Source organism: Lynx canadensis, chromosome D3 (genome assembly GCF_007474595.2).
Source record: "Lynx canadensis isolate LIC74 chromosome D3, mLynCan4.pri.v2, whole genome shotgun sequence".
Classification (NCBI taxonomy): Eukaryota; Metazoa; Chordata; class Mammalia; order Carnivora; family Felidae; genus Lynx; species Lynx canadensis.
In genome coordinates, this window is record NC_044314.2 from 82262312 (window position 1) to 82403386 (window position 141075).

The following is a 141075-nucleotide window of genomic DNA, read 5'->3' on the forward strand; positions in this document are numbered from 1 at the left end:
GCGCGCAAGCCCGCGCTTAGGCTCCCGGTGCAGGCCTGCGTCCCTGCGCGACCAGGTAAGGCGGCAGGTGGGTGGGGAGCGATGTTCCCTACGGGCCTGGCGAAGGCTGGTATTTTATAAGAACCAGAGGGGTGGGGAGGGGCGGGGGGGGGAGGGGAGGAAAGCAGGGAAGGCAGGGGTCAGGGCTTCAGGGCAGGGATGCGGTGGGGCGCACCCCAAGTGGTCGGTGAGGGGGTGCGCCTGCGAGAGGTGTATCTGACCCCTGATGCGCCTTGTCACCTTCCCACAGCGGGGCTCGACACTCCGGCCTCCGGCCACGCGTGGGTGCCCTCCGTTCCTCTGAGACGCCAGCATGCATATTGGGGCGTACTGGGAGGGGGACCTGCATGTTGGGGTTGAGGGCCCGTAGTCAGAAGGTCGTTGTAGTACGTTAGAACATGAGGGGGATTTGGAGCCCGAAGCCCTGAGTTGACTCCAGGCTTTCCAGGTTTTACTGTGCACTCTTGGGCCAGTAGCTTAACATCTCTGGGCCCAGCCTCCTCATCTTGCAGGGACAAATGCAGGGACGAATCCTAATAACAACTCGGCGGGCTGTCGGGCTTCAGTAAGGTGATAATTTGAAAGATGGTTTTAAAATAGAGCCTTATTTTGGGTGGTCTATTATGAGAAAGTTCTGGCACCGTCTAGAGAGAGTCAACCAGCAGCCGACTGGGATGTGCGTTTCCCCTGGAAGGGGACCCGCGTGGGATCAAACAGGTTGAAGCATGGCCTGCGTCTGCCCTGAGCAGGTGTCCCCGGTCCCAGGGAAAGACGTTTGGGAGGAAGAGCACCCGAGGCAGTGACCTGCAGACCGGGTTGCAGAGCTCAAGCCAAGAGTGTTTCCAAGGCCTTTCACTGCAGGGCCCCCAGTGAGATGCTCACTGGGCCCTGGGAGATCGCGGCCAGATCCTGCCCCACCCACCCACCCCCAGCGGGGCCTCTCCAGGGCGCGCCCTCGAGCTGGTCCAGCCGCGCTCCCAGCGCTCTTACAGCTCACTGGGACAGCCGGGACCCGCGGGCAGACGCGCAGACAGACAGACGCCTCGGTGCCGGTGCCGGCCGGTCTCCGGGTGCGCCGGGTCTGCGAATCAAAGGAGGAGCCTCCTCCGGTCACCCTCTCCCCCTGCTCCGCTCACCCGGGAGCGTCTAGCGGGTCTCGAACTAGTCAGCTCTGGTGGCCCTAGCCCCTTTCTCAGACACCGGTCAGGGTTTACGCCCCATCTCCTCGCTTTAAGCAGGGGGCCTCCACCTATGCAGCAGGGACTCCGGAAAATTATATGCAAAATCGACTATTGAAGTGCGTTTTCCCTTCTTTGGTGCAGAGAAGAGCCTTCTTGTTATCATCGTCTCCGTAAGATCTGCATTGCCCCAAAGGCTACCAAGCCCTCTTCCCCACCAGGTCCTCGGGGGGCCTTATCCTTGGTGCAGGGTGGAACGTTCCGGGTTGTGTGTTCTTCTCCTACATCTACCTCGAGGTGGTTGACTGTGCAAGACAGCACGTTAGCGCGTACACATCTCAAAAAGGTTCCTTCCAAAAGCTTCAGGGGAAACTGAGGCCCAGAGGCCGAGACAGCCAGTTAGAGGCCGAGGGCAAAGCTCGGGTCCCTGGGCTCTGAATCTAACGCTGGTGAGAATTCCCAAATATCATGAGTCCAAAACGGGGCCCAAGGCAACCTCCAAAATGCCCTAGGTTAAGGTGGTGGTTACCCTTTAGTGACACACGCTGAGCCGGCCTGAAGGACAAACACTTGAATGGAGTGTGGACCTGCCAACGTGGGAAGGTAAAGGGCCTCGCTTGGCTCTTTGCTAAGTTAGTGGGGTTTTGGCCTTTTAGATGACAAGGTGCCCTCGGAGAAGCTGATGAAAACGATGGCTTTTCTCCACAAAAGTGCACCAGCGTCCCCCGTTTTGCAAAACAGCATCCGGTGCTCTGCAGGCCCTGGAGGGCCATCCACAGCCATCACGTGAAAGTCACTTCCCTTGGAAGGGAAGATCCAAAACCCAGGCAGAGGCTGGTTTGGGGAACGCCCCCGGGGGACCACGTCCCCGAAGAGGCTTGTCCCCAGGAGTGTGGGCGATTCTCTCGCCCACACCTCCGCCATCATTGGCGTGGCCTCGCATCCGCAGCCGGGCTGCGGGGGTAGCCGGGAGAAAAGTTCAAGTCTCCAGCCCAGGCTCCGCTGAAATGGTCCTTAACGCCCCAGCCCCTTCGGCCTCATTGTTTATCCATCTGAACGACTCCCCTTCCCCGGCCCACTCCCACCCCCACTTTTCCGAGGTCGACTATAAAAATAAACTATTTTTCCTTGTTAATAAATCTCCGCCCGGCGCCCTCTTTTAAAGAACTCAAAAAAAAAAAAAAAAAACCCACTGCGCCCCGCGCGAGCGAGCAGAGAGATTAATCTCGAAGCAGGATTTATGTGGCGCGGGCATCCTCAAACAATTGGAGTCATAAAGTGAAATGAGATTCGGAGGCGGGTGGGGGAGGGGGAGGACCTCGGGAACCACAAAACACATTTGTGTAGCTAAACAATGTGGAAACTCTTAAAGACCCTTTTTTCTGCAGACATCTTGCAGCAACGTCGCTTCCCTGTCAGCCCGCGGGAAAGGGAGAGAGATATATTAACTGAAGACACCAATCTAAAATTACTTAGGGGTTTTAAACATGCGGGCAATGGGGGCGGGGGCGCTGATAAACTGTTGTCCATATTTCCTTCTCTCGGTGTATTATTTCCAAGATATTTCACCCCCCCCCCCGTCACAGTGTCCCCTCCCTCCCCACTCCTTCTTTTCTCTCTCCATTCATTACGTTGACTAGCGTGCAGGGGCCGAAGCCTGGCGGGACTGGAGCCCAGCGGGCAGGATCTTGGTTTGAGCCAACGCGTCCGGGCGCAATTGCGCCAGTGCGTAAAGACGCGGGTGGGGCGCACCGCGCGAAGGCGAAGGCGCAGGGCCTTAGATGGGTCACATCTGCCTCTGGGTGACCTTTCTCAGAGCCCTTTTCGTTGCTCTCTAGGCTCTTCGGGGCTTTAGAAATTCCAAGCCTTGGGCAGGAATTATGCGCGGCCTTGGGGAGGATGGCAGAAAGCCCTTTTCTTCTGCCCCGAGAGTTAGGGCTCCCCAACACACTAGCCCAAGACGTCAGGGGTCCCGGCCCTGATCTGTAAGTTTAGAGCTGGTTACAGCCTCCTTCAAACGTCTGGGCTTGGGTTTAGGCTGGCTGGACTCCCCGGGCTTGGGAGGACGCACGTTGTTGTCTTAAAACGCGAGTTGTCTTAAAAGTCTGGAGAAATGGGGAGCCCCGGGCCGAGCGCTCATTGTACCCTAGATGTGGCATCTAGAGCAGGACTCACACAGTCAGGATGACTGTTCATCCCCGTGTGAACCGGGTGGTCGAGTTAATTAGCGTCGTGGTGCGCCTGGTTGCTCATCTGTAAAATGGGGATATAACGGTACCTACCCCTACCGATTGTTGGTCAAGTAGAATATAAAGCTTGATGAAAAGCATAGGTGGTCCATGAGTTCCAGATGTTTTTATGGTTATCACTTATTATGACGGAGTTGTGAGAGCCTAGCAGGGGCCACAAGACGGCCCTGTTCCTCTACAGAGGGGATGCAGGCCACAGAGAGACATTCAGTGTCCCAGAGGGGATAAGGATACAGTGAAGATTGAAATCCCGATTTCTGGATCCGTGCATTGGTTCGATAAATACTCCGTTGTTGCCGGGCTCCGTTCTGGGCCCTGGGGACCCAGCGGTGACCAGGACGGTCCTCTGCCCCGTGCAGCCCGCCCATCACTGGGAGAGGCTGAGGTTGAAACTAACAGCGCGTCGTTCTGGTGCCAAACTCTTGCCTGCGCGATCCCTTAACGCCTCTCTGGTCACAGCTGGGGCGTTGCAGACGGACCCCTGCCCCCAGGGGGGCACACAAATGCGGAGGACAAGGGTTAAAAAAAAAAAAAAAAAAGGGCGGGCAACCACGGAGGACACCACAGTAGCCGCTGCTCAGCGTCAGCCTAGGACCGGCGACGCGGCCTCGTCCAGGCCGCCGGCTGCGGCTGTCGCCCTTGCGGGGCGGGCGGCCAGCAAAACATTTCCAAACGTGTCTGGACCCGATTCCGGAGTGTGAGGCAATCCCTCTGGCCCACGCTGCCGGCGGACCCTTATTTAGGCGCGTTTCAGCCGGGCAGCGCCTCTTAGGTCCTCTTTTCTGGGTCTGCGCGGGGAAATCTGCTGTGAGCGCACCCGGCGACCCTCCGCTCTGAGTGGCCCCCCACGCCGGCTGTCCCCCCCGCCCCCTCGCCGACAGCCAGGGATTTGCTTGGGGGCCGCGGCGGGGCAGGGGCAGGGGCCGTGCCGCCGGGGGCGATGCCGCTCTCGGTGCCTGGCGAGTGTGGCCGTGGCCGAGGTGGAAATTCCAGCCCCAGCGCGCATCTTCAAATAAAACAAAACGGAAAAACTCCGCTAGACTTTTTACCAAAAATGCCACCTTGTTATAAATCCCCCCCATCGGATGTCGCTCGCCTTATCCGAGTGGAATTGTCACATTCTCCGGACGTTATATGGAATCGTTCAGAATTTCCTGAATTTGCCAGCCGGCCCAAATCTGCTCCAATGGGGACAACTGTCCGGGTTGTATTAGCAAGGGTGAAATGTTCCACCCTCCAGCCTTGACTCTGAAGGATATACCGTCTCCTGAAATTTCCAGATACTTCTGGTGGTTTTTCCTTTGCCAAATGTCCCCATGCCCCCGGGCTTGGGATGGAGGGAGAAGAATGGGGTTTGGTGACGCAGGTGGTGCGGGGGACTGTCACCTTGGCCTCCTCTCCGAGGAGATGTTCTCACTTTCATAGCCTAGGGAAGGGCCTCAAATTCATCCCCAGGTTTCCCACCTGGAGGCACACACATCCCTCCTACTCGCCCACATACCCACAGAAATAGCAAATTAAAGCACTTCTTCCAATCATCCAGATGCTCGATCTCTAAACCCCCCCCCCCGCCAAAGATCCAGATAATTAAGTATACATGGGAGAGGGGAAGCTAAGCCCCAAATTTCTGGATCATTTTCCAGGTTTTTTTCATCCGCATATTCTCCAGGAAAGTGTAGATACACGTTTTATCTCGAAAGGCAAACACAACACGATGAAACAAAAAATCCTGTATTTGTGTGTTCGGTTTGAACAGCCCTCTCCCTGCACTTAGCAGCTGCACACCCCTCAAACCCAGCGGGGGCAGGGGACAGCCGGGACGGTCCGTTGGCCTGGGTTGGGGACAATCCTGTTGACTTTTTCAGCTTCGGAAATGCCCGTCAGATCTCACCCTCTAGCGGATACCGCTCTGTGCCCGGACGCCAATTTCTGACCCTGGCGTTTCCTGTAGGGCCGCTCCAGGGGAGAGGGTCCCTCTGGCATCTCGTGGGTGGGGGTTCTGGCAGAGCCCGAGGGTGGGGGTTCAGGCTACACGTCCAAACGCCGGTGACAAAGCTTCCCCAGCAATTTGGGTATCGGCGTGTTTGGAAAGAAAGCCCGGCGGCGGCGGAGGGGCCGGGGGTTGGATTAATCCAGGCGGGCTGGGTCTGGATTCTTTCCCTGGCTTTCATTTCCCCGGGTATAGAGCTCCGCCTGGAAGCAGGAAAGTCTGAAAAGCGAGCTGGAAAAGTCCCCTCCTCCAGGAGCTGCTGGGAGACCTGGCCTGGCTATTGCCCTCTGGTCTTGGGGGACATTCTGGAGGGCGCAGTGACCCCTTGGCTGTTGCAATTGGAGGGAGGGGATGAATCGGGGTCCTGTGGCTGTATTCCCGTGAGGGCCCCTGCAACTTCGTGCAAAAAGGAGGTTAGGATTTGTGAAGGACTCATCCTCTGCTCTTTGGTCTCCCAAGGACGACCGTGGAACTGTACCTGAGTCACCGGCAAGGTCCTCGACCCCACTCACGTTCCCCAAAACTTTCCTTAGCTCCTAGACCTCCTTCCTCTTGGAGAGGACATCCAGAGTTTTTATTACCTCGAACAATCCTCTCACTAAAGCCTGTTCTCTACCATTGGCCCCCCACCTACCTTTGGACTCCGATTAAACGGGGATGCCTGGGGAGGGAGGGGGGTTGGAATGTCGTTATCAAAATCAGAATCGTTCTGGAGTCCGAATGCCTGAGCTGAAAACTCTCCCCTCACTTGCCCAGTGGCATTGGGCAAATTATCTAACCTCTCTGAACCCCCTCCTCCTCCTCTGTGAACCGTGATGATAACAATCCTTCCCTCATAAGGTGGTTAGGAGAAGAGAGGCAGGTCGGCACGAGTTCTCAGCCAGAGGGTTGTGGAGCGCAGGCAGCCACGGGGTGCTAATGCAGTACATGTACATCCATGCGTCGTGGGTCTAGTCCAGAAAGGGCAGTGTGCATGTAGGATACCTTCCCGTGGAGCGGTGTGGGTAGATGTCCCCTTCTCACCCCCTACTGCCAGTTTTCAGGCTCTGGGTTCCAGTCCAAGCCCTGCCCCCTTTCTAGCTGGGTAACGCTGGGCAAATGTTTTCCCTCTCTGTACCTCTAGGGCGCAGAGGGAGAAAGGAGTCTGGCCTCCGGGGTCTTTGTGGGGATCAAATAAGCCTGTAGGTGCGCGGCACATGGTAGTGAGATTGAAAGATACAATATCACAGCACGTCGTAACAAACACATAAGCACAGCCTAACACAATATACACATCCTAATGGAAGGTAAACGCGGTATAATATCCGATATTACGATGTGTTATATTGTATTATAATTCTGGGCACACGTGTGCGCACTGGGAGGGACTGACTGCCTTAGCCGGGACGTGCTTCGCCACTGCAGTGCCCGTGGGGGACACAGGGGCTTGCTAACCCACTGTTTCCCCAGTGGTTGCCGACTGGGGTTTCGCAGCGCGCACGAGCCGCTGGCAAAACGCGAGGACTTTCGCTTTCTCCCGGTGGCGCTGCCCCGGGCGGGTTGCACCCGGCCCGGGGAAGGTTTTAGGAGGCTCCCGGGCACTAGAAAGCCCAGGCAGGCTCCGGCGACTCCGTGGCGGCAGCCAGTTAACCCGCGGACACCTAGGAGACCGTGCGTCCGAGGAAACTCGTGACAGCGCAGCGCGGCGCGAGTGCAAAGGCGCGCCGCTTCTGGAGAGCGTCGACCCCGCGGAGCTGGAAGCTTGGGGCAGGCAAAGGGAGGACCTGCAAACATCTACCCTCTCTTCTTTCCCTTCCGCACCAGAAGGCAGAGCCGGCAGGAGAGGGCACGGTGGGAAGCAGGGCAGGTTTCTTTTACGCGCTGCTTCTCAGGACTTAGGCGGTCCGGACCGATGCGACGTCTACCTAACCGCCCAGAAACGATTTTTTGGAGCCCTTTCTTGGCTCTGTAGAGGCACCACACATCAGCACGATCGTGTGCAGCGGTGGAAATCATGGCGCGAACCCCAGCTCACTTGCACGCGGAACAACCTTGCCCACAGAAGCATATGCACGGAGAGGGTACTAGCTGCACCCCAAGTCGCTGGCACGTCGGCATTATTTGCACACCGATCATCGCTTGCATATGCTGTTTGCAGATCCCGAGCCACGCTTAATTTGCGCATAACCGTCTGCAGACCGGATCGTCTTTGCGCGCCCAGTTATCTGCACGAGCTAGCAAGCGTACGCTTCATCGCACACACGCAGATTAGGGTGCACCGCCGCCATTGCACTTTCGCACGGCCCTAGACACGCACCCACACGCTCGGACCTCGGGGTGTTAACGAGGGGCACGAGGTTGAGAGCTCCCGTCTAATCGGGAAAGTTTCGGAGTTTAGAGGGGAAAACTCTCCCTCCAGTCCATGTTGGGTCTTTTTCTTCGTTGTTCGTTTTTTTTTTTTTTTCCGGACAGAGGTCGGAAGCCAGACAATTTTCCCGCTAGGAGAGACGGCGGGACAAAGGCCAGCCGGTGGGTCCCCAGTTTTGAGTAATCCAGATACGGTTCCGGGGTTCCAGGCAGCGCTCGGAGCGCAGAGCTCTCGGCACGGCCTCCGCGCCTCCCCCGAGCCCCCGAGCCAGGTGGGGCCGGGAGGGAGACCCAGGGCCTGCGCTCAGAGGCCGGGGAGTTGTGTTTATTTTCCAGTTATTCTTGGCCGCCGTCCACGCGATTATTTGGAGCAGCGCAGGGGCCTTCGGGGAGAGCTGGGGCCTTGGGGGGGTGGGGTGGGGGTCCCTTTGCCAGGCCCCACGAGTTTTATGGCGCCGGAGCTCGGAGGGCGAAATTACAGGCGGAATCAAAATGTGTAAATTATAGGTTTGTGTTGTAAAGAGGCCTGAGCGCGCCCGCTGGAGAAAGGCGGTTGTGGGTTCCCGGCGGACCCGCGCCAGCGCCGCGCGCGCCTCTGCGCGCTGAGCTTTTGCCGGCTCCACCCCCAGGCGCGGGGAGCCCGGACCCCGGGGCGCGGGGACACAGGGCCGCCACGCAGGCCCCCGGGCTCCGGCCCGCACCGCGTGGCCTCCCTGGCCGGCCGGAGAGAGAGGCAGCAGGCCGACTCCCGGCCTCCGGCGCGCCAGGCTCGACGACCAGCAGTCAGGACCGCGGGAGCCGGGGCGCTGTCGCCCTCCTGCCGTCCCCGCCGCGCTGGCCTTTTAGCCGCAGCTCGCCAATTAGCTTTCGTCGGAAATGCCTTTATGTGCCCAGCCGCGAGCGGAGCGAAAGCTCATTGAAGAGTTTAGACGCGTGTGCCTTGGCGGGTCGCCGGAGCGCGTTGGAAAGAATTTCAGAAACATCGCCGTTCAAAGCTCTCCTGACTTAATTTTAAATTATTTGGCTTTTCCTGGGTTTCTTCTGCATTCCCTTCGCCGTCTTATCTCTTCTTTTCCCCCCTTTCAAAAAAATTTCCCCTTACCTTCGCTTCCTTTCCCTTCTCCCCCTCCGGGCTGGCCTCCTGCCTGCCTGCCTGCCTGCCTTCCTTCCTTCCCTCCCTCCTGGATCCCGTCTTTCCCATTACATGTTCGATTTTCTTTCTTCTTTCTCTCCTTTTTCTCCTCACAGTTGCAGGATTTCAAAACCCCCTTCTTGCGGGCGTCTTTCCCCTTATTTATTTACACCATTTTGCATCCCTCCACGCTCCCTTGTTCCTTTCTACTTTGACTCTCTCCACTTCTTGGCCTAGGATGTGTTGCCATTGAACGTCAACGTTCTTCGTTACGGAAAACCAACTGCAGCCGGTCACACTGGCCTCAAGAAAACCAGAAAGGGGAGGAGAACATTTTAAGAACCTTCCAGAAGTCCTGCTTTGGGTTAGCACCAGCCCTTCCAGGACTGGGTGTGTTGGAGAGGCGGAGGGGCTGGAAGGTTACTAAGAGCTCAGATGTTCCATAGTCAGTGGGACTGTCCATTGGGACGGGTGACATACCCAGCTACCAGCTGTCCCTCCTGTGTGTTACTACTGCCTGCCTGTGCATACCAGGCTCTGTCCCCTTCTGAGGCCCATTTGATTCCCACCTCCGTTCTGAGAGCCCAGGCGACCGCCTTGCCAATGGTTGGCGAGAATTTCAAGAAGGCAAAAAACCCATCCGATGTTAAAATCCTTCTCAGACCACCTAGCTCCCTTCCAGGATGACAGATGTCTATTTCCCAGCCCCACCACCCAGCCCACGCCTCCCCCTTCTCAACAGCTGTTCATCCATTGTTATATTTATTAGGTAAATATAAATCCCATAAATACACCTGCATGAAAAGCGTCATGTTCCATAATTTGCTGTTCAGAGCCACCAACATCCATCTTCCCGCCAGTCCCCGTCTTCGGTTTGACAAGGAGGGTCCACACTCTGGCCCCTTTTGCTAAGTGATGAGAATATTAACATCTGACCACGCTGCCCCCGTAAGTAGCCTCTACCCCATCTACCTTTCCAAAGCTTCCTTATTAATAAGAGGTCATTTCCTCCCCAGGCCTTAAACTCAGCCTGCAGCGTGGACCAGACGGGGAGAAAATGTTGACATCTCCCGGCCCTGTGGCGATACCGGGGTGATCATAGCCTCCTTCGGGGAGAGGCTGGCTGGGGACCCATGCTGGGGGCTTCTGGAAGCAGAGAAACAGGTGCTCCTGTGTGGAGATCACTGAGGGGACTTCAGGGACAAAAACACTGGTAGCCGCTTCACAGTTCATTTTCCCGGAGCACATGCTCTTTATGTCTGGCTTTCTGGAATGATCCAAGCAGCTGGCTGATGAGCCCTATTTCTTTCCGTCGTTACTGCCTGGCTCTCTTAAAGCTCAGACACCACTAAGAAGATGGGTAAAGATGGAAATATGTAATTAACACACGGTGCTGGCGAGGGCGTGGGGAACAGGAAATCCCAGAAGCCACGAGCAGGGAGAAGATAGATGGTTACAGCCAATACGGGGAGGGGGGATTTGATGTACCCGCCAAACTATCCTTTGACTCAGCGACTCCTCCCCCCACCCCAGATGTTGCCCCTACAGATGTGATCCTACAACCTGCAAATTGCAAATGTGTAAAGATGTTCAATGTGGCACTTCTTTGATAGGAAAAAAAATTGATAGCTTGGTCCGTTTTAATGGGGTTCTGGTTAAATTAACTGTGGGGAAAGAACGCTGCACCCCCTGAGCTCCACCCAGGCACGCCAGAAGTCATTTTTAAGTGAACTGGTAAAATACTGGAAAAAGGGTTGTTGTCCTCGTGGTTCTTTTCTTAGGACTCCCCCCTCCCCTGCCCGCCTCCCCCATGTCTCCCCATCACCTCCTTCTCTCCCCCAGCTTCAGCATAGCAATCAGCACCTGATGAACGCTCACTGTGGGCAGAGGTTGGGCCAAGCCCTTCCAAAAATATCTCATTTTATCCCCACATCGCTGTGCCAGAGAGGCCCCATTTTACAGGTGGTTATACAGAGGCTCTAGGAACAAACTTCCTGCCCAGAGTCCTATACTTAGTAGGATGCTTTCCAACCCAGATCATCTGTTTCGGTGGCCTAATAGCTGCCATTGAATTGACCCCTGTTTCAGCTTCCTCCTCCTCTTTCTACTTTTTTTTTCCTTTTCCCAACCGCGGGAGCCCCTCTCCCACCCTTAATTTCCACCCTACCTCCCCACCACCATTCACAACGAGTAAATGAAAGAAGTGCTTGCAAGGGGACAGCTAAGTCCAGACCAAAGTGAGTCAACAGGGTCTGCTACACATCCAAAGACAATTGGCCAGGACACACGGTGGCAGATGGCACCGAGGTGGGCCTGACAGAGACCCACGTGAGCCAGGCGTGCCCCTTAGCTGTTCACAGGAAACTCACCCGTGGTCTCCGTGCTTCCAAAGGATTTGGTCCCAAGCCTGCCCTTCTCCCCTGCAGTTCCCATAAATCCTAGCAGGCCTCCCTTCCCGGAGCCGGCGCTAAGCCCTGAAAGGTAATGGGGTGTGAGAATACGGCTTCGAAAATTGCTCGGTTAAGATCCGGATGTGGGGCTAGGATTCCTGTGGGGCTGTTACCGAAATTCCTCTTATCTGAGGATTGGGCTTCTGCAAGTAATGCCTTCAGACTTCAAATGCATTCCTTGGCTACCAGAGCAACGCCCCAGGAAGATACGAGGAATCTTATTTTTTTTTGGCAGATGGGACTGAGGCATGGCCAGGCCAGCGAATAGCTCTTGAGAACCGAAGATGTCTAAGGCGCTGCGCGACCGTCCGAGATGCTGAAATGTGTGTTCCAGCCACATGTGCTTGTATATTGTAAAGATTACATTTCAGCTCTGTCTAAAAAGTTACATAACGAACCCATGTTTCCTTCTCGGCCCTCCTGCCACAGTCCTTTTCCTTGTTCCCAGGCAGTTCCAGCTGTGGCCCCTTTCTTGTAGATTTCCTGGACACAATCTATGCACAATTAATTTCTTCTGATTTGAATGGTTACCTTTGATATTCAACATATAGCCGTGGCCCGGTGGGTGAGAGCCCGGTGCCTAATCCACATCCGGAGCCGTGACTTTTTAGCTCTGTGTCCTTGGGCAACTTCCTTAACTTCTCTGGCTTGGTGTTCCCACCTTTAAATTTTTTTTTAATGTTTATTTATTTTTGAGAGACAGAGTGTGAGTGGGGGAGGGGCAGAGAGAGAGAGAGAGACACACACACACACAGAATCTGAAGCAGCCTCCAGGCTCTGAGCTGTCAGCACAGAGCCCAACATGGGGCTCAAACCCACAAACTGTGAGATCATGACCTGAGCTGAAGTCCGAGGCTTAACTGACTGAGCTACCCAGGCGCCTCTTGGTTTTCCCATCTTTAAAATGGGATTGATACTATTACCTGCCTTAAAGGTTTCCTATGAGGATCAAATGTGACAAAACATGTCAAGCATCTAGGATTTTGCCTGCCACCAAAAAAAAAAAAAAAAAAAAAGGCAACAAAAAACCCACCATGTAATGAATATTAGCTTTTAACGTTAATTATTAATAGCTAAATAATAAATAATTATGCTCTGTTCCCTCCGTGTTGCTGTCCCTTCCTCCTTTACCAGTTCCTTTCGGATGGAGGTCGTGGTCTCTTAGCCCATTGCCAGAAAAATAACTGTGGAAAGAAGTTTCTATGTAAGTTACAAATGTTACAAGCTGCAACATTTGAAAAAGGAGGAGGATGCTAAAATTCTGGAATCCTGACTTCCTCCAAATGGAGAGTCCTCGGCAGTGGAGTACAAAGTAGAATTCGGATTTCTGTTACTACTCCGTGTGTGTGTGTGTGTGTGTGTGTGTGATATCAGCGGCTGAGGCGAATGCCTGAACCCAGAATCTGGCCACTTTGAATGTGGGCAGACCTCAGTAAGGAAGGAAGTTTGCATTAAACTTGAAAATGTTTGTGGTCATATTAAAAAGTAGGGTGGCATTTACAAATTTAAGGCTGCCGCACAAATAGAAAAGATCTGTTGACTTTTGAAATGAATTCTTCTGGATAAAAATGCATTCCCTTTCCTAAGTGTGTTGGAGCCCTGTTTACTTAAATTAATCCTATCTTTGCACAACATATTGGCGTGGCCTTGGAAGCAAGGGTTTCCTCTGCATTCCTTGGAGAGAACTTGCTAGTTGGCCAAGGAGGGGCTGCTGTGGTTTAGGGAGTGGCGGAAGGTCTCTGTACCTTATGGAGACAACCGCAAAGGCTGGGTTCTTCCCTGGAGGTGTGTTTTTTTGAAAACGACCTTATAATTCTTTGCGAAGATCATTATACAGTTGGATGGTAAATGATGCTTGCTTGCTTGCTTTCTTTCTTTCTTTCTTTCATCATTAGCAAGTAAAATCTATCCCTCTCCCCTGCCAGGAAAGAAGCCAAAAAAAATAAGAGGAAAGCAAGCAAAATCATAAATATGCTGAGTCTGAGCTTTTCATAGCAACAGGAACAAAGACTTTGTGGGCCTCTTCTTCACGCTTGGAAAAAAAATTCTCACATACACAAAAGTACACTGATTATTATATCAAGTGCCTGTGTGCTTAACACCCAGAAAAAAAAAAAAACAACAACACAGATTAACCTGTGGTCATACCTGCTGCAAAGCTTTTTTTAAATAGCAGAAGCAAATATTATAAAGGTAAAGTGGTTTCCCCTTTTCTGATACCATACCTCCTGTCTCCTCCTCTCCTCAAATATAACCACTATCAGAATTTTGCAAATATCTGCCGCCCAGTTTTATACTTTTATGAAAAACACACTTCTCTAGAAGTGATACAAAATATGAGTTTGTGGGGGCTTAAAACATTTTTTATGTTTATTTATTTTGGGGGAGAGAGAGAGAGAGAGCGCGCGCTGCGCACACACACACAACACACACACACACACACAGGTGGCGGAGGGGGAGAGGGAGAGAGAGAATCCCAAGCAGGCTCTGCACTGTCATGCAGAAGCCTGACACAGGGCTCGATCTCACGCACTGTGAGATCTCACGACCTGAGCTGAAATCGAGAGTGGGACACTTAAAAGACTGAACCACCCAGGCGCCCCTGTGGCTTTTTTGTTTTTAATTTGCATAAATCTTATACTGTGTATATAGTTCTACGATTTGCTTTTTTTTCCCCTCAACACCATCTTTCTGACAGTTGTATTCAATTTGTTTTGATAAATAGATATAACAGCAAATTTTATAATATATTTCACTCATCCTGATTGCTACGCAGCAGTTTTATATATAATAATAATTGTAGCTAATTCATGCATAGCAATTTCCAGGTGCCAAGCAGTCTATTTAATGAATTCAGTAAATGAATTTTCTCTTAAGATGTATTTATTTTAGAGAGAGAGCAAGCAGGGAAGGGGCAGACGGAGGGGGGGGACAGAAGGTCCGAAGTGGGCTCTGTGCTGTCATCACAGAGCCCGACGCGGGGCTCGAACTCACACACTGTGAGATCACGACCTGAGCTCAAGTGGGACGCTCAACCAACTGAGCCAGCCAGGCGCCCCAATGAATTTTTTTTTCCTTTTCAAATTTTTATTTAAATTCTTTAGTAACATATGGCGGTTTCAGGAGTAGAATTCAGCGTCTTAGGGGCGCCTGGGTGGCGCAGTCGGTTAAGCGTCCGACTTCAGCCAGGTCACGATCTCGCGGTCCGTGAGTTCGAGCCCCGAGTCGGGCTCTGGGCTGATGGCTCAGAGCCTGGAGCATGTTTCCGATTCTGTGTCTCCCTCTCTCTCTGCCCCTCCCCCGTTTCATGCTCTGTCTCTCTCTGTCCCAAAAATAAATAAACGTTGAAAAAAAAAAAAAAGAATTCAGGTCTTATCAGTTACATCTAACACCCAGTGCTCATCACAAGTGCCCTCCTTAATGCCCGTCACCCATCTAGCCATCCCCACCCATTTCCCTCCATTAACCCTGTTTGTTCTCTCTTGTTAAGAGTCTCCTATGATTTGTTTCCCTGTTTTCATTAAGTGAATTTATTTAATGAATTCTCCCACCTACAGGTGCTATTGTTGCCTCGTTACTTAGAGAAGAAAACTGAGGCATCCAGATGGAGTGCCTTGGCTGACTCAGTTGGTAAAGCACGACCCTCGATCTCGGGGGTCATGGGTTCAAGCTTCACATTGGGTGTAGAGATCACTTTAAAAAAAATCTCCAAAAAACCAAACCAAACCAAAACAAAAAACAGGCATACGGAGGAAATTAAGTAACCAGCCCAAGGTCACTTTCTCTGCTAACGGACATCTAGATTTTTTCCCTGTTTTTTTTTTCACCGTGATAAACAATGATACAGTGAACATCTTTGTGCCTGCTTTGTCACGGATGCCGGTTAGTATTCTCCGGGCAAGACCTTTCAGCAAGCAGATACCCAAGGAATTGCTGACCCTGAGAATACGTTGCGGATTTTCACTAAACATTTGCGATGTCACATTGCATGTGTGATCTGGGCAGCCTCACCTTGCGGATCCTTGGTTTCTTCCTCTGTAAAATGGGTTTCCTCAGGGCTGGCTTATAAAGGTGAGGCAGAGATGAAAAGGGATGTCCAGGATCAGCAGGTGGCAGACTGGTAACTGTTACAGTCACTAATAAGAACGTTGCTGTCGCATCGGGCTGTGGGCTATATGTTGGCCAGGTTCTAACCCAGGGTACATTGGCTAAAGTTGAAAAGTGATCTTTAGGAACGAACTGGCAAACTCTTCTTGGTTTGCGGTCTCATTTTAAAGGATTTGAAATAAGGAACAGGAACGTCTGTTTAAATGTTTAGTTATTTATGTATCTATTTATTTATTTGAACATTATTCATTTTTGAGAAAGAGCGACAGACTGCGAGCAGGGGAGGGCACAGAGAGAGAGAGATGCTGAGAGAGGGAGACACAAAATCCGAAGCAGGTTCCAGGCGCTGAGCTGTCAGCAGCAGAGCCTGACGTGGGGCTCGAACTCACCAACTGTGAGGTCATGACCTGAGAGAAGTCGGAGGCTTCACTGATTGAGCCACCAAGGGCGCCCCAAATGTTTATATCAAACCACACCAAACAACCCAGAGGGGGCACAATGAAGCAGAGACTGGAAGTACAGAACTGGGCCATCCCGGGCCAGCGGATGGCTGCTGTGGACCTTAGGCAGACCACTCCACCTTTCTGTTTGTCTATTTCTCCAGGTCTCAGGAAAAAATAATTCTGCTTTCTTGCCTTGCAATTAAGGCTGCTTGAGCAACATAGATGGGCAGGCGGGGGGTGGTGGATTGAATGAATCCTTTTTGAATTACTGAAAATAAAAGATCGGAGTATATTTGATTTTATTTACTTATTTATTTTAGAGAGAGAGAGAGAGAGAGGAGAGAGGAGGAAGAGAGAATCTTTTTTTTATTTATTTTTATTTTTTATTAAAAAAAATTTTTTTTAACGTTTATTTATTTTTGAGACAGAGAGAGACAGAGCATGAACGGGGGCGGGTCAGAGAGAGGGAGACACAGAATCTGAAACAGGCTCCAGGCTCTGAGCTGTCAGCACAAGAGCCCGACGCGGGGCTCGCAACTCCGGACCGCGAGATGACATTGACCTGAGACGAAGTCGGCCGCCCAACCGGACTGAGCCACCCAGGCGCCCCCCGAGAATCTTTTTTAAAAAATATACTTATTTTTCGAGAGAGAGAGAGAGAGAAGCACAAGCGGGAAAAAGGGCAGAGAGAGAGGGAGACACAGGATATGAAGCAGGCTCCAGGCTCTGGGCTGTCAGCACAGAGCCCGATGCAGGGTTTGAATCCATGAACTGTGAGATTATGATCTGAGAGAGAGAGAGAGAGAGAGGGGATCTTAAGCAGGTTCCACGTCCAGCACAGAGATCCCAAGACCCTGAGCTGAAATCAAGAGTCGGATGCTAAACGACTAAGCCATCCAGGCATCCCTGGAGTATATTTAAAGACATCATTTTCTGTACCTTAGGTTTGGCCGGGCCTCCAGAAGCCATTTTCCCGTTGCGTACGTATCTAAAACGTTTCAGAAAATGTTATCTTCACTTCTGAAATTCGTTTTCCTTAGGAGATAGAGAGAACACGTTAGATTAGTGCGCTGTGGAGTTTTTTTCTCATTGCCGGACCAACCTCTGGCTCAGGAAGACGTTAAGGCTTTGTCTCCCCACTTACACCGAGGTGGCGGAAAGATGCTGGGGAGGAGAAGGTACCCAGACCGCAGCCCAGTCAGTTGTTTTGCCAACAATTGATGGAATTCAGTTAGTTTCCCAAACCAGGTGGCTGGTGGAATGGAGTCCCTTGTCTTCCCGCCCCCTCGGCGAGGACGTTACCCGCCCCCCCCACCTCGTTGTGTTTAAGATTTCTCCAATCGGTTATCAGCTAAATTCGGCTTCTTTTTCATGTCAAAAATAGCTCACTGGTAGCTTGAGTAAAGCCAACTGGCACCTCTTCAAACTGGTTTGTCTGAGTCTTCGAGCCACAGGAAACGCTCCGGCCCTGTTCCTAGCTGGGACGGCATTGACGTTGGTTGGAGTGGGGCCATTTTCATTTGCTAATAAAGCCCCAGAAACCACGGTGAAGAAGCGGATGAAAGATCCTGGCTGCTGCTGGTGGCCGGGAAACGGTACAGCAACCCCCCCCCCCCACCCGGGGAAGGGAGAGGGTCAGAAGGAAACTTAACCCAGAGAGCCAGAGGTGCTCTCCCAGCCAAGGGCGAGTAGCGTGCTGGCTCCCTTACTCCTCCAGGAGGATGGTGTGGGACAAACAGGGCTGCAAAGAGACAGGGGGTGGGTGAGAGAGAGAGAGAGAGAGAGAGGGATCGAAAGCAAGGAGGACGAGGGAATACAAGTGTTTTGCTTGTGTAAATCAGCTGGGAGAAGAATGGAGAATGGGTGTCCTTGAAACACAAATGACTCTGGGCGGGGGGGGGGGGGGGGGGGGGGGGGGGGGCACTACATAGGTTATTGTTATTGTTATTGTGGTGGGTATTTTTGGAGGATACAGTTTCGCCCAGAACAGGCTTTTGCTTACTTGTTAAGAACCTCCCGGGCCAGGCACTGATGAGGCAACTGAGGCTCAGAGTGGTTTTAAGATATGTTTTACGGAGATGCGTGTATGGGTGTCCAGCTGACAGGGGGTGGCTCTGTGATGTGCTTGTATGAATTTGCAGATCAGGGAAGTCACTCCTTCCCGAAGTTCGGTCATTGTCAAACTCACTCGGGATTTTTGCCATTTTCAAGCACCGTCCATTCAATTTTCTTTCTTTCTTTCTTTCTTTCTTTCTTTCTTTCTTTCTTTCTTCTCCACTTTTCTAAACCTGAATTTCCACTTTGGTCTCATCCTAAGCAATCACGAGTTTGGTGGGTTGGTCTATTTTTTTTTCAATAATAATCATTTTTTAAAAACGTTGTATTTATTTTTGAGAGAGAGAGAGAGAGAGAGAGAGTGCAATAGGGGGAGGGGCCCAGAGAGAGAGGGGACAGAGGATCCAAAGCAGGCCCCCCGCTGACAGCGGTGAGCCTGATGCGGGGCTCGAACCCGCGAACCACGAGATTATGACCTGGGATGACCCGTCAGATGCTCAACCGACTGAGCAACCCAGGCGCCCTCTTGAATAATCATTAAAGTGAATATACAAGTATTAACCGTTTCTCCTGAAGTCGTCTTTGTTGTACCTAAAGTCACGTCGAGAATGGCCACCAGACATTTTTGGGTCAAGGTGAAAAACCCACAGCTTGGTGACCACCAGATCGGATTTAAACACCAGCGCTCACACTGAGCAGCTGTGTAACTTGGTTTGAGTTAGTGAGCCACTCTGAGCCTCAGTTTCCTCATCAGTAGAATGGGGCTAATAGTGTCATCCTTATGGGGCTATTGGGAAGGATGAAATGAGACAAGGCCTGTAAAGTGTGTGCACAGTGCCTGGCCTGCGAGGTCCTTAACATGTAAGTCAAAACCTGTTAGGGGCTTACACTGTGTCCTCCAAAAATTCCTATGCTGGATTTCTAACCCCTCGTAGCTCAGAAGGTGCCTGGATTTGGAGAGAAGCCTTTTTTTTTTTTTTCTTTCTTTTTGAAGGAGAGAGAGACAGAGCATGAGTTGGGGAGGGGCAGAGAGAGAGGGAGACACAGAATCTGAAACAGGCTCCAGGCTCTGAGCCGTCAGCATAGAGCCTGACGCAGGGCTCGAACTCATGAGCCGGTGAGCTCATGACCTGAGCCAAAGTAGGAGGCTTAACCGGCTGCATCGCCCCGGTGCCCCAGAGATAAGTCTTTCAAGGAGGTAATTCAGGTAAAATGAGATTATTCAGGTGGGCCCAGGGCGTGATGCCTGGTGCCTGGGAAGAAGAGGTTAGGACATAGGCACAAACACACGGACAGGGGCGACCCCACGACGACCAGGGAGAGGGAGACCATCCACAAGCAAGGAGAGAGGACTGAGAACGAACCAAAGCTTGCCAACACCTTGGCCTTGGCCTTCCAGCCTCCAGAGCTGTGGGAAAATAAACTTCTGCCGTTTCAGCCCTACAGTAGGTCGTTAGGGTGGCTCTGGCCTACGAGTCTCAAGCAGACAGAATATAAACGCGCAGAATACAAATGGTCCCGGTGATTAGCCATCTACACGCATGGACCCAGGCTCTATTCGATTCAAGGTGATGACGCAAACCACAAGAAATAATAGCGGGAACTAGAGTGAGGCTGCGCCTTCTTGGCACTTTCATCGGAATGCTTGTCATCCAGGATGTGGTTATCAGCACGAGGAGGGTGACTAAGCTCCAGGGATTCGAACCCCCTGTGATCGTTTAGGTACAGATCCTAGGGCCTCGGTGAACCGCAATCGTTTTTCATCAGGGTGACGCGTGCTAAGGAGCTTCTTGGCCCGGATTTATGGTTCGAGACTCAGTGTGTGTTGTCAGATGTTTCCAATGGTCTCACAGGCCCGTGGAAGGGATGCTCATCTAAGAATGTCCTTTCCAGTATTCTCTCTTGGTGCGCGTCACTCAGCCCCCACCTCACCACCATATGCCCTTCCCGTCGCCGACGAGACTACTTATATGATTTAATGAAGTCCCGAAACGTTTACTGATGATTATCACGTACCATGTTAACACACGCCAGCCCCACAAGCTAGGGTATGCAGTTGGCAAGCTAGGGTATGCAGTTGGCGTATACCTTTCCTCACCCAGGTGGATGCGTCCTGGCGTGATCCCCATGGAAACAGTCGCCAGTGAAGGAGGGTGCACTTGGCCCCCTTCAGGCCACGGTGAGATGAGAATTTGGATGGGAGGAGAGGTTGAGAAAATTCAGATGGCATTGTATTGTGACTGTCACCTGTCCGTTTTATTAGACCATCGTGAGGCCATTAATGGGGGCTGGGTCTTACCCCCTGCTGTATACCTGTTGCCCAGCATGGAGCCCGCAACAGAGTGGCCATACGATATAACGTAGCAATAATTGTCAGGACCCGTGTGATTCTCCACTCACTTCGCTTAATGGCTGGCATAAGCAAACACACTTAAAAGGGGCGTATTTCATTGGCCCATTAAACTGGGAAGTTCCAGGGCATGTTGGTTTCAGGCAGATGTGGATCAAGGACGTCAGTAATGCGTCCGTGCTCAAATAGGTTTTGGTATCTCCAACGATGTATTCGTGTGTACCTCTATTTACCTCTCCATGTGGGTAGATTCCACCCTTTCCTTTGAAAAGAAGGACCTGCAGGTTCCTTTCCAGACCGGCATTTGAGAGAGAGCTAGCGATGATGTGGTTGACACTGAGTTGTGCAAGCCCCCCAGTCGTTTGTGGCAGATCGGCATGACAATGAGCTTCTTGAGGACAGAGATGCTTAGGGATTTGGGTCACTGCTGTAACATCAGCTCCAAGAATAGTGCTGGGCACACAGTAGACACTCAGCCAATATTTATTTAAATCACAAGCCCCTGGGGGGCCCTGGGGGGCTCAGTTGGTTAAGCGTCCCACTCTGGTTTTCGGTCCAGGTCATGATCTCACAGTTCGTGAGATCGAGTCCCACGTCGGGCTCCGAGCTGGCAGCGCAGAGCCTGCTTGGGATTCTCTCTCCCTCTCTCTGCCCCTGCCCTCCCCCCCAAATAAATAAATAAACATTAAAAAAAATTTTACAAGCCCCTGTTGGGTGGCCTTGGAGGTTGAGTTTAGAATAATGCGGGGTTAGAACTTTAAATGAGTTCCAAGTACAGCTCAGATGTACATCTATGAAATGTCTTTTGGTGGGTCTAGAGAAATGGATGGAAAAGAAAACTCTCAGCCTTACACCTGTGGGACAACAACTGAGTGCCAACCTTTGAGCTAAAGGTGGGGAGGTGTTATGGAAAATAAATTAACTAATTAAAAAGGGGGGGGGGGCGGGTGTTAAAGAATAGCCATGAAGTAAGGCTTGGCAAATTCAATCCCATAGACTCCTTGGTCTCATTCGCCACTTGGGATTTCGATTGTACCCAATTTTGTAGCAATCGTGCTCATCCGAGATGCCAGGCACTCACAGCCTTACATGTAACCCCTGCATCAGCCCTACAAGCGGGATATTCCCTGCCTCATCTCAGATAAAGCCGTGGAGGCTGAGGAACAATCTATTCAGTATCGGTTTTCTTTTCCTCTTCGAGGCCAGACCACGTTGTTGTGGGTTAAGGGAAGCAGGTTTGCTCAGTTCTACACATGGAGCACAGAGAGGAAGGACGGTAATTTTGTTACATCTGGTAGCCCTCTGTCAATGGTGTGTTAAGTGTTATACATGAATGTTTTATTTAATCCACTTGGCAGTCCTGGAAGGGAGGTATTGGCGTGTCTATTTTGCAGAAGAGGAAACTGAGGCACAGAGAAGTTTAGTAACTTACCCGTGGTCACTCAAGTCGGCCTGTCTATGCTTTGGACCATGGCACACGAATGCCTTTCACAGGGGATCTGACTACTGAGCCCTCTTGCAAACATGCTTTGGCATTAAGAGTCTCTTTCCCGCCCCTGCCGTCCCTCAACAAGCCCTTGGCCAGGAGGTCCTTGGGTGTGTTTTCACATCAACCTCCTGCTATCCCTCTTCCTATCCCTCTTCCTTAATGTCCATGAAAGGAGACATTAGGGTAGCGCGTGGAAGCGTTGCCATATTGGAGTCTAAAGCAACGTCCGCTGAATCCATGAGTGGTCACGTGAATGCGCCTTCCAGGCAACTGTCCAGGGCTACTGAGATGTGGAAATCGGGCTGTGGCTGGTGTGAGCGACTGACTCCCAGCTCGACCCTCTGGCCACCCAGCCCCCTTTCAGATTTCCCCACCGTGAAGCTGAGCCGCTTTGGCTTTCGGGCCACACTTCGATCTGCCTTCATAATCCGGCGGGAGAAGAACCATGAAGTCAGCTCCGAGCAAGGCTGCCCCCTTCCTGCTCCTTAACCTCCTGGGGCCTCTTGGTCTACTGGACCCCTCTACCAGTTTGCTTTCTTTTTAGGGGTGTGGAAGAGGATTAGAGCGCTTTGATAGAAATAAACAGAGACATTTAATATCTGGGGAAAAGAGGATGTTGTCCTTGTGACCTATGCAGGCTGCACAAACATCTTCTTTCGTTAAAATGTAAGTTGCTCCCAGCGCATTACGGATGTCTCACGGGAGATGGGTCAGCACAGAGTCACTCACTGTCTCCTCATATAAATCGAGGCACGGGAGTGGGGGGTGGGTGGGTGATGGAACAGCTCAACCGGGGCAGCATATAGCTGTGGTGTCATTAAACAGCACCTAGGTACCTCCGGGTGTTTGTTGAACCCACACCCTCGCTTTTGGGCTTTGACATTTTACACTCTCAGCTTGGGTCACCGCCCCTTTACAGACACTTCCTTTGGGAATGCTGCACGAGCTGATGTCTCGTCTGGAAGTCGCCTCCTTCCAAAGAAATGTGTCCAACTGTTCCCTCGAGACTGGAGTCGAGCGGCCTGCAACAAATTTTGGGTAATTTGCCCGGCGCAACGGGGCTCTGAGGATGAATGCCATAGTGGACGCATACATAAGCTGTTGTGCAAAACTGAGATTGGAGGAAGCCTTAAGGGGGAAAAATGGGGCGACAGGAATCACTAACGATTATTGAGCATTCAGTGGGTTGAGGGAATGTAGGTGATATGTATTACTTAGCTGTGTGCAGGTGGACACATATTTTTAAATTTTATTGTGGGGGGGAGGGGCAGGAAGAGAGAGAGAGAGAGAGAGAGAGAGAGAGAGAGAATCCCAAGATGGCTCCATGCTGTCGTGCAGAGCCCTAGGTGGGGCTTGATCTCACAAACTGTGAGATCATGACCTGAGCTGAAATCAAGAGTCAGATGCTTAACTGACCGAGGCACCCTGGTGCCCCTTAGGGTGACACATATTATTTAGATAGTCATTTAACTATCTCCTTAATATGATAAGGTGAATCCTGAAATTACTTTTTTTCTAAAATTTTTTAAATGTTTTATTTATTTTTGAGAGAGAGAGAAAGAGAGAGCGAGCGTGAGCGGGGGAGGGGCAGAGAGAGAGGGAGACACAGAATCCGAAGCAGGCTCTGGGTTCTGAGCTTGTCAGCACAGAGCCCGACGCGGGGGGGGGGGGGGGGGTGCAAACCCACAAACCCTGAGATTTGTGACCTGGTTCCCCAACCCCCATTCGGATTGCTTAACTGACAGCCACCCAGGAGGCCCTGGAGGGAAGTCCTTTATGGTGGGTAATTAAGTTAAAGAGGTCGTTAGGGCGGGGCCCTAAGCAATATGACTGATATCCATACAAAAAGGGGAAATTTGGACACAGAAACACCACAGAAGGCAAACACCATTGCTGGCACCTTGATTTCAGAGGAGCTCCAGAACTGGGAAATGATAAATTTCGGTTGTTTGAGCCACTCAGTCCGTGGTGCTTCGTTACAGGAGCCGTAGGAAACTAATCCAGCCTGGGAGAAGGGTCGAGGGCAGTGACTCCTTCAGGGACCACATGTGTGCCTTTGGTGGCCAGGGAGAGTTCAGGGTGACTCATTTCAAACTCCCGTCCCGAGAGCCAGCCAAAGAACACGCCTGATGAGGGTCGGGTTCTCTTGGCTTGGAAAGACCGCCTTGCGTTTTTACTGGCGCTTCTGGGAGGAAATGCTGTACAAGACGGTTACCGGCATCCACGTGCGCATGGAAAGCATCACAGAGACACGTCTAGGTATCTGCCTCATTTTCGTTACTGGTTAAATATCAGACACTGATCGGGCCCAGTGACTGCACCAAAGTAATCACAACAGCTAACGTTTCCAGATCCCTCGCCTGGTGCTTTTTCATCGAGGATCTCCCTAACCCCTCGCAACAATTCCATGAGGGGACGCAATAATTACCGCTTTTCACACGCGAGAAAACGGAGTCCGGAGATGTCAGGGCAGTTGCCCCTCTGGGCAGGCTCTTGTCTGGTGGCGATCGCGGGCAGTAGGGTTCCACCCTCGCACCTGCCGGTGGGTAGAAATAGGCCTCTTCCCTGTCTTTCCGGCAAAAGCCCTCTGATTGGATAGAATTTGGACACGTGCCTGTTGCTGAACCAATCATTGTGGTTGACGGCTGGAAGATGCTGATTGGCCGCCTCTGGGGTAAGAGGCGTGAAGAAGGGGGTTATTTCCCAGAGAAAACCAGGGCCTGGAGCCAGAGGAGGGGATGCCGCTCTCTGTGGCCCAGCAAGCTGTGCTAGGGAGCACCTGCCGTTGTTTTCCCTCCGACGCAGCTCACGGCTGCTGCCTCACTCAGCCAGGTCTGTGTGTTTATTTATTATTTTAAAACGTTTATTATTTTGAGACAGAGAGAGACAGAGCAAGAACAGGGGAGGGGCAGAGAGAGAGGAGACACAGACTCCGAAACAGGCTCCAGGCTCTGAGCTGTCGGCACAGAGCCCTACGCGGGGCTCGAACTCACGGACTGTGAGATCATGAACCTGAGCCGAAGTCTGGCCGCTTAACCGACCGAGCACCCAGGCGCCCCAGGTCTGTGTGTTTTTGATGAACCAGGAAGTTGGTTCAATCTCCACCTGGGCCTTAAGCAATTCTCCCTCACTCTTTGTCCACACCAGTCTCCCTGGTTTGAAGCCAGAAGCGCCAACCTATTTCTGATGCTGTAAATAACCACCCCTGGGCGTTGAACCCGGGACCTGAAACTGTGCAGCCGGAACCTTAAAACTCCTTTCCTGGGCAAAAACGGGAAGGTGGGGATGGTCGGGGCTGGATTCAGATCGGGGCTGTGTATCAGGTACCTATTGCCACGATAATGCCACGTAACAAGGGAGCACCACGCCGGAGGCTTCTGTGACTCTGGGTTAGCTAGATGGGTGGTCTGCCGGGTGGGGCTCGAGCAGGTGTTTGTGGTCAGTGGCCGCCGACGAGGTGGCTTTCCTGGTCTGGGCTGGGTTGTCTTACTCATGTAGGGCCCCGGCTGGGACAGCTGGCTAACTTAGCGGTGCGTCTCATCCTCCATCAGGCGAGCCCTGCCTTTGCACGGAGATGGCAGGGGGACAAGAGAGCAGAAACCCACAAGGTGTCCGTTGTGTTGCTGTGCCATTGGCCTCAGCAGGTTGCAGAGGCCACGTCCGGAGCCGGTGCGGGAGGCAGCCATGCAAAGGTGTGAATACGGGACGGTGCGCTAAATTGGGTCACGTCGGGCTCTGGGCTGACAGCTCGGAGCCTGGAGCCTGCTTTGGATTCTGTGTCTCCCTCTCTCTCTGCCCCTCCCTCCCTCGTGCTCTCTGCAAAATAAACATCAAAAAAAAATAAAAATACGTTGGGTCATTAAATGCAATCAAGCTTCCATAAGCTCCCAATCTCTTCTAGTTTCCTGATGAGGGGGCCCCCAGGAAGCAAGCATTGTACCCAGCTATCTGAGAAATGGGACACCCTCAATCCCAGCCCCAGGGCCCTGGTCTTCATCGACACCCAAACTAGGACCACAAAGCCAGAGGGTCTGGCTGTATCCAGTCTCTCGGCCGTTCACAGTGGACGTTTCTTCCTGTTCTGGGAGCTGGGGGATGAACAGAAGGGCTCTCTCCTAGGGGAAACCGGGCCTGGAAGTCAATGGTTACGACGGGGGTCCTTAGCGGAGTTACAGGGGGTGCTGGAGTAGCACAGGGAGGGCCCCTGCCTCACGAATACTCAAGTCACCAAAGAACGACCGCTGTCTTTCCCCTCCCCTCCCCCGGGGACTGAGGCCAGGGCTCTCTGGGCCCTTCAGACCAGGCCCTGAGCCGTCCTTACCCTCGTTCCCCTGCCCTGGCCCTGCGTCCTCCAGACGTTCTTTTCCCTCATAACAACCACCGAGGCTGGTATTCTTATGAGACCCATTGCACAGTCGGAGACACTGAGGCTGGGGGAGGCGAAGAGGCTTGCTCAGTTCACACGACTCCAAAGAGGCAGGTTCGGACCTCTGGAGGCCTTTTCCACCCAGATCTTGCTGTCTCCTCAACTCCAGTCCCTGTTTCCTCCTTGTTCTATAACACGAGAAAGTCCTTCTCCAGGAGCCCAAGAGAGAAATGGAGAGATGGGTCTGGAAACACGGGTCTGAGAGAAGCCCGGCATATGTTTCTTTTAAGTGGACATTTCCCTCGGCTTCCTCACTCTGTCCCACGAGGACCCCGCCTCTCCTCCTCCCTGCCCCTGGGAGCCTCCCCACCCCCGTCACCCGCCCTGCCCTGAAAAACAGGAGGTCAGAGGGTGGGCGACCGGCCAGCAAGGTCAGCTAGAAACGGTTCTTTCTTTTCTGTCGGTGACGGCCCCGCACCCTGCTACATAAATCCTTTCTTTTATTTTTATTATTATTATAGCCCAGGGTCTAGCATGGGCCGTAAACGGATTTAAGAGGCTGCTAGAGTATAGGATTTAATATATTTGGCATCATTAAATAGTGGCATAGCAAACCCACTTGGAGAAGTCCGGACCCCTCCCCCGACAGCATCCCTGGTCCCCATCTCCTCTCGCCCACCCCCTGATCCCACAAAAGTCCTCCTGACAGAGGTCTCCTGTGAGGCATCCCTCACTGAAGGGAAGGGCAGTGGGGAGCGGGGCAGAGGCCAGAAGGCAGGGAGGGTGTCTGCAGCCCCAGTGGGGAGGGCATTGGGGACCAATTAGGGACACTTGGGGAGACAGGACAAAGCTTTCTAGATAAGCCTGGTTTTTATCAGCCTATAAAAAGACCACTTTCACTCTACTGGATCCTTCTCCAGGCTCCTGGGAACAGATAGAAGGGTGGACAAAAGGAAGGCCCAGAGGACAAGGGAGGGATGGGCCGGTGTGGGGGGTACTTGGAGCAGGGGGGGAGAAGAAGCATTTCGGGGCTTCAAGCCTCAGAAAAAAGCCAAGAATATGTTGCAGGCTTTATTCCACCTGTAAACTTACCACCCTTCAGACATCTATCCTTATTTGAAAATTTTTTTTAACGTTTATTCATTTTTTTGATAGAGACAGAGCGCGAGTGGGGGAGGGGCAGAGAGAGCGGGAGACACAGAATCCCAAGCAGGTTCCAGGCTCCCGAGCTGTCAGCCCAGAGCCCGACGCGGGGCTCGAACTCACAGATCGCGAGATCGTGACCTGAGCCGAAGTCGGACGCTCAACCGACTGAGCCCCCCAGGCGCCCCATCCTTATTTTCTGGCACGGAGCAGACAGTCCTGTGCCCTTCACTGATACCTTGTATATTTTCTGTCCATGCCTCCACATCTTTGACTCTGGGTCTGCTTAATACCTTCATATACTTTACTCAGCAAGTATTTATGTAGCATCGACTATGTGAATGGGATGGGCGCCGTGATCTCTGTCCTCAGCAGCTTAGAGTCTAAGGCGAAGACAGATAATGAACAGGCACATAACAAAAATGATAGGAGGCATAACCTTGAGCCAGCTGGGGGCAGAGGGAATAGTATGTGCAAAGGCCCTGAGGGAATAGTATGTGCAAAGGCCCTGCGGTGGAAACAAAGGTTGGTACAAATGAAGAACAAAGAAGAAGGGGGATGGAATGTGGAGGAAGAAAGGGGGCCAGGAGGTGAGGTGAGAGGGGCAGGCAGGGGTAGGCTCGTGCAAGGCCTTAAATATATGAGGAGTTGGTGTTTTATCCTCAGACTTTCTTTTAATGTTTATTTGTTTTTGAGAGAGAGAGCGAGAGCGTGCGTGTGCAAGTGGAGAGGGGCAGAGAGAAAGGGGGGGGGCGCGGACAGAGGATCTGAAGTGGGCTCCCCGCCGCCTGCTTCAAGACCTGCCCGTCCTTCCTCCTCCGGAACTGGTGACCGCAGCTTGGGTGGGGCTGTTGGATCAAGGGCTCCCTCCAGTGGAGCCTCCCCAGGCCTCGGAGAATGATCCATGGTGGTGCCCACCCAAGTATGTCTTCCGGCCGGGGGTGGGGGGCAGCCTCTGAGTGCTCCCGTTTTCGAGACCGAGAACGACCGCAGTAGAGGAGACGCGAGGGTCCAGGCTGCCGGGGGGTGGGGGAGTGGAAGCGGGGGTGGGCTGTGGACGTGGGGACCGGGTGCGAATCCTGGGCGAGCGGAGGTAAAATGCGTCTGTGGGTGAGAGTGGGCGCGCCCCAGCCCCGCGTGCTGGAGTGTGTGACTCAGGGGGGAAGGACTGCCATCGCGCTTGTGGCTTTCTGAGCGCGACCGTGGGCCCCGTTTGCCGTCGTACGTGCGGCTGAGTTCACGTCCGCGCAGGGGCAGACGTGCGCTCGCGGGGGGGGGGGGGGGGGTGACCAACCACGAGCGTGTGTGTGTGCGTGGCAACGAGCGGGAGACTGGGCCCGTGTGACGGAACAGGCGGTGTGTTGTGGTGTGTGTGTGTGTGCGCGCGTGTGAGATGGAACCGGTGAGGATGTGCACGTGAATGTGTGATGGCAGATATGACGAGGGCCATGTGTGCGACCGTCGCTGGCCCCAGGAGCGAGGCGGATGGCTCTGCCGGCGGTGATCGTGTGGGTGTGTGTGCTCGGGAGAGAACGGCCTTACCTGTACCCGCAGTAACTGGCCGTGCAAGGCCGTGTGTGTGTGTGTGTGTGTGTGTATGTGCGCGTGTGTGTGTTGTGAGTGACTCCCAAGTGGCCGGGCCTGGGACACCTTACGCGTGACCTCTTGAAGACTGCATACCCTGCCAGTGAGTGGCATCACTGAGGGGCCAGGCCACTGGGCTGGGGTGGGGGGGGAGCCGAATCCCCCCCGGGGAACCACGGAGCAGAAGTGGCTTTTAAGGCCAGAAAACCACGTTTAGGGCCGGAGGGGGTGGGGCCGTTAGAAGGCCTGCTCAGCAGCCCAGGTGAGCGCTGTGCTCCTGCCCCAGGCCCCCAGGCCCCCAGGCCCCCAGGCCCGGGAGGGTTTGGGCAAGCCACCCTGCCACCCTTCCAGTCCGCCCCGGTGTCCGCAGGGCTATGCCCGGTTCCCAGGAAACGCCTGTGGGATTTGCTTCCAAATATAGACTCTGGTGGCCCAGCCACCTTGTGGCCGGGCCCCTCTGGCCTCCTGGCTGAATGGCGGAACTTCAGCTGCCTTCCAGGGGGCCCAGGCCCGCGGGCCTCCACTTGGAGCTGTTGGTAAAAATAATGATCATAAAAGTGGTCAATAAAAATGGAGGGGAGCTGAACGTCGCCTGGGTTATGGGCCCAGGACACCACTTGACCCGTCGGGATGTTTGACACAACAGCAGAGAGGTGCACACGCTTTCCCCTCAAGTGACACACGGTCGTGCAGAGGGACTGGAGGGTGACGTCCTATTCAGTCACCCGGAGGGAGACACGTAGCCTGTGCCCCCAGGTGGACCCCCGAAACCTCCAGCTTTGCTCCAGGAGGTGGAGCCTGGGAAGGGGGTCGGGAATTCAGGAGGATCCGTCCTGGGTCCTGGCCGGTGCTCGGATTCAGGTGCTCTGGGGTCAGGCTCTCACTCCTGGGTCCCGGGCACTCACCAAGATGCACCAGGAGCCCGCAAATGGGGCCCCTGGGAAAGCTGTTGGTGGCGAGCACCTGGCCTCTGAGTGGTCTGGGACGAACGACCCAGTCTGTCTGCCGGCATCCTGGGGTGGGGGAGACAGGGGGGTCTGGAGAGGTGGCAATCTCCCAGACAGCCAATTGTGCAGGGGGGCGGGAAGACTCAGTCCCTGGACGGCCAAGGGGCTGGCAGGTGCCAGGTGGAGGAAACCGAAGAGTGACAGCTGGAGAGTGGGGACCCCTTGAGCCTCCCTCTGGGGCGCTCCTCTCAGGCTTTGGCTCTCCGAGTCCCCACCTTCTAGAGAAGTCCTTCCCTTCCTAACTTGGGGCAGCCAGTGCTGCACCAGGGGCTTGCCTGGGAGGAGTGGGCACAGGGGCAAGCAGGTGGCAAGAAGAAGAAGGAAAAGCGAAAGGCCACCTCTGGGGAGGCCTCAGGACTGACATCAGGTCTCGGGGTCTGGGATCTGGAGCCCCTGAAAGGGCTTGGGACCTTCCTGAGACCCGCCGGTGGGACCCCGGAGGTGCGGGACTCTGTGGACGCCCAGAGGTGCAGCGGGGAAGACGCATAGAGGGAAGGGAGGGCTGAGCGCCTGGGAGGGGAACCCAGGCACCTGCAGTCCCCGCGCCCTTGCCTTCGAGGGGCGCCCTTGGCCGCCCCGCACTCGCGGGCGCCGCTTCGTGTGCACTGGGGAAGCGACTGGGGTTCCCTTTCGGGCTCCAGCTGAAAGCACAGAGCCTAGACACTGGGAGGAGCTGAGTGCATTTCGGCAAAGGCTGTGTGACCCGAGCAAGCCTTCACCCTCTCTGAACCTAATTCTTCGGTTTCGTTTTTTTTTTTTTTAAACGGAGTCGTGCTCATCTCTTCCCCTCCCCACTCCCCCATATCCCGCGCACCCCTATTTCCCTCCAGTGGGTCCTGGCTTGAGGCTACGGGGCCACGGTCTGGGGACAGAAAAGGACGGAGAACAGAACGCTGAGGTTTAAGGAGGAGACTGTCCGCACCTCTACGTGCTCTCTCTTCCACCCTGCTCGGTTCCGGGAATCTGGGTCTGATGCCCACACAGACCCTCTTCTGCTCCCTCCGAGGGAGGGAGGACAGAGGGTGGAGACGTGCCGGAGATCAGAGCCATTACCCAAGGCTAAGCCTTCCGCAGCCGCCTTAGTTTGACTGAATGTGTTTTCAGATGCGTCAAAATGCTCCCACAACGTAACGGGCCTCCTCCCTTCCCCCTGTCTCGTAAGAGAGTTGCTCCCGGCTTCTGGAGTCACCACTGCCTGGGTTCAAATCCCACCAGAGGGACGCTGTGGCCAGACCCCCAGGAGTCACCTCCTCACTGAGCTTTTTAGAGATAATGTGTGAGTGAAACCACCTTACGACAGCTCCTGGCCTGCTGTAAACGTTAGCTACTGTCAACACCTCAAATGCTAGATTTTTGAGCCTCAAATACCCACATTTTTCTCATCGTGGCTACGGGACAGGGGCGGGGGGTGGGGGACTCGAGCAGGACTTTTCTGAAAATATTAACACAAGATGCTGGAGAGGAAAGAGAGGCAGCCGCCTGGGGCTCAGCCTGGAAAGGGGCGGATGGGGGCACTGACGAGCCAGCCAGGAACTTTGGGGGACATTAGATGCCCCCCCCCGTGGAAGCTGAGAGACAGGAGTTAAGTTTTGTCTTTCCTGACCAGCCTGGAGACGGGTGGCGTCCCCTGCAGAGAGCGAACCAAGAAGGGAGGACCCCAGAGGAGGAGTCACCGAGACCCAAACCCACGGCCCTAGGTCGCAGGCCACCCCCCCCCACAGGCCTGCAGTGCTTCTCCTTGAGGCCTTCTCTCTCCCTCTAGCTCCCTCCATGGCCTCCAAGCCGGTCAGTGCCCTGGATCTTTCTCGGCGGAGCTTGCTGCCTGAAAAATGGAGCCGGAAAAGTCGCCTGTATCGTGCACTGCCCACCCCCAGAAGAAAGATGGGTATTTCCCGCTGCAGGTTCAAGCAGAAAGCAATGCAGGCCAACGTGCTATTTTAATGTTGTTTATATTACACCCACAATGGAAAATGTTCCCTCTAAAAGGAGTATAATGTATTCTTTCTCTCAGTAAGGCCTTGCCCACACGAAAGCCACAAATTTCTAGTTCCTGACTTTCCTCCTTCCACTGAGACGTTAATCCAGGCAGGCGAAAGGGTGGCGTGCATGTATGCGGGGAGCCTCGAAAGCAGAGATCGGGGTGAATAGTATACGTGAAGAGACAGAGACTCAGCACTCCTGGTCCCTGACCCGGTCCCAGGCCGCTGGCTGAAAATCCGGGGTTGCGGGCTTGGGCGAAAGCATCCCTGTACGCACCCCTCGGAGGTCACGGTCGTCAACTCCAAGTGGGGGCTTTTGCTCCAGACCTGGGCCCACCCGCAGAGACGGCACTAAATCTCGATTTTCTCCTCCGTTTCCAAAAGGGGGTGGTTTTTCAATCCCTGCCGTGTTGAATCTGTGGAGGAGGCTCCGGAAAGCCAAGAGCCCCAGAGTGATGGGTGGGAGAAGAACCTCGAAGACCTCGGAACGTCCCGATGGTCCTGCGGGTGCCCCATTGTTGAGTGTTGGACGGGACTCCTGGGTCGCCATGGCGACCAGGAAGACAAGCCCACCCCCCCCCCAAACGGTCACCAGGAAGTTTTCTTTGCCACCAACCTCTCTCTGTTGCACCCCACGACAAGCCGTGGTCAGTTTCACCCCAGGGTTTTCCGGGTGTGATGGCACGGCAGCAGCTAGGCGTCTGGAGGCCCCTGCTTCCGGATCCTTCTGTCGAGGCTGCCCCCAAAGACCAGAAACCCAGCACCAGGAGGCCAGGGGGGACCGCTGCGGCGCTCAAGGCCCGGGGGCTGAAAGGGAAGAAAAATTAGAGGTCTTGACCAAGCAATCGTTTTGGTGACGGATCCTTCCAGTTTGGGGTCTGGCCCCCCCTTGTCACCCCGCACCCCCACACGCGTCCCTTCACCTCCTCAAGGTCATTACTAGAGTTTTCACTCGCAGCTCCCCGGCGGCGTGGCCGCTCTGTCCTTCACCCCCACCTCCCCTGCACCGGGTGCCGAGCTCCTCCCGGGGCTGGGGCCTGTGGCCGCTGCCCTGGCAAGTTTCTCGGCCAAAGAGAGAAGCAAGGCATGTGAGGTGTCGCCATGCAGATGATCAAACTGGCTGTTCCAGGGTCAGTAAAACAACGGTTTAGGTTCTCTTGACCCAGGTAGGTCCAAGTCTGAAAGCTGGGTCAGACCCCAGGGATTTCCAAAATCACTGGCCTAGCCCATTTTGGCTCTAAAGTCAATGTTGCCTGAATCATTGGCTTGACTAGGAGGTATCTAGCTGAACTTTCTTAAAGGGGTGTGTGTGTCGGGGGGGGGGTGTTAGGGTCCCAACTACTATCTCCTTTGTTTGCTTTGCGGCTCCGAGTTCTGCCTCTGCAGCCTAGACAGGAACCATGCCCCTTCCCCCTTAAAGAAAGCGCTTTATGAAACATCAGACTGAGTCCTCTCTGGCGTGGACGTCTTGCTCTGTGAGGCCCGGGCTGGCTGGAAGGAGGCCCACGGGCAGCCAGCACTGGAGTCGTGGTTTCGTCTCTGGTTTTGAATCCGGCCCTTTGAGCAAGCTTAACACGTGTGGATTTAATTTCCCTTTCTTTCTCGCTTTCTTTTCTCCCCCCCCCCCTTGTGAGGGAACAAGAAAAATAGTCTGCCTTGTCGACAGCACGACACCGTTCCCTTTGCCAAAGAAAATTTGTCTTTCCAGAGCCCTGGAGAGCAGCGGGTTCCCAAGTTTCCACAGCACCCTCCGGTTGAGGGAGGGGGGTATCCAGACAGGCTCCCCGCCAGACCTGGAGGTATTAGCCCGAGTCTCTATCTTACTGGGTCAGAGCCCTGGAATTTAGTATATATTTCCCCCATGGCTTTTGGGGCTGTGGGTACATGCTGACTGCACGGGGTGGGGTGGGGGGCTTTCTACAGGTTCTAGGCTGCAGGGACAGATGGAGTTCTCAGGCACAGTGCAGCCCATTGGGGTAAGAGGGGGTTCCAGGCCCCCCTCAGTTCGAGACTCACCCTTCTCCTCCACTGAAGACTGCTTAAATTGGAGGGGCCAGAACAAGATGCCCCTTTTACACCCCAATCACCTTCTCTGCTCCTTGGGAGCTTGCAAATCTCTAACATCGAGATCTCACCTTCTAGATCTCATTTTATTGCCCTGATGGGGTGGGGCGGGGGGCTTCATCCGCCAAATTTGGGGGAGGGGGGGGGGAATGTTTCCAAAGCACAGGGAAGAACAACCTGGATAAGAGCAGTGGCAGTAATAATTCTCGGTGAAAATATTGGAGGAGAATATGGGATATTAAAATAATGGCCATAGCCAGTATGCTCCCCAGATGCTTCCGGTCAGAGGGGAAGAAAGGCAGGAATGGGCTAAAACACGGGGAAGGGAGATACCGCGAGGTCCTGGAAAAAATACAGCAGAGCCAGATTTAACTAGGCGAGAGGGGAAATGACCCCCTGAGAAAACGAGGGAATTTCTCCCCTGTAGACCGACTGCCTTTTTTGCAAAATGAGTCGGCCCAACTTTGGTTTGTCGTTATCTGTCGTTGCTGGAATCCTTCCTCATTTTCCCAGCCTTTTCTGCTCTTCTCCCTCCTGTTTTGACTCCGGTAGAGACGAGACCCGAGTCAGGCAGGGATGCGTTGGAAAAAAAAAGCGGGAAAAGATGGTGTCTTCGTAAGCCAGGTCATTTTTTTTGAGAGGAAAGAGACGGTGGTCCGTCTTTCCTTCAGAAACACTCAACTTTCCTAAAACAGAGAGGCAGGAGCGAGAAAAGACCAACAGCGGTCTCCCCTTGTTGGTTTGGTTTCGGGCCTTTTTTTTTTTTTTTTTTAAGTGGAACCCTCTCCTCCTCTACCCACGGTGATATTAAAAACAGGGCCAGAAGTTTGCAAAATTGAGGAAAATGCATTTGGCGGGGTGGGCGCGGGGGGCGGTGGAGACCGTGCTGGGAGCAGGTCGAGGAAAGCGCGGATCCTCCCGAAGAGGGAAGGGAGGCTGCTTGGGGCGGCTGCTCTTTGGAACTTAACCGCCCAACGACCGGGGGAAAGAATGGAGATGCTCAAAACTGGGGGAGGTCTTTAGTGTATGCGGTCCGCGCTCCGGGCCTCCCCAGTGTCTGGGACAGCGGGTCCCGGAAGCCGCGGCTGCGGGATCCTTTGCGAGCGCGTCCGAGGGGCTGCGGGGACCCGCGCCGGGAACGCGGGGGGAAGGGAGCCACAAGGAAAGGAACTTTCGCCCAGCTCAGAGCTTCGCCTTCTCCTTCCAGCTCCGGCGGGGCCCAGGCCTCCGTTTCCGGCCCATCTAAGCCTGGAGATCAAATGGGAACCCATCCGCAGGCCTCGGGCGAAGGGTTTCGGCTTGCACTCTGGGCAACTGGGAGCAAACGCTTCGCCCCCAAGGGCCTCGGACTGGGGAAAAGATAATAGCTAGTAATCTGGGAAACGAAAGAGAATCTGGGGGAAGTCACTGCGGCCTGGCCCAGAGGAGAGACGCGGGTCCTGCTGGCTGGATACAGCAGAGTCTGCGGCCCGGCCGGCCCCGGGCGCCCGCGTCCAGCGCTGGAAACCACTGCCCCTTCTCCCCGCGGGCCTGACCTTAGCTCCCGGGGCCGCTCGGTCAGCTGCGTTCCTGACTTTTCGCTGCCGCTGCAGCCCCAGACGGACCGGACCTGGAGACAGGCCGCGCTTCGGAAAGCCAGGGGGGCTAGGGGCCAGCGAAACGCGGGATGGAACCCCCGAAGCTGGGGGCAAGGCCAGATCCCGACATCCGCTTCCCTCTGGGCCCCTTGGCGGGAGCTTACCCTTGCGGAAGGCCCGACGCTCGCTCGCTCGCTCCCGGGCAGGCCTAGCTCTTCCCTCGGCGCCGCCGGGGGCGTCTACGCAGTACGTTTCCCAACTGCACCCAGCGCGTTTCCAGCTGCGCGCGAAAGCTCGAGCGCATATCCTCCACGGGGCGCTTAGGCGTTATGCCCATTGAGGAGACCAAGAATAATGATAATCGTTATTCCAGAACAAGACAGAGCGCCTCACCCTTTGCAGGCCCGGTCGCTGTACTTTTTCTGTGCAGAAATCACCCCCTCTACCCCGACCCCTGCACCTACTCGCACCCCGCCCCCGCCGGGCCGCGCTGGGACGAGTTGCGTCCCCGGACCCGGCTAGAGGTGCTCCCGCAGAATGGACTTCTTTCTCAGTAAGATACATTGCGGACGACCCTCTTTCTTCCCTCCAACGCCCTGGTCTCATTTCCCCTGCGCGATAACCCGGTAATTACTTGTATGCAGGTCTGCGAGCAGGCACTGAGTTATCGCGTCCCAAACATAACCAGCTAGAGCGGCGCCTGGATATTCGTTTGCCGAGAGCTCCTCCTCGGAAAAAAAATAATTTTTAAATAATAAGAGGACTCTCGTGCCTCCTCCAAGGGACTTCGTTCCACCTCGGAACAATTTGATTTCTTCCCAATCGTGGGCTGAGATTGGCTCCCACCTCCCTTCGCCAAGAGCCCCCCTCCCCCTCCCTAAGAAAATCGATCTCGGTTCTATTTGTGCCTGATGTTCGCCACCCCCATTTCCCCCAGAGAGCGCTGGGTTTGTTTATTTCTTTATTTATTCCCGCGGCCCAGGCGTCTGGGACTTGTGGCTGCTCAGACCCGGGGCTGATAGGCGAAGACGGACAGAAATTAACCTCCCGCCGCTGCCCCCCAGTCGAGCGTGACAGCGCGCGCGGGCCGGTTGCGTGACTCGTGACGTCTCCAAGTCCTATAGGTGCAGCGGCTGGTGAGATAGTCCGTATCGCCTGGTTGCCTCTTTATTTTATTGGGGTATGCCTGGTAATAAATAGTAATATTTAATTTGTCGAAGACCACAAACCAGCCTCGAGCTGGGAGGTACCTAGTACTCTTGACAGACGCTGGAAGAAGGCTTGGCCTAAAAGGGGTTTCTTTTGGGGGTCCTTTGCAAAGTCTTCACCTGAACCCCCCCACTCCCCAGCAAGGCGCCACTGCTGGCTTCTGCGCTGGAAAGAAGAGGTGGGATTTTTGGAGGTGAGTGTCCCCTTGGACAGCTATGGGGGGGGGTAGGTTTCTCTCAGCACCTGACCTGCCTCCGGCCCCCTGCCTTCCCGCCCCAACTCAGCCCTGCTGAACCCCCCTCCCAGAGATGCTGTTTTTCACCGTGGAAATGAGAATGCACTCTTTGCATTTTGCCTTGGAGTGTCACCTGGCAAGAACAGATTCCCTTTGGAGGTTTCAAAATCCCAGTTTCTCTTGGTGGCCAGCACAAACTGCTCTCCACCGACTAAGTGAGTCTGGCTAGGCAGTTACTTGGGGGAGTTCAGATTTGCCCTCCCGGGAGGGGCCTCCGGATTATTTATGGGAAATTCTTTTATCCGCAAATCTCTGAGAATTTAAAGGGATTGGAGAGGTCTTTCTAGATTTCCCCTTCCTTTTGCCAGAGATGCGGAGATTTAGGCTCATCCTGAAACCACGTTTGTTTTCCATCTTTGGCCAGGGGTCCCCTCCTTAGCAAGCCCAAAGTCCTCTGAGCTGACATTTTGGAAGGGTGAGGGTGTGTTTATAAATAAATAAACCGCCTTGGTGAAAGGTTGTTTGCAAACAAACCTGGAAGGCGGAGTGAGAACCGTAGCAAATGCTGGGCTTGGTCCTTCTCCCCCCCCCCCCCCACCCAACCCCTTGTAGCCCCACTTTTAGGGATGGACAGTCCACTTTGTAATCTGGCAACGATGTGTTACACCCAGATGGCCGCTGATCTCTCCAGGGCATTTCTCCCCTCTCGGTGCCTCTCCCCAGACCTTGGCCTGCAGGCCCAAGTCTCGAACCAGAGCCCCAGAAAAGAATAAGGCGAGGGGGTACAGGAGACGAGGGTGGGAAACTAAGGGAACCCTGACATTTATTCGGAGCCTCAATGGTTGGTGCTCCAGACTGGGTCTGCTCAGGCTAAGACCTGCTCGCTGTGTTTACGCTTCTATTGACCTCTTCAACCCTCAAAATAATACATTTCAGAGACGGGGAGGGCAGGGAGAGGGGCCCGGTGGAGATGAAAACCCCAGCCAGTCTCCAATGACTGTTTGATTATTTTAATAAAACTGGGTACTGCCGCGTACATCTCCAGCCCGGGAGGTCTGGTGGCCCCGGGGGTGGGAGCCCCAGGCAATTTCTTGGCATCTTTGATCTCAGTCCCCATCCCCAATGCACCTTCACCCTGCCTTCACCCTGGAGTCGCTGAGAGCCCGGGTGGTGAGTGGGGAGGGGGAGAGATGTCAGGGCGGCCGTCGGCGGCCAGCCGGGCCAGGCGGGGTCACGCAGCTCTGTCTTGAGGTCAGCGTTGGAGGGAGAACGCGGGCCAGGCTTCAGAGGAGGCGCAAGGCGTGTGTGTGTGTGTGTGTGTGTGTGTGTGTGTGTGCAGCGTAGCGTTCAGACTCCGTTCTCTGCACAGCCGTGTCACCGAGATTACTTCCCGGGCAGAAGCCGACCGGGTTTGCGATGATTTGTGCAGGATTTTTTTGCAGCCACCGAGCCGAGCTCAGAGAAGCAGAGATGGATGGAGGTTGGGAAGGGGGTGGAGAGGAGGGGTGATCTCGAGGTCTGGGTTTGAGACTAGTGCTGTGATTTGAGTGTTCGGGAAATCTAGTGGAAAAGGTGGTTGGGGGAGGGAGTGGAAGAGAGAGGGAGGGAGGGAGGGAGAGAGAGAGAGGGTGGGGGGGCGGGAAAGAGGCAGAGGCAGACTGCATGCAATGGGAGCTAGTTGGATAGGCAATTTCAGTACTTTGTAAGCATCAAGGCAGCCCAACGTCACTGAGCTCAGCTGAGTCGGCTTGTATTTCTGAGAGAGAGAGAGAGAGAGAGGGAGAGAGGCCCTTTTTCTTTGGATTCCAGAACTTTAACCCTGAAAGCGGCGCTCAGAAAGGACCTTGGCCATTCCCAACTTCCCAGCTCCCTCCGGTCTCCCAACTCTCCCTCCCGAGAGGTGCAAGTGAGCAGGGGGCCCTGAGGTTCTTCCCTCGAGGGTGCTCCCGGAGGCTGCCGCTTGCGTTCCGTGGAGCCCTTCTGGCGCCGGACAACTTGGAAGTCTTTAGGGAGAGCGAGCGAGCGAGCGAGCGCAAAGCGGAGGAGGTGTGTGTTGGAGGTGGGCAGGCTCCAGCGGTGGCCGATCCTTTGTAGGCAGCGGTAGCCGCTAGTCTGGGCGAGCCGTCCCCGGCATAGACCCCCACCCCCCGCCCCCCACCCGGAGCCACCATGCCCGCGCCCCCGCCTCGCCGCCAGCTTCCCTGCTAGGAGCAAGAAGGGATGTGGTGAATGCACCGGCTTCACCGAGCGAGGTAACCGTCCCTGCAGATGGCCCGGGAGGCTCGGGAGGGAGCCCGCCGGCCGCGCGGGCTCCGGGAGGCGCGAAACGGCGGCGGGACTCCGGCCCCGCCCGGGACTGCGCCGAGCCCGGCGTTGCGGGGGATGTGGCGCGGCCCGGAGCTCCCCGGCGCGTGGAGCCAGGCGGGGAGGCGCGCGGCCCGGCGAGCGGCGGGGAGGTTTGCAGGACGCGCGGCCTGGTTCTGTCACAGCGCATCTAGCTTGCCTCCGCCAGCCCCGAGCTGCCGCCGACCGCGACCGGGGCGCGCGAGGGGACGGTCCCGGCGGCCCCCGGCGGAAGGCAGCGCACGTGGGCGACGCCAGCCCCGCGTTCTTTTGTTGCCAGCCGGCCGCGGGGCTCCCATCACGGCCTCGCCCAAGCCCCAAGGGTGTGGTGAGGGAAGCTGCTGGGGAGTCGGGCCTCGCGAGCCGTCCTCGTCGGCCCCACTCCGGGTCTCCCGGCCACCGCAGACCTGGGTGGGACCCAGCCTTTCCCTTCAGTGGCTGCGAAGCTTTGGGGGGGGCGCCATCCTTGGCGCCCCCTTCCCCGTGCAGCCCGGTGTGGGGGGGAGGAGATCCCTATTTGGAAACGTGGAGGAGACTGGAAAGCGATCAGAGCGGGGAGGCAGGCTCACCCGGGCTTGAACAGTTCTGCAGCTGTTCCTTTACGGGCTTGCAACCCCGGCCCCTTCTCCCCGTTGCGTCGGACCTCCGAGTTGGATCCAGCGTCTGCCGCCCAGGATTTGTCCGGGACCCATTTTGTCCTCCTCGGCCCGAGCTTGGGCCTGCATTTCCAGCGAGCCAGGCCCGGCTGAGGCTCGGAGAAACTCCCCTCGGCCTGGCCGCTCGTCAAAATGCCCGTCCGGGGCTGGAGAGCCGAGAAAGCCTGGAGATCGCGCAGCCCCGGCGGCCTGCAGAGCGCTGGCCTGCCGCGCCCAGCAGCGCGCCTCCCTCCCCACTGCTGCGCGGCTGCTCTCCTGCCTTTTCTGTTCGGCTACTTTTAATTTTTACCGTTGCTGAAGGTGGGGGGAAAGGGGAGGACTCTTACTGTTAAGGGACTTTTCATTTTAAGGCCTGTAACTGATAAAGGATGAACGCGAATTCTCCTTGGGGCTGGGTCTCTTGATCTGCGTATCTTTCCCCCTCTAGGTTCTTGGTTTTGCAAGAGGCGGGTTACTGTAGACGTTTTGCCTGCTGCAGGAGAATATGCCTCCTGTGACTTTTAATACACAGAGCCGTGATGTCCTTCTGTAAGTCTGACGGAGAAAAACGGTTCTCCAAAGGACACTAGGTTTTTGTTTTGTTTTTGGTTCGTGCCCAATGGCTTCCAAAAATACCCAGGCCTTATCTTTATTGGCCCTTCCAGAAGTCCAGACAAATTTGACGGGCAGCTGGCTTATCGTGGGGGAGCCTGCGCAGGGGAGATGCGAGCCTCGCCGCCTCCTCTCAGCCTGACCCGGGTCTTTTGCAAGAGGTTGTGCGTGGTCATAGAGTAATAACAACGATAATAATAACGGGACCTTCCACAGCTGAGAACGGAGGTGCTGGAAGCTGGACACTGGGGCCCAGCTGCGCCCTCCTGTCACTAGAATTGTACTTCCAACCTCTCTCTCTCTCTCTCTCTCTCTCTCTCTCTCTCTCTCTCTCTCTGTTTCCTGGCCTCAGAGCAGGACCCTGCTCGGGCACAGGGCGCCAGGCACACCATGGCCGACGCAGACGAGGGCTTTGGCCTGGCACACACTCCCCTGGAACCTGATTCGAAGGATCTACCCTGTGATTCCAAGCCCGAGAGCACGCTAGGGGCCCCCAACAAGTCTCCGTCATCCCCGCAGGCCGCCTTCACCCAGCAGGTAAGAAGACAGCTAGCCTAGAAGCCCTTTGCAAAAACCGAAGGCCCTCCTGTGGGGGAGGGGAGGAGGGTGGCTTGCCCGTTGCTCATAATTGTCCCCTTTTCCTTTTTATCTCCACTCATTCCACTTTCCTATGCCCTGCATCCCCCCCCCCCATTCCAGTATATTCCAATCCACTTTATTGTGACGATAATCTTTATGGCCAGAGGATTTTGCAAATACATTGAAGTTGTTATAGAGAAGCCTTCATTATCCGGCTATTTGGGGCCAGCTAACAATAGCCCAGATCATTCCTTTGCTGCCACACTAGGTATAGGCTCAGCCCTGAGCACCTCATTAAGGGCTGGGTCAGCGGCTGCTTCAGGCCGGCGTGAGCGATGGCTTGACCCTTCTTCAGATCTTCCTTAGCCTTCGCCTCCGCCCGCCTTCCCCGAGCCGCCGCCCAGACCCTCGAGTTGCACTGTTTGTCTTGGGCCGGGCTCTGGAGGGCTGGCTCGCTCTGGCCGGTGGAGGGGAGCGCCGGGCCGTGCCAAGAGGTTGCAGGGAGCCGCAGGCTCCCCTGGATGGAAGCTGGGCCCCAGTTAGAGGGGGAGAGGCCTCCTAGGCCGTGTGCTCTGTGCCCCGTTCCCCCCAGCACTCTGGGTGCTCAAGGAGGCCCCTGGAGCCCTCCCATAATTTTAAATAAGGTGTCAGTTGGTGCAAAACGGGGTGACTTGGTCCGAAGAGATATTTGCACGTAGCTAAAGCCCTTCTTTGGGATTTCCATGGATGTCCTTCCTGGCTACCTCATTGACTCTCCTTTTTCCCCTTCCCGGCTCAGGAAAATGCGTGAATAGTCGTAGAGCACAGTGGGTACACGGTTTGGGGGACTTCGATTTTCTTTCCGGAAAAGCAAATCTGCTTATTGAGAGAGTTGCGGATTATTGCAAAACGAAGGTTTCGTCTAGAAATTTTTCTGCGTCGCTTCAGTAAAATAACTTTGAGCTGCAGAGCGGAAACGTTAACCGGTTTCGGCTGCTCCCGTAATCAAAAAACAGCTCGAAGCGAACGGAGTTGGGTGTGAGAACCTAGGAGGTTTGTTAATAGAGGCATCAGAGGATTAACTTTGTGGACCGTGGGAACCTCTTATACGATCTACACGGTTTTAAGTTTACATTTTCTCTTACGGCCATATTTGCACCACCGCGAGACTCAACACGCGTATATGCACTATTTGCACCCCATGGGGGTGGCTACGTGAGAATGTTCTGAGTGGGCCTTTTGAGGTGGAGTGTTTTTGTTTTTGCTTTTGTCTTTTAGTTGCATCTTGGCTAAAAGGGTTTGCGATTGGCCCCAGTTTTTTTGTTATTTTTTTTGTTTTGGTTTTTTAAAGTCTGTTCTCATGGACACACTAGAGGACCCTGATGGTTGGGGACTTTTCTCTAGCCTTGTGTTGGTGGCGTTAGGAGACAACAGGGCATCGTGGGGAGGTACACGGAGCTTGTACAGGGATTCCTGGGCAGGGCTGCTGGTGCTCCAGGGCTGGCTGGGGGCAGTTCTCAGCCTCAGAGCCCAGAGGCTCCGGAGGGAAGGAGAAGTCTGTGTTTGGGGGGCAGCTGGGGGGAAGGGAAGGCCCACTGCTCCTGGGGCCGGTCCGTGTGACTTTTCTCTCCTCTCTCTAGGGCATGGAAGGGATCAAGGTGTTTCTCCACGAAAGAGAACTGTGGCTGAAATTTCACGAAGTCGGCACAGAAATGATCATAACCAAGGCCGGAAGGTGAGCTGGCCACCTCTGCTGGGGTGGGTGGGGTGCGGGGCGCCTGGGCAACTTGTGGGGGAGACAAAGGAGGAAAGGTTTCGGAGACGCGAGAGAGAGAGAGACGGGGGCAGAGAAAAGACTAGAGCAGAGCAGAGCAGAGCAGAGAGAGAGAGAACGAATGTGTTTTGTTTGACCCGATTTTGGATAAAGATGCTTGGAGAATTCCTCCATTGACCTGCATCGCTGGTGGAGGAAACGCCTGTTGGATTCACCTCCGAAGCAGGGCATTTCTCCCACCTCGTATAGGAGAAGAATCCAGAGCTTTGGAGGCCATACTAAGTGGACGGGTTGGTCGTGGGAGAAAGTGGGACGGGCAGGGAGAGAGAACGGGGAACCGGGGAGGTGCGGAGTCGGCACGGAGATGAGACCCGCTCTCAGCCTTGACTCCTGGCCCCCACCCTCCGTCCCACCCTCCCTGACCTTGGAGCGGCTCCAGAGTCCCACCCGATTGCCAAACTCCGAGTCGCTGAATGTATTCGCTACCTCTTTCATTGTTTATAGAAAGCGGGAGAAGCCTTTGAAACTGAACCGGGGCTCGGCCGGGCTCTATATATACAGACACCGATAAACACGGCAGTTTGGCCAAGACACTCACCCCAGAGTTCCTCTTAAAAGCTCGCAGGGTTTTTTGTTTTTTTTTTTTTTTTTTTTTTTTTTTTTTTTTTTTTTGCTAGAAATGCTAAACTTCTGGGGAAAGCTATTTGGAGGGTCATGCAACTCTGTATCCCAGGGGCGACTGTGTGTGCATGAGCCCGGGCCTGGGGACGTCCTCACCACAGGCCTCCCGGTGCCGCAGGGGCCCTCCGTGTCCCAAGGGCAGAAAGTCCGGAGTCCGCCCCGGACAGGCTCGAGAAGCCGGCCACCGAGTGTGTGAAGGGGGGGAGGGGGGAGCCGCCTCACCAGACGCCCCCGGTTCTCCAGCCCGAGCCTCCCGCAATAAACTGACAACAGTGACATTTATTATTATTTGAAATTAAACAACGTTTGCTCCCCCGCTCGGCCTGAGTGAACCAGGAGGCGCGTTCTGTTTACACTGAAGAACTGAGTTCTTCTTCCCAATCTGCTCTGGAAGGAAAGACACGGCCGGGCCCCCTCTCCCCCTCAGCCTGAGCTGAGGGGATTTAACTATAAAAGGCCTGGGAAGCCTCCCTCGAGCTTGCCTGCAGGCTCGGAGCTCAGGCAGATAAACACCACCAGGCTTCGGCTCCAAGGCCTCCCTTCACTCACCCCTTCCTGCCATCCCTGGGTGAGCCAGGATCCAGCAGCCCATCCTTCTGCCCCGGCCAGCCTCGAACCCGCCTTCTGGCTTTCTGGGGAGCGCTCCATCCCCCTCCGCGGGAGGGCTGGGAATCTGGAGCCCGCCCGTGCGCGCTGAGGGGAGCGGGGGTGCAGAGCCTTGCAGACCCCGAAGCACCCGCCTGCCCCTGAGCCCATCCTGGTTCAGGCCCCGGTGTCTCCAAAACCAAACCCGGATGGGTTTTGAGTTTCTTTGCCGAGGGCCGGAGGGCTTAGACTCTCCCAGGAAGGGCACCAGGTGCCTTGGAGAAGTTGGGGGGCGGGGGAGTGGTGGGATTGAGGAACAAATGTCGGCTGGAGGCTCGTGGCAAGGTCACCAGCTGAGCTCTACGCTGGGGGTGGAGGACCGAAGCCAGGACAGAAGGTACACGGGTGCCCACGGGTGTGCACCCACCTCGGTGCCCGCATGTGGGTGCATAGCGGCCAACGCACCTGCCTGCACGGAGGAGGCCAGCTTTTCGCCTAAGAAGTCTCCTTCTGCCCCTAGATTAAAAAGTAGGTCTCTGGCTCTGAAAAGAGCATGTACAAAGAGCAGAAATGGAGGCCCTGGTTCTCTCTAGAAGCCCTCGCCTCCAGGTTTCTATTTTCCTCCTGGTTACAAATAATCACCAGCCTCCAGCTCACCTCTGGGCCTTTCTCCTCCCCAGAACTCGCAGGGAAACCCGGAGTGGATTTTGGCAGGAGCGGAGCGGGGGTCACTTCTCTCCTGAGCGCTTCTCAAACTGTAGCTTCTTCCGTTAAAATGTGGGGACGCGCTCTTTAAAACGTTGGCATTAATTCTCTCTTTCTCTCTCTCTGTGTCTCTGTCTCTGACTTTCTGGGTCTCCCTCCTTTTCTCCCCTAGGCGGATGTTTCCCAGTTACAAAGTGAAGGTGACGGGCCTTAACCCCAAAACGAAATACATCCTCCTCATGGACATCGTTCCCGCGGATGACCACAGATACAAGTTCGCAGACAATAAATGGTAGGCACCGGCGTGGGCAGTTGCGGGGGAGCAGGGAGGAAAGTGGGGGGGGGGAAAAAAACCTCCTCCCCTCCCCTGCACCGAACGAAGCAACATCTTCTGAACTCCTGTGCCTTAGAGGCTCTTGCTGCTATCCCCACGCATCCTCCGGACCACCCCGAGAGGAAGAAACAGCAGCCCTTAGCCCCCATTTTATAGACAAGAAAACTGAGGCTCACGGGAGGTAAAGGGCTTGTTATCTGTTGCTGCAGCCGCGGGTTGTGGATTTTTCAAAAGGGTATTGTTTCCAAGCGCTGGAGGTATTTCTGGGGGCATAAAACCATTTACAGTTATTTTTTATGAGTTACCTGCTTTGAACATGCCTTTTTATGAAATTGCAAAGTCGGGCCGTGGTATTTGAGTCAAACAGGCAAGAGAGGAGAGGTCCATTCCTTGGGTGGATTGCTCCCCGTGGCTGCCCAGCGAACGGAGGCTCCAAGAGGAAGGCCCGTTTGAAAGCCCTCAAGGATTTTTCTTAGACTTTTTTTTTTTTTTTTTTGTCCAGAGGCTTCCAGAACCCACCGATTGTTTGAGGGCCGCCAGGCTGCGGTGCCCCTGGTGCAGGGGAAGGAGCGAGGTGGAAGAAAAGAGAGACGGGTGGGGGCTCGCCTGGCTGCAGGCGTTCTGGGCGCCTGGGCTTGTAGATGCCAGGGGAGGGTCAGGACATTTCCAGATCGTTCTTAGTCAGCTGCCCTCGCCAGCACCACGGGGCGCTAAGTCTGGGTGGGTTTCCGCCCCATCTCGGTCTAGGTCTGTGACGGGCAAAGCAGAGCCCGCTATGCCGGGCCGCCTTTACGTGCACCCAGACTCGCCGGCCACTGGGGCACACTGGATGCGGCAGCTGGTCTCCTTCCAGAAACTCAAGCTCACCAACAACCACCTGGACCCATTCGGGCACGTAAGTACCAGGAGGGCTCCTCAGGTCCACCCCTGCTCCCAGTCTCTCTCTGTCTGTCTCTCTTGTCCCCGCTTCTCTCCTCCCAGGGTTTCTCTCTCTTCTTGCCTCGTCACACTTCCAGCCTCTCCTTTCCTTGTTCCACTCCACCCGCCTGAGTCTTTTCCTCCAGGCTCGGGCCTTCCCTTCTCTTCCTTTTCCTCTGATTTCTCTCACCTTCTTCCCCTCTGGCTCCACCTCTCTCCTGTGCGGTCCTCTCTGTGGTCTGCTGTCCCATGCTCTGGGGCCACCTTTCCCGGGGAACTGGGGAACCGGGCTCTTGGGGAGAGGGAAGCGCGCACCCCTGGCCTGGCCCCCAGTCCCATCTATGATTAGGGGTGGCGGCTGCGTTTCAGATCTTCAGAAAACACGGTCCTTCTAGCCCAGTGGGTACGAAGCACCCGCTGCCCAAAGGCTGGACCGTGGTGGGAGCCATAGATACCTTCCCTACTCGCTTCCAGATCTTGCCTTATTATTGAGACATTCTGGCTGAGAGGGAGACCCCAGGCCACCTGCTCCCTCTTTTACGGATGGGGAAGCCAAGCTGCCAGAGACCAACCCTGATATCCCTTTTAGCTGATACTTTAGGGTTTATGTTTTCCCCCCGACTTCTAGCCTTCCTCACCCCCAGTTCCCAGGATGGGCTGGGCACCAATTCCCGCAGCAGGCACACTTAGACCAGGGTTCTAGACCTGGAGTCTGGTTGGAGAGAGCAGCCTTGGTGAACCCCCTGAGTCTGCATGCAGGACATGGCATGTGCTGTCCCCCTCCCCACCTTCCAAGAGAATTGTGTAGCTTTTAGTGGATTCTCTAGCTTTGAGTAGATTTCTCTTCACCAACGAAAAGCAAATGAAGAACAAAACGCTGATTTGGGGGGAAATGTCTCTTGGTCTTTTCATTGGCAATAATTAATCACCAAGACAGAACACGGTCTCCGGATTCAGTGTTCAAAACCCTTAGCTTGCTGATTCCACCATAAAGTGGGCTGCTTGGTCTTAGGACACTTGACCCTCATGGCAGCCTAGAAACGAGGACAGAAATATGGGAGGGGAGTTGCCCAAGGTCATGCAGCTTGTATGTGGGAGCAGAGATCTGAGGCTTGGTCTAATTCCAAGGGTGGTCTCTGTCCTGCCATGTGGTCTCTTTAGGGAAAATCAACAAACACATGGTGCCCAGTTGAGGGAGCTGGGTTTGCAAGGATTTGATCCAGAGGGGAGACGATTTGGGAAGGTCCAAATGGGAGACTCTGGTCCCGTGGGGCCTTAGGGCTAAAACACTGAGCCCCCAGGGTCTGGGGTGGGGAGGGGACATTGAGTGCTTGGCCGTCTGGCTGCTGGCCGCTGGCCCCTGGAGAAGAGAGAAGGCAGGCCCATTCCCTTCCTGTGCGGTGGGAAGGAGCAGGGGGTGCAGAGGGGCGTCTCTAGACAAAACGCCCGGCCTCCTTTCCGTTTCAACCAGGCAGTTTGCCCGCAGCGGCCCGTAGGCCGGAGCGTGCACTGCACAGAAATGCCGTCAAGCGTGCGTGGGCGGTCAGCTGGCCAGGGTGACGCGCACCTGCGGGCACCGGACCGAGACTTTAGCTTAAGCGCTGGGGAGAAGCGGGACGGTTTTGTAAGCGTCCCGCGTGCCACTCCCGCCTGGCTGGTGGCCTCCCGCGGGCTGGGTGCGGGGGACCCTTTTGTGGGGGGTCTCCGTGGAACCCTGGTGCGCGGCTGCGGGGACCGTGCTCCGGCCCCACGTGGGCGCCTAGCTTTTCCCCTGCGGTGCCTTCTGTGGGCGCGATGGGCTGGGCGCCCGGGGAAGGCTCGCAGCCCCGCAGCCAGGCTCCCGCACCCTGGAGCGTTTCTGGTCCTCCCGAGGGCACCGAAGAGGGAGGGTGCTCGGGGCTGCCCTGGACTGCCCTTCGCAGCCCTCCCCCACCCCCCAACTCAGGACTTGGGGTCCAGAGCCGCCCTAATGAAATTAGGAGTCATTAGATCGCCCTCGCGCTGATGTCTCGACACTGTCCCCGGCCGTCAAAGCAATTTGGCTAAGCCGGGACGATGGCCGCGCTTGCCGGGGGCTGCGGCGGCGCGCGGGGCCCCGCTGCGTCTCTCTGTCGCCACGCCGCCCCAGCCCGGCGTCGCTATCGGCCAGGGAGGCGGCCGGACCGCGGCGGGCCGGAGATTAGAGCCGCGCGGCCCGGGGTCGGGGAGCCGCGGGGCCCCGGGTTCGCGCCCCTTCTCCGCTTCCCCTCCCCCTCCTCCGGGCGGGTCTCAAGGGTTGGCCCAAGGACCCTGCCCCAGGGTCATCAACGCAAATAATCCAAGACACCGGGACAGCCTCCGGCCGCTCCAGTTGGCTGTCCTGGGGAGAAAGCAGGCCCGAGTTCCATCCTGCCCGTTGAGCGCGGCGATTGGCCGGTTCGGCGGGTTTCTCTCGGAGCGTCCTGATGCGTGTTGGCTTTCACAGCCTCCCGAAATCATCAAAAACCCGGCGTCCTCAAAGCAGCCAGGCCGGTTTTCCAAGTAAAGATGCTCATCTCCTAGGAATAGCCCTGTTCCAGCAGAGCCCCCCCCCCCCCAACCCCATACTGACTATAGTAGCTGGATTCAGGCTACCGCGGTAAGACCCTGTCTGCCCCGCCACCCCCCGGAGGCGTTCCCCAAACACGCAGAAGGCAGAAAGGAAGGAGAAAGAGCGCATTCCCCCCAAAAGGCAGATGGAGCCGTTCTGTGTCCCGCCAAATCTGGAGATCAGGCTCATGGATCCTGAAATGTTGCTGACCTTATAGAAAGGGAACCTGGAAGGAAGCAGGCCCTCCTCTGCTGGGGGTGAGATGGGGGGGGGGTGACAAGGAGATGCTTCCTCCCCCCCATCTCGCCATCCGTGGAGGTCCCCCACCCCCAGTTCCATTATCCTCTTTTTTTTTTCATTGACGCTCCTTTGCACAGTCTGCAAACAAAAGGTGATTTTTATTCCAGTTCTGCGAACTCTTGGTCTCTTCTTTTTCCATCTCTCGCAGGTTTATGGGGGGTGGGGCAGGGCGGAGGATGTTTGTTTGTTTGTGTCTTCTCTCCTTTCGCTCCAAAATTGATGCTTAGACATCTCCCCCCACCCCCGCCCCAACTCCAGGCACAAGTTTCCTGCTCCTGACTTGCTTTCCTCCCATTTGGGTGGGTGGGGGGGGGGGGGGGGGGGAAGTACCTTATGCAGGAGTTAATTTATTAAGCAAACTTTATTAAGAATTCTGATTTACTGCCGTGTGTGCTTTGGGTAGATTCCTGGAATATTACCCGGGCTTTTTTGGTTGGAAATTGTCATTTTTGAAATGTTTCTTTTTAATGAAATCACTGGCCCCTTTTCAAAACAGGAGGGAAAAAATCAGACATTTTTTTTTTTTTTTGAGAGCCCGTATAAGGAGGCGAATTTTAGGGGTGGAAAGTGGGGTTTTATCTGGAAACAAAGGGGTTTTGATTGTTCTTACAATTTCATTTTCTTTATGATTTTTAGATTATTCTAAATTCCATGCACAAATACCAGCCCAGATTACACATCGTGAAAGCAGATGAAAATAATGGATTTGGCTCAAAAAATACTGCGTTCTGCACCCACGTCTTTCCTGAGACCGCCTTTATTGCGGTGACTTCCTACCAGAACCACAAGGTAAGCTGAAACCTGGGAGCTAGCTCTGGGACTGTCTGTTCGTTTGCATGAAAACAATTGTGCAGGGGTCTCGTGCTGGAACCTTTAGACTTTAAGGGATTCTTCGTTCCCTCGCTGCGGGCTGAGGCGGGACAAAGCTACAGATCGAGGACTGCAGCTGTTTGTACTATGTTCACGTGTTTTGTATCACTCTCTCTGTCTCTGTCTCTGTGTGTCCCTCTCACACATAGACACACACACACACACACACACACACACATGCACACACCATCAGACACAAGTTTATCAAACTGCAGGTGCCCATGCGTCCAAATGCAACAAGAAAGCATCTGTCTGGACTCATGAAGTGATCACCGAGGAGAAAGGTCACTTTCGTACGTGGCTCCCTGCTCTTGGGTGGGAGCCCGGTGGTACCCTTCATGGAGCTTTTTTTTTTGGTGGTGGGGGAGGGTTGGGGGTCTCTCCTCCAGTCTGTCTTTTGGATGCATTTCAACTTGAACTGGGACAAAGTTCCCAGAAGCCTTGGGCTTGGGTTTGCAAGATGCCTTCTCTAGTTAGACAAGACCCTGCACAACCACCGCTTGGGGAGGGGAGGGACACCTTGTTTTCAGGAAGCCGGCTGCAGCGTGGTGTAGACAGGGAAGGGTGCACATGGGTCCTGTCAACGACAGACCCCACGCTGTTCAAAATCCAGGCCCCGATTCGGGTATTTCCAAGCTGGACAATGATAGGTGAACAGGGCACCCCATAACCGCAGGTTGGGGGAGTATCTTTTATTCTCTCCCAGGGGAAAGGGCTCGTCTTGACTTATTTCTGTTCTTTAGACACTTGAGTGCCTCTGGATTCATTTTATTGGCCGGAGGGCAGGACTGAATGATTCTTAAACCTACATACGAAAAGACATAGAATCTGGTGGGGGGGGGAGGCACCGTGGGGGTGCAGGTTGTTAGCATTAAGTAGTGGTTTGAATTGGAGGACTGGCAAAGGGGAAATTAGCAGGTCCCATAGGGGATCCGTGAAGGCAGGTCACTGGGGCAACACGAGGAGATAGTAGATGGGGGCATGGTAATGTCCTCCCTCTCCACAGCTCCTGTCCCCACTTGCCAGCAAGGGTGGCAGGAAGTTACAGGGACTGGGAAGAGGTGGGAGAGGACAGGGCAGGGTGAAGGGTGGGTTTAGCACCCTAAAGCCTCCGGTCACCCCGGGAAGGTCAGTCCAGTACGTGCCGGGTGTCAGAAAGTGTCCCCCCACCCGCCCCAGTGAAGCCAAGGCACTTACAAGATAGTAATCTCCAAATTCAGATTGTCAGTCACCAGGCCAAGCTGTGATGGATGGTCCCTCCTAGACCACAAGGCCTGCCTTGGGGCCCCAGGTCTTGAGAGAGCTTCCCTCCAGAAAGAAAACTCACTCTCCCCAAAGTGCAATGACTTTTTAAAGGGGAAGAAGGATTTTTTTCTGGGATCCAAGCCCCGACTCGTCAAACCAGCAAGAGCAAAAACATTAAGGCCAAATACCCTGAAAATTGCAAAACTGTTTCAGGCTAATTTGAGTCTGGCTGTTAGAAACCTGTTTCCTCTATGGCTGCTGTCAATCTATGTTTAACTTTGCGGTGACAGTCACAGGGGAAAAAAATTGGAAAAAATAGTAGCAAGGACGTTCAGTCTCCCTCCCTCCCTCCCTCCCTCCCTCCCTCCCTCCCTCCCTCTCATACATATGCACATACAGCCATGTATTACACATACGTATCTACACACACATACACACACACACACACACACACACCTGACAGAGGGTCCAAACATGTATCAGATCTTCTTTTCTTTTCTTTCTTTTTTTCCTCTAAGAAAGCATAGGCTCCTACAGAAAGGACAGGAAGTGTTAGGCTCACCCTGCTGGAGAGTAGATCCTGTGGGGGAGATCCCTAAGCTCTGCGTAGTTAGGATCTTAGGGCCCATCCAGCCTGGCTAGATCTGGGGAACATGAGCACACTCTTGTCTTTGTCCTTCTTTCCGTCTCTTTCTTTGCTTTATTGAGGCATAACCGTCCAACAATAAACTGCGATATGTGAAGCATACAGTTTGGCCAATTTGACAGGTATGTTATACCCACAAGACTATCATCGCGACCTCTTGTGAATCTACCTGACACGCTCAGGTTTCTGTTATTTCTTTCTTTCTTTTCTTTTCTTTTTTTTTTTTTTTAAGTCTGTTCATTTATATTGAGAGAAGGAGAGAGAGCATGAGGAGAGGAGGGGCAGAGAGAGAGAGGGAGAGAGAGAGAGAATCCCAACCATGCTCTGTGCTGACGGTGCGATGCGGGGCTCAAATTCACCAACTGAGATGACGACCCAAGCCGAAACCAAGAGTTGGATGCTGAAACGACTGAGCCACCCAGGCGCCCCCCCCCAATTTTTTTTTTCCAGATTTCTGTTTTTAAAAAGGTATCTTCCCCAGTGAATATATTTAGTGATCCGTGCGCTTGAAGGAGTGTCTGCCCAACGGGGTGTGTACTTTGTGAGGTTTGAGCACAATCTAGGGGATTGTGTATCTAAATGCTCATGGGTCTAAAAATGTGTGTCTCCAGATATGAATCTGGATGGATAGGGTTCACATGTGGGAATTTAAAAAAAATTTTTTTTAAACGTTTATTAACTTTGGGAGCGGGGGGCACAGCATGAGTGGGAGAGGGGCAGAGAGAGAGGAGAGAGAATCCCAGGCAGGCCCCACCCTGTCAGCACAGAGCCCCATGTGGGGCTGGAACTCGTGAAACCGTGAGATCATGACCTGAACCGAGATGAAGAGCTGGACAGTTAACCGGCTGAGCCACTCAGGTGCCCCTGGGTTTTTTTTTTTTAATTGGTTGGGCCATAAAGGTTTTTGAGCCCACCTGACATCCAGAAGAGGGATTCCATAGGAGAGAACTTGCAGTCACTCTCTCCATATGAGGTTTCCCCCACTTTTTAGCGGTAAAGTACCAAAGGCACTCATTTTTATCAGGAGGTAGTCTAAAGCAGTACATTTTTCCAGTCCAGTCCAGGGCCCCTCCAGACGTTCCCTGCGTGGATGTATGACGCGTGACTTGACTAAGAGGGCCAACTTGTGTGTGGTTTGTGGACTCTGTCTTGTTCCCTTATGGTCCCACCTGGGCGAGGTGTTGAGACCTCTTGGGCAGGAGCCACCTGAGCTTCTGCTCATCGTTGCATAAGGTTAAGGTGGGACTCTGGAGGCGGGCTGCCTGGGTTGAAGTCCATTCGATTGGGCATAGTTCCTGGACTCAGTTTTCCTCCTCTGTACAATGGGGATAACACAAGCATTGTTTTTATCACTGTGAGGACCAAACGAGATAATCCTCGGAAAATTCGTAGTGCTGAGCCTGGCAAAGAGTAAGCACGGTTAGTGATGAAGTCACTGACTTACCGCTCAACCGATCCGTTTGCAACAGGGCAGCTCCTTCCAGAACACACGCTCGGAAACCCTTTGCCCTGCCCTGGCTGCGTTGGGTTCCGAAAAACTGAGATTTTAAAGAAGTTCCTCTTACTGTGGTTGCACAACAGCTACAAACATTAGTCTTTGTGGTGGAGTCGGTTCGTTCCCCGAACATGCCATCCATTCAAGGGCTCTTTGCCCCACATTATGCTTTGGAAAAATGAGCAAGGAAAAAAAAGCCATCCGCGTGATTAAATCGCCAGGACAGTTCGGGACACTGACGAGCCGCTGATTTTTGGTGTCAAGGGCCCGGTGCCTTCACGATGCCCTCTCTCTGCTTGGATGCGGGTACCAGGCGGAGTCAGGTGCGTGGCAGGGTTCACGCATTGGGCTGCAGTCACGCACCCGCACGCCGCCGGGCTCCTAATGACACGACGTATTTCCTCAGCCCAGCTGTGATCCCCAAGCTGGATTTGGGAGTTATTTCCCCAGATGGTTGACAGCTTGGAAAAGATATTTAAAAACTCGACTCGTCCAGAACGACGTTTGCTCTGTGAAACACGTTTTTGTAAGGTTTTCACTGAAGCTGTCAGCAGCGTCCAGAGCGATCCCTAGAAATATTTAGGTGTTAAAAAAAGGTCACGTGGGCATTTCATTTCTCTGCTCGCGCAACAATGGCTGTGTTTGCAAGCGGCCGTCCCCCCGATATTAACTTACCTCGCCATTAAGAGGCATTTTTTCTTCCTGCTTAAATCATTGTGTAAGGAGCCTGTATTTATGAGGTACGAGCTTTCTGGTTGGGACCAGGAAATGAACCCCTAATAGAGAGACATAATTAAGATTTTTGGCCCTCGCGAGGGTGTTTTTTTTTTTTTTTTTTTTTTTCAAAAGCAAGAATTCCCAACAATTATTCTCATTAATTTTTACAACCTCTGTCTCACTGGTCCGAGCTGGCATTTATATTTGTTTTTTTTTCCCCACCGCCCCCCCCTCCCCCGGATATCCGGTTTTATGCTGACTTTGGAGGGAAGTCAGTTTCAGTGGAGCCTTTTTAGTGGAACTCAGACGTCTGACTCTATCAGCCTGTGTGCCCGTGAGTGAGCGAGCGACAGCACACGGCGGTGTGTCAGGAAGGACGTATCCTAGAGGCGGTTATACGGAACAAGGCGGACTTTGCCACCTTTAGCTAAGCTTGTAGGTTAACGTTTCTCCAGGGTGATAATTCTTAATAACCTACGGGCGTCTGGACTCAGTCTACAAAGCCAGATGTGTGTAAGATCAACCTACCTAGGGGTACGTGTAGCAGATTGTGTTTGTCCTATGCGATCATACTTTTGGAAGCGCAAAAAGTAGGTAAGCAGTAAACCTTTTGGTAAGGAGTGGTGTCAGGGAAAAAGATTTTTGCTGATAAAAGACTTCCTCCCCCCCTCCCCCCGCCCCTGCATAATAATTGTTTGTCCTGAGCGCTTGGAGGAACAGTGACATCATGGACCAGGCATTAATTCAGCCCCGATACCACACCCTGACTGTCTTCAATATTTCCAGAGACTGGCTTCAGTCACTTGAAGGGGGGGGGGATTGGGGGCGTGGAGTGCAGTAAGGATTCCCTCCCTCCCTCTTAAATGATCGAATATTTACTTAGCATATCGAGAATCTCTCCCCCTCCTTTAAAAAACAAAAACAAAAACATGATTTATGGTCAGTTGGGTTGCATTTTATTGTGACAAAGCCTGAGTGGGGAAAAAAAAGCTCCAGGAGGGGATGGGTCTTTGGACTCCAAAACAGAAGTGGCTTCGGGAGTGCACATGTTAAAGACTGTTTTCCTAAGAGATTTTATAGACTTTTCTACTCGTTCTGAAGAGTCAAGTCAAGATCAGGAAGTTGTAGGAATGGGCATGGTTTAAAAAAAAAAGAAATGAGGGGGGAAGGAATGTGTATACACATAAATACCCACACCTACTTTAAAAGTTTTAAAATAGATTTTGTTTTTATAAGAGAAGTTTTAGGTTTACAGCAAAGTTAAGTGGAAAGTACAGAGAGTTCCCATAGACCCCTTGCCCCCCACCCTTCCCAAAGGCTCCCTCACCATCAACATCCCCCACCAGAGTGAGACATTATTACAATCGATGAATGCACATTGACACATCGTTATCACCCGGAGTCTAATTTAGGGTTCATTTGTGGTGTCGTACATCCTGTGGGTTTGGACAAACATATGAGGACGTGTGTCCGCCGTTAAGTATCACACAGAATAGTTTCACTAAATGTCCTCTGGGCTCTGCCTTTTCATCCGTCCCTCCCCACACAACTTCTGGCCACCATTGACCTTTGCCTTTCTAAAATGTCCTATGGTTGGATTCATACACCAGATCTTAAAAACGTTAATTTTATATGTTTTTTTTTTTCATTGCAAACGCACACACATGTACACATACACAATGTAGTAATTTCATGCTCATTATAGAGTCTTGGGGTGGGAAGGAAGCCTTACAAAGCCATCTCTTCTGGAAAACAGAACATACCAGAATGCCTGCCCCCCCCCCCCCCCGGATGTGCCACGGATGAATTATGGGTGCATTCGCTAATTACTCCTGGTCTCTCAAAGAAACGTGCTCGGTTTCTCAAAGTCTGCAGAGCTACTACGGGGGGTAGATGAGGTGTTTTTCGTGTGTACTTGGCACATGATGTGACCACAAAGAGAAAAGTGTTCTCGCTTTGATTATCTTTCCGTTCATCTATCAGGGAGAGAGTGCAGAACCAATTTGCGTAAGTTCGTCTCGAAAAGTGCCTCGTCTCCCCTCGCAACAAAGTGAGGGCGGGCCTTGGATTTAGAACTTTCTGTGGGTGCCAGCAGAGAGAATTTGATATAATAGTTTTCCTCTTATTGAATAGCTGGTGATTCTGGTTTGATGCGTAGAGAAGGTTACATGTATGAAATAAACGTAAACCAGAAGGGCTTTGACTGAGATCACGATACTAAGCAGACTGGAGTGCCGTATAGATAGGGTACAATCATGATAATGAAGGTGAAGCTAGTGTCACTGAATCTGCCCTGCTGGCTGTAACGGTGATTTGATGAGGGCGCCTGGGTGGCTCAGTCGGTTGAGCGTCCGACTTCAGCTCAGGTCATGATCTCACAGTTCCTGAGTTCGAGCCCCGCGTCGGGCTCTGTGCTGACAGCTCAGAGCCAGGAGACTGCTTCGGATTCCGTGTCTCCCTCTCTCTCTGCCCCTCCCCGCTCCTGCTCTCTCTCTCTCTCACTCTCAAAAGTAAACATAGGGGCGCATGGGTGCCTCAGTTAAGCATCTGATTTTGGCTCAGGTCATGATCTCGCGGTTCTTGGGTTCGAACCCTGCTTTGGGCTCTGCGCTGACAGCTCAGAGCCTGGAGCCTGCTTCGGATTCTGTGTCTCCCTCTCCTGCTCGCACTCTGTCTATCTCAAAAACAAATCAAAACATTTTTTAAAAAGTAAACACATACACATAAAAAAAGAATCCTTTTAAAAAAAAGTGATTTGATGCATAAACATGCGATTCACACACAGCTTTTAGGAAATACTTCTAGCAAAGTCCATACGGTTGGACTGTTTCCTGTTTCCCCTGTTCTGTTACTGAGTATTGTACATTACAACCGAAATTTCCAAGAACAGGGATCACGCTTCTTTGTCTAGAAGATTGAAGGGGTTTGGAGCGGTCTGACAGGTATCATGTATGTTACCATTTCTGTGTTTTGGTATTGATTTAATTAGACACCGTCTTCTACCTGGGCTGGCTATAACCCTTGTCTGTGAAGCTGAATGAACCCGGCATGAGGCAGAGCAGAATTTTGGAAGCAGTCGAGTTTTTCCAAACGGCGATCGCCACGCTGCGGGGGGGGGGGGAGCGACACCGTGTCAACGCGCAGAACTTTCCAGGCTGGGGGGGGGGGGTCGGCGCACCGAGTGTCGGGGGCCTAGATCGTGTGTGCGGCACAACATGGCAGGATTAAAAACCAAACGCAGCTGGAGTGATGCGGGGTATGACTCCACTTAATGGGCAAACCGAAACCAGGTTTTTTCCCCTTTTCCAAGCGGTCTGATCTAGGACATTTTTCAAAGCCTCCTCTCGAATGAAGTGGTGGGTTCCGTTGACGTGACTGGCTTAATTTGCTGCCTTTGGTTGCCAGAGGCTGCGTTTCCAGCCATCAAGTGAAAACCCAAGTTTCTCCCTCCCTCCCTCTCTCCCTCTCCTTCCTTCAGATCACCCAATTAAAGATTGAGAATAATCCCTTCGCCAAAGGATTCCGGGGCAGTGACGACATGGACCTACACAGAATGTCAAGAATGCAAAGGTAAGAAGCTGGAATTCTGGGCTCCTTTGTCCCCACCGAGAAAAGGGAGAAGCGGCCACCCACGGCCTAAACCTTAAAGGATGGGACAGCCTGGGGGGAGGGGCGTGTGCCCCCTTGGGGGGCAGGACGGGGAGGAGGCACGAGGGAACTTGATGTTCTCCATCTGCCCTGGGGAGGGGGGGGGGGACAAAAGCGAGAACTTTCTCTCCCCTCTTTCTTTGCTGTCGCCTACCTTCCCGTGAAGTCAGTCCTTTCTCTTTCTTCCCATAAGTCACAGCCGATGAATGATTTTCTTTTTGGCAACAGCTCTCCGTAAATGAAAGGGAAGTTAATGACTTGATTTCCTGGGGGTGAAATACAGACAAACCTGACACCATGTGGTGGTCCGGGGCACTGGGGGGATTGGAAGCTGGTGATAAAAATTGCTCGGTATTTTTACATATCCTGTGGTCACGGTCGCTGATATGATGAATAGAAGGGGCTATAGCAAATGTACATAGTGGGAATTTGGTCTGATTTGAAAGGGTTGTACAAGCCTTGCCAAGTTTCTCAAACGTTCTCTTACCTCATGATACGCTTCCAAAATAACTTACCATATGGCGAGAGAATTAGAAATACATCTTGATTCCTTTGACCAGGAAGGGGATTCTGTCCCCCCCCCCCCCCCCCCCCCCCCCCGCCGCACCCCTTCTGGTGGGTTTAGTGTTTCAAAATAAAATGAGGTCATTTAGGAAGTTTTTCCTTATCCTCTCTGGAAGACACGAGAAGGGTGAGTCAGGCAGATGGACAGACAAACCCATTCAAAGAAACAGAAGGGATCTAAGAAAGGGAGAGGGAAAACCCGCAGCGCTGGGGTTTTAACAGGCGTTTGGAAATACGTGCCACGGAAACCGTGTTTAGCTGGTGGGGTCACCTGCTGTGATTTTGCACGCTTTTAAAAAGTGAGTAACACTGATACCTTCAGATGCGCACACGCCCGCCTCGCTGGATGTGCTTCTGCGTTTATCGTTGGGGTCCTTCCCGATCGCGGGGGTAGTGAGATTTTTTTGTGGTTGTGGCTAAGAGAACCCAGTTCTTAAATTGTTAGAAAACGTTGGCGTCGAGTGTCTGCATTTTGGAAATTGGAGTTGGGTGAAGTCCACGGTCAGCGGAAAAGTTGACAGTAAGCACCTCATAAGGCTGGGAGGGGTCAACCTGTTTGTGGCCCTGGGCTCACAGCGCCAAGCTGTCATTTGCACGGCGACCACACTCCCTTGCCATCCTGTTGGCTTCCTTTAAGGCGTGGTAGCCTTTGATGGAGTCTCACCTCAGGCCTGCGGGTGAGGCTCTGGGCCGTGCAGGTAGGGACTGGATGCGAGCCACCCCGCTCCGGCCTGCACACCAAGGGTTCTTCCCTCACATCTTCCCTCCTTCCCGCAAAGTCAAGAGCAGATGGGATGATGGACTGAAGGTGTTGCAAATCACCCCCTCACACGCACCCAGTCACCGGGTCCCGTCGATGCAGCCTTCTTAACATGTGTCCAAATCCACCCCCCCTTTCTCCTGCCAGGCTCTCGGTTCCAGCAGCCACAGCCTCCTGAGTTGTTTAGACCCTTCTAGGACATTCTCCAGGCAGCTGCCAAAGACATCTGTGTAAAACACGAATCAGACGAGGTTACTCCACAGCCTAGAACACTCCCAGGCTTCCTGATGCCCTCAGGATGAGGTCGTCCAGACTCCTCGTGGAGGGCCACGCCCTTCCTGTCCGACCTGGCCACTCCTCCCTAGCTCTGTCCCCCTCCAGTGCCCCCGCTCTGTCTCAATCGTGCGGAAGGGGATGCTCGACACCTGTATTCTTCCCATTATCTTTGGCCCCTCGAACAGCACGTCTGGTCTGCCTCGGGCTTTCTCCCTTCCTCCCCACTTGACCCTCTCCCGCCCATCACTAGGTCTCCTTGGAGCTGCCCCTTCCTCCAAGAGGTGTCCCCTGGCCACAGACCGTGTATGTCTGTCCCCAGGACCCCTCACCGCTTTCCTGTGTCGGGCCAGGGCCCTGCGCTTTGGAAGCTGATTGGCTGGATGATAGACGTGGAGGAGAGACAGGTGGGGAAGCACAGATGTCTGAGAGCTTCACTGTCAGTGACCCCAGGGGACTCAGTGACCCCAGGGGACTCTCAGCCTAAGAACCGCGTGCGTCTTTGTGGCCGTGTTAGGAGCCGCACCGGGGAACCAGGCTGGGAGAGTGGACACGGTCATGGGCCCAGTACTGTGGACGTGGTCCCTGAGAAGGAGACAGAGCAGGGCAGAGCGGGTCCAACAGAAGGCTTTGGGAGTCGGACGAACCCGGGTTCGATCCTCGCTCTGCATTTATCAGCATGCGCCCTCAGGCGAGTGACTTAACCTCGCAGAGCCTCAGTGTCTTCATCTGTAAAATGGGTATAAATAAATACAGCTTCCATTTTCCAGGGTTCTTGTAAGTGTTATATGAGAGGCTGTCAACAGGGTACTTGGTTCTTAGTCCACGCTCGATATAACGTATCTGATTTGGGGGAAGACTCGCCATTACTCCCAGTTTTGCCCTCGTTAAGCAGTTATTCTGGGCTGTGGTCCCAACTCCCAGTGACAAGTGGGAAAGATGGCTGTCCGGAGTCGGCTGTGATAATAGCCAGGCCGGAACGGCAGGCTCCCTGTTCGTCTTGTAATCCTGTTTCCTGTCCCCTGCACACCCGGTGACAGCTGGCTTGGGGTGGGGAGGGGGGTAAAGCAGGAGGAATGACATTTCCTCTAATTCCAGCAGTTGGAAGAAGGGAGAGGGCCGGACATTGACTCACAGTTAGCCCGCATAAATATCGTCCGCGTTCGCTTGGCAAATGTCTGGGCACTCACCCCGCTGTCTCTTCTCACCCAGCTCTCGGTGTTTTTTGAAAACGCAGATGGTCTTAGTTGTTTTGCAACGTCCGTGTACGATTTCTAACTCCAGAAAGAAGACCGCTTACTATAAAAAAATGGGAGAGCTGTGGGAAAAGCACAAAGAGGACGATAAAATTATTTTAAAATCCTGTCTTTTAGCAGGCTGATTAAAATATGCCGAGGTTATTTTGCAAGGTTAATCTGCGGCTTAAACAACATCTTCCCCTAAAAACCAGTATCTCCCCAATTGCAGGACCCCTCCCCTGGTGACAGATGGATGATTTTAGAAGGTCTAGGCACGCAAGCACATCAGGCTGATTTTATAGTTGCTGTTGCTCAGAATGAGGCTGCTTCTAAAGAAGGAGGAAGGGGGGAGGGAAGGGGGACGGTGGAGGCTGATTATTTAAGGGAAAGTATTAACTAAATAGCAGTAGAGCTGGAGTAAACGTTTGTCGAACTTGTCAAGGTCGTATGCAAATGGCCGAAATTTGGGAAATACCCCTAAATGCGCATCCTAACAAGAAAGGTGTGGGAGCTTCACTGCTGTTTGAAATGATCTAGAGCCTGGTTTTCCATAGAACATGGCTTTCTTTGAACTTTGCTCCAGTCTTTAAGATGTGTTCAGGCAAGTTGTGAACTTCCTAAGAGTCAGCAGGTGCTGGGGACCAAGGCCAAGGCCGCTGGGGCAGGAGGTGGCGGCCCTGGGGGGAGGGGAGATGGGGGAAGGAGCGCGTGGGAGTCAGGCTTTGTGGGAAGAGTGGCGTTTGCCCTGTTGGGAACAAGGGTTTTCTGGGTTGGATCAGGGTAGAAGTGGGCAGTGATCTACAAGTCTTGGGGTCTAGAGTAAGGGTCACATTCTGAAGCTCTCTGAAAGCCAGCCGGGGTGGCCCAGTGACATGGTGGCATTAGGGGGCACAGCTGCTCCAAGAAGCATAGGATGCTCCAGACAGAAGGGACCACAGGAGACAGCCTGTCCCCCAGTGTTCTCCCTTTGGCAGAAGGGGAAACTGAGGACCAGAGACTCATTAATCCATGCAGTTTCTGATCTGTCGATCCGTTATTCAGCGGACACACATTTGTGAAGGGCTCGGTCGACGCCGGGTCCTAAGGATGCAAAGGTGAATCTCCCGGGGAACGGGGTCCACTGGGGGAAAGTTCTGGAGTTGGGATCGGGGCCACCCCATGGAGTGGCTCCAGGGCTCCCCTACTCCACTGAGCTTCGGCTGCCTCATCTGTAAAATGGGGGATGACTATAGAACCCACCTCCAGGGCTGTTGCCTGGGTGAATGAGATAATGGGCGCATCCTGATTGCTATTGCGAGGTAACAGTGATGCCCAGGCTTCGCTGGGACGGGCTGGGAGGCTATGCCTTCTGTTCCGTGTGCGTGACTAAATCCGGGACAGCTGGAGCGCTAGACCCCGCTTGCTCTGTGCCACCACGGCCCGCTAAAGGGCCAAGGAAGTGCAGGCGACCTCAGAGTGCCCATCTGCTGGCCCTCGCTCGGTGCTGCTGCTCGTCAGAAGCACTGATGCTGAAAAGACCAGGCGTGGCTGGCCGCCACGTGTGTGCCAGGTGAAGCAGGAAGTCACCCCGCTCGTCTCGTTCGTGATTTGCGGGTCGGGAACTTGGAAAGGGCTCGCCTGGGCCGTTCTCGCCTGCAGCCAGGTGTTGGCTGGGGCGGCAGGTAGCTGAAGTCACGCGTCCGGGCGTCCGGGATGGCACGCAGCTGTGATCGCCAGCTGGTGCTGCCTTTCGGCTGGGACCTCAGCCGGTGCGTGCGGCCCGCCCCGCGTGGCGGACTCCGCGGAGTCAGACTCCTCCCCGGGCTGCCGGCTGCTCCCAGGAGGACCAGGAGGGAGCCGTGAGACTCTTGCTTACCGGGTCTTGAAAACACGTAGCGTTACTCCTGCCGCATCCCGTGGCTTGCACGGGACTCGCTGGGGTGGGGCCCGATCTGAGGCGCAGGGATCCCCCCTCTAGGGAGGAGAGTCGAAGAGGGTGTCCGCCTGTTTTAAGCCCACCCCGACATGCACGGAGGCATCTGGCAGGGGATGGGGCCCAGACTGGGGCTGGACTGATGTCAGGCCGACGTTGAGACGGGGTCCGTGCCCTCGTGAAGCCAGACGCCGGCTTGGCCAGCCCAGGGCCCCGCGGCGAGTCAGGGTGCAGAGGCCTGGCTGTGAGCTCGGCCCCTTGAGGGTGGAGAGACTCCCCCTTGCTCCCCACCGCTTCCCCCACACTTCTTGGGTCACCTTGCACAGAGGGCCATTTATGCAGCGTCATTGGGGTTTGTCACACTCGATGGACAGTGGTGGCTTCCGAGCCTGTCTGGAGCCGGGACACCCTGAGGCTCTGCTTCGCTGGCCTGGATTTGGAGCCCCCCGCCCCCCAGCCAGCCAGCGGCTAGGAAAGCTTAGGGCCCAGGATGTCCCAGCTCCACCCAGGAGGTTCCTGTTGTCTCTCCCAGGCCGGCTCCGCCCACCCACGCTGGAAACCGACGTTTCACCTGCCTCTGCGTTCCTTAGAGTCCCCTCCATCTTTTTTTCCAGGGCTGGGCTTCTTAATCAGGGTCCCTTTTGAAAATCCGATGAAAGCCAGGGACTCTCTGAACAACTCACAAGATACAAATAGGAAAAAAAAAAAAACATTTGCAAACGATTTCGAAGGATTCAGGGGTTCCCCCCCCTCCCCACCGCCGCCCTAAAAGGTTAAAGCCCTTCCGTTGGCACCTTCCCTCCTTCTCCAGCCCCGGCTTCCTGATTTTAAATGAATGTTGAGCCCTTAACCTCAAACGGTCACTTTTCAAACGGCTTAGCGCTCTTGTAGCCCCATGCTTGTGGTTAAAGGTAATCGGAATGCCCGGTTAATGAGGAGTGATTTGCAAGACAACATTCCGGAGATGGCATGAACTCCCCACTCCTTGCCGTACTTTTGGCTAGCCACACGGCTTCCCCCAGAGAAGTGTGAACTTATGGAAAATAAGAGGGGGTTGTGTTTGGGAAGCCAAGCCGGCCTAAGTTGTGAAATTGAGGTTTGTCCCAAGGGGGTCCCATGTTGGCTCCTGGTTGACCGGCAGGGATATGGATGCTGAGAACACCCCCCCTCGACCTTTTCTTGATCATCTGCAGCACTGTCCCCCCCCCCCCAGCATACCTTCTCTTCAGGGACAGTGTCTGTGGGCACATCACTCATTCATGTGCGAATAGCGCTTCTCAGACTTTTGGCAGACATCAAAATTACCTGGGGGTGGGGAGCTTGTTAAGAAAAGCAGATTTCTGGGTTTCCTCCTCAGAGGTTCTGAATCGGTGGCTCTAGGGAGGGCTCAGAAACGGCCCTTTGGCACGTTTTCTGATGGAGGGGTCCCCTGCTCGCACCTGGGTAATCCCCTGGCTCTACAGAACGGGCAGGGGTGTTCAGGTAAATGTGTGAAATAGATCTGGAAATAGATCCCGTGTGCTGGGCTGTTGTGTAAAACCTAACCCTTTGCTGTAAGCGCTCAACTTTGGCTGAACGTGAGAAGTACCCGAGGTGCTTCCCCAGTGTTTTGTTATGAAAACTGTAAAACATACAGAAAACGTGGAAGAAGGGTACAGTGAGCACCCACAAATCTGCTGCTTACATTCTACAGTTAATATTTTGTTACATATTTGCCCTATCAGCCATCTGACCACCCATCCATCCATCCGTCCATCCACCCACCCATCCTCCCATCAATCCATTGACCGGTCCATCTTTCCATCCATCCATCCATCGGCCAGTCCATCTATCCACCTACCCATCCACCCATCCACCCATCTACCATCCACCATCCATGAGTCCATCTATCCATCCATCCATCCACCCATCCATCCATTGACCAGTCTGTCTTTCCATCCATCCATCCATCCACCCATCCATCCATTGACCAGTCTGTCTTTCCATCCATCCATCCATCCATCCATCCATCCATCGGCCAGTCCATCTGTCCACCCACCCATCCACCCATCCCTTCATCTACCATCCACCAGTCCATCTATCCATCCATTCATCCACCCATCCGTCCATTGACCAGTCTGTATTTCCATCCATCCATCCATCCATCCATCTATCCATTGGCCAGTCCATCTGTCCACCCACCCATCCACCCATCCACCCATCCATTCATTGACCAGTCCGTCTTTCCATCCATCCATCCATCCACCCATCCATTGACCAGTCCGTCTTTCCATCCATCCATCCACCCATCCACCCATCCACCAGTCCATCTATCCATCCATCCATCCATCCATCCACCCATCCATTCATTGACCAGTCCGTCTTTCCATCCATCCATCCATCCATCCATCCATCCACCCATCCATTGACCAGTCCGTCTTTCCATCCATCCATCCACCCATCCACCAGTCCATCTACCCATCCATCCATCCATCCATCCACCCATCCATTCATTGACCAGTCCATCTATCCATCCATCCATCCATCTGCCCATCCATTCATTGACCAGTCCGTCTTTCCATCCATCCATCCACCCATCCACCCATCCACCAGTCCATCTATCCATCCATCCATCCATCCATCCATTCATTGACCAGTCCGTCTTTCCATCCATCCATCCACCCATCCATCCATCTACCATCCACCATCCACCAGTCCATCTATCTATCCATCCATCCATCCACCCATCCGTCCATTGACCAGTCCGTCTTTCCATCCATCCATCCATCCATCCATCCATCCATCAGCCAGTCCATCTATCCACCCACCCATCCACCCATCCATCCATCCATCCATCCACCCACCAATCTATCTGTCCATCAATCCACCACCCCATCCATCCATCCATTTTATTTTTTTATGCATTTCATACTGAGTGGCAGCGGCAGACACGAGTACATTCCACTCCTCTATACTTCATGTGTATCATTAACTAAGACTCCATTTTTGCTCACAAATCTCTATTGTAGGTAAAGTTACATACAGTGAAATGCACAAACCATAAGGGCACCATTCGCTTTTTGACAAACGCACATTCCTGTGAAATGAAACCCAAGCCCCCGTCGTAATATAGAACATTCCCCCACCCCAGAAACTTCCCTCATGCCCCATCCCAATTAATTCCTGCCCCCACGTCCCCACCAGAAGCAATTCGACTTTTATTTCCTTTTTACTGTGGGTTTTTTCTGTTACAGAATTTGGTATAAATGGATGCTTATAGCGTGCACTCTTTTTGCATAAGGCTTCTTTCTCCTGGGGAGCTTTTTAAGATCGCCAAGTCCAGGCTGCACCACGGAACAATGACATCAGACTCTTGCGGGGGTGGGGGGTGGGGTGGACTCAGGAGTCAGTATTTGTTTTCTTTGCTGAAATTTTTTCTTTTTTTAAATTGAAGCATAATTAATACATGGTGTTCTATTAGTTTCAGGTGTACAGGATAGTGATTCAACAATTCAATATATTGTTCAGTGCTCATCGAAATAAGTGCATTCATTTTTTTTTTAATGTTTATTTTTATTTTTGAGAGAGACAGAGACAGAATGCGAGTGGGTTAGGGGCAGAGGGAGAGGGAGACACAGAATCCGAAGCAGGCTCAGGGCTCTGAGCTGTCAGCACAGAGCCCGACGCAGGGCTCGAACCCACGAGCTGCGAGATCATGACCCGAGCCGAAGTCGGACGCTCAACCGACTGAGCCACCCAGGCGCCCCCACAATGAATGCATTCTTAATCTCCTTTAACTATTTCACCCGGAGTGAACATTTGTTTCCCTTTAATTCTCCCAGGTGGTTGTACTGTGCAGCCAAGCTTGAAACCCACTCCAGTCTCTAGCCATCCTCACTCTAAGCCCTGTATCTCAGCTGCCCCATCCCAGTCATGTTCTCACATTAGAAGTTAGTCTCCCTGGAGACCCGTTCCCTCATAGGTGTTTGTGTCTGTTTTTAGGGGGAGAGACAGATTTTTATATTAGTACACAGGCCATTTAGCATTCTTGCAGAAGTGGTTGCTTTTGGGTGGCTTTGCCAAGGTCGTCGTTCGAACTGAAGGTCACCAGCAGCTCCTTGACTTACTTCTTTCTGCATGACCGAGGGGCCCCCGCGTGCGTCCCCTCGGAACAAAAGCCTCAAAACAATCCCCTCTGGTATAGGAAGCAGTTTGAGGAAGATCTGTTAGTCCGGGCCCTCCCAGTCTTCCGGCTTCCAGAAAGACCGTGGCCGGACCTCAGAAAGTCCCCTCCACCTTCCCATCCTCCGTTTAAAATCATTAAAAAAAAAAAAAAGCTAGTAAAGTAAAGACATGGTTAAACTTGTTGAAACTGATAGTTTTAGGAGACTGAACCAAGGCGGATTGTACCCTTACCGTGAGCCCCATCGAAAGTTTCGTTTGCACTGACCTTTCCTGTCTGTAGCCTCACATCCTAGCTCTTACTTTGGGGGCTCACAGCTATGCTATGTGACGTGGGCCTTGGTAGTCCCGTTCTGTGAGTGGAGAAACTGAGGCAAAGATTGATGTCATCAGCGGTCCATGAAACCATTCAGCGCTTTCTCTGTGATCCCAGAGCTGTCTCTGGACCGCTTTTGAGGAGGTGATAACAAGAATGGCCCTCTCCCTGGAAACATTGACAAGTTCTAAATATCTGATGTTTGGGCAGAGTGGGGGGGGGGGGGTTCCTAGACCAATCAGAGCCTGGGCAAGGGAGGTATCTCTGCTTCAGAATCGAGTAACGGGCGATTTGTAAGCTGGTGCTCATCGAGCTGTGTCCCGCCTACGGGCTCAGCCTTTCCACGCATCGTATTGTTTTACAATCCCAAGAGGCAGTGGATTTTACTGTTCCCATTTTACGGACAGAAAACTGAGGCTCAGAGAAAGGTGGGAGCTAGCCAGCTCCACCGTGGCCACGTTTGTGGCTGGTGAGGCACATCCACGAGGCTTGACTTCAGAGCCGCGACTCCACACGACCACCCTGATATTCAGTTACCCGGAGGTTCAACCGGGGAGCCCCGAGTTCTCAAACCGAAGTGCCGTAAGGTGGGGGCTCACAGCCACAGAGGGAGAGGCACCTTTGAATTTCTTAGTGCCCCCTCGAATCCTGCAGCCCCGGTCGTTGAACCAGCGGTGGGAGAGGGTGTCCAACTTCTTAGCGCGCCCGGTTCTCACCGCGCCTTCTGCAGCGTGCTGGTGCGGCATGAACTGAGTCATAAAAACAATGGCAAAGCCCTCTGTGCGCTGAGCTCCGTCCTGCCTGGGCTGAGCTGTCCCCGGTCCCCCCAAGCGTCCACGCATGTGAGATCAGAAGAGCGCCCCTGAGCGTACTAGAGAGTGAATAAATCGCCAAGGCCCTTGTGGGATGGTGGGAATTTTAATCACAGATTAAGGTACCAGCAGAGGAGGGATTTGCTCCGCGGGGACAGGGATTTTGCAATCCCAGTCTTGCCCCAGCAAGCTGCTTCGGTTGTTTGAGAAGGGTTCGCTGGGCTTGGCGGGGGTTGGGGGCGGGGGGGGGGGCGGGGAGCGACAACACCCCTCCCCCCCCGCACCCAGCACCCCTGCCACCTGCTCCAGTGAAAAGGCCGATTCAGTTGGCTGCAATGGAAGACCTTCTCGGGGGCGTTCATTAGCTGGCGGCGGGCAGTTTGGCCGCGGATCGCAGTATTCCCTTGTAACGTTTTACAGCCCAGACCCGGCGACAATGGCGTCATTCACTGCACTCGCTCACGTGGAACAGAATGTGAGCGGGGGCCCGAGCCGGGGAGAAGCTGCTCTGCGGGGCGCCGGCACCCAGGGCGAGCGGAGGGGCTGAGGACCCCGGCTTGTGTCGGGCGAGCCCGGACTGAGCACAGCCCGTCCTTGAGGATGTGGCCGCGGCTGGCAGAGAGCAGGGGTGCGGGCGGGGGGGTGACCTTTGGTAAACTCAAGGCCGCTCAAACGGTAGGATTGACAGGTTGACCAGTAGAACTTGATGTTGCCCGGTGCAGTCCATCTCCAGCTGCTGCCACCAGGATGCCTTATGCAACAGGGCGGCCGTGTTGCCCAGGCTGTTGTTGTGAAGGCAACAATTCCCTGCGATCGAGTGTAAGTGAGCTGGCAAGAGCTTTGGAATAGCACTGAGCCCGGGCGAAGCTCGGCTTTATCCTCTGCTGTGCCATCTGGGGAAAGTTGCTCGACCTCTCTGAGCCTCAGCTTCTTTACCTCTGAAGTGCATGTAATCTTACCGGTGAGGTGGGCATATCGCCCGGATCAAATGAGGGTAAGGCTTCAGTTCATCGCCCGGAAGATGAGGGTAAGGCTGGAACAAAACAAAACAAAACAAAACCCCCAGCACTTTGTTGCTGCCCTCTTCCTAGATGCACAAGGGCTTTTCAACCTTTACTTTTACCCCCTCTGTGCCCTGGATTCTTTCTTTTTGTTTTTTTAACGTTTATTCGGTTTTTGAGAGACAGAGACAGAGCGTGAGCGGGGGTGGGGCGGGGAGAGAGGGAGACGCAGAATCCGAAGCGGGCTCCAGGCTCCGAGCTGTCAGCCCAGAGCCCGACGCGGGGCTCGAACCCACGAACGGCGAGATCGTGACCCGAGCCGCAGTCGGAGGCTAACCCAGGCGCCCCAAGCGCGCTGGATTCCTCACTGCCGCTCTCGAGCTGTAGAGGAAGACAATTTGTCTTCCCCGCTGCAAGGACGTTAGACGCCGTCTTGTTGCTACTGACCGCGTTCCTTGGGTGCATTGGGGAGCCCGGGGAAAATCCCCCCCCTGCCTTGTGTTGGTGGATTGCTGGCGCTTTCCCCCCTCTGTGTCGACCCCGTACCGATGGAGGGGACGCTTCGCCGTGGCACGCTCCTGTTTTGACACCTGTCAGATGGGCTTGGGGACGTTGCACGGCAGGCACCGAGAGGGAGGTGTTCCTGATTGACGGTGGGGATGATGTCTCAAGCGCCTTGCAGAGAAACAAGCTGTGAGGGACAAGCGGCTGTTGGGATAATGTGGCTCTCCCACTTCTGGGAGTGTTAGTAATCAAAAGCAGGGTTTGGCCTTTGCAGAGAGTTGTTTTGCAAGTTGGCAGCACTGGAGGGGAGAATTCCACGGAGTCCATTGATACATTCTCTTGTAAAATCCCTCGGCCAACATTTTTTGGGAGTTGTTTTCTTTAATTAAAAAAAAATAACCTTCCCCATTAAGAACATACGACTGAAAGAGATTTCCCCCTTCCTGTCGGAGCTCTGGCAGCCCAGCTCTGGAACTAAGCAGACCCGAACAGAATTGCCAGCAAGAGTTGACAACTTTTGTAATGTTTTATTATTATTCTAATTTTTCTTCTTCTTCTTCTTCTTCTTCTTCTTCTTCTTCTTCTTCTTCTTTTTTTTTCCATTACGTAGCTGGAACCTCAAAGAGAGGACCGTAAAGCTAATTCTATTCCTTTCAGGCCTCTGGCCCCAGGGGGGAGTTCTGAGTGTTGTGGCTGCTCAGGACGGCTCCAGCTTGGGTTCTGAGATGGCCCATAGCACGGGAAAGCTCCGCCAGGGGACCCCCGGGTGTCGTGAGGGTTCTGTGCCCTCATGGAAACTTGGCGGATGCTCTGCGTCCCCTGCCTGGCTACTCTGACGTGCTTTCGTGTGACAAACAAAGTCCGGGGCCAGGGTGGAGATCATTCCAGCCCCCGAGGGGTGGGAGAAGCGGGAGAGGAATCTTGGGCCCCGGTCCCTGCTCTCCTAAAAGTATACTGTGTTCTGAGAATGGAAAGACACGATCAGGAGCCTTCGGAGAAGTCGTTAGGGGACGCCTGGGGTAGAGTCCTGGTGGTGGGTCTTTCTAGCTCTGTGACCAGGGGCGGCAAGTTGCTTCTTCTCCCAGGGCCTTGGTTTCCTAATCTGTAAAGTGGGGACAAAACCAGTCCCTACTTCCTAAGGGTCACAGAAAGGATGGAGAGGGCCGATGCAGCGCACCCTTCAGAATGTGCTAGATGCAGCGCTCTTTGGACGTGACATGATTTCACGTGCGCTCTTTTCAAACGTAGATTTATTTTTTTTTTAAGTTTTCAAAAAAATTTTTTTAATTTGTTTTTATTTTATTTAAAAAATTTTTTTCTTAATGTTTTTATTTATTTTTGAGACAGAGAGAGACAGAGCATGAGCAGGGAAGGGGCAGAGAGAGAGGGAGACACAGAATCGGAAGCAGGCTCCAGGCTCCGAGCCATCAGCCCAGAGCCCGACGCGGGGCTCGAACTCATAGACCGCGAGATCGTGACCTGGCTGAAATCGGACGCTTAACCGACTGCGCCACCCAGGCGCCCCTTAATTTGTTTTTAAATGTTTGTGTATATTTCAGAGAGACAGTTGTCAGTGGGGGAGGGGGAGAGAGAGCGGGAGACGCAGAGTCGGAAGCAGGCTCCAGGCTCTGAGCTGTCGGCACAGAGCCCGACGCGGGGCTTGAACTCACAAACCGTGAGATCATGACCTGAGCCGAAGTCAGACGCTTAACCGACTGAGCCACCCAGGCGCCCCTCTTTGAGTTCAATGAGTATTTATTTCAGTTGCTCTACAGTTGCCGTCGCTTTGCAGATCCCGTCGCTCAGAGTGAGGCTAAACACACTCGGCGAAAAACGGATTGAAAAACGTGATTCGTAAAAGAAGAGTTTGGTTTATGGCAAAAATCACAGCTGAGTTTGGGATTTACTGATACGTTTTTCTTCTCGGGAGGCGGTCGCAGCCTGTTTGGTGGCATGGGCCTCTCTGGTGGCCTCGTGAAACTGACGTGTCACTTCTCAGAGTAACACGATTCGACGCATCGTAGCAATTGTGTGGATTAAAATACAGTGATGGAAGTATTTTTATTATTTATTAATTCTTTAAGAGAGAGCGTGAGTGAGGGAGGGGCAGAGAGAGAGAGGGGGAGAGAGAGAGAGAATCCCGAAATGGGGCTTGAGCTCAGCTGAAGCAGGGCTCAAACTCACGGACCGCGAGATCATGACCTGAGCCAAAAGCCAAAGCTGGACGCTTAACCGACCGAGCCACCCAGGTGCCCCTCCTCATTCTTTTTCAATTCTGTGTAATATTCTATTGCTTGGCTCTGTCAGAGTTTACTTAGCCATTAATGAGGGCATTTCAGCCATTTCTAGTTTTTCCCTGGGCTGCAGGGAAAAGCCTCAGGCTTATGTCTTTGCTCACTGACCTGGTCAACTTCTTAGGGAAATTCGTCGTAATTGGATTGCTGGATCTGCATTATTGTATATTTAAAAAAAAAAAAAAGGGGATGCTATCCAGTCGCCTTCCAGTAAGGATGGGATGGATCACCCCTCCATCAGCCTGCGCACTGATTGTGGTTTTCCTGTCCCCGATTTCCTCTCCCCACTCCAGATGTCAGCAGCCCCCTTCCCTGCATGGATGAGCACACGCTGGGGGTCAGACTATAATCTTCTTATGAGCACAGATGCTCCTCTCAGTTCTCCCTGTTTTGAAAGTAATTATCGGGGCGCCTGGGTGGCTCAGTCGCTTAAACGTCTGACTTCGGCTCGGGTCACGATCTCGCGGTTGGTGAGTTCGAGCCCCGCATCCGGCTCTGTGCTGACAGCTCGGAGCCTGGGGCCTGCTTTGGATTTTGTGTCTCCCCCTCTCTCTGCCCCTCCCCTGCTCATGCTTTGTCTCTCTCTCTCTCAAAAATAAATCAACATTAAAAAATTAAAATTATTTATTTATTAAAATTAAAAAAAGAGTTTTATTTATTTATTTATTTTGAGAGACAGAGAGAGCATGAGCAGGGGAGGGGCAGAGAGAGGGAGAGAGAGAATCCCAAGCAGGCTCGGTGCGGTCAGCATGGACCCCGGGGTGGGGCTCGAACTCACGAACCTTGAGATCGTGAGCTGAGCTGAAATCAAGAGTCCGACGCTTAACCGACTGAGCCGCCCAGGCGCCCCTCAATTCTCCCTTTTGTCGTAGAGCCACCCCTCCTCCCGACTCCTCTGCAGACTCTTCTTCTGACACTCCTCACCTACCCGGCTTCCTGTGGGGCTCCCTCCTTCCCGGGGGGAGGTTCCTGGTGAAATTCCCAAGCTTTTATGAGGAAAGGAGTGGGAATTCCTGGTGTGAAAGCTGAAGGCAAGGGAATGTGGCGCGTGTGAGCCGGACGAGTGTGAGAAACTAGATTCTGAGCACCTGGGAGGATGCTCTTTGTAGGATGTCACTGGATTTTCTTCTGCTCGGTTTCCCCGTGTGACGCCTGAGGCTCAGAGGGGCACACAGTCTATAAGTGATGGGCGGGGGGCCTGAACCTGGGCCTGCCCAGTCCTAGATCCTGTGCTCTGTTCTCTGTTTCCTTTGGCCCTGTTCTGCCTTCCCTCCTCTCTTTCTCTCTCCTTACTCTCTCAAAACGACCACAGTAATGATGACGGCCGTCGTTTGTTGAACGCTCGCTCTGTGCCAGCTACTGTTCCGTCTTTCACACGTGTGAATTTCTTTTTTTTCCCTCGACGATCCTTTGAACTGGGGATTTTTACTATCCTTGTTTCACAGATGGGACAACCCAGGCACGGAGGAGAAGTTAAATATGATGTCAGTGGTGACCAGTAGAACAGCTCAAGAGGAAATTGTAAGGCACAGATTAGGGTAGCCGGGGATCGTTCCTGACTATTCTAGAGGGTCAACTGCCTTTTTCCTAATGTTGACCAAAGACCGGAGCGCCGTTTTAAAGATGGAAACCCAGGAGTTAAGCCTAAGTGACCCCGACTACTCAGCTCTTTTAGCTTTTGAATTAGGGAATTCAAAGACATACGCAGCAGATTGAAGTATTTCAAGATGCTGTGTGTTCGTTGATCATGAAGAGGGTTCCTCAGCGGTGGAGCTCGTTTAATTAACTTTCAGTATACGTACAGAACTATACGTAAACCCACTTGCCTAACGTATAAGGCATGAAAAGTTAGTGCCTAAATATATACGTCTGTTTATTTGATGCACTTGAGTACAAGTGGATCGCTTCACTCACCAAAGACGCCTTTGTTTCTTTTTTTTTTTTTTTTTAATTTTTTTTTTTCAACGTTTATTTATTTTGGGGACAGAGAGAGACAGAGCACGAACGGGGGAGGGGCAGAGAGAGAGAGGGAGACACAGAACCGGAAACAGGCTCCAGGCTCCGAGCCATCCGCCCGGAGCCCGACGCGGGGCTCGAACTCGCGGACCGCGAGATCGTGACCTGGCTGAAGTCGGCCGCTTAACCGACTGCGCCACCCAGGCGCCCCCGGACGCCTTTGTTTCTGGTGGATTCTGTGATCCCGTGGCTCAGCCAGCGGGGGGCATCTGTATGGGGGGCACTGATCCACAGTATTTCTCACCTTCTCTCTTTCAGTAAAGAATATCCCGTGGTTCCCAGGAGCACAGTAAGACAGAAAGTAGCCTCCAACCACAGTCCTTTCAGCAGTGAGCCTCGAGCTCTGTCCTCCTCGTCCAACTTGGGGTCCCAGTACCAGTGCGAGAATGGTGTATCCGGTCCCTCCCAGGATCTCCTGCCCCCGCCCAACCCATACCCACTGCCCCAGGAGCACAGCCAGATTTATCACTGCACCAAGAGGAAAGGTGAGTGTGATACTCCCTGCCTGCCCACCTTGCCTTTCTGTTTTTCCTTCCTTTCCTTGGGGGAAGAAAAGTACACACAGCTACATTTGTTTATTTAAAAAACGTAAGCAATATAAAAACTCACGGAGGTTGTAAGACACTCAAACCATTATCTGTAGAACTTGACATGTCTCCTCCAGTTCTGGCCACTTCCTTGGGGAAAATGTATTTGAAACGTCCAGTCTTATTTGATTCGTTTACACCCGCACGCGCAAGCACTTAAAAATGGTTTTGTTTTTGCTTCTAACGGCTGATACTATGCCGTCTGAATATCGCAACCTGCATTTCTTAAACTTGAGACTATGCCGCGGAGGATCTTTTCCCGAGCCTAGAGCTGCCTCGTGCTTTTTAGTTGCCGAAGGGAGAGCGTTGCCCCCAAAGGGTGAAGCCGCGTCTGCTTTTCCACCCCCACTGGCAGACACGGTGGTCGCTTCCAGCATTTTCGTTGTCTCCCGCGAGCCATGCTGCAGGGAGCTTTCTTACAGTTGGATGTGCTTTGGTTTATGTGCTACGGTTTCTCTTGGGTGGGTGGATTCCGAGCTCGTCTTCTTGCCTTTCTAGATCAAAACCAACACCCAAAAAAGAAAGAAAGGAGAAAAATCACAACGGGTTGTTTTTCTCTCCTTTGCATTTTGTCTTTAAATCTGGTTTGAACTCTGTCTGAGACGCTGTGTAGTTTTCTTGGCCGAATGAGAAATGGGGACTTTTCCTGAGTCATCTGAGTCTAGGGCTATCATACCGAAGGGAATTTCTGGTGGCATATTTTTCGAGCCAGAATCAAAGTGGTTGACCTGGGGGGGGGGTGGGGTGTGCGGCTGAGTTCAGCTTTACTGGAACCGTTGCTTGTGTGAGTGGCAGACAGGCATGGTGGGGACAGCATGGGCAACGGGGCTGGAGGACCCAGGCTCGAGTCTCAGCTCTGCCGCCAGCTTCCTGTGTGGCCTTAGCCAGGTGTCCTGGCGTCTCTGTGCCTCAGTTTCTCGCTTTGTAAATGGTGCCGAGTTCCCGAGAGCACCTGATACTCGGTGAGCACCCGGCAGGTGTTGGCTCTGGTTACGGCTGTCGCTCTAGGAAGTGTGTCTGTGGAGGGGGAGGTGGTAAGGCTCCCGTCCCAGTGAAGCTTCGAGAAAGATACGGGACGGAGGGGACTACATACAATTGTGATGAATCCTACCTTTGCCAGTTGCAAATTTTTATGATTAGGGGCAAGTTACTCAACTGTTCTGAGCCTTATTTTTTCTAATCTATAGATTTGGGCTCACGATTAGACCTATAGGCTTGGTGTGAGGATGTCATGAAATTGGGCTTGTCGTATATATATATATATATATAGTTTAAGTTTTATTTTATTTATTTGAGAGAGACAGAGACCGTGCAAGTGGGGGTGGGGCAGAGAGAGAGGGAGACACAGAATCCGAAGCAGGCTCCAGGCTCTGGGCTGTCAGCACAGAGCCTGACGCGGGGCTCGAACTCACGGATTTCGAGATCGTGACCCGAGCCGAAGTCGGACGTTTAACCGACTGAGCCACCCAGGCGTCCCTCGTGCTTGTCATATTTAGCACAAGGTGGACCCAATAAGCAGTCACTGGTTTGCTCCGGCGGGCCCAGTGTGGCCTGATGTGTCTCCCAGTGTCTGGAACATCTTTAAAAAAAAAATATATCAACTCACTAACAACTGATGGAAACAGATGCTTTGGCAGTGTTCTCTGAGCCGAGGTTACTTGAGGAAAGTCGCACGGTTTGACTTTTGGACGAGTACCGATCTCGCAGTTTGACGGAGAGAAAGGCCGTCGTTGGTTCAAGCCCGGGGCTGGGGTGCTGATCTGGGTGAGGCTGTTTTCCAGGCTGAACCTGAAGCCCATCCACGCTCCTTGGATCCCAAAGGGTGGAACAATGATATCACCCCAACAGACCCCCTGGCCCGGCTCCCAGTGTGTCCGCTGCTGCGTGGCCTGGAGACCAGATGCGTGCAAAAATGTCTGCCTCTCCAGGCCCCAGCAGGGGTTGAGGATGTCACCTGGGGCACAGGACCCTGCACGGAGATCCTGTTTTGTGTTCTGTGTAAGGGTGCCCCGCCCAGGCTCTCCACCACGACCTTTCAACAACGCTGCTAGGTAGGTGCGGTTATTCACCCGCTTTACAGGTGGGGAAACCGAGGCCCAGAAAGGTATACCCACGTGCCGAAGGCTCCCGGGGGGCAGAATTTGAACCCGTGCCTGGTCAGCAGTATCAGCTACGATCTCAAAACGCCATCCTCCGCTAGAGACCCGTCTCGAGACCGAGACTGGGTCAGACACACGGATGAAGAGCTCACCGGATTTGAATTAGGGAGTTCTGTCGATTAAATTAATGCCAGACCAGAAGAAGGGGAGGAAGAAGTTAAAAAGAATCAAGGCACTTTTTTAAGGCTCGATATTTACAGCAGCATCCGTGTCCATGCTTTTTCTCCTGGAGGCGGCGGGGGAGACTCGGAAGGCTTTGAATGCCGGGAGGAATGGACCCCCTCCCGTGATGGGAGCAGGTGACCCGCACAGGGCACTCGGCGGAGCCCTCAGGTGAGCTCAGGGTCAGCTTGAGATGGCCACGGGCGAAGCCAGTGGGGTGGCGGCCGGTCTGTGGCAGGAGGTCACAGCAGCTGACGCTTTCCGGCTGCGGGCAAGCCCCCCGCTTTCTCAGCCCTAACTCCCTCTTCTGCAAAACGACGAGTGTGATAACAGCACCTCCCCCGTAGGGTTGCGGTGAGATGGAACGAGATGGTCTAAGGGCGCAGTGCCCGTTAGCTGGCCGCCGCTCTGCGCTTCTGAAGCTCACGGTGGCGAGGGGGTCGGATGTCGTCCCGCGTGGTGACATAACTGATGACCACGGTGGGCTAATGCTGCAGAGGAGATCTGCAAAGTGCTGGTGCCTGTGAAGCGGGGGTGGGGGGCAGGGGGGGGCGGGAAACCTCTGCCCTTCTCACCCCCTGCCACCCCCCCCCCCCCCGCAAAAAGGGAGCTCCCAGGGACAGCATTCCAGCCAAGCTCTGTCTGTCCTGCATGCCTCGGAGACGACAAAAAGCAATTCATCATCAGCCTCCATTGTAAGGTGATAAGGAATCAGCCAGGTTTCCTTCCAGTTTGGGAGTCCCGTGAAGTGGTGACTCCATGGGTGGCTTTCCCCGCCCCCCCCCCCCCCCCCCCCCGCCCCCTGCCTGCCCCACTATCTGACTTCCCCTCATTGTCTGTCTCCTTTCCAACGAGCCCAGGAGGCAGGCCCAATGAAATGTCAAAGGGCCAGGCCGGCCGGAGGGCTTCTTGTGTTTGGACCCAGCTGTCTCCCAACTATCTCTCCCGATGGATGGAGCCAAAAGAGCTGGGAAGGTCTTTTATCAACGCCACTCAATCAAATCCAGGACCCCGGGGCCTGGGAGAACACTTGTCTGTCTCTTGTTCCCCCTCCCACCCTGACAGCCCCCCCCCCAACGCCTTCCCACATTTAGATATCAGAGGCAACCCAAATAAAGATTTAAAGCAAAGCCATATACTGCCTTGGCCTTTCAAAGGCAAGTCAGAGGTGGGAGGAAGGGCGGGGAATATAGTTTTGCAGGGTGCATTTTGTCGGCGCTGTGTGCTTTTTCGAGGAATTTCACATCGCTTCCTTCCTTGGACCCGCGCTGCAGCCCCTGAGCGGGGAGGGGGCTCAACATTTTGCAGGGTCAACAGGGGACCAAGAGGTTGGGGTCGCTTCCCAAGGTCACGGGGCTGGTGAGTGGCAGATCGGGGACGCATTCGTCAAAGAAATATCGGTTGAGCTCTTACTGTGTCCGGGGCACGTGCTGAATATGGGGGATAAGCCGGGGGGGGGGCAAGGTGGCCGGGGTCCCTGCTCTCCCGAAACCTGTACTCTCATTGGGGAGACAGATAGCGATCAAGTGGATGAATTTATGATTTTCAGGTGGTGGTTAAGTGAGGGGCAGACTGGGGTCTTTTGGTTCCCAGTTGACGATCTCCCTACAGTACCATTCCAGTCCTTTCCACGTTGGGCTAAGAGCTAACATTACAGGTACACACACCATTCTTCATCCATCCATCTGTCCATCCATCCGTCCAACCACCCACCCATCTATACCTATCCATCCACCCACCCATCCATCCAGGTCAAGGTTACCACCCTTTCGTATTTTCTGAACACAGCGGGTTTCGTGAAAGCCGAAAGGCTAAGCCCTCTGAAAGAGCACGGTTTTGTGACCCGGAGGGACTGAACTGTAGTTCTGCTTCTGACTTGCTAAAGGTCACTCAGCCGAGTGGCTGGTGACCATGGTCTTTCATCTGAGTGAACCCAGTCAGCGAGGGAAGTGACCTGTTTGGGAATGGTGACAAATGTCCTTAACGGGAATAGCGATTTCAAAGCAGGCTTGTGGGTATTCCGGCTCGAATCCACCCAGACACCCTCCAGCATGGGACAGCCTTCCCAGGGCCATCTGTCCCATCTTCCAGAGGGAAAGGAGAGTAGACCCGTCGTCCCTGGACAGCTAAGATTTGAACACATGATGGGCAAGGAAGATAGAAACTAAAGCACACTTCTTACGTGCATTCCTACAACAAAGTTAAGTATTAGCCTCCTATATAGTCAAAAACGGAAATTGAAAGTGGTTTGCCCAAGGTCACATAGCCGAGGGAGAGTCAGAGACGTGACCGCGCCCTGAAATCTGTGGTCTGGATTTATCATCAAAGCCACGTGGTCCAGAATCAAAAGCCGCTAGAAAGACGCAAGGGGCCGGGGATTTTCACGGGGCAATGAGGTGACGGGTGCTCGGCATCCCGTAAGAGCTTTCCCGTAATTCAGGAGACACAGCGGGGTTCAGGACAGGTGGACTACGACTGAGCATTCTTGTTCTTCAACTTCCTGAACCTGAGCTGTTGGACCCGTCTCACGGAAGACTTGATGGCTGACTACATGCGCGTTCCCGGGCCGTGGAAAGTAGGCTTGGCTGGGAAAGAGGTCTTTGCAGTTGACCGGTTGGTTATCAGGCTCCCAAGAAAGAGAAGGAAATCAAGCCGCAACCCAAAAGGACACAGGGATCACATCCAAACCGTTTATCGCGACCCACTTGAAATCTGGATCCGTGCTTCGGAATTTCTTGACAATGTGATGAGGTCCAAGAGGAATGTGAGAATGTTCAGGACCTGCTTTCATGAACAAGCCAGCGTCTTGCTTTTCCTTAGGACTCTGCATCAGATCTTTGGGTTATTAAAGACTGGAATGTGTAATTTTACGATTTTCCAAAATGCGCCTCGGCCTTTTTCATATTATTCTTCCTTTTTTTTTACTTGTAACAAATCTGGAAGGGGATCAGAAACTCGGGAATGGTTAGTTTGCCTTGTTTTTTTTTCTCTTGCCAAGGGTACCCTGCAGCTGTACTTTTTATTATTGAAAACGGGAACGCCCTGGTTAAATGGAAAACCCAAAGGTTATGATTCTAGCAACAATGGAAACATTCAGATTTATGGATCCGGCGGCGGGGGTGGGGGTGGGGTTGGAAGGAAGCATGGAGGCACGATGGGACCAAGGGAGGAGGTGGGGAGGACAGAAAAGGTTGCGTGTAACAATGTCTTCAAGATGCCAGAGAGATGCCCCGTGGAAAGGTGAGAAATGTGGCCACCGGCTCATCTGGATGGCTTCGAACATTCGGATGGTTGGCATGATGTAGACGAAGCACCTGGAAGAGCGGCCGCATTTTTTCCCTTTCTTTTGGACACAGGCGTGGGCATCCTCTGGGGCCCAGATGTGTCCCAGAAAGAGTCTAGCTAACAACGCGCTTGCTGTGAGGCGGGTACGATCCCAGCGTAGATGTGTTTTGATTGGGGAGGTTTTTTTTTTTTTTTTTTTTTTTTTTTTTTTTACTTACCTGTGAGGGTCACTCCCGAGCTTGATACCAGGGCAAGTGTTTGGTGGAACCTAAACTCAGGCCATCCTATCCGAGTTGGGGAGCTGTTTTAAAATCCAGTGCAAAACCAAAGGACTCCCTGTGGGGTGAATGAGTCACTTGGAGCTTTCTAGCAAGGACCACCCCCCGTGCACAGGCTCACAGGCTGTTAGCCTCCCACCTTCGCTGTTCAGGGTGGGCTGGAGAGGGCCCCCCCCCACCCCCGCCATGTGCGCTGAGCAGGACCATGACTGTTTATTGACCTCTCTATCCGCCCACCGCCTGGCACTTGGTAGGGGCTCAGTACGTCTCTGTTGGATGACTGGGTGAGTGGCCTTGGATATGAGAAATCTGGAGCGCTGGAAGCAAGGTGTGGTTGGCAAAGGAAGCCAGACCTGACCTCGAGTCCAGCCTCTGCCCCTTCCCTGCGTGACCTCGGGAAGGTCACTTCACCAAGCTTCGGTTTCTGCCGCTGAGACAGGCTGGAGAGGAGCCACCCTGAAGAATTACTGGGAGATTAGGGTAAGGTCACTTGGGAGGTGCTACATAAATAATAACTCGTATCTCCTCCCATTTTGTTCTTCGCCCTCCCCGCCAGGCCGTCGGCCATCACAGTGAGGGGGAGGAATGTTCCAGTATTTATTTCTTCTTCACACCCCGCAACGACAGACATATTTCTTTCTTTCTTCCTCTTTCTTTCTTTTCTTTTCTTTTCTTTTCTTTTCTTTCTTTTTTTAACATTTAATTTTAAGAGAGAGAGAGACAGAACATGAGCAAGGAAGGACAGAGAGAGAGAGAGGGAGACACAGAATCCGAAACAGGCTCCAGGCTCCGAGCTGTCAGCACAGAGCCCGACGCGGGGCTCGAACCCACGAACCGTGAGGTCACGACCTGAGCCGAAGTCGGACGCTCAGCCGACTGAGCCGCCCAGGCGCCCCACGACAGACAGATTTCTTAACATTTATTGATTTGAAAGAGATTGGAAGATGAGGACGGAAAATCTCCGGGCTGGGGGCTGAAATTCCAGCTAAGGAATGAATGAATCTGTGTTGGGGTTTACACCTTGGTAGAAGTTCTCAAATATTGCCTCCCTAAAGGAAACACCTGGAGGCGTGTTAATCTACATCAGGTCTGCCGAGGGACCAACTGGTGGTGTTACCGTTGCAACAAGAGCTGCTCTTGACGAAAGCTATCGGGAGATTTACATGCTTGATTTTATTTAATTCTTAACTGCCTGGTGAGGTAAATAGCATTAACTTGGATTCAGAGACGCTAAAAACGAGTCTCCGAGAGGGCAGACGCCCTGCTGGTGTCACACAGGCATTAAGCAGAAGAACGAGATCGAAATTCACATACGTCTCCGCTCCTTAACTCGGGGTCTGGATTTTAGGGGATCCGTGAGCTCCGTAAACTGCACGCGAAGCTGTGCCAGGCACGTGCCGTTTTCCAAACTTTGTATTTCAGTGGATTTTTCCAGGACACAGCCCCGCACTTTTGTTCCCAAACGAGGCAGTGACCCCAGAGTCACGAAGGGAGACCCTCTTCCAGGGACAGAAGTACCTCCACTGCCCTACGCCGGGGACTAGTGTCTGGGGAAGGGAGTGGACTGACGTTACGTTGTACCAGCTCTGCAGATGTTAACTGAGCCTTGCTCACGGAGGCATCGGGAGAGGAGCTGGGGAGCATCCGAGCGCCCAGCCGTGTGTGCACGACGTGTCCGTCTGTCCTTCCCATCTGTCGCACGGGTATTTTAGCGCATGGCTTTTTGGGTAGCGTAGTACCGCAGGGCAGAGACTTGCAGTAAGCTCCCTTGAATTGCAACCCTCGCTCCCCTGTTGATCAGCCACGCGCGTGAGGCCTCGGGCGAGTTTCCGAACCTCTGTGTGCTTCCTTTTTGCCATCTGCAGCGTGAGGATAATCCCAGAACCCACGTCACGGGGTACCTTCCGGAGACAGCTTGGAACAGCACCAGGCAGGGGAAACGCTGCTGGCGTTTGTTTTTACTGTTGTTGTTGACGGTGTTATTACTGTTGTGCGCACGCAGAATGTACCGGAATCTGGGAATATCGTGATGGGTAGGACAGTGTCCCGCCTTCATGGAACATACGTGCCGGAGCGGAGGGAAGGAAAGAGTGATAGTTGTTACTTATTGGGTGTTTTTTTTTCTTTTTTTCTTTCTTGTACCAAGCTCTGGACTAAGTTGCTTAATCTGTATTTTTCCGTCTCCTTCTCAACACCTCCCTTCACCGTGAAAAGTGGAAAAGTAGAAGCGTGTCGTTACTGTCCTTTCCATGTTATAGATGAAACTGAGCTCAGAAAGGTCAGTCTGTTTGCTTGAGGTGTCTACCCTCTTTATTTTATTTTGTTTTGTTTTATTTTATTTTATTTTATTTTATTTTATTTTATTTTATCATTCTTATTTACTTAAAACAACTTATTTAATGTTTATTTTTTTGAGAGGGAGAGAGAGAGAGAGAGAGATGGACTCCGAAGCAGGCTCCAGGCTCCGAGCTGTCAGCCCAGAGCCCGACGCGGGGCTCGAACTCACGGACCGTGAGATCGTGACCCGAGCCAAAGTCGGACGCTTAACCGACTGAGCCACCCAGGCGCCTCCCCTCCCTCTTTTCTTTTTTTTTCTTTTCTTTTCTTTTCTTTTTCTTTTCTTTTCTTTCTTTTCTTTTCTTTTCTTTCTTTCTTTTCTTTCTTTTCTTTCTTTCTTTCTTTCTTTCTTTCTTTCTTTCTTTTTTTTAATCAGAGAGGAGGTTGGAGCTGAGTCTCCCGGACTTGATTCTTCACTCCTTGGGCCCGAGGTCCCCCTCCGCCTTCAGAATGAGGGGTGGCTGGTCCCGGGGCCTCACTGGTCTCTCTCCTCCTGTCTTAGCAGATGAAGAATGTTCTACCACGGACCACCCGTATAAGAAGCCCTACATGGAGACGTCGCCCAGCCCCGAGGACCCTTTCTACCGCTCCGGCTACCCCCAGCAGCAGGCCCTGAGTGCCTCCTACAGGACAGAGTCGGCCCAGCGGCACGCCTGCATGTATGCCAGCTCTGTGCCCCCCAGCGAGCCGGTGCCCAGCCTGGAGGACATCAGCTGCAACACGTGGTCCGGCATGCCTTCCTACAGCAGCTGCACGGTCACCACGGTGCAGCCCATGGACCGGCTGCCCTACCAGCCCTTCTCCGCTCACTTCACCTCGGGGCCCCTGGTCCCCCGGCTGGCTGGCGTGGCCAACCACGGCTCCCCGCAGCTCGGAGAGGGAATGTTCCAGCACCAGCCCTCCGCGGCCCACCAGCCCGCGGTCAGGCAGTGCGGGCCTCAGACTGGCCTCCAGTCCCCCGGCGGCCTTCAGCCGTCCGAGTTCCTGTATCCTCACGGCGTGCCGAGGACCCTGTCCCCACATCAGTACCACCCTGTGCACGGGGTCGGCATGGTGCCAGAGTGGAGCGAGAACAGCTAAAGGGAGGGCTGCTTCGTCACAGACGTTGGCCGGGGAGAGACAGAGAGAGAGAGAGAGCGCGGGAGACAGACGGAAGCAGAGAGGACCCCCGCGGGAGGCGTTTCTCCTCCGCAGTGTTCACGTCTGCCCTCGAGAGCCCTGGACGCTGATCTAATCAGTAGCTCGAAACCGCAATGCAAAAAAGGTGACTTTGTCGTTTCAACACTTAAAAAAAAAAAAAGACAAAAAAAAAAAAAACAAACAAAAAAAACCAAGATGCACCCCACCTGCCACGACCACTCCACGCGTCGGCCGGCCATGTTCACGCCTCCTCCGGGAGTCCTCCGTGATTCCTTCTTTTGGCCTCCAAAAGGCCTTTGCCTTATCGAGGGTTTTAGCCTAAAGGTGTGGCTGGAGTCTTTCCTGTCTCAGTGTTAATGTTGACGTTGTTATATAATAAATAATAATATATTTTTTCTTTCAATTTTCTTAATGGGACCCAGTCCCTTATGGGGGGGGAGGGGGGGAGGTCTGAGGCAAGTGTGTTTCCTATGTGTACCTGTGGGGGTTCCCCTCACATACACCACGGCCGGAACCGGAGATTCGCCACCCTGCCCTTGACTAAGAAATTACCTACCTCTGCCACGTGATGTTCTCGAGAAAGTTCCCTACGTCCTGGCCTTTGTCCGACTTTTCCCACCTTGCCGGGCCTCGCGGAGCCCCGCTTGGCCCTTCTTCTTTACCAGCGGGGTCAGCATAGCGTTGCACTCCGTCTGGCCTCCTATCTTACTCAGCCCTCCCGTCGTCCCAGCTCTGTGTCTTTCCAGCCGTCTGTCGCTAAGACGTGGCCTATAGCTTCCCGACCGGAAAGCTTGCTTTGAAAAACTTAAAAAGCCTTGGGTTACACGCGGGCAGAACTGTGATAAGCCAGGAGCAAGCTCTGTGCCGACAAGCGTTGCAAAAAGGCCAAAGCAAATATTCGTCCTGATAAAACACAAAGCCAGCCCCAAGCTTCCAAATGTCCGTCACCGTCGCCGGCGACCCGGCCCGGACGCCACGCGAGGCCCGCCGTTCCTAGAGAAAGGGCGAGACGTGCTCGCCGATTGGTTTTCTCCAAAGCGATCATACCAACGCCAGATGCCGACACCAAACTGTGGTTATTGAAAGCAGAAAACAGTATTAAAAAAAAAAAAATAAGCGTGTAAGTAAAATGTTATTGCAGGGTTCTTCAGATGTAATATTTTACTGGTACTATTTATTTATAAATAGGAATTCTAATTAAGTAATAACATGAAATGAAATCCAGCATGGGAGCTGGCCAAGAGCTTTTAATTTTATGAATACTCAAAACCAAGTTTGCGTTTTTTTTTTCTTTCGAATGTGCTTTGCTTTCTTGATTAAAAAAAAAAATTTTTTTTTTTAAACTGACCCTAATAAAGAGAACAGGGTAATATGTGAGGCTAAGTATGTCCAAGTATGAGCGAGTGTGTATGTTTGTACGTGAGTGTCTTCATGCGATCACGTCTTTTGATGTTGCTACGGGGGTGGGGTGAGAATTAAGTAACCATTTCGTGTATTTGTGCGCCAATTAATGCCTAATAAATACCATGTGCTTAAAAAAGTATAAGGGACTTGGATCCCCCCTTTTATTTTCCTTGTTCTTTCTGCTGATTGAATAGAGGGGAAGTTAGGTGGAGGAAATAGGAAGAAGTTCTCTTGCAGGTGCGTTTTTCGTCCCGTTTTCTTTGTCCGAGTGTGGTGGAGCTGTGAATATATTTACCCACTGCCCTGTGTCCCTGGCATGGAGTTAATTGATTTTCACTGAATTTGTGCCGGCATCGGACAAGAAAAACCGTCAGGAATCTCAACTGATCAAAAGATGTATCGGTCGTACCGCATAGAACACCCCGTGCTGGAGTTTTCTGAAGGATCTCTTTCTTTGACCTTAACTGTTGGAAGTGAGTGTTCTGGAGGTCCCGATGCAAGCGACCTTGTGGGCCTGCCACGGATATTTATTTTCAACGCACACATTGAGGATTTGTGAGTTCTTCCTGTAGAATACCTATAAGGCAGAACAGAGCTGCAAACTCGTGAGTGAATTCATGGCGCGATGTTTAAAAACGTTTATAATTTCCGTGCCTGCGCCTTTCAAATGATCAAGAACCATCAAAGAGATCACATCCCCTTGCAACAGGAACGATTAGATTGTTGGTTACAAATTATTCATTTAATCATACTCCCCGCCCCCAACCTTTCCTAGGCAGAGAACTCCCAAGAAGCGTGAATTAATTATACAGAAATGACAATTCAGCTTCTTTTAGGTACAGTGGAGAAACTAGGTCAGTGGCATTCGTGTCCCTGCAGAGAATGAATTAGTGAAGTTTCGCCGAATAAATTCTGATTGTGCTCTAAATAGGTTTTTCTTCTGAAGAAAGAAAGAAAGAAAAAAAAGGTTGCCTTTGGAAACATTAGCTTCCCAAACTAATCCCCCAACTGTACAAGGCAGGCAGTCAGTCTTATTTCTTCCCAAGAACGTCACAAGAGTACTGAATTAACACCACCACCCCCCTCTCTGGGCACAGCACTCAGATAGTTGCTGGCGTTGGAAAAATCACTAAAAACATGTTCAGGGCAAGTTTCATAAATCAGAGAAGGGACATCTGATTCCATAACGGATGCAAGTGAACTGCTTTGGGTTCCAAACAATGGTTACCAAGGATCTTCTCACCGAATTGGTAGGGTTAAGGTTGTCCCATCTAAATATTCGTGTAGTTTTATCATTATGTAGATGTCAGGAGACACGATGTAAATTGCTCTGTTCCTGTAATGTATTTGGTGGATACTTGCTCTGGACTGGACACGTGCAATATGTTCACAGTAGTGAACAAGATGATAGAGGTTGTATCCTTCTGGAACTTCCGGTCTAGTAGAGAAACAGCCCTTAGGTGATCATCTGCAAAATCAGTGAATTGCAGAGGCAGGAAGACCGATGAAGGCAGCATGCGTGAGGTCACAAAAGGGTAAGATGAGGGGTCCTAACTCGGTCTGGAGGAGGTGACTTCTGAGCAGAGCCCTGAACGCCGAGTAGGAATTAACCAGGTAAAAAGTTGGGAGGAGGAGCATTTCAGGCAGAGGGGACTTCCGGCTTGTGCAAAGGTCCTGAGGCAGAAATGGCGATGAAGGAAGGAGCCGTGGGTTCATGAGTGGGTAGTGATGACCTTCTTTATATTCATTAATTCAACAAGCATTTGCTAAGGTCCCACCCTATGTGGTAGACAGCCTTCCTCGTTGAGCGCCTACTCATGGTGTTAGGCTCTTTTCCAGCTAGTTCCCAGAGGACAGTCTCGATCTGTGAGCTGGTGGGGCTTCCTTGTACTTGAGAGAGGAGGGGGACAGCGTCCTCCTGGCTTTCTGGTCCAACACGGGGTATGTGAGCGTGGGACTCAAAGTTCTGGGATCACCGGAAGGATCGCCAGGACTTGCAGAGATTCAGGTCGTTAGTATTCTTGAGCTCAGAGAGGTTGGGAACACCCCCCAGCCTCACTGCTGGTGTGTGGCCGAGCTCAGCAGGGACCCTCAGTTTACCTGAGCCTCAGCTTCCTCGTTCACTGAAAGGGGATAAGGGCACCTGCCTCAAAGGTCTGTTGTGAACTTAGAAATGTCCAGTAAAGTACTTACTGTAGTAGATGCTAAATAAATGCCTGGAAAGACAGACTTCCCTCAATGAAATGCAAGTGAGACGTAACTTTTATTCACTGAGTTAGCAAATGTATATTTAGCGAATAATGATACCGATTTTCTAATGAGAAGATAAGAAATCCCAGAAACTGTTGGCTGGAATGAACATGGATAAATCTCTTTTTTTAAGTTAATTAATTTATTTATTTAGAGAGAGAGAGACAGAACCAGTGGGGAAGGGGCAGAGGGACCGAGGAGCTGAAGCAGGCTCAGAGCTGACAGCACAGAGCCGGACGCGGGGCTCGAACTCACAAACCATGAGATCATGACCTGAGCCGAAGTCGGATGCTTAACTGAGCCACCCAGGCACCCCCCCCCCAAAATAGATACACCTTTTAAGAGGGGAACTTGGCAAACTATATCAGAAGCCCTAAATTGTGCCAATCAGTTAATCTGATGATTCCACTTTGAGGAATTTGGTCCTAAGGAAATAATCGGGAATGTGCATCGTACTTATTTTCTGGGACGTTCATCATGATTTTTTAAAATTCTGCAAAACTGGAGGGGCGCCTGGATGGCTCAGTAGGTTGAGGTCTGACTTCGGTTCAGGTCATGATCTCACGGTTGGCGAATTCAAGCCCTATATGGGGCTCTCTGCTGTCAGCACAGAGCCCGCTTCGGATCCTCTGTCTCCTTCTCTGCCCCTCCTCCGCTGGGTCTCTCTCTCTCTCTCTCTCTCTCTCAAAAGGAAATAAATAAATAAATAAAAAATAAATCCTGCAAAACTGGAGAACAGCCGTATTATCCACTAATATAGTCAGTGTGGGTTAAATAAATTAGTGTACGTCTACACAATGGAATACCACATGGCTTATTTAAAAAAAAAAAACACATTTGTCGGGGCGCCTGGGTGGCTCAATCGGTTGAGCATCCGACTTTGGCTCAGGTCATGATCTCACCATTTGTGAGTTCGAGCCCCGCGTCGGGCTCTGTGCTCACAGCTCGGAGCCTGGACCCTGCTTTGGATTCTGTGTCTCCCTCTCTCTGCCCCAAGGGGTATTTAAGATACATCGTAAGTCAAAGACGCTGACGACAACTGCCATGCCCAGTGGCTTCTCGGTCGTCTTGAATGCAACGGCCTTCATTCAAGCATAGAGGGGAACGAAAACCACTGTTTGTGTGCACGACACAGGATTGTGAGTGCCTACGTTTTCTTTGTGTTTTCGGATAAGTCTCCATTCTCCGGTGTGACGAAGACGAATTATCTTTGCAACTGGGAACAGAACTAGTGAAATAAAATCTAGTTTCTTTGGGGGCGCATTGTCCAATCGAGTTTGTGAGGAAGGCGGGGCACCTGGTGTCTGTGTGCTTCGAGGGCGAAGGGGCTGGAGATCCGTCGAGGAGTGCCCTTGGCCGGGTCGGTGACAGAGCTGGACGCCGGTCCCAGTTGGCCGACTGCTAATCATGGAACATTCTACCTCCGAAACAAGGAGACACCTGGGTGCTTCTCTGTTGCCACTTCTGGGGTTGGCCCTTGCTGGCTTGTTCCTCTCGGTGGGGTAGGATGTTGTCCTGGTCTGAATTATCATTCGCTTCTTAACAAATACGGCACACACGCGCACACACACACGCAGACACGCACAATATACACATACACAAACACGTGCGCAACATATACATACGAACACACGCAGGCCGTTGTGAGAATCGCACCTTTGTTCCCTACCTGACCTGGCTCGTAAAAGTCACCTTGCCGCTTACTGCTTCCGTGACCTCGCGCAAGTCACTTAACCTCTTTGACCCTCCATTTAATCATCTGCGGCATGAGGATAAGGGTACGTCCCCCCCCCCCCCCCCCCGGGACGCTCGAGCCAGCGTTCGGTGGGACAGTGGGTATCGAGGGTGCTGGGCACAGAGCCCCGTGTAAGGCAATGGCTGTCAGCTGATAAAAAGATGAATTAGTATTGATTATCCTCATTGCTATTAGCCCCTCTCCTCCCCGTCCTCCCCTCCCCCTCCCGCCCCCTCCCCCTCCTTCGCTGGTTGGGAAATTCGCCCCTTGCGATGTGCTACGAGTTTTACAGCGCTCCTCAGCTCAGTGAGGGTTGGGAAAACGTCACCATCCTCGCCATCGCCACTGTCGTCACTTAGGACGAGAATTCAAACACAGGTCTTCCACCCAGGCCCCACCCACCTCAACCCCGGGTCCCCTGCGGCAACCACGAGCGACCAGAAATCTCTACGCCCCAAAAGGCCGACAACCCCACGCCTTCGCTCTTCTGACCTCAGAACTGCATTCTTCTGCCTGTTAATGAAGGAGAGAGAAACCCCATCGAAAGACTGGGGTGCCCCCTCCAAAAAAGGAGTAATGGAGGCAAGGAGGTCGAAAAAAACCGAATACCCATCCCACGAGGAATCCAGCACGAATAGGGTTTTGCCCAAGTGTTCACCCCACTACATAGCCCCGTGGCCTTGAGCAAGCCTCCTTGCCTTCCTGGTCTCGCCCACACAGACCGCTGCACCCAAATGCTGGTGTCAGGGGCTGCTTTGAGGGAGCCCTAGAGTAAGAGAGTAAAGCTGCTCATCCAACAGCTCCCCAGCCCCTCAGACAAGGGGTAGGAGTGCTTGACCCGAGAAAGGCTCCCTGTCTCTGCCTCTGTCTCTCCCAGCGTCGGAATCTGGAGTAGAGAAACAAACGGACTGACGTTGCTCGTGCTCACTCGCTCACTCTGGTCCCTAACCAAACTCTCTTCGAGTTCCTTCCACCTAGATCCCCAAGATTGTCCCTTTCTTATAATTGTGGTTCTCCAATCTTCCCTTCACCTCTGTGAGTTCCCTTTCAGAGCCGTCACCCACACTTGTATGGGTTGAACGTGGCACAACCCTCGGAAGGCAGCTTTCACAGGGGTAGTCTACCTGAGTGGTGCCTCTTGGAGTGGTGCAGTGCACAGCCTGCCCAGCTGTCCCTGGCAGCTCTGTACCACGACTCCTGTCATTACGTTCTTTTCTTTAAGGTGGTACCCTAGCTGATAAAAATCTTGATGTGGAAATCACGTAGAGATCTTCTGTCCCAGCCCTCTGCCTCCGGAGAAGTCAACGTCTAAAAACCATGGGCATAAGATAGTTGCCGTAGGGTTGAATCCTGCTCAAACCCAATTCAGGTATTCTGCGGGTTGAATATTGTCCCTACGACAAAAATCCAGAGGAGAAAAGAAATCAGCCATCACAAGGGACGCTTGAGGCAGAAAAGCTGACTTGGCTTTCTCAATATCAGTTGTATGTAGGAGGTGAGTCTTCTTTTCCTGTTTTGTTTATCTGCTTGAAGTAACGTAAGCTGGAAGTCTAGCCATTGGCAGTGGCCTTGCCCAGCTCTCTCTGCTACCTGCCTTCTTTCCCTGGAGAAAAATGCAGTGGAAGGGAAAAAAGGAGGAGGGAGAGAGAGAGAGAGAGAAGGAGAGAGAGAGAAACCCCAGGAAAGCTTTTACATTGCTCTAATTTCTGAAACATAAAAGCTATTCTTTTAGAGTAAATCCATTTTTTCCCTGTGGCATTAAGGACAGAGAAATTCCTATGAAAATAATTTGTCAAGTCCCGACTGATCAAAGATACATATGAAAGGACGCCACTTTTTTTTCTTCCCAATGCAGAAACCAGCCCCCATCCCAGCTCAGAATGAATTGGCAATTCATTTACTGACTGTCAGTCCAAGTAGCACAATCCCCACCACATCTTTAACAGGGACGGGACCAGAAGGAAGCAATTCTGTGCCCACCGAGTGTACAAGCTGGGGGTATGTTAGTGATTAAGGGATCCTGGCCTGGGGGAGGCAGAGAGATATGACTCAGATTCACAAATGCACCATAAATCTCCCTCTTTTATTCAAAATGTGTGTTTTATAGTCGTTTCCTGGCCAATTGCTGCCTTGAATAAATATATAACATATCTGGACTTAGCTTTTTAGGCCGAGAGCTGGGGTTTGTCTTGAGGGCCAGGCATTCTTGATACTTCCAAGAGCTAGCAAAAGAAGTGAATGGTGAAGCTCTCCTTTCTTCCTGACGCCCCAGCCACATTCTACGCGGAAGAGAAAAGTGGAGGTGGGCGCTGATCGGGCCGACAGAGACAGGGCAGCAACCGGGTCTGCGGAGCTGAAAAGGCCGCCAGCCCGCCTTCCCACCCGGCGCCCCCTGACCAGGAGCCCGCCCGCGAGGCTGCAGCCTCAGAAGGTCATTGGCTTCATCTGTTCAGATCCATTGACGCAGGCACTGGCCAAAGAGCTTGGCTTAAAGGATCAGGGGTTTAGGGGAAAAAAAAAAAAAAAAAAAAAGAAAGAAAAGAACGTGGGAGATTTCTGTTCATTCCCGAAGCATCAGGTCCCCAGCTTGCATCCCATTCCCTCAAGGCTGCCGTTTCCAGAGGTGGGAGAACCGGAGGCCCGATGACTTTTACGCACACTCCTCCTCCCGCTTGCCATCACCCTGAGGTTGAGGTTAGATCAAGCCCCAGAGAGCACCGCCCCCCCCCCGACCCCCAGCCCTGGGTACTGAGGACTGGTTGTCTGCTGGGCATTCTACGGGATGACGGGGCACAGGCCCCAAACTGGCCTTTGAGCCCCTTAGAAGCCAGCAAAAAAAACAAAAACAAAAAACGGAGAACCTACTTTGTTACGAGGTTTCTGACACAGCCCTGTGGAGAGTGCTGGGACCAGTCTCATCCCCATTTTACAGGTGAGCGAGTGGAGGCTCAGAGAGGGGGTCACTCGCCCCAGGCTCCGTTGCTACCGCAGACAGACAAGCGCTTCCCCCTTCTCCCTTGGGGCGCTAGGCGCTCGCAGGGTGCCCAGCGACACAGCCGCGGCGGCATGGTCCCCGTCCTCGAACGGATCTCAGTCCAGTGTGACGTTCCAGGCCTTGCGTCTGGATTCCTGAGAGTCAGCTCAGGGCCCGGCAGGAAGTGGGTGCTCAGAAACTTTCTGCCAAATCCCCCGACTTCCCACAGGCTAGCTGATCTAAGTTGGAGGGAATGTTAATCTTGATGTATACGCAGGGGTCAGCGAGGACTTTCTTATTTCTCAGAGAGAGTTGCGCGTAAGAACGCTCGGGGGTCAGGGGAGACATTCGGGGGGAAGGGAGGGCTAAATCTGGTGTAGCCTGTAGGTTACAACCTCAAGGGCAGGAGTTTGGTGCTGAGTGGGGCTCAAAGGCCGGGAACGAAGGTGCGGGGTGGCTGGGGGCGGGGGGCAGGGGGGTGGGTCTCCACCGGGGGCAGGGCTGAATCCGACAGCCCAGCATGGAGTCCCACCTTTGCCACTTCTCCGAGATGCGGGGTCTGGTGACCTTCGTCCGCTTCCTGTGTCTTTACTCGTGCGGTAAAGAAAGATGGGAGGATTGTCTGTGAATGAAAACCGGGAGGGGGAGAAGGAAGGACCTATCTGCATGGTGCCAGACACGTGAAAAACACTCAGAGAGCAGAGCCATTTCAGCTACTGTCTCCGCGCCCGCCCGGTCGTGCAAAGAATCTGGGACTGCAAACCTCCGCGTGGTCCGCGGAGGACAATCAATGAGGGGACAGAGGCCGGAATCCCGAGCACACATCAGTGAGCTCTAGCTGGTCCCGTGTGTGCAGGCTGTGTTTTCCCAAAGTGGCCACGGCAGTAACTGCGTCCCCCGGTGGCTTCTAGAACCTTCGCGCTTCTCCCATCAAGAGGTGGAGTCTGATTCTCCCCCTTGAGTGCGAGCTGGACCTCGTGGTGGCTTCCTTCTGGCAAACGCCGTGTGAGAGGGGGTGATGGTCCCCAGCACCAAGGGCCGAGTTGAAAGCGGGTCAGGCCCAGGGTGGGGGACGGGGAGTGACCTCCTCAGTCGGAGAACCTCCCAAGGCGAGGTCATGAAAAGCGGGTGCCGTTTCTGTCTTACTTGCCCCTGCCCCCGGGAGACTCACTCTCGAAACCCAGCCGGCCTTCTGTGAAGGGACAGCCGCCTACCGGGAGAGCCCCCAAGGGGAGGTCCGCGTGGAGAGATGTAGAAGCCCCAGCCTGCCAGCACTACCCCCAGACACGTGAATGAAGAGCCTTCAGTTCATCCTGCAACCCCCTCACCCCCCTCCCAACCCCCTCCCACCCTGCCCTTGACCCGGTAGGTGCAGAGGCTCAGGGTTCCGGCCACACACTGTCTGGATCACGTAAGAAAGCGTCGTCCAGCACCACCCCCTTTGGGGATAGTTTGCACCTCAGCCCTCAGAGCTGGAAACGTACGTGGCCCTGAACTTCCCAGGTGCCAAAACGAGGAGAGAATGAATCGTTTGTGACAATAGTCCGAGAGGTTGTAAGAGACCAACAGATCGCCATGTTTGCTAAAAACCGGGGAGAGAGTTTTCTCTTGGGTTCCTGGAAAGATGACGCAGTGGGGGCGCCTGGGTGGCTCAGTGGGTGGAGCGTCCGACTTCGGCTCAGGTCACGGTCTCAGGGTTTGTGCGTTCCAGCCTCGCATCAGGCAGCTCAGAGCCCGGAGCCAGCTTCGGATTCGGTGTCTCCCTCTCTCTCTGCCCCTCCCCTGCTCACGCTCTCTCTCTCTCTCTCTCTCTCTCTTTCAAAAATAAACATTAAAAAAATTTTTTTAAAGTATTTGTTGAATGAATAAATAATAAATGGCTGTACAGTCCTTCCAACAGGTCCTCCATCAACAGGATCTCTCGTAACAAAAGAGGGCAAGGAACACCCTGGTTTAAAGAGGTAAGAAGTCAGCTTGGAAACTTGAGAGACATCTAGGCTCAAGTCCCATCGATGCCTCTGACTGGCTGTGTGACCCTAGGTGAGTTAGTCAACGTCTCTGGGTCTGCTTGCCTGCTCTCCGAGACAGGGAGACTCCCCGCGGGGGTTTCACGGTGCATTTTGAAAGGATCCCGGGGCAGGGCTGAGGTCAGTTGGAGCCCAGACCTTTCCCTTTTCCTCTCACTCTCTCTTTCCTGTGCTTCACACTCTCCCCCAGCCACTTGAGAAGAACAAGCTTGGGTTTCAAGTGGTTCCCCTGGGAATGGGGCCCCAGGTAGGGGGCGGGGGCAGGACCATCCCCCCCGGCACTCAGGGCCGGTCTAAAAACAGGCCGGGGGAGGGAAGACCTCCTCCCTCTGCGCACCCTCCCTGCTCTTTGGGGAAGCAGGCCAGCCAGGGCGCCCTGTCCTAAGTGCCTCCCCTTCCCCTCCCCCCTACACCCCCACGTCAAGCTTCTCCTCTCTCGAGGAGGGAACTGTAAGTACTTTAGACAACAGGCTGATAGTGTCAATGAGATGGATGAGACAGGCAGCTTATCTCGCTTAAAGAGACATGACTGGCTGGGCCTGTGGCCTCCCCCCACCCCTTCTCTTCCTTCCCAGCCTGTGAATTTAATTTTCTTTCAGATGCACGTTCGCAAGCACCCTGCACCCAGACCCGGGGAAGCTTCTTCAGCTTACCTGGTCTTTCTCCCTCTTGTTCACTGCGCTCATTGCTTGTGAAACTCAGGCAGCCACCAGGACGCCGATTGGGCCCTTAAGGAGACTGAGAGGACTCTGGAAGTTTGAGGTGGGGGGAGGGCAGGATGGAATATCCTCCCCTCCCCTCAGCAGAATTAACTAAAAGGAAAGGAAACAAACAAACAAAAAAGAAATAAAACCCCAAAACAAAAAAACAACAAAACTCTTGTTCGTCCTCACCCTTATTTCTACTCCGGACCTTTAGGCTCTCGAGTCTAGATTCTAGAAGCTTGAATTGTATTCCCAGGCATGACAGCGTTCCTGAGCTTTGGGGCTGCAGGTGGCAGCGTGAAAATTGGAGGTGCTCAGGGCTGTGGCCCCACTTCTAGATCCAGACACAGGGACAAAGGGGTAGAATGTTTGCCAGAAGGATAGTCCCAGAAAATGAGAGGTTGTGGATTAGTCCCCAAAGGGTGCGCCCCCTCTAATCCAACCACTCTCCTTCTGGGTTCCTATCCCAAAGCAGTTGTTCTTAACCTGGGGTGATTTTGCTCCCCAGAATTCAGCCGTGTCCGGAGACATTTTTTTTTAATTGAAGTGCAGCTGATATACAATATCCTATCAGTTTGAGGCATGCAACATAGTGACTCAATATTTTTATACATTTCAGAGCGACCCCCACGGGAAGCATAGGAACCATCTGTCACCACGCAGAGTCATTACATTATCGTGGACTGTATCCCCTGTGCTGTAAGGTACAGCCCCAGGACTTAGTTACTTTATACTCGGAAGTTTGTATCACTTAATCCCCTTTACCTGCCTCTGGAGACATTTCTGGTTGACGTGTGTGTGTGTGTGTGTGTGTGTGTGTGTGTGAGATGTTGCTGGACATCCTATAGTGCCCAGGACAGCCCTCCACAAAAAAGGAATTATGAAGCCCCAAATGTCGGAGGTAGATCCCCACCCTAGAGAAATATCAGGGCAGAGGCACAAAGAAGAAATGTACAAAGAAGTGCTCCGCAGCCTTTTTTTGTTTTTTGTTTTCTTTAACAGAACAGACTTGGAAACAATATGCATTAATAGGAGACTGACTCCATGAATAAGGCTTGACCCTGGCTGCAAGCTATAATCATTCAGAGTTGTAACATCTGCTGCCTAGACCCTGCCCTCAGAGTTCTCATTAGGTTTGTTTGGGGGGGGGGGGACCCAGACATCCCTATTTTAAAAGGGACCTTCCTACACACCTATACTTTGGTGTTTTGTTTGTTTGTTTGTTTTTTATTTTTTTAATGTTTGTTATTTTATTTTTGAGAGAGAGAGTGTGAGTAGGGGAGGAGCAGAGAGGGAGACACAGAATCGGAAGCAGGCTCCAGGCTCTGAGGTGTCAGCACAGAGCCTGACATGGGGCTCGAACCCACGGACCGCGAGACCATGACCTGAGCCAAAGTCGGACGCTTAACCGACTGAGCCACCCAGGTGCCCCACTTTGGCGTTTTAATATGCAGCCAGAGTGGAATAAACTCAGTTGTATCTACTTTTAGGAATGCTATGTCGTTATGAAAAAAACCAGGTTGATCTGTGTGCACCTACACGGCAACACCCCCCAGACACATCATCGAATGGAAGAAGCCACTTGCAGAATCAGAGATTCGAGGAGATGCCATTTGGAAACAAAACAAACCAACCCCCCCCCACTTCCCCCCGGGAAAAGTCTACATACCAATAGCTACGCAAAATATGACTACCTAACGCGGGAGGTACATGTGCATGTCAAGCATGAAATGGGTTCTGGAAAGATACACCCACCCCCCACAATGCTGTCAGTGGTTAGTTCCTGGGAGACGCTGAAGGGGCCAAGACAGGAGGGGAAGGGGGTCCCTGTGGCTTTATCTGCAAGGTTAATTTTTTTTGAGCAAGGGGAACTTATTGATGATTTTATAAGTAAACCCTAACTGCTGTCGGCAAACAGGAGAACACTGGGGATACAGTCAGTGAAAATCAGTGGGGTCGGACATGGCTCGGGGCACCAGACCTTTCTCAGCCGAGGCTTGGGCTTTTTTATGCATTTAATATCTGGAGGCAGCGGCTTCTTGCGCCCTCCCCTGCCACAGCTACCCCCCCCCCAGCTTTGGGGCTGCCCTGAGCCTCCACGTGTGCCCCCCAGCAATGGACAGCTGATTGGAGGGGAGGCTGACAGCCGCTCGTTTCATTAATAAGGGTCCTGTCCAGGGAGCTTAAAGCGCCAGATTTCTCGCTCCCTCTCTCTTTCTTCCCAGAAGTCTCCTGTTAGTGATCAAAGCCGTTCCGTGTCTCCGGGCGGCGTGGGGGAGAATGGAGGGGCCGGCCCTGGAGGCTGTCCCACCACGAGGGGCTGGAGGTCCCCACCTGCACTGGAGAAGGGAGAGGGGAAGGGCTTGGAGCAGGAGGGCCGGGCGGGCGGGGGACTCCCTGGGGAGCCCTCCTACCTGCACGCGCTCCGTTATTTCCCATTTGTTGCACACCTATCACACGCCAGGTCCTGTGTCGAGCGGTGACAAGCTCACTCCGGCTGCAGCGAGGAGGGGCGTGGGGGGTTTCGGTAGGGTACATGCGAAGGTGGGCACAGACAGAGGGCACGCAGCCCCGCCGGAGAAAGCAAGGGGTCAGGATCTCCTTTCTCTTCATGCTCGTTCCCTTCCCACCCCTGATTCCTCTGGCCTCTGCACTCCTCTAGCTGCAGCCCAGATATCGGGACCCTGTCAGCGCTCGGGAGCTCTGTTTTTGCCCTGTTGTTGTTGTTGTTTTTGATACGTGCAAAGACAGGTGGCCACGAATTGTTTCATGCACGGCTGTCGTGTCTCTCTGAGATCGGGTGCCCATCTTTGAGGCCTCTGGGACAGATCTCATCAGTCCCTTCCCTCAAAGACGTATCCTTTCCGCCTTGCCCTGATCAAGGCAGCAATATGCCCATGGCGATCGCATTCTTTTTTTTTTTTTTTTTTTTTTGGTCAAGTACTTGCTTGCAGTCAGAAGGGTCCCTGTGATTCACGGCCAGAAAATCAGGAGGAATCACGTTGGAGGGGGGCGGTTTCTAGGAAAAGTTCTCCTTTTTGTTAAAAGGGAATACCTTTCGGTTGGCCCCTTTCTCCTGGGTTTGGACACTGGAGTGAAGTGCGATATTCGGTGCTCTGGCAGCGCTCAGGGGACCATGAGACAACAAGGACAAGATTGGAAGCCAGCCTGTTAAATATAGTGAGGAGAAAGGATTGAAAAAGTCTGCACATGGATAAACTGGTTGAGGAGCTGCACAAAGCGTCACTTTGGTTAAGTGACATATTAATGTAGGATATATTTCAATATTGCTATGGTTTACTTGACTCTTACATGTAACTGAGCACATCCTAAATGACAGAACATGACAAGGAGGATGGGAGGTCCAGAGACCATCTCATTCAATCCCCGTCTTGGACAGATGATGAAACTGAAGCTCAGAGAGGGAAGTGGCTGGTGCAAGGTCACACAGCAAGTCACTGGCAGAGCTGAAGGCAGGAGTTTTTGCCTCACTGGTCCAAATGGGAACCTAGGATCTCCCAGTCTGGCACTCCTGTTTGTGATTCCATAGGGAGGTCTCAGTGGATGACAGGAACATTCATGAAATGTACATTTTCACTCCACTTCCCATTTACAGAGATGTCAGGCACATTAGGGAAGAAGTCAGGGAGGCCTCAGATTTCTTGTTGCTATTGACATAAAGGAAATAAAAAGTCCTAAAACAAGCAAGTATATTAGCTTCGGCCTGTGGGCTAGGGTTTGAGAAACTTCAGACCTGGCTTTAAAGGCATCAGTTGGCAAAGAAGGAAGTGTTGTCATACATTGATTCATCCGTCCGTCTGTCCATCCACCTACCTGTCCACCAATCCTTCTGTCATCCATCCATCCATCCACCTATCCATCCATTCATCTACCCATCAATCCATAAGGCAGCCTAGTCCATCCCAGCACCCAGCCATCCACCCAGCAGCCAGCAGCCACCCATGCCAGCGAGCCAGCGAGCCACGGAGCCAGCCACACAGGCAGCCAGCCACCGAGCCAGCCACCGAGCCAGCCACACAGCCAGCGAGCCAGCCAGCGATGCCAGCCAGCCATGCCAGCCAGCAGCGAGCCGGCCAGCCAGCCACCCAGCCAGCATGCCAGCCAGCAGCCACCCAGCCAGCGAGCCAGCGAGCCACGGAGCCAGCCACACAGGCAGCCAGCCACAGAGCCAGCCAGCCAGCCACCGAGCCAGCCACCGAGCCAGCCACACAGCCAGCGAGCCAGCCAGCGAGCCAGCATCCAGCCACCGAGCCAGCCACCGAGCCAGCCACCGAGCCAGCCACACAGCCAGCCAGCCAGCCAGCCAGCAGCCAGCCAGCCACCCAGCCAGCGAGCAGCCACCCAGCCAGCGAGCCAGCGAGCCACCGAGCCAGCCACACATGCAGCCAGCCACAGAGCCAGCCAGCCAGCCAGCCAGCAGCCCCCACCCAGCAGTCCAGCCACACGAGTCCATCCACACAGCCATCCAGCCACCATCCAGCCAGCATGCCACCCAGCCAGCTATGCCCATCGAGCCACCGATCCATCCACACATTCAGCCATTCCAGCCATCCACCCACCCATCCATCCTCCCTTCCATCCATCCATCCATCATCCATCCATCCATCCATCCACCCATCCATCCATCCGCGTACCATCCATCCCATCACCATCCATCCACCCATCCATCCATCATCCACCCATCCATCTATCCATCTATCCACTTATCCATCCACACATTCATCCATCCACATATCCATCCACTTATCCATCCATCCATCCATCCATCCATCCATCCAGTCATTCATTAAAAAAATATTTATGAAGTATTACTTTGTGCCAGGCACTGTGCTAGACACGAGGAGTAAATGTTGAGTGGGACACAACAGCAACAGCTATGACCACTATTTGTTGAATGCAAATTCTGCACTAAGCTCATCTGTGCTTGTCTGGATCCTTTGGGAAGACACTAAGATGAGACAGAACCTTCAAGAGGCTTATTGAGGGAAACATCTTGGAGGGCAAATGGGGAGAGAGATGGAGGAGCTGAAGGGTCACTGGATCTGATTCAGGTCTGTCCCCTGTGAGGGAGTAGGGGGAGGGAGGGAAGGAGGGGAGGGAGGAAGGGAGGGGGGAAGGGAGGGACAGAAAGGAGGGAGGGAGGAAAGAAGGGAGGAAGGGAGGGAGGGGAGGAAGGAGGGAAGAGGGAAGGAAGGAAGGAAGCAGGAAGGAAGGAAGGAAAGAAGGAGGGAGGGAGGGAAGGAGGCAGGAAGGAAGGAGGGAGGGAAGGAAGGAAGAAGGGAATGGAGCAAGGGAGGAGAATGGAGGGAGGAAGGAGGGAGGGAAGGAAGGAAGGAAGAAAGGAAGAAAGGGAGGGAGGCTGCTTGGTTTGGTAGGAAGAGTCCCAGACTGCCGTGCAGTTCTAAGGAAGGTTCAGCAAGGCCAATGGCAAGTCCTTGTGCCAAAGTCATCCATCAGAGAAATCCCAGGTCTCCCAGGAACACGCCCATCTTAGTATCCCTGCTGTGCTGAGTCCTTAGCTAGAAGCGGCCCAAGGGAAGTATGGCCCAAACTTGGTGATGGATTGCAAAGTACAGCCACTGGAACCCTCGGTCAATTACCCCTCCCGTGGCTGGGGGTGGGGGGTCCCGCAAGGTGTGTTTCATGGCGACGACAGCATCTTTGGATTCAGTTCTCCAGTCCACCCTTTGTAAGCGGCCACCTAAACTGATTCCATCAGAATGCATTCAGCTGCCCTAGACAGAAGTTGTGTCCCGTGGTAGAGTCTCCAGGCAGCGCAACACCAGGGCCGATTACTTCCATGACGCCGATCTAATGAAAGACGCAGCCCCCTTCCAACTTCTCGCGCTGCCGTCCGGGTCCCGAGCCTTCTGGCCGTGGGTGTCAGCTGACTTCCGCGTTCCCAGCTCCTACGATCAGGTCTAGCAATGCTCAGGGGCAGTGGAGGGACTGCCCCTCCCGGGTCTATTTCCTCGAAGCCCCGGACAGACTCTCCTTCTCGAAGCTCCTTGGTCACAACTGGCCCAGGGGCTTCTTCCTAAAAAGCTCCACGCAAGAAGAATGGGATTTTCCTGGCAGGCTTAGTCTAAGTAGGACCCAGCCAGCCAAGGGGCTGACGCCTGCCTCTGTCGAAGCACGGAGTCACTTCGAGGGGGGATCGAGTCAGCAGGATCAGAGCTTTGCCAGCAAAGTGGAGAAGAACAATGAGTATCCAATGCACGTCCCAGGTTGGGTTCTCTGAGAAGCAGACCCTGGGACGGAATTTAGGGGGCTGGGGGTTTTTTAGGGAGTGCTCTTGGGATCGACACTTGTGGAAGGGAAGGAAAGGCAGCAAAATGGGCAGAGATGAAGCCTCTTAAAATAAAATGTTTTATATGTTTGTTTATTTTTGGCAGAGAGAGAGAGAGAGAGAGAGAGAGAGACAGTGCACGAGTGGGGGAGGGGCAGAGAGAGGGGGAGACACAGGATCTGAAGCGGGATCCAGGCTCTGAGCTGTCGGCACACAGCCCACCATGGGGCTTGAGCCCATGAGCTGCGAGATCATGACCTGAGCCGAAACCAAGAGTCAGATGTTTAACTCACTGAGCCACCCAGGCGCCGCCCCAAAGGGTCTATTTCTAAGCCCGTATGGCTGTTGGCAGAATTCCATTTCTTATAGGTTGTGGGACAGATGACAGTGGTTTCTTGTTGGCTGTTGGCAGGAAGCCACTCTGGTTCTTGGCCCCGCGGCTGGCCACTGGCTTCATCAAAGTCAGCAAGGGACAGAGTGTGATGGCAAGACCGACAGTGAAGTCTTACAAGACAGAGCCGCAGAAGCGACGCTCCCTCACCTTTGCCGTGTTCATCTGTTAGAGGCAAGTTACGGCTTCTACCCACGTTCCCGGGGAGGGCACTATACAAGGGTGCAAGACACAAGAGGCGGGGATCATCGGGGGGGTCACCTAAGAGTCTCTGCCCCCCCACAACATCCGAAGCTGGGATGACCCTTCGGAGTTGTCTCGAGCCGTGTCACAGGCATCAGGTCTTTACTCCTCGTCGTCCACCCATCATTGGATGCGGGTTGTGACCTTGGGTGAGACGGCTCTCTATTGACGAGGCCACGTCTGGCAGCCGAGGAGCCACAGTGACCGCAACGCGGCCACCAGCGTCTGCTACAAATCTTATCCCTATTTACAGATGAGGCGGTGACGTTTAACCTCGACCAAGTCCACACAGCAGGACGGGATTGAGCCAAAGTCCGACCCCCGTTGGCCTGACTTCGGCGGCCACGTGCTTCATCATGGCTGTATGAGGCCTTGCCGGAATTGAAAGCCCAATTGGGATACGCTGATTTCCAGCCATCTAGGTATGATCCCCACGGCGGATGGTCCCTGCCACCAGATTTGCTGCTCAGCGCGGCCTCTGCGGCATTTACAAGCGAAGTCGGTCACAGAAGGTGACACGTAAGCAGGCCGCCATCGTATCTCGCAAGCCAGTAGACTTTTTGGAACCTAGTTGCATTAGTCAGGGTAGGCCAGGTGATGCTGGAGTGACACATCCTTGGAACTCAGTCGCTTGTCACACTCGTTGTCATCACAGGCTCGTGTGCGCTGGGCAGCTGTTTGGACCGTTCTCCAGGTGGTGACTCAGGGCTCCGGGCTCCTTCCGTCTTATGCATGGGCGCCCTAGATCATCGTGGAAAGAGCAGAAGAAGATTCTAGATGTACAGGGAGTCTCATGGCTGAACCTGGAAGTTGTGGGTATATTTCTGTCCCTCTCTCCTGGGCCAGGATCGGGCCGTATGTCTTCGACAGACAAAATAACCAGGGTTTATAATGGGGTCGACGGGGAATCTTACAAACATCCAGCATTATCTCTGCCACGCCCACCAGTGTGCCCAAAGGTGGGGGGGTGGGCAGGCAGTGTGGGATGACAGGTCTCTAAAACGAACCGATGTTAACAGTTGTGGGTTTTTTAATGTTTATTTTTGAGAGACAGAGAGAGACAGAGCACGAGTGAGAGGGGGGCAGAGAGAGAGAGAGGGAGACACGGCATCCGAAGCAGGCTCCGGGCTCTGAGCGGTCAGCACAGAGCCCGACGCGGGGCTCGAACCCACCGACCGCGAGATCATGACCCGAGCCGAAGTCCGACGCTCAACTGGCTGAGCCACCCAGGCGCCCCGCCAATGTTGACAACAGTCCTGGGAAGACCACGCTTTCGGCTTCGAGCCCGGGGCTTCGGGGTTCAGATCCCCCATGCGGAATATCTGCTGGCGGAAAAACCTCAAATGGTCCAGATTTACCCAGCCTTCGGGCGTTGAGAAAGACCAGCCTCACGCTCCAGGGTACATCTGACCCTCTCCTGGGTTTCTTGAAGCCGTCTACAGTCTGCGGATCCTGGGGGTCTCCAGCCTGAGCCTGGAGACCCTGAGAAGGAAGGGAAGCTATCTGGCTTTAAACCGTTCCCAGACGACGGGGCTCTTAGCGCCTAAGCCTCGAGGGGAGAGACGTTTTCTCCTTGAGAGACTGTCTAAGCCAACACCTGGAAGAGATTGATTGAGAGACAGTTAATATGGCTGTGTGATTTATGAGGAGGAGATATTGTAGCCAAGGTGCACGGGGCCGGGGGGCGGGCGGGCAGGGTGAGTGCAGGCGGTGTTAGGTACTTACTGCGGGGCGGGAAACACTGGATAAGTTTCCAGGGCCAGCTCAGTTGCTGGGGGAGGAGGGGGGAAGGGCCAGACGGAGGGGGTTGGGGGACTGGGGAGGGGGGCTTGGGAGATCTGGCTCCAACATCCGGGCACGGAGGGGGCTGTGGGACGCGGGGTGCGTCTCCCAGGGGTGCCGGTTTCGCTGGGACCCCGGGCTCAGCCTCGCTGCCTCACGTCCATCGCGCGGACGAGGGGTCCCGCGTGAAACATCACACGTGTCAGCAGCCCTCCTTGCGGGCGTCCGTGGAGTCCGCTTCGGCTCCCGGCCATCCGGCGCCTGCTCAGCGCCAAGCGCGTCGCCCGGACACAGCCAGACATCGCGGGGAGAGCGAGCGTCCCTCGGGCCTGCTGCTTTCCGAACCTCGCTCCCTTTTCCTGTGTTAGCAGGAACCCCCTCTTTCGGGAGCTTAGCGGGTCTTTGTGCCCTCCGTGTGGACATCCTAGTGACTTCCTGTGACTATTCTATGTACCGTCTGCACCTCCGGCTTCCGCGCTGTGAAGTGGGCATAAGTTGGTCTCCTTTCTTGGCCGGGCTTGTCAGAATGCAAGCGTAATCCTACTCTGATGCTTCCGATCGAGGGTTTTCGAGCCAAGCGGACTCTAAACCCCAGTGGGTTGGAGTCCCGGCCCCACCCCTGCTGGCCGTGCAACCTTAAGCCAGTCACTCTCTTGGAGAGAGACTCAGGGCGCTCACCTATGAAACAAAATAAGCGACGGCTGCCTCCCAATGTCACAGGCGATCCTGTGATCCTGTAGGTCAACTGCCAGCCTCGGGGGCTGGTGCACAGCATGAACTCACAAGCGAGACGCCCAACAATGACTACTGACGGTAATGATATTGAGGACGGATGGAAAGCATGCGCGAGAAAGTGTTTACAAACATCAGCCATGGTTACCATTGATTACCCACCGGGTAACCCTGCCCAGTCCTGTCAAGGAGAGTTCTGGAATCCCCTCCGACCTCTGTCATGCTTCCTGTAGCCGATCTTTCAGCCAGTCGGAGAACGAGGCTGAATACATTCATAGGCAGTTTCTGCTGTCTGAAGGACATTCTTCCGGAAAGCTCCACCGTGTAGATCTTCATAGGTCAGCGGGGGAGACATTTAACTAAACCAAGAGAGGAAAATATAGTGTGATAAGGACACCTGGGGGGGGGGGTGGGGCAGGGCTGAGGTAACCCTGAAGTGAGTGATCCAAAACTCATCTTCTGGAACGGTCCAGGAGAGAATTCCAGGCAGTTGCGACAGGGGCCGTCCCGACGAGGCTGGCAGCTACGGGCCATCAGCCGGCTGCGCTCCCGGCAGGCGGGGGAACGTAGCCTTCTGTCCTAAGGGGGGGTCTGGACATACCAGCACAGCATCCACTAGAACACAGACTCCACTCTCAACCACTCAGCATCCCAGGTTGTGCCTTTCTCGGGGGATGTGCCCGGCACCCTCGGCTTCGCACGCTCTGTAAATGTCTGCCGCTGGGAGTCGAAGCACGTGGGAGAAGGCAGAGGGCTCGCGGGGGGAATGGAGTCAAGTTCTCAGGCAGGAAAAGGTACAGCTGGCCCCGCAGAGGCCCCACGAGGGCAAGACTCTGTTCCTCGGCTCACTGAGCTGTCCCCGGTCCCTGGCACGTAGTAGGTGCTCAAGAAATATGTGCTGCCTTCCTGAAACTGATGTCACACCGTATGCCCGTTACACCGGAATTAAAAACAAAGTTACCAAATAAAGAATTCTTCCTTTTTAAAACAGGCAAAGAAATAGATGCCTCCTTGATCAACCTCCTATACCCTCTCACGTTTAGCTCTCCTCATGGACCTGTGAGGGGGCTGGGTTGGCCGGGTCTCATTTTGCAAACAGAGGCTTAGAGAGGCAGGTAGCGGCGGGGGGGGGGGGTGTCAGGATTCGAACCCCGGTCTGTCTGACTTCAAAGGGCTTCTCGGTGCTGCCCTGTCGTATGGATGCTCACTGCAGACCCGTCTACAAGGAAAGGAGCGTGTTTGAGAATAGAAACAGAGGGGTGCCTGGGTGGCGCAGTCGGTTAAGCGTCCGACTTCAGCCAGGTCACGATCTCGCGGTCCGTGGGTTCGAGCCCCGCGTCGGGCTCTGGGCTGATGGCTCGGAGCCTGGAGCCTGTTTCCGATTCTGTGTCTCCCTCTCTCTGCCCCTCCCCCATTCATGCTCTGTCTCTCTCTGTCCCAAAAATAAATAAACGTTGAAAAAAAATTAAAAAAAAAAAAAAAAAAAAAGAAACAGAAATAGAGCCACTGGAGTCCAAGTTCCAGAGTTCAAGTGCTCCGTCTTCAGGGGTAGATGGGGTGAGGTGAGAACGAGACAGAGAGAGAGAAAAGCGTCCATTTTGAACGATGTATTTATTCAGCAAATCTTTGAGAACAATACGTTTAAAATTGAAAGTTCCCAGCCATACATTTTAAACACGAAAGCCATCCATGACAATATCTTTAAAGCATTAAAATACTTAACTGTAAGAATAATACATCTAGAACATTCAAACGTTTCAAAATAATATATTTAAAGCATTTGCATAATCTTTATACATATTAAGACACTTAGTGATAATACATTTAAGATGTTAAAACGTTTGGCGGTAATAATAATTCGTATTATAATTGTCAGGCTCTGCCTAGACTATGCACAGCTGTCTCATTTAATCCTCACACTATTCTAAGAAGAAAGTTCTGTTATAATTCATGTTTACTGATGAGAAAGCTGAGGTTCAGAGGACACAAGTGAATTGTCTGAAATCACACATGAGGACGAGGTTTTTTTAAATTTATATTAAAAATTAAGTTTTTTTTTTTTTTTACATTTATTTACTTTGGAGGGACAGAGTGAGACAGAGCATGAGCGGGGGACGGGCAGAGAGAGGAGGGGACACAGAATCTGAAACAGGTTCCAGGCTCTGAGCTGTCAGCACAGAGCCCGACGCGGGGCCCGAACCCACGAACCGCGAGATCATGACCCGAGCCAAAGTCGGATGCTCAACCGACTGAGTCACCCAGGCACCCCTAAAATTTTTTTTAACATTTATTCATTTCTGACAGACAGAGAGACAGAGGGTGGGCGCGGGAGGGGCAGAGAGAGAAGCAGACACAGAATCCCAAACAGCATCCAGGCTCTGAGCTGTCAGCACCGAGCCCGATGTGGGGCTCGAACTCACAAACTGAGATCACGACCTGAGCCCAAGTCGGATGCTTCACCGACCGAGCCACCCAGGCGCCCCAAGGATGCGGGATTTAAACCCAGAGAGTCGGGGCACCTGGGTGACTCTGATGGTTGAGCGTCTGACACTTGGTTTCGGCTCAGGTCACGACCTCACGGTTCATGAGTTCGAGCCCCGCGTCAGGCTCTGCGCTGACAGTGGGGAACCTGCTTGGGATTCTCTCTCCCTACCCCTCTCTGCCCCTCCGCCACTCGCACTGTCTCTGTCTCTCTCAAAATAAATAAACCTAAAACAAATTTAAAGCCAGAGGGTCTGTTGCCCCAGCGTGCTCTCTCCCCGTGAGGAGCCCGGACCTATGAGACCTTGGGGATAAAAGCCACATGACACAGGGCACCTTCTCGCCAGGGGCTAAGGGCCTGGCCAGCAGGCACAGAGGAAGGGGCCAGGGGTGGGTGGCAGGAAGCAGGCAGAGTTCTGGAAGCCCACAGGACTGCTGGCCTGTCTATTCGGCTTTGTCTTCACCAGGCCTCCCTCTCCTCGAACGTGGAACATTCTCGAACGTGGCACAGAAACAGGGGTTCGTCCTCCATCTGTCATTCGGTCAGTTATTCCTCTGTGGAATTCGCTCCTTCATCCAACAAGTTTTGTTTACAAGCCAAGCGTTGGTCTAGATTCTGGAAACGCAGACGGAAACGAGGCGGAAAAAGACCCTGCCCGCTTGTGGCTTATATTCTCGCGAGGGGGCCGTCCAACAGCTCGACGCAGAAGGTAATTTCTGCTAGCGAGAAGGAACTCAGTTGGGTGATGCAGCCGAGCCTACTCTAGGTCACGGCGGTCAGGGAAGGCTTCTCGGAGGAGGGCGCAACTGGGTTGAGATTCGACGGTTGGGAAGAGGCACCCCTGGCAAGGTCTAGTGGAGACTTCTGGCTGTAAGACCACCCATTTGCCATGTCTTCCTTGCAGGAGAGACTGATGAAGGCATCAGGCTCCCGGCCCCAAGACTTTACTGACCAGCCCAAGAGCCCAAGGGATTGGATCTACCCAGCAGGGGCTCTGGGGCGCTCTTTCCAGCCGGACGTCCGAGGTTTTGTCAGCTGGTTCTTCCGGGGGCCAGCCTGGAGCTTTCCAGAGGGCCTTGGGGACACGTCAGCACTGGATCCAAGATGGACCCCACCACGCACTGGGCAGGGGGCAGGGGGGAGAATTAACTCCCCCGTTGCTCACCCCGGGGTCTTTCACAGAGAGACGGCCAACCCAGGCCAGGTCCCAAGAGGGCTACCAAAAGCTTTTCCTTGCCTCTAGATAATGAAGACGGCTGCTCGAAACCCGGTTTGGCTCCTCTGTTTTCACCGGGGAATGAGCTGGCACAGAGCTCCAAGGGATCGGAAGGTCACAGAAAGGCACAGACGCTGCATTATGAGCCCTTGGGTGGAGCCGACGATAACGCGCGTTGAATCCCGGTCACCGCCTGTGTGGGCTGCGGGGGCTGCTAGTCACCAGGGTAATCTGATCTTACAAAAAAAAAATAATAGGAGGAAAAGACAAACCCCAGGCCCTCCCATGTGCGCCTATCTTGCTCGATGGGTTGTTTCTCACTGGATTCTTTATCAATACGGGAACAGCTCTGAGGGGTGGGTTGCGGGGGTGATGAAAGTTTCGAGTTCTTCTTGACTTGAGTCCAGATCCTGGCTCAGGGGCGCCCGGGCGGCTCAGTCGGTCCAGCGTCGGACCCTGGGTTTCAGCCCAGGTCACAATCTCACCGTTTGCGAGTCCGAGCCCCGCGTCGGGCCCCGCGCTTGACAGCGTGGAGCCTGCTTGGGAATTCTCTCTCCCTCTCTCTCTGCCCCTCCCCTGCTCGCTCCCTATCTCTCTCAGAGAAGTAAAGAAACAAACCGAAAAGAAAAACAATCCTGGCTCCGCCTCCTACTACCTTATAACCTCGATTAGGTTTATGTAACCCGTCTGTACCTCAGTTTCCTCGGCTGAGTGATGGGAACGAGCACGATGACCCACATCTCGTGGGGTTGGTGATGGGAGACAGGAACGAGGCAAAACGCCCAGCGTGGTGCCCGGACCGTCAGCAATTGGGATGGGTTGTTAGTCGCAGCATTTTTACTGACGGTATTAGGAAGTATTCAGTGTCACATAATTAGTAACAGCAGTCATGCCCTAATTCCAGATGGGGACACTGAGGCATTGAACGATAGGGTGACTCCGGGCAAACCTGCCCAACTGCCATGTCAATAATGGGCTTTGCAGACCCAAAGAGTGGGATTTTTTTTTTTTTTTAATTTTTTTTTTTTTCAACGTTTATTTATTTTTGGGACAGAGAGAGACAGAGCATGAACGCGGGAGGGGCAGAGAGAGAGGGAGACACAGAGTCGGAAACAGGCTCCAGGCTCTGAGCCATCAGCCCAGAGCCCGACGCGGGGCTCGAACTCACGGACCGCGAGATCGTGACCTGGCTGAAGTCGGACGCTTAACCGACTGCGCCACCCAGGCGCCCCAGAGGGATTTTTAAAAGTCTTCCCCATAAATAAGGGGGCGGAAAGCAGTCTCTCGGCTCTGGAGACAATTTCCTAGCTGAGGATCAGCCAGTAAGATATTTACGACGCGGCCTCAATAGAAGGATATTGTTCGGGGTGAACTGAGCATCTAAAACGCTTCCACTGGTTTTGTGCGGGGCTGTCTTTTTCATAAAGAAAGATCTCACTGCCTCACGTAGGGGCCACGGGGATCATTCCGGGGGTGGCAGCACTCTGGGAAGACGCCAGGAGAATATTCCAAGTGAGGAAGGATTTGGGAGGGAGCTGGATCAATTACCTACCCTGGTTTGCAAAGAAAGGAGAGGAAAACATAAAAACGGGATCAAGGGGCGCCTGGGTGGCGCAGTCGGTTAAGCGTCCGACTTCAGCCAGGTCACGATCTCGCGGTCCGTGAGTTCGAGCCCCGCGTCAGGCTCTGGGCTGATGGCTCGGAGCCTGGAGCCTGTTTCCGATTCTGTGTCTCCCTCTCTCTCTGCCCCTCCCCCGTTCATGCTCTGTCTCTCTCTGTCCCAAAAATAAATAAACGTTGAAAAAAAAATTAAAAAAAAAAAAAAACAAAAAAAACCCAAAAAACGGGATCAAGGTCAGCGAGGGAAATCGGCCAAGGTTACGCGTTCGTAACAGGAGTAGCCAGAGGTTTTCAGTCGTGCAGCCCCTACTATGTGCTCTGCGCTCACGGGCGCTTGATTTTCCCTTTTCCCGTTTGCTCCTTAAAACATCCTGGTTGGAAAGAGAGTGATTTTTTTTTCTTTTTCACTTTACAAATGGGCAAAGTCAGGCCTAGCGAAGTAGAGACGTGCTCTACTAAGCCCTGGATTCCAGTTCAAGCCTGACTGGCTGCTCTCAAAGCCCGTTCACCCCCTTGTTATCAAACTGCCAAACCAGGGAAACGGATGTGGGGTGCGGGGATCCACGCCGAGGAAAGGGAGGCCTGGAGGCTGGTGCGTGCGGGGCTCACCCTTGCTAGCTGGGGAAATTCTGGCCCCTGCAACAGCCCTCCTTCCTTGCCAAGAGCCAGAGGCTGGAGCCCTGCTTGCTCCCACCTCCTGCCGCGCCCCCCCCCCTCGCCCCCCAACCCCGGGTCCCTTCGAAGGGCGGAGAAGCCTTTGAAGTGACCGGTGACGCCGTGGAAAGCAAGGCGTCAGGGACTGAGGAAGAGGTGAACACGGGGCCAGCAGATAAGCAACCTAAACAATCACGAGCGCCCTCCCCGTCACAGAATGAGGGATTTCCGACAGCGGGTCCTTGCCTGGGTTTTGCTTAGTCTAGTTTTTTTTGGAGCTTTGAAGGATGATGTTCCCAGACTCAGCTAAGCCAGAGACCAAAGGAGCAGGAGCTCAGCATTTCGTTTCCACCGGCTTTCTGCAGAGCTGGGGCTCTGGGCTCTGTCGCCCGGAGGTTGGCTCACGCGTGGCTTCCCCTCTCCCTGCCTCCGTGTCCAATGCATCCACCTGGGGCCCACAGAGTTCTGGAAGGTGCGCTGGGCGTGAATGTGCATTTTGCGCTTGGGAGCACCCATAGCCTGTATCAGAGCCTCTGTGATCCCTCCCTGAAAAGAGGAACATCTTTCATAATAAATGTGTCAAAAAATGCAAGTAGTTACCAAGTAGGTAAAGAATGACAACTATTTTTTTTTTGTTACTAATATTCTATGCTCTTAGGTAGCGATTCCCCTAGAAACAGAGGAGAATCTGGGTGCCTGTAACTTTTCTTTTGTTTTGTTCTGCTTCTGGAGGTGGTCCCAGTAAGCACCCGGAAGGGTGCAGAGGAATTTGAAGGAGAGCAGCCCGTACAGAATGTGACGGGGGCGGCCGGGTGGCCCGGTCGGTGGAGCCTCCGACTTCAGCTCAGGTCAGGATCTCACGGTTTTGTGGGTTCGAGCCCCGTGCCGGGCTCTGGGCCGGCAGCTCAGAGCCTGGAGCCTGCTTCGGATTCTGTGTCCCCCTCTCCCCTCTGCTCCTCCCCTGCTCTCACCCTCTCTCTCTGTCTCTCAAAAATAAATAAACATTTTAAAAAATTAAAAGAAAAAACAGAATGTGTTTGTGAGCAGGTTACTGCTGGAGGAAACTGAGGCTCCGTCCCGCTGGGGACCTCTGAGAGACAATACAGAACACGTTGTGGGGTTCTCCACCCGGGGGACAAAAGCTGGAGTCTGTATCGTCCAAATCCGGTCTGTCACTGCCCGTGACTCCAGGGCTACCGTGGGAGGCGCCAGCTCCCCAGGACTGCTGGTCTACCCCGGGAGCTAAGGCCAAGGGCACCTCTCAGGCGCAGTTGCAAACACTGGCACCAGGAATCCATCAAGGTGCATAGGAAGGATGCGTGCTCGGAGCATGGGGTGAACTCCCCGCGGTATCTACTGCATCCATAAATTCACATTTCCTGGTTTCATCACCGAGTGCGCTTTCTCCCCGCGGGAGACCAAGTTCTAAAGATGACAACCTTGGGTTTTGCAGTAAATTAAGAACAGGGCTCATGTAATATTTATAATATAAGTATTTACATAAATGCGGCGGGCTTAGAGGTGAGCTTCTGGGCCAAAGCGTCATAAAACATGTCACTGCGTCGAAAATACATATGTGTGAACGTGGCAGAAGGTACCACGGGGAACATGAGGTGAAGGAACATCGAGGTCAAATGGGACTTCCGTAGCTAGCCCCAAGTTTAAGAGCCGGGGTCGGGACTCACAGAGTTCAAGTCCCACCTCTGACTATGACCTCCGGCGACTTGCTTAACCTTTGAGCTTTAGTTTTTGTCTTTATTCCCCCTTGTCCAATGGTTGCTCGTCTTGATTTTTTTTTTTTTAACCTGTCCAATGATATCAATACTGCGCACAGCTGTCGTGAGAAATAAATGAGGGAGGGCACAGAGGCAGTCGCTAGCAACTGTATTATTTGCTTGGAATCCTTTCTTCTCCACCCTTGCTGTGGCTTTCTGCCTCGGGGATATACGTGCCCATTCCATTGACTGTCGGCTTGGCCACGTGGCTTACTTTGGCCAATGGATGGGAGGAGATGTAACACGTATTCCATCGGAGACTTTAAATGTGCTTATATATCGTTCCGGAGCCATGAGAAGAGCAATCCCTGGGTGGTTGATGAGGCTTTAACTGGGGTCCCAGAGTTCTAGACACTATAGAGCAGAATTGAATCGACCCACAGCCAGAAGCAGAGGCATATGAGTGAATCACAGGCCAACGACTGAGAAAGGATGTTATTTGTGTATGCCGGGGAGATTTGGGTGGGGGGGGGGCTGTTCATTCTGCAGCATTATCCCAATATTAGCTGACTGTTACACGACGTGTACCATTTGGCATAAGACCTAACACATTGTATTGCTATTACTGTCATTGTTCTTATTGTTACTATTAGAAAGAGGGGTTGTTAGGCAAATGCATCCGGGCACACTGTATGTGATACCCCCCCATGGAAGATTTAGAAATATCATTAGCACATTAAAGGCTCTGACAAGTCCCGTAGTTTTTTAAACATTGGAGGTTTTTCTGTAATAGACACGCCTTTATGTAGGTTAAAGCATTGGGGGACATTTGGGACACGCAGGCTTCATGTCCCAGCTCAGGAACTGGTTACTCCCCATCCCTTGTCTGATGGGATCCGAGAAGCCTCAGAGCCTACCGGCTACAGCAGCCGCTCGCACTTTCCAGCATCCTGTTAGCCAGCGAGGGGAGCACCTTCTTCCTCACGGCTGTTCGCAGGCTGAGGATCTGGCAGCCACACGTGCTCCTGGCGGGGAGCGGAGATGCTCTCTAACACTCAGAGCTATCATTTCACACGTTCTCGTCGCGTACTAAGCGTTTTACGCGTCCCGTCCTCCCAGAGCTCCACAAGGCAAGAGTTTTGTTCGCCTCCCGTGACAGAGGAGGAAACTGAGGTTCAGAGGAATCGAACAGACTCGCCAGAGGTGACCCAGCCGATAAGGGTGGCGTCAGCAGGCAAATGCAAACCTGTCCGATGCTAACTGGCTGCAAGCCTTCGAGCACGCTGCGTGCTGACAGAGACGGCAGGAGGAGAATGCTTCATTCTCTTTGTCCCATCCCCGCCACACCAAGGGGGTGGGCAGTCACGGAACCAAACTTTCCAGGCACGTGCCAGGACCTGGAAGTAGTCGGGCATGAGCTAGATGGGCGCGGGGAAGGAAGGTGTCGTGGGACCCAGAGGATCAACGGTGTGTTGCCCAAGGTCACGTAGCCAACTAGGGTCAAAGTGGAGACGAGAACCTGGGCCTTCTGTCTCTCTCTCTCTCTCTCTCTCTCTCTCTCTTTTTTTTTTAATGTTTATTTTTGAAAGAGACAGAGCACGAGCAGGGGAGGGGCAGAGACAGGAGGAGACACAGAATCCGAAGCGGGCTCCAGGCTCCGAGCCGTCAGCACAGAGCCCGACGCGGGACTCGAACGCACGGACCGCGAGATCGTGACCTGAGCGGAAGTCGGACGCTCAACCGACCGAGCCACCCCGGCGCCCCATGACCCACGAGTCAGTACTTAACTGAGGAAGAACCAATAAAATAACCACTTTCTCTCTACTGTCTGGTGAAAGTCCCCCGTGTGGGCGGAAGCAGGATTCTTCTGAGTCAAAAAGAAATTAGTCTGCAAGACGCCGTGCAGGTAGGAATGTTAAAAAAGACAGATCTAAGCAGCAATGAGCAGGTGGAGCACCAGAGAGCTCTTGCCCGGCTTTCTTTCCTTCCCCTTCCCCGGCAGGATGGCTGGGGCTCCAGCGGCCGCCTGTGATCATGGGGACAGCCAGCTGAAAGACACGAGCCACCTGCGGTACCGGTGACATCACGGGGTCACCTCTCAGCCCTTGGTTGCTCAGCTCCAGGGGGCGCCACGCACACTTTCCGCTGTGAATGGTGCTCTCTGCGGTCACGTGACACGGTCGCCCTCGCTGGCCCCTCCCCCCCAGTATTTTTCCACGAGAGAAGGTAAGAAATGTCTGTCTTGCTCATTCCGTGTGTCTCTGACGTGCAGCGGAGTGCCATGCGATTGCATACGTCCTTCGCCTAGTTTCACGTGCCGGGGGGCAAGTGACTTACCCACGGCCACACGGGCGAGGGAGTGGGATAGCTGGGCTTCGAACCCCGGAGTATCCGACTCTGACCTGGTGTGAATGCTCCACGTGACGCTGTCTTGTCTCCGGCTTGAATGTAAATGTAACCACGACCACAGCTGTCATGCTTAACTCATACACCTTAGGACATTCCCAGGCGAGGATGTCACACGGGCCAGGGTGCAGAGGGGACCAACAGCGTTTCCTAAGGGTGCAGAGGGGACCTGGCCTCTCTTTCACCCCCAGCTGGGACTACAGATCGGCCAACAGACACCTCTAGGCACAAACACTCTCACACACTCTCGTACGCACACTCACACGGGTTCACACTCACACACCCACATGCGTTCATCCAGGCACACACGCACTCACGCGCTCACGCACTCGTGCACGCCTCTCCGTGTGCGCGCGGCCCCAGAACCTCCCCGGGGGATCCTGGGCGGGGGGGAAGACGCGCGAGCTTGGTTCTGCGCAGGTGAGGACATTTCTGCTCGAGGCCCTTTTTGACTTACGACTTAAAAATAACCTCACCAGCTTTAGGCGCCTCGGCTCCACCAGTCTCCCCGAAGTTCACATGTGACGGGTTCCAAAGAAAATGTCACTGGGGGCCCAGGGAGGCCAGAACACCTGCTCTGCCGGCAGAGAGGCCAATGGAGACGTCCCCCCGGGGTGTTTCGCCGGAACTGCCGCGTCTGGGGCCTTGGCTGGCACCTGCGTGGGTCCCGGGGTCGGCAGGGCTGGGGGGTAGCAGGTCCCTTCTCTTTCCTCAAAGCCGGCTGGGCGTCAGAGTAATGAACCTGTTAACATGCACAATCCAAACCAGGGGCAAGCAGACCACGTGTTGCTTCCAAACCCGGGCTTTGAGTCGGATCTGCCTAGAATCAACTCTGGCCCTGACGTTGGCTCCCCTTGGCAGGCCATTGGCCCGTGAAAGCCTCAATTTCCTGGTCAGTTCACGGGCGGGAGGGGGCGGGGAGGTCGTAATAGCAGCTTCTCGCGGTTTCTGTGGGAAGTCACTGAGATAGTGCCCGTGAAGAGTGGGTCCCAGTGTCTGCCACAAGGCTCGTTCTCAGGGGCAGGGGGAAGTTATCTCTCTAAGAGGACAGACGAGAGAGGAACTCGGAATCCTAAGCGCGGGCCCCCACATGGCTTTCACGTCCCCGAGGCCTAGAGACAGCAACGAGAAGCGACACGTCTCCGTGCACCGTTGCTTCGTGAATGCTGCCGGCGGGTCCCCGCGAGGCGGCTGCGGGCGTGGGAAGGACGGATCCCACCAGCCGGTTAACTGGGATGACGGAGGGAAGCGGGTAAGGTGCTCAGACACCACGTTTCAGGATCTCGTACCCGCCCCCCACCCTGCTCAGCCTTGGCCGGTTCCGGAACCCCGGCGCCTTCCCTCAGCTCGCGTTTGGCCCGTGTGAATCTCCGTTCAGACGGTTTGCATCCGAATTGCTCGAATGGCGGCGAGATGAGGGCACCCAGCTGGGTTACCTGCCCCCTCTGTGCCTCAGTTTCCTCACCTGTAAAATGGGCGTCACGCTCTTTGCCGGACAGGGTGATAGCACGGTGTCTGTCACGGAATAGGTGCTCCAGGGGTGGGTCCCGGTCGTATAAAAGCGGCTTTGGGTCCCAGGAGACGCTTGGAGAAGGCGTTTGTGTATTATGAAGATTCTCTCTGGAAGTCGGGAGAAGTAGGCTCTTCGTGGACTTGGTCAGAGGTCTGCAGACTTTTGCGATTACGCGTTCCCCTCTGTCTGTTGGAGGCTCAACCGACCGAGCCACCCAGGCGCCCCCACGAGTATTGAGAGACGTTCTGATGTGTTGTCCCAAATCCCGAAGGATGATTCTAGGCGCCCCCACTTTGTATCCCACAAAGTCTAGGTCCTTCTGTCATTCAAAGTGTGCTTCCGGGATCCACGTAGGGCTTGTGAGAGACAGGGAATGAATGTCACAGCTCACCTCGGACCCGCACCCGCTGGGGCAGAATCTGCCTTTTAACAGGGCGCTGAGGGGACTGAATGTACCTTCCGGTTTGGGAGCCGCTGGTCTCAGGAACGTAACCGGGGGGGAAAGCCCTCGATTTGCACTTTCCTTCTCTGTCTCGTACCTTCTCACCACCTGAGGTTGAACGGCTTCCGTCGACGTCCGGGGAAGAAGCTGGGCCCCCGGGGTTCTGCACCAGGTCCCGCGGATCTGCCTTGGAATAGAATGCCCCAAGCCAGGCTTGCTGAATATTTTCCATTTAGCCTATATTCAGCGGTGCCAGCCAATTTGGAGTCATCCCCAAAGACAGGGCTCCTGGTCTCCATAGTTTGAAATGTAATCGCCGGGCAATTCCATAAATCTGCTTCGAGAAGGCCCCGCAATTTTTTTTTTTTTTTTTTTTTTTTTTTTTTTTTGGGAGGTAAAAAGCTAACAAAACTAATCCCTGGCCGTGCCTTGAAGTGGACTCAGATGGAAATAAAATCTTTCCACAAAGTGAGCTTTGGCCCCACTTCCTCATTTCAGGTCCAGAAATGACTTTCAGAGAGCATGTTAGCAAGAGCTCTGGCTGGAGCCCGGGAAAGGCAGGCCCGCGGCAGAGGGGGGGGGGGGGGGGGGGGGGCTCCGTCACCGGGCAAGCACGCTAACGGGCAGGGCTGCACAAACATTATGTTTTAATTCTGAGGGTGGAAGTAACTGTTAGAGAATTCATCAGACGCTAGACAGGAACTGGCCTTGGAGTCTGCCGCCCCGACGCTGCCCGGAGTCTGAGTGGAGTGGAGTCTATGCCCGCTATTCGGGTCCCGGCCAAAGCCAGGCCTTTGGTTACCAGCAGGCCTGGTGGACTTTCTGAGAGCGGAAGGAGGGGAGCGGTGGCCAGGCCGTCGGCCCGGGCCGAAGCCACATGGTGAGTCCCTGGTGGAAGGCAGGATGTGCTGGGCGGCACAATGGCAGGACGTGTCTGTTTTTCCTCCTCCACCGAGTCTGCCCCCTCGGACGCCATGTTGGAAACCAACAAGGGCGTTAAGGGGGACAGATCGTGCAGAGGGACCACTCATCCCTTTGGCGCCAGTCGCTTGTGATGGCAGATGGCTGACTGCTGCAAACTATAATTCCCAGGGTCCTTTGCGTCTGGCTAGGATTAGCCAATGGGAGCCTCCACTGGGGGATCGCGGATACAGTGATGGGAGATGCTGAGGTCATCCTCCCATACTCCACGCTCTCTCTGACTTGAGGGGCCTCTCCGGGCGGTGGCTCTATTTCCTAAATGGCTCTAGCTTTTTCGTTGTCCCTTCAAGGGGGGTAGCCCCGGCTACTGGACTCTGGTGACATCACCTCCTCCCTTGGTCTCTCCCGGCTTCCCACTCTTGCTGATCTCTGAGCCGTGTCCCATGCCTGTTTGCCCTTGAAGCTCCTCCAACATCTTTGTAACTAATGACCTATGTTGAACCCTTTCTCTCGGACTATCTGGCTGGGTGGTCAGACTAGAGACTGACCAATAAATGTTTAGGGTCTGAAGGAGCAGCTTGAATGAGCTCAAATGAACAAGTACTTAGGGAGCGTTGCGTCAGTCAATAACTCGTTCGTCAGTCAATACATAAACAATGTATCACAAAGACACGGGTTATTCCAGGGATTTGGAAGAAAAACACTGAACAACAGACCAAGAACAAATAGAAAGCAGAAAGCTTCCAATATCTAGATAACAAGAACTAATAAGGCAGCCTCCTTAGGATACAGCTTTCGAGATGAACCGGTTCCAACTGCTTTCCCTCCTCGTCTCCTGGCGCAGGCATAACCTTGTTTTGTTTTTTTTTTTTTTAATGATTTTGAATTTTTTTCAACGTTTATTTATTTTTGGGACAGAGAGAGACAGAGCATGAACGGGGGAGGGGCAGAGAGAGAGGGAGACACAGAATCGGAAACAGGCTCCAGGCTCTGAGCCATCAGCCCAGAGCCCGACGCGGGGCTCGAACTCCCGGACCGCGAGATCGTGACCTGGCTGAAGTCGGACGCTTAACCGACTGCGCCACCCAGGCGCCCCTCAAAATACATTTTTAAAAAAATTCAAAATCATTGGGGCGCCTGGGTGGCGCAGTCGGTTAAGCGTCCGACTTCAGCCAGGTCACGATCTCGCGGTCCGTGAGTTCGAGCCCCGCGTCAGGCTCTGGGCTGATGGCTCAGAGCCTGGAGCCTGTTTCCGATTCTGTGTCTCCCTCTCTCTCTGCCCCTCCCCCGTTCATGCTCTGTCTCTCTCTGTCCCAAAAATAAATAAACGTTGAAAAAAAAATTTAAAAAAAAAAATGTATTTTGAGAGAGAGAGAGCAGAGGAGGGGCAGAGAGAGAGGGAGACAGAGAATCCCAAGCAGGCTCCGCACTGTCAGTGCAGAGCCTGATGCGGGACCAGATGTCATGAACCACTGGATTGTGACCTGAGCCGAAATCAAGAGTCAGACACTCAACCGACTGAGCCACCCAGGTGCCCCGGGCATACATTTGCTTTATTGAGTTTTGCAGACGCTGCGATTGTCACAAATTAAGGGCTTATGGTGACCTTGCATCCAGCGAGCCTATGGCACCATTTTTCCAACAGCATTTGCTCACTTCGTGTCTCTGTGTCGCATTTTGATAATTCTTGCAACAGTTTCAACGTTTTCCTTATTATTGTCGGTGTGGTGATCGGCGATCGGTGATTACCACTCGCTGAAAGCTCGGGTGACACTCAACGTTTTTCAGCCAGAAAGCATTTTTTGATTACAGCTGTGCCCCTGGTGTTTTTTAGGCACGACCCTATTGCGCACTTAATTAGGCGACGGTAGAAACATGACTCTGACAGGCACTGGGAAACGGAAACATTCACTTGACCCACTTTATTGTGATACCTGCTTTATTCCGGTGGCCCGGAACGGAACCGACGGTATGCCTGAGGTTTGCCTACACTCGTGGTTCAGTCTTTGGGAGAGAGGGGCTCCCGTGGCCTGGGTCCTGAGGCCACGAGTTGACGGGAAAGCCCAGGGCACCGTGACTGACAGTCCCACCCAAACTGCAAACATCTGGGAAAGGAGCTCGGGTTAGAGAACAGGGCAATTTGGTTGGGGTGGGGGTGCTATTCAGTCCATAGCAGTTCCCTTACTTAATGTAGCAATAAGGGCATCCGGGATGAAACCGTAAACCCAGAGTACCCTGAATGTCCCCTGGACTTGAGCTTCTACCTTCTTCTTCAGCTAGGAGCGCCTCGATTTCCCTTCGAATGACGTCCGTGTTAGACTGCTGGATTGTCACTCTGAGCGAGCTGGAGGCCACCGAGGTTTTGAGGAGAAGAGGAACACGATCAGATGTGTTTTAGGTCGGATCCCTCAGGCAGAGAACGGGTGAAGGTTGGAAGGTGAAGGAACAAATGGGTATGGAGCGTTAGAGAAAAAGAGATTTAAGGAAGAATTCCAGGCAAGGTTGGGAGTTCGTAAGCAGAGGGAGAGCTTGAGCCAGACGGGGTCTACCTGTTAGTTTCAGGCCAACCAGGATTATTAATCTATCCAGCTGTCGCGGGTGGGAGAGTGATGGATGGCTCTTGGCTCCATTGGCACCGGCTGGGTCTCTGTGTCGTCCTCGGGAGCCTCTGAATCCCAGCCTCTCTGGCTGGCGGAGTCTGGGCTTCTAAGTGGAGAGTGAGTGGGTGAGGCAGAAGGGTCTACAGGAATGAATAAAACACGCAAGCCGCCTCCCCAAGGAGCTTACGTGTGAGCGAGAGAGTGAGGTCTTAAGCAAGTGAAAAGGAGAAATGTATCATTGTAAATCCTGGCAAATGCCAAGGTGGAAAACATCAGAATCGGGCAGGGAGAGGGTGGAGGGAAGTCCTCCTGGGGTGAAGCGGCATTTGGGCGGAGACCTGAAGAAGCCTCAGGTTTTGTGCAAACCGGGAGGGAAAAGCATTGGTGGCCGAAGGAACAGGGGATGCTAAGAGTTCAGGGCTAGAAAGGCTTTCTTGGATTCAAGGAAAGAAATGTAAGAATGCAAGTCTGGTGGGGGCAGCAGGTGCAAAAGGAATCCTGTTTATCCAATAAAGATTCTCCAGTCTTTTTTTTCTAGTTGGCGGAAAAGTAGAGAAGGATGCACAGGCAGGAACATGGAGTTTCGGGGAGGGGGGCGGTATTTTATTGCCCATAATTATTTTTTGTATCTGGAAGAATTACAGGACGGAGGTGTGAGTAGCGGACCATCGGTGCTGGTGGTCACTCGGCTGGTTTCTAGTATTCTCACCACGGAGTCGTCATGTCCCAGCTTGACTGAGTCACGAAATCTACTTGAAAACTTTATTTTGCCCGGTGCAGAGCCTTCCATTCCAAAGCCGGTTCGTGTTCCGTAGGGTTTTTTTTTTTTAATTTTTTAATGTTTATTTATTTTTGAGCGAGAAAGAGAGAGACGGAGTGCAGGCGGGAGAGGGGTAGAGAGGGAGGGAGACACAGAATCCGAAGCGGGCTCCAGGCTCCGAGCCGTCAGCACAGAGCCCGACGCGGGGCTCGAACTTACCAACCGTGAGATGGTGACCTGAGCTGAAGTCGGTCGCTTAAACAACTGAGCCACCCAGATGCCCCAGTGTCCTAGAGGCTTTTAATTCGTGCCGTTGAGATTCATTCGCACCCACCTCATCAAAACAGGTTTGTTTGGTTTCAGAATCCACACAACATCGTTTGGTACCCAAGAAACCTCACGATCTATGCAGCCTCCCCGGCCGGTGGTGTTCCGTCAGTTCTGAACAGGATCCGGGGTGAGTTGGGAGCCCGGCAGTCAGAAGCTTTGTGAATCATCGGCAGCTGAATTCTGCATTTTTTTTTTTTTTTTACTTTGTTTCCAGCTCGAGAAAAGGATTAGTCCCTGACAGTATTTTACGTTTTTTTTTTTTTTTTTAATTTATTTTTGGGACAGAGAGAGACAGAGCATGAACGGGGGAGGGGCAGAGAGAGAGGGAGACACAGAATCGGAAACAGGCTCCAGGCTCCGAGCCATCAGCCCAGAGCCCGACGCGGGGCTCGAACTCACGGACCGCGAGATCGTGACCTGGCTGAAACCTGACAGTATCTTAAAGAGGTTCTACTCGGCCTCGCTGCTCTCCGAGACGAGGGTGATCGCTCATTCATTCAACAGGCGTTTAGTGAGCACTTACTATCTTCCAAGCGCTGAGCTACAACGGCAGGTGTGCTATCAGCATGGGTATGACTCATGCCCCGTCCTCGATGCAATCCCTAAATGGAATCTGCCGTCTAGTGAGGGAGACAGTCTACCACGACACCCTCACGACACGCGAAGTAACTTAATAGCACATGCGATTTTTCCACAATCAGCAAATGTCTCTGGAAACAGCTGCAGGTTCTAGACAGCGTTCTGGGCGCTGGAAACACAGCAGGAAACAAAACAGACACCGCCAAAGTGGGAGATTAATAGCACCGAGGTTGAAATGAGAAAATGTGCGCACGGCCCTTAGCCTCGGGAACGGTTATTCCCAGGTTTTTCCCTCGCTCTAAATCTTCGATGGCTCTCCCGTGCTTAGGGGGTGATGACGTTCCATCCAGCTTCTTTAGCAAATCAGGCCGGTTCTGCTTTGACCACTTTCCAGCCGTGCAACTGTGGGTGAGTCGCCCGTGTTTTTCTGAGCCTCAGTTCCCTTTCCTGTCGACCGGGGATGACAATGGGATCCATCACAAGGGGAGTGTTGTAAGGACAGGACTGAACACTCACTGAATGTTAGTTATTATTATTATTATTATTTTAAAATTTATTGCTACTTGTGGAGAGTCTTAATTATTTAATTCCTCCATTTCACGATAGTCAGAGCATCTTCAGCTGGATACGTGGCAAATCAGCATAAAAATATATTTCCCAGGGGCTCCTGGGTGGCTCAGTCAGTTAAGCATCTGACTCTGGCTCAGGTCATGAGCTCACAGTTCTTGAGTTCGAGCCCCATGTCGGGCTCTGTGCTGACAGCTCAGGGCCTGGAGCCTGCTTCGGATTCTGTGTCTCCCTCTCTCTCTCTCTCTCTGCCCCACCGCCTGTTCATGCTCTGTCTCTCTCTCTCTCTCTCAAAAATAAATAGACATTAAAAAAAAAAGAAGTGGTCATCACAGAAGGCTTCCCTGAGGAGCCAACATTTGAGCTAAGATGTAAATGATGAGAAGGACCATTCATGGATGGATCTGGGGATGCCTGTCCTAGGCAGAGGAAACAGCACGTGCAAAGGCCCTGAGGCAGGAATGAAACTGGTGCGTTTGGGCTAACAGCAAGAAGGGCAGTGGATCGGAGCAAAGTGAATACGATGGAGAGGGTAGGAGATGATGTCGGAGCGGTGGGCAGGGCTGGATCGCAGGGGTCCCGGTGGCCAGAGTATAGATTTTATTCTTTTAAAATTCTTTAAGTTTGTTTATTTTGAGAGAGAGAGAGAAAGAGGGAAAGCGAGAGAGGGAGGGGGTAGAGAGAGAGAGAGGGAGAGAGAGAGAATCCCAAGCCCCCTCCACCCAGTCAGCACAGAGCCTGATGTGAGACTCGAACCCACGCGCCGTGAGATCACGACCTGAGCTGCGGTCAAGAGTCAGACACGTAGCCGACGGAGCCACCCAGGCGCCCCCAGATTTTATTCTTAATGCGAGGGCAAGCCACTGGGGGAATCTAAGGTAAGGAGCGAAAGAAGGTGACTTGTACATTCAACATCATTCCGGATCATAGGGGGTCCCCAGGGGCTTCTGGGAAGCCTGTGGTCGTCGACCAGGCAAGAGAAGGGCCTGGCTTAGGTGACAGAAATGCAGAGACGTAGATGAACAGCGGGTAGATTCCGGGACGAACGGACAGCGTGCCGCGAAGGTGCTCTGGGCTCATAACCCTGGCCTGGAGCCGCTCGTGACCCCGTGAGAGAGAGAGAACAGGCATCGTGCATCCTCTACCCGTGACGAGAAAGCCTCACGCAGCCCATCGCAGCCCCGAAGTCGCCACCGGCCTTGCCACGCGCGGAGTCCCGTTTCCTGCACGAGGCTCCTTGAGAACTGAGATTCTTCTCTGAACCCCCACCGGCCCTGGGCCCGGTGGACTCCCCGTCCTTGTGCACCGCGCATATCCTGTTGGACGCCTTGAGAGTTCACCCAGCCCCGGCCGTTAATGCCAGTATATTGGCAGTTCGTATTTACTGAAGCCTTTGCAGTCTTCGGCCACCCCCACCGCGATCCTGTAAGCTGGATCTTATTGGGACCCCCCCCCCCAGCCCCCCCATTTTACAGCGGAGGAACTTGAAGCTCAGAGAGTTGAGGCCGCTAGTCCCCGGTCACACGGCGTGTAGATGGCGACAGCAGGTTTCCAGGCTGGCTCTGCCCGCGTCCGCAACGAAGCCTCTGAGCTGCAAAATGTCATCCTTTCTCCTTCGGGGCTAACCAGGCTTCAGCTCCCATCTCCTTAAAGAAGAACGTGGAAATAAGCGGACGGGCTGAAGAATTCGGCTCACTTACCTCTCGCTTGCTAGCTGTGTGCCCTTGGCTAAGTGACTCGCCCTCTCTGCTCTCCCACCTCAGGTAGTGTCTGTAAACTTTGGTGGGTTGGGGCGAAGAGACCGTCCCAGACCACAGGGGCAAATTGGTGTACGTTCCGCTGTTGGCTTAGAGTGTGGAGGACCATCTGTGGTCAGAAAGGTCCGCTCCCGGGGCGCCTGGGGGGGTGGTGGGCTCAGCCGGTTAAGCGTCCGACTTGGGCTCAGGTCATGATCTCGCGGTTCGTGGGTTCGAGCCCCGTGTCGGGCTCTGTGCCGACAGCTCGGAGCCCAGTGCCTGCTTCGGATTCTGTGTCTCCCTCTCTCTCTCTGCTCCTCCCCTGCTCGCACTCTGTCTCCCTCAAAAATAAACAATAAAAGAAAGAAAGAAAGAAAGAAAGAAAGAAAGAAAGAAGGGTCTGCTCTCACTTCATGGCTGTGTGGCCTCGGGAGAGTTACTTTACCTCTCTGGGCCTCGTTTACCAAACGGGGCGATAATGAGAACGTCTATTTCGGTGGGTTGCTGGAAGGGTTAAATGTGTCCAGCGCAAACACCCAAACCCTGCTGCTTATTATCATTGTTATCTTACAAGGACAGGTTCAAGGTTCACCAAATGGAAGAGAGGCTGCCTCAATGACCCCTTTTTATTTTTTTTTTTTTTATGAAATTTATTGACAAATTGGTTTCCATACAACACCCAGTGCTCATCCCAAAAGGTGCCCTCCTCAATACCCATCACCCACCCTCCCCTCCCTCCCACCCCCCATCAACCCTCAGTTTGTTCTCAGTTTTTAACAGTCTCTTATGCTTTGGCTCTCTCCCACTCTAACCTCTTTTTTTTTTTTTCCTTCCCCTCCCCCATGGGTTCCTGTTAAGTTTCTCAGGATCCACATAAGAGTGAAACCATATGGTATCTGTCTTTCTCTGTATGGCTTATTTCACTTAGCATTACACTCTCCAGTTCCATCCACGTTGCTACAAAGGGCCATATTTCATTTTTTCTCATTGCCACATAGTACTCCATTGTGTATATATACCACAATTTCTTTATCCATTCATCAGTTGATGGACATTTAGGCTCTTTCCATAATTTGGCTATTGTTGAGAGTGCTGCTATGAACATTGGGGTACAAGTGCCCCTATGCATCAGTACTCCTGTATCCCTTGGATAAATTCCTAGCAGTGCTATTGCTGGGTCATAGGGTAGGTCTATTTTTAATTTTCTGAGGAACCTCCACACTGCTTTCCAGAGCGGCTGCACCAATTTGCATTCCCACCAACAGTGCAAGAGGGTTCCCGTTTCTCCACATCCTCTCCAGCATCTATAGTCTCCTGATTTGTTCATTTTGGCCACTCTGACTGGCGTGAGGTGATACCTGAGTGTGGTTTTGATTTGTATTTCCCTGATAAGGAGCGACGCTGAACATCTTTTCATGTGCCTGTTGGCCATCTGGATGTCTTCTTTAGAGAAGTGTCTATTCATGTTTTCTGCCCATTTCTTCACTGGGTTATTTGTTTTTCGGGTGTGGAGTTTGGTGAGCTCTTTATAGATTTTAGATACTAGCCCTTTGTCCGATATGTCATTTGCAAATATCTTTTCCCATTCCGTTGGTTGCCTTTTAGTTTTGTTGGTTGTTTCCTTTGCTGTGCAGAAGCTTTTTATCTTCATAAGGTCCCAGTAATTCACTTTTGCTTTTAATTCCCTTGCCTTTGGGGATGTGTCGCGTAAGAGATTGCTACGGCTGAGGTCAGAGAGGTCTTTTCCTGCTTTCTCCTCTAAGGTTTTGATGGTTTCCTGTCTCACATTTAGGTCCTTTATCCATTTTGAGTTTATTTTTGTAAATGGTGTGAGAAAGTGGTCTAGTTTCAACCTTCTGCATGTTGCTGTCCAGTTCTCCCAGCACCATTTGTTAAAGAGGCTGTCTTTTTTCCATTGGATGTTCTTTCCTGCTTTGTCAAAGATGAGTTGGCCATACGTTTGTGGGTCTAGTTCTGGGGTTTCTATTCTATTCCATTGGTCTGTGTGTCTGTTTTTGTGCCATCAACGACCCCTTTTTAAAGCTACAGAAGGCAGCGGCTGAATTCTCCTCGGCGCGAGTTATTCGGACTTTACGCATCCCCTTGACCCACCCCTCCCTCTAAGGTCCCCTTCCCTTCCCCTCTTGCGATTTGATGATCCTGAACCCGGTGGTTTGGGTCCGGGAGTTCAGACAGCCGGCGGTGCTCTGGAGCTATAAGAGTTAAGCCTCGTCCGACTCACAGACGCAGAAAAACGCCACAAAGACGCGAGGGAAATATTTCCATGTCCGATAAGGAGTAGAAATGGGGCAACTCATTCCACATGGGCTGGCTGGGCGGGGGCGGGGGCGGGCAGGAAGGAGCGGGTGGGGTCCGCAGCCCGTGTAGCCGTGGCCGGGTAAGCAAGAGGCTCGGAGTCCTGGGCGAGGAGGGGGGCATTGCAGGAGGGCACCCGAGCTTTCTCACGGGGCTGGGGGGGGGGGGCGGCGAGAACGCGTGTCAACATCTGTCGTTTGGGAAGAAATCGCCGCTTTGGCGACAGCGGGCGGCGGGGAGGGTGACATCTGTTGGTTTGCAGCTCCGAGTTCATCTGGGTAAGATTCGGGTGGATTTTAGAGGGAAAAAAAAAAAAAAAAATCACACAGCCCATCTTGGTGGGCTGTTTGGCAAGACCGGAGAATGTGATTTCCCTTAAAAGCCGTGCCTGAAAAATAAATTAAATTCCGCTTGAGTTGAATTTGATTAACCAGCCGTTTGGCTGGCTTCAGCCCATTGATGTGGGTTACGTTGTGTGCTATTCTGATCCTGTCCTCCGGGCTCTTACCCAGCCTGTGCCTCCTGCCCGGAGCGCTCTTTCTCCTGATTTTTTACCAGGACACTTAACTAACACTTACCTAATAGTGTTTCCCGGCCAGGCGTTCTCTGAGTGCCTTCTAAAACGCTAACTTCTCTATAGTCCTTCCAATAAAGCTATAGGGTCGGTACTATTATTATCCCCGATCTGCTGAAAGCGAAGGTGAAGCGACCCATCCCCTCCGCCCTCAGCTGCTCAGAAACCGGGGGGGCCCCGCCCCAGGTCCTATGCACTTGACCCCCACGCTGTACCCTTCCCTGACTCTCAGGGTGCCTTCTGGCCTCTACCTAGATTTCCTGGCCTGGGATGCTCTGTGAGCCTTAAGAGCCGGGCGGCTTGGTGCTCCTCTCATCTCTTTAGGACCGTTTATTTGCCCCGAGAGAGTCACAGAGGTGACGCGTTCAGATTTCCCTTCGCCAAAGAGGTGGGCGGTGCCCTAACCCACACAGCCTCCCCGCGGGGCCTTCAAGACCCGCCTTGGCTTCAGACAGGTGCTAGGGCCTGGCCATGTTGGGCCAGCGATCTCTGCTCCGGAGGGCTCCTTCTGTTGACCGAGACTCTCGCTGGAGGCCATTCTGCTCCCCCCTCTTTCCTTTTCCCCAGCCTAATGAGAGCCTCGTCCCCATGCCTGCTGTGTTTCTAGTTCTGAGCTCTGTGCCTCTGGTAGATGCTCTCTATTTGTGATGGGGTAATAATTTTTTAAGTTTTTTACATTTATGTATTTACTTTGAGAGAGAGAGAGAGAGACAGAGAGACAGAGTATGTGTGTGAGAGAACAGGGGAGGGGCAGAGAAAGAGAGAGACAGAGACAGAGAATCCCAAGCAGGCTCCACACTCTCAGTGCAGGGGCTGATGTGGGGCCCAAACTCAAGAACCATGAGATCATGACCTGAGGTGAAATCAAGAGTCGTCGGCTTAACCCACTGAGCCACCCAATCTCCCCTGTAAACTTTATTTATTTGTTTTTTGAGAGAGAGAGAGAGAGAGAGAGAGGGAGTGGGAGACGGGCAGAGAGAGAGGGAAACGCAGAATTGGAAGCAGGCTCCAGGCTCTGAGCTGTCAGCGCAGAGCCCGACATGGGGCTCGAACCCACGGACCGTGAGATCATGACCTGAGCCCAAGTCGGACGCTTAACTGACTGAGCCACCCAGGCGCCCCTAAATAAATTAACTTTGGAGTGTGGTGTCGGGCTTCAGATTATTCCTGCTCCCCCATCTGGGCACGCCCTACCCCCATTTGAGCAAGGTCCTTGGTACCCATTGCTTCAGAGAGAAGTTGAGACGGCAGAAAATGAAAGAATACAGAGTCTCATCCTGGCTTTTCAAATTCAAACTCCTGCCACCTTTAGTGGGGAACTCAGGTCATAGACAGTATATTTGGTCTTGATTACGAATCAGAATGAGCGTTCATATCCCAAGTTAGAAAACAACGCCCAGGCTGAGAGGGACGGAAAAGATGGAGAAAACTTGAGGACGGAAAGAGGGAAGGGGGCCTAAGGGAGAGGTCCAGCCTGAGAGGCTAAACAGACGCCAGGGCCTAGATCAGCCCCTTCCTGAAGGTACATCCACGAACCAGGTGGGATCTGAGCGGCACGAAATTGTCCAGCCCTGGTGGACACACACCGTGATGTGTGGTGGTCCAGAGGATCGGAAAGCCCCCCACGTACTCTGTGTGGGTGAGGCTGAATGGGACCAGCATGAGTCTGCCCCTGAGCTGGGTGGGTGAAAAGATTCCCCTGGTCTATGAGCTTCTAGCTTTATTTAGGTCTTGGCTCAAATGTCACTCTCCAGAAAGTTCTTCCCTGACTTTGGACCAAAGTCTCACGTATTCACCAACTTACGAGCCTATTTCTTCCCGCTTACCACCATCAGAAATTGTCTTCCCGATTTATTTACTGGTTTAGCATCTCTGACCTGCCTCAAAGGTGAACTCTACAACTCTAGGACCAGGGGATCTTGCTCATGGCTCCACACCGGGTGCTTGGTCCACATCCGCATCCCGTAGGAGGCACTCAGTCCTCTAGAAGGAATAACTGAAGTCCTCCTGGTGTTCAGAATGAAGCCCAAACATGCAGTGTGTTACTGCGGACTTCTTGTTGGCAAATGGATGAATGGATCCGTTGAAAGGGGGGTGAAGGGGAGGGTGAGAATAGCCACTGAGATGTGGGTTGAGGGCATACCAGTCATGGGAGCCAACTTAGCCAGAGCCGGGGCCAGGTTGGTGAACTTCAGAGTTGGAAACGGTCCAGGTGGACATCTCTTGCTTGAGGTTAGCAGCAGAACACCAGCCTGCCTGTCTCACTCCTCTTTCTGTGAGGTAGACCTTGGCCAAGTTTGAAGGTATAGCCTCTTCCCCACCTACTTTCATTTCAGTAGGATGAAATTCCTGATCACTTAACTCGCTTTATGGCCTTTTAAAAGCTTCTCTGCTGGAGCCACAAATCCTTCAAGGGCCACCCCGAATGGGGAACATCATTGGCTTGCTCTCTGTGCGGGCCCTTGGTGGGCGATAAATCAGTGTCCTTGATTCACTCTGTTCTTAGAGCCAGAGACAGGAGTTGCTTGCCAGAGATGGTGAACGGGCCAATGACTTTCTGGAGAGTGGATCTTCCCTGAAGAGAGCAGAGGGGCCGTCAGGAAGCAGCTCGAGGGGTATACTGAGAACACTTGAGTCATATTCTCTATTTGAGTCTGGGACCCAGGGGGTATCTCCAGTCCCCACTTGTTAGTTGGTCAAGGGGAGAGAAGACAGGCCGGTCAGTGCTCGGGGGGGCTGGTCTGTCCCGGCGGGCTGGCGAAACACAAACAGCCTAAGAACCGTGAAAGGGAGCATAATTAATGAGTATTCAAAAGACCTTGACAAAAATATATTTGTACCTCTATATATTCCTGTAGAAATCCATGTTTCTAAAATGAAAATGAAAGAGCGCAGGCAAGCCAAAAGAAACAAAAAATATATATACGTATAATCCCTCTACCTAGACATAACATCATTAATATGTTGTGGTTTAGCCTTCCAATAATTTTATGCATAAATATATATGCTTTTTATTAAAATGGAGTTGTACAATATATTCCGTTGTATGGCCTGTCTGGAAAATAAGGGTAGAGCTACATCATCATTTTTGATTGTTACATAAGATTCCAATAGATGGATGGCCCGTAATGAAATAGTAATTTAACCCACCTACTACTGCTGACATTTAAGCCATTTCCAAGTTTTTGCACTCTTGAATAGCGGTGCAGTGGGCATCTTTTCATGTCTGTCCTTTCGTATATTTCTGCATATTTTTTAAAGCCATCACAAATGTGATGTCTGAATTTTAAACAGATTCTTGGATTGGTGGCTCATAACCATGAGCTCGTTCAACGTTAGCACCGGTCTCATCCCCAGCAGCTTTTCAGAACTACTCCCTTCACCGCGCAGTTCCGTGAGCTGTCCTTCTTCAAACTTGGCCTTCTTGAGCATTTTTACTTTTCTAACAAAGACATCATGGAGTGGATAAATAGGCTGGCAAGACTTTTCCGTGTCTTTTCGATGCGAATTGGAATCAAATTATTGACTGCTTCTTCCAACTCATTTGCACCTCTTGGGTCATGGTATCCATCATCTTTTCCTGAATCTGGTGGACCCATTGGTGCTGAGCATAAGAGGGCTTCCCAATCTGATTGTTGAGTTTTGTAGTAAAACCAACACAAAACGGACAAAGCAAATACCCATCGGTAGTCTTGACATCGACATGAGCTTCAGTCATGGTCTGCCGTGTTTTGACCAGAGAGCGCATTTTGTCACGGGTAAGATCGATGCCATGGAAATTAGTCAGGCAGCTTTTGCCCTGACCCTCCTCAATAATTCACTTGGGTTTTCTAAATACGACTTCATCATTCTGCAGATCAGCAAGGCTCACCTCAAAAACATGACCCTTGAGACCATCAGGTGCGATTTTGGTTCTTTGAGTTCTCGTGTCTAGTGTTTTTCTAATATTTCTTACATTGAACATAGCCGGTGTTTTCACATCGCACCACTTTCTTAGAAAATGGATCAGGGGCGCCTGAGTGGTTCAGTCGGTTGAGCGACCGACTTCGGCTTGGGTCATGATCTCGTGGTTCACAAGTTCGAGCCCCTTGTCGGGCTCTGTACTGACAGCTCAGAGCCTGGAACCTGCTTCAGATTCTGTGTCTTCTTCTCTCTCTGCCCGTCCCCCAGTCATGCTCTCTCTCTCTCTCTCTCTCTCAAAAATAAATAAACCAAAAAAGAAAAAAATGGATCCACCACTTTCTTCTTTGCTCCTTTCTTGCTGCCTTTCGTAAGGTACTTGTTCTTGCCAACCACCATGGTGCTGCTGGGGGAGCCACAAGGGCTGTGCATATTTCTTTATAATAAATTAATTTAAGTGGAATGGCTGAGCCAAAGGGTATGCACATTTTTATGATAGTTTTGGATAAATGCTGCCAAGAAGACTTTCAACAAATGTGTATCAATTAAATGCTCACGAGAAGTATTTATGAGAAGACGCCCTGATAGAAATTACTTTAAAAGCAGCATGTGTTTCTGAAAAGGCAATCAAACAACAGAGAACAATAAAGTGAAAGTCATTGCTTTAATTTTCCTTCCTAGAGAAAATTATATTTTGACTGCACTGGTCTCGGATCCCAATTTCTATCCAGTCTCGATCCTGACAGGCGAACTGCACCCTCTTTGTAAAATTTGCTTCTGGACTATAAGCTCTGGGAGGGCAGAGGCTATATTTGCTTTGTCCACTTTTGCACCCTAGTCCCTATTTCAGGGCCTGGCGTACAACGGACATTTGTTGTATCAGTCATTAGTAGGTGTGGAACTCATTACCCCCCAATTCAGCAGTTGAAAGCAATACACGTTTGTGATCGCAGTTTCTGTGGGTCAGAAATCTGGAAGTGGCTGGGCGGGTCTGGCTCAGGGACTCTCATGAGATTGCGGTCTCATCCGAAGGCTTGGCTGGGGCTGGAGGCTCCATTTCCAAGGTGTTTCCCGCACATGGCTGAAGTCATGCTTGCTTCTGGCAAGCAGAGGCCTCAATTCCTTGTGATGTGGATTTCCTACAAGGCTGCTTGGGTGTTCTCGCCACATGGTGGCTGGCCTCCCCCAGACAGGTGATCCAAAGGAGGGGGCAAGGTGGAAGCTGAAGTATCTTTTATGAACTAGCCTCAAAAGTCACACTCTGTTATCTCTACAACATTTTCTTGGCGACCTAGGTCAGCCCCTTTCAGTGTGGGAGGGTCTTCTGCAAGGGCATTGAGTCTAGACAGCAGGGGTCATTGGGGACCATCCGGGAGGCTGGCCAACACATTTACTAAAATGAGCTGAGTGAGTGATTGAGTGAATGAATGATAGCCTCAGAACTGGAAGGGGCTAATGGCGCTCCCTATGTCTTCTAAGCCGTTCTGTGTAGAGATGGGATAATTATCCAAGAACTGCGTTTGGACTAAGCTGTGTATGTGCTGTAGAAGCTGCTGGTCTGAACTATTCCTGCCTTGAGTCAGGATGGGCAAGCAAAGGCTGACAACTGGGAAGACATCTGGGAATTTCCCAGTGGAGCCTGGTGGTTCAGGCCATCGGCCCAGAGAAAGGCTGGTTCTTACCCATCTAAGGAATGCCAGGCTGCATGTCAATCAAGGTAGGGTGGGTCATTTGGCCAAGGGAGGTCACTCTCATCATTGGAATACTCAGTAGTTTATGACCTCCATAAAGCCATTAGCCCTAGGAGATGAGGGGAAAGTGGTTACCAGCACCCTCTGCCTCTCTGGGGTCCATTAGCATCAGGGTTGTAAACTCGGTCTCAGGCCATGGGTGACTGCTTTTATTATCAATCAATTACTCGTGCTTGTCAGCAAGTCTCAAGCTTCCTACAAGCCTAGAATGTGGCCAGATAACCGTGGTGACTCTGTGCAATTAAGATCTACCCTCCAGGGCTCAGTTTCCCCGTCTGCACCGCAAAGGCTCGTGCTAGATCAGAGGCCCCCACACATCTCACTTCCAAAATCGATTTCTTTTATTCTACTTCCATTGTGTCTATTTCACGTTTTGAAATGGTTTCTCCGGCAACCAGCATTCCTTCAAAAAACTTATTTTTCTTCCCCAGTAATCTTAGTAAAGACAAGCGTCTTTATATAAAAAGAAACATACAACTGACAGACGCAAATTCTGACTGCCACAGGTGGGGCTGCACCCGGAATGCGTATGAGGCCCCAGACATATTTTTTGCAGAGCCCTGTCTATGTAAATGATTTGAGTTGCCTGAAATAGGCATGTGAGGACCATTTGGGTGGCACGGGTCTGTGAAAGAAATACCACGCAGGCCTGCGGAAGTGATCTGTATCCTGCAAGTAGGGCTGGCCATGGGGCCCTGTGACAGCCCCAGAGGTACAAGTCCTGGACCTCCTCAAGGGGTCTGGTTGGTCTCACGTGTGGGTCAGGGGGTCAGAGAACCACAAAGGGGAGTAACATGGACCAAGGACCCATATGGGTCCCATCCAGACTCAGAGCACTCTGCTTAGACAGCAGAGCTGTCTGATCCCAGGCATCAGAGGGGACGTAGAAAATTTCAAGGGGTGGGGGGGGCTGGGGCTGGGTCCCCTCTAACTCAGATCCAACGATCAATCTAAGGATCGACCCCTGGACAATCAACACTTCCGTGATGAGTTGTAAACGCTCTGGCCAAAAATGAAATAAACACATTTCTGTTCATCTGCAAAGCCGAGTCACTGCTAAAGGAACAATTCTGTCCGTGCACTGGAAATAAAGAACAAAAGTTGAGGCTCAGTGTTGGTACCTTCTAAGATCATGGAGGACCAACCACTCCCATTGTTCTACTCACTACTTTTCATTGAGCAGCCATTTTGCCCGAGACCTTCTGCACGTACCATTTCTTAACCTTTATAAGAAGCCTGTGAGGGAGTCCCTCTTACTGATGCATAAACTGGGATTCATAGCACCTTTGGGCAGAGAATTTGCAGGCGTGGTTGGTCTCCACGAATTATTCTCTAATAATTGCATCCAACATTTACTGAAGGCTTTCGATGTGGCTGGCACTGTTTTGAGTAGCGAGCAAATATGGACTTGCTAACCCTCACGACTGTACTTTGAGGGAGGAACTACCACCATCCCCATTCTATAGACAAGAAGACAGAGGCTCAGAGGGGTTAGATCACAGACCAATGTCACAGAGCTCATGTGTCACGGAAATGGGGTTTGGAAGCAGACCATCTCCCGCCAGCCCACGACCTTTAGCCACCAAGTTACACTGCCTTTCTCTACCTCACTTTCCCAAGATGCTGAGCCGAAAAGTATCTAGCAAGTGGATCTTCTGGAAGAAATGTTCATGGACAACACAAGTTACTCAGCTTTGTCTTTGGAGGTAGAAAACTAGACTTAAAATTCGTAATGGGCAATTCATTTGTCCTACCTCTCCGAGCCTCAGTTTCTTCCTCTGTAGAATGGAGACGATCTCATCTTGCTGGAGGACCACCCAGGGAGGTCAAGGTGGTGGGTGAAAAGAGCCTTGCTAGCATTTCCATTCTTAGCCCAAATTACCCAAGGAAGTGATGACTGACTCATGACGAGGACAATCTTCATTGCGTGTGCAAAATGGAGGTAAGCTCCCAGGTAAGCAGGTGGGGGGTGCGTGCTGATGTCAAAAGAAACGCCGATACCTTGCTTGGCAAGACCTGGCGTAGGCGGAAGCGGGGTAGGTTGGAGACTGGAAGAAGTTATGCATCTGTGTCCCGGGTTGGGTTTTCTCGAAGCAGACCCTGAGGCAGAGTTTGGGGTGCGAGGTGTTTGTGAAGGATCGACACCCATGAAGGAAGAGGTGAAAGCATCCCTGGACAGAAGGAAGGACGGTCTTCAGTGCAGACCTGGAGAACATCGGCTGGCTTGACGAGGAGGCCGGGAGCGAATATTGCGGCACAGTTGTCCTGCGTCAGGGCCATACTGGCTGGGCATTTAGTCCTCCATCCTGGGCCCCTGGAAGGGCATGACCTTGGGCCAGTGGCTCTCTGCAGCTGAGAGAGACCTGAAGGGGCTGGCTGCTGGGGGCCACCTGCTGACCTCCCTCCCTGCAGCTGGACGGCAAGTCCTTCCTTGAAGAAGGATCCAGAAGGCGCATCTCTGTGCTGACCAAGCCTGCCGGAGGGGGGCAAACCATTAGTTTAGCAGACTCCCTGCCCTCCTGTCTGAGTCCCCCAGCCCTGGAGGGGGATACATGTGTCTCACTGCCCAAGTCTCGTCTGGCCATCAAGAATGCCCTACAACACGTCCTCGTGTGGCTGCCGATGGTGGCCGTCACCTCTGCAGAGACCCTCAGGCTGGTCAGTCATCACAGAGCTTCACTGGGAATCCTAGGAGCTCTTCACTGGCCTCGTGGCCCAAACTCTGGAAATGGATGCTTTTGAGGTTTTTGTCCTTCAAACCCCAACATCTGAAAACACGGGAGGCCAATCCTGGGCCAAGTAAGGTTTACAAAGACAGCCTGTTTCTGGGGGAGCCAAAAGCTCCCCAGAACCCAAGGACTTCAGGGACCCCTGAAGGAACACAGGCTCCGGGTCTACAGAGAAGTCACGCTGAGGTCCTGCTAGGTTCTGCCTTTCGGCTTCCTTAAGATGTCGAAGGATGTCAGCGTACTTTGTGGACTCTGTGAATTTTTGGAACATCTGAAGAGAAATCAGCAACAGAGGCAGAGTCAGAGTCAAAACTGAGACCAGTGGAAATGGTGGGGACGGTCATTACGTGAGTCAGAATTTGATGGCTTCAAATAACAGCATGACCAGTAATTATCGTGTACCGATGTATAAAATAATTAGTGATTTATTACTGCAATATTTCCCTTTTTAAAATGACCTTTTAACGTTTATTTATTCTTGAGAGAGAGAGAGGGAGACAGAGCATGAGTAGGGGAGGGGCAGAGAGAGACACACACACACACAGAATCCGAAGCGGGTTCCGGGCTCTGAGCTGTCAGCACAGAGCCCGACGCGGGGCTCGAACCCACGAACCGCGAGTTCGTGACCTGAGCTGGAGTCCGACACTTAACCGACAGAGCCACCAAGGTGCCCCTATTACTGCAATATTTCTATAATTAAACACTTGCATAAATATAAAGCGATGAATCGTTATTATAGCTGATATTTACTGCACGCCGCTGGGTGCTTGCACCGTCTCATTTTGTCTCCCAATGACCCGGTAAGGGAGACACAATCATCCCCATTGCACATGTGGGGAAATTTCGTCTCAGAGAAATTAACTGACTTGCCACGTTCCTGATGAGCCATGGAGCGAGTTGGAGCAAGCAGCAGGCTTACTCGGAGCAGCATAGCGTGGTCTGGCTTTTAAATTTTTTTTTTTTTCAACGTTTTATTTATTTTTGGGACAGAGAGAGACAGAGCATGAACAGGGGAGGGGCAGAGAGAGAGGGAGACACAGAATCGGAAACAGGCTCCAGGCTCCGAGCCATCAGCCCAGAGCCCGACGCGGGGCTCGAACTCACGGACCGCGAGATCGTGACCTGGCTGAAGTCGGACGCTTAACCGACTGCGCCACCCAGGCGCCCCTGGTCTGGCTTTTAAAAGCACAGTCTCTCGAGCCGGATGGCCCCGGTTTGACTCCCAGCTGGACGATGCCTACCTACTGTGCACAAGTGATTTAGCCTCTCTGTTCCTCAGGTTCTCGTTTGTAAAATGGGGTTGGTGATATGTCCGAACCACAGAGGGGCGTCGAGAGGGTTGGATGAGTTAGCACCAGGGCATTCATAGGACAAGAGCTGGCACATGATAGGTATTTCGTAAGTGACTGCCTTTCGTGTTATGTTGTGCAAATGTGTTCGCATTACTGATCCCAGAGCTCCCACCCGCTTGAGTCCCACCATGGTGATGAGAATCATGGCGTCCTTTGACCACAGGACAGAAGGGTCTGTGCAAATGTCATGAATAGTGACTCAAAGGTGTTGTCACTGGACCTGCTAACTTGGAGGTTTAAGACAGCCGTTGGCGGAGCTCGTGACTCTGCAAGGCGGTAGGCGGGGTGGGGTGGGGTGGGGGGGGCTCAGCCAGGCGGCTTTCTGGTCTCCCCGGGCTCACTCGGGCATCCGGTGTTAGCAGCGGGTTGGTTAGGGCTGGTCTCCAATCCCTCCTGCTGGTGTCTCTGTGCCTGCGTAGTATCTCTCCAGCCAGCTAGGTGGGGTTCATTCCCACACTGGCCGGGGCGGTGGGGAGGGGAGCGCGGTTCTCAGAGGAAAAGGGGAAGCTGCAATGCATCTTGGGGCCTTGGCTTCGACCAGCATTGAATTGCTTCTCCTACATTCTATTGGCTAAAATTCTATTGGCTAGAGCAAGTCACATGGCCACCTTGCATTCACGGGGTGGAGAACAGGATCTGCCTTCTCCTGGGAAGAGCTGAAAGGTCACATTGCAGAGGAACAGAGGAGCGGATAAAAGCGTCCATGCTTGCAGACAGACCACCTGCTACCATATAACCTAGGTGCGAGTGGGTCAGTTTCAAGGTTTCTGCCCTACCGTCATCATAAACCATCGGCGTGTTCTACAAATACCAACCCTTTGGCGTCCACCTTTGTTCATCAGTCTCTTGTATGCTAAAGTGAAAAAAAAAGCCAACAACCCTCTTTTTCATTGTATGTGGCCCAGATTGTAGCTAGAAATGTAAAGCCGTCAGTAGAATATTTACCTGGCGACTTTGGGGTCTGGGACCTGGATTCAAATCCAGGCTCTGCCGGCTACTTGCTGTGTGACCGTGGGCAAATCGCTTCCCCTCCCTGAACCTCGGTTTCCTCCTCTGTAAAATGGGACTCATTAGACTGTCTGTCACGGGGCTTTAGGAAGGCTTATGGCGTCACCGACTTCACAAGAGCTGGCTTCCTCAATTATTATTGTTATTATTACTATTATTGTTATTGTTATTCCCACCCCCGTTGGCAATTGGAGCTATTTTGTTTCCTTCCGTCCTCTGGAAGTTCCTGAGGCAAGAAGTGAGAACGACAGACCGTGACCTGTCATCGTGTGACGAGCTACGGAGAGCTGTTTCCAATCCCATTTCCTCCTGCGTCAAGCATCAACGAAGACACCTACCTTCTTAAGTTCTTTTTCATGTTTTTCTTTATTTTTGAGACAGAGAGAGACAGAGCATGAGCGGGGGAGGGGCGGAGAGAGAGAGAGAGAGAGACACAGAATCGGAAGCGGGCTCCAGGCTCTGAGCCGTCGGCACAGAGCCCGACGCGGGGCTCGAACCCACGGACCGTGAGATCGTGACCTGAGCCGGAGTCGGACGCTCAACCCGCTGAGCCCCCCCAGGCGCCCCATAAGACACCTACCTACCTTCTTGAAGCCAGAAGACCAAGACGAAATAAATAGCCAGCCGAGTGCCGTATTTAACCTCTTGGTGCCCCTGAGAGGGGAGACCGGCAGGAAAGATCAGAAGGCCGGTGGGAAGTACGGAGTATAGCGTCGACAACCACTTTTGGGGCCCAGTCTTTCTTTTTCTTCCCCCCCCCCCCCCCACATCTCAACGGTAAAAGACCCAGACTGGGCAGTCGTACCACCAGCCACCTTTGAAGGGTTTCTGGGCACTAAAGGGAGGGTGATCCGGCCAGAGAAGCCTGTGCCTGGAGGCCTTCCGAGCCCTGCTCTGTGGCTCGGGCGCGTGGGGATGTGTTTCTGATCGGCACCGCAGCTCGGAGCCACGCCTGCCAGCTCCAGATCGGGGCCTGGCCGGGGCTGGGGCTGGGGGAGGCGGGGGTACAGGTTTCCAGCAGCCAAGGCTCTCGGGCTCACCTTGGAAAATGTGCCAACTCTGAAGATCCTGCCCCAGATTCCCGATCTTCCCCAACTCTTTCGTTGCTTCGCTTAAGCCCGCAGCTCGTCAGAAACCTCTCTTCTCCGACAGCACCTTTGGGGCTGGGGATCGGGGACAAAGAGGCTGCAACTCTGAGTGGAGGCACGGGGTGTGGGGCGGGGGTGGGGGGCTGCTCGTGTGCCCTGAACCCCTCTGATCGCTATCTGATCCCTTCCTTTCTGACGGGTGGGTGGAACGGGCATTATTGTTTCCTTTCGTCGGACAGGAAAGCTGGGGACCTCGAGGTCTGCGCTGGTAACTAATGTTTGCCGAGCATTTCTTACGTGCCGGGCAACATGCTAAGTGCTTCCGATGCTCGGGTCTCATTCCAGCCCGTCCATTTTTTTCCCGTTTTACTAATGAGTTCGCGGCGGCCCGGGAAAGTGAAGCCACATGCTCCGGGCCACACAGCTGGGAGGCAGCACAGATGGGCTGTGCTGTCGTTCAGAATCGTGAGCGGTTTTTCTAAACCTTACGTGCCAGGGGTTCAGATGAGCTAATGAGAACGCCATCCCTCCCCCCAGTGAGCTGCCCGCGTGGCGTAGGCTGGCAAAGTCGCCAAGCTTTTTATTTCTTCCTTTTGAATAAATGGTTCTAGGTAGCTATTGCTGCATGAAACTAAAACCAAACAAAAAACTACCCCCACGTCTGGTCGAGTAAAACAACAGTGCCATGATTTTGTAGGCCGGATATACAGTCGCGGCCGAGTAAAGAGGTCCACGATGGCCGAGGCCTGGCCGGGAAGGCTTGTCTCGAGCCATGTGTCTGGGGCCTCGGTTCTGGTCATCACCTTGGTTCTTTGTTTCTATTCCACATGGCGTCTGTTGGGGCCGGAAAACCCAAGATGTCTTCTTCCCGCCGCACGTCTGGGCTAGGAATTCTGGAACGGTTGGGGGGACAGTTGTGTCCCTCTCCACGTGTGCCCCTCCGCGTGACTCTGCTGGGATTCCTCACAGCATGGCCGTCTCAAGGTGGCCAGACTTCCTCCATGGAGGTCCGGGCCTCCAAGGGTCCGTGTTCCAAGAGGTCCAGGGAGAAGCCGGGAGGATTCTTAGAATTCAGCCTCGAAGATTCCAGAAAGTCAGCTAAGGTCCTAAGTGTAGCCGCCACCGAGGAGGGTATCTTGCACCTCCCTGAGAATTTGTCATTCGGCTGCGGCACGTTTTAGGGGCCAGTGCGGAATCCCAGGCAACGGGGCCTCCAGCTGGGGACTGAGCATGGTGGGGGGCTCCAGGGCCCGGCCATGTCTCCCCAGGGCCACACTCCACGAATGAGCGACACTTTCTGTGGAGCTCCACGTGGAGTGGCCCTAGACGACGGATCTGGACGGTGGGCCCCTTTGGGGCTGGGGATCGGGGACAAAGAGGCTGCAACTCCCAATGCCATCTCACCATCTAGAGACCCCAGCTGCCACGCTGAGGCAAGCGCAGATCCGAGCGCAAGCGCCAAGAGACGGGCGGCCGTCTCCCGCCAACCACACCCGCTCCACCCATGTCTAACACGCACTTCCACGAAGAAAAGTCCGCACGCGACCAGCGTTCGGCTCAACGAACCGCCACAAGGCGGACACGCGTATTTCCCATCGAGACGAAGACATAAAACTATCCCAGCCCTTCCAATGCCCTCCCTACCCAGGCACTGCCTTCCCAGTCTCCGACCAGCCTCCTACCCAGAGGTAACCATCATTCCTGACTTCTAAGTCCACAATTTAATTTGGCTCCTTTTTGTACTTCGTGCGAATGGAATCATAGGGCGCGTCCTATTTTGCGTGGGGTCTCGTTCGCTTTGCGGCGTGCTTGAGATGCGGAATGAGGGCGATGGCGTGGATTCATCTTCACGCCCTGCCGTCGTATGAGCACATCCCCATTTATTTCTTTGAGCATGCGCTGCGCATTTCACACGCGTCGCCGTGGTCCCGGTAAACTTCGGACGTTGTGAAACATATGCAGACACGCGTACCCATGTTCAAAGATGAGCTTGTCTAGAGTGGTCACTGTTTTCTTTCTGCATCCCCGTGGATCGTACACGCACCCAGCCCTCTGTTGGCCCCTGGCTTGAGGGACAGGATTCTGGTGACATAGATACACCGACAATCATGTGACATGATTGGATGATCATAGGCTTTGAAGTCAGGCAGGCCCGGATTTGTCTCTGTTTACTAGCCGTGCGGCTCGAAATAAGGAATGCTATTTCCTCGTGTATGGGGGCGCGCGTCTGTACCCTTGCATTCATCCAGCAAAGGTATCATGCAAACCTAAGGTGTCCCAGGCACAGCTCCGGGCACCGGGAGGATAGCAGAGACTTCACAAAACCACAAAGCAGCGGGCAGTGCCCTACGGTTCGAATTCTGGGAGAGGCGAAAGGACTGGATGCAGCGATCCAAAGAGACCACGGTGTTTTGGGCAATTCTCAACGAAGTGCGTGTTGGGAGCAGACAGCACGGGGTCAACCAGCCCACAGCCTGCCTTTCCTGGGGTTTTCCCGCACGGGACCTTCCATCCACCCAGTGGCCTCTCTGCGTCGGGGCTCTCCCTCCCCGGGCCTGTCTTCCAGTGTGCGGCGGGAGGGGGCCAGTCTCGCGGCAGGAGGAAGAAGTCAGAGGAGCTGGGGGAGGCAGGGATAGAGGGGTGGAGGGCGGGGTGAAGGGGGGGGGAGATTTCCGAGACCCCATGGCTTTATCAACCACCCCCTCTGCACGCCCACCTAATAGTGCCCTGCTTCTCCCTCCCTCTGCCCGAGTTATCTGGACGTGGTGTCTAATTGAAATTGAAGACCTGTTTAGCTGTGTGCCTACACAGTCTGCTCTCAAATGTGGGCGACCACAA

General features: G+C 53.2%; 1 protein-coding gene, 1 long non-coding RNA gene and 1 pseudogene across 4 annotated transcripts; 2 read left to right on the top strand and 1 right to left on the bottom strand.

The window, feature by feature from the left end:
• Nucleotides 1-9176: 9176 nt before the first annotated feature.
• On the top strand, nucleotides 9177-10524 carry LOC115528649. The gene is made up of 2 exons (XR_004344314.1): nucleotides 9177-9324; nucleotides 9951-10524. It is a non-coding gene; the product is annotated as an uncharacterized LOC115528649 (long non-coding RNA).
• Nucleotides 10525-36759: 26235 nt separating this feature from the next.
• TBX5 (T-box transcription factor 5) lies at nucleotides 36760-84723 on the top strand. Of its 3 annotated transcripts, none has more exons than XM_030337027.2 (9): nucleotides 36760-36950; nucleotides 40935-41119; nucleotides 42781-42875; nucleotides 45058-45177; nucleotides 45967-46114; nucleotides 49643-49795; nucleotides 57458-57549; nucleotides 73737-73963; nucleotides 82789-84723. In XM_030337027.2, the coding sequence occupies exons 2-9, from the start codon at nucleotides 40973-40975 to the stop codon at nucleotides 83364-83366; spliced, it is 1560 nt and encodes a 519-aa protein (XP_030192887.1). In that variant the 5' UTR covers nucleotides 36760-36950; nucleotides 40935-40972; the 3' UTR covers nucleotides 83367-84723. The 3 variants fall into 3 exon arrangements, with proteins under 3 accessions (XP_030192887.1, XP_030192886.1, XP_030192889.1); XM_030337026.1 differs by lacking the exon at nucleotides 36760-36950 and adding an exon at nucleotides 39199-39244; XM_030337029.2 differs by lacking the exon at nucleotides 36760-36950 and having other exon boundaries at nucleotides 40304-41119; nucleotides 82792-84723.
• A 44972-nt stretch (nucleotides 84724-129695) lies between these two features.
• LOC115528602 lies at nucleotides 129696-130708 on the bottom strand (annotated as a pseudogene).
• Nucleotides 130709-141075: the final 10367 nt, after the last annotated feature.

What these genes read in the sequence shown, in the direction of transcription:
- TBX5 (XM_030337027.2), top strand. Translation starts at nt 40,973, where the DNA reads ATGGCCGACGCAGACGAGGGCTTTGGCCTGGCACACACTCCCCTGGAA. An exon ending in AGAATGTCAAGAATGCAAAG is followed by an intron (nt 57,550 to 73,736) that starts GTAAGAAGCTGG and finishes TCTCTCTTTCAG; the next exon opens with TAAAGAATATCCCGTGGTTC. An exon ending in TCACTGCACCAAGAGGAAAG is followed by an intron (nt 73,964 to 82,788) that starts GTGAGTGTGATA and finishes CTCCTGTCTTAG; the next exon opens with CAGATGAAGAATGTTCTACC.